Raw genomic sequence first — 144,179 nt, 5'->3', positions numbered from 1 at the left:
CACTGTCTTTCTCCAGTTGATCAGTGTGCCAGATGCACAACAGAAGGTCTCCAGAGCCTGCTCACACCTGTGAAGGTTGGCCTCCTGGCCATCTAAGTACAAGGCTGAGTCATCGGCAAACTCAGTGTCCAGAAGCTCATCTCCCCAAATAGGGAGTGCTAAGCCCCATAGACCAACCTACTGCGACACCAAAAACCTCCTCTCGCCTTCGCATAGAACAGAAAGAGGAAGGGGGCAAGAGGACAGCCCTATCTGACCGAACATGTGAGCATGAAGCGATCACCTCTATCTCCTACCAAAAGTACCTTACTTTGAGCCTTTGTGTACAAAGCTGACACCCCTCTGATCCAAGCATCTGAGAAGCCCATCCTACGTAGAGTGCCCTCTAGAAAGTCCCAGTCAACTCTGTCGTATGCCTTCTCAAAATCAAGAAGAAGAATCACGAGGTCCTCACCACGGAGTTGCGCTAGGGCAGAAGCCTCCCAAAAATTAAAGATGTTGTCAAGGATACTGCGTTCCTTGACAAAACCTATCTGAGTCCCATGTATAAGGCTCTCTAGAAGTGGCTGGATCCTCAAACTCAAAGCCTTGGCAAGAATTTTTTAGGTTGAGTTGAGGATAGTGATGGGGTGCCACTTTCGAATCTCATCCAAGGAGCCACCCTCCTTGGGAATGAGGTAGATCAAGCCCTCACTCATGCTGTCAGGCATCACTCCTGTGTGCAAGATATACTGAAAAGCACTACAAAGATCTAGACCAAGCAAGTCCCAATACTCCAAGAAAAAACTGGGATTCAACCCATCCTCACTTGGACAACTACCACGGGGGAGGGCACTAAGAGCCATGTGCAGCTCCTCAAGCTGAAGTGGCAGTTCAAGCCTCTGACGCATCTCCTCAGTCACAAGGCAAGGCATTTGTGCACACACCTGCTCCCTGCATGCATCCTGACGCTCTGACTGAGGCTCTGCATGGTAAAAGTCAGTATCAACTGCACGCATATCCTAAGGCTTAGAAGCAACTGACCCGTCATGCCTTCTCAATTTATTGACCTTGGCATGCAAATGTTGAGGTCCCACTGCCTTCAAGAAAGCACCAGACACTCTGTCGCCCACCTGTGTCCACTGAGATACCTGTCAATGGAAAGCAAACTCGTGTCGCCGCTCCAATGTGCTAATAAGCTCCTCGCGAGCCTGCTGTAGCTGCTCCTCCAACCAAGGACTGTCTAGATGCTGCTCCTGCATCCTCTACAATGAAGCAATGCCCCGTCTAAGACGTTGCTCCTCCTCTCTTACTGCAGCCCGACGAGCCAAAGACTCCTGGAGAAAGAAACAACTAATCTAAGCTAGTCCTAAGGCCACTCTGTCAACAGGAGAATCCTGCCTATCCAAGCTCTCTGTCCAGAGAGCCTCTATTCGCTCTCTGAGCACAGAGTCCAGCAAGACCCTCTCTGGGATGCGAAGCATCGTGCTCCTTCTCCTCTACCTGTCTACCACTGTGAGGACCACTGGTGCATGGTCCGAGAAGGAAGTCCCTTGGCAGAATGCCAACTGTCCCTCCCAAGTCACTGAAATGGTCACTAGTGTAGAAGCGATCTATCCGCGATAGATTCACTCCTCCCACTCTGCGTTCCGAACAAGAGAAGGCAAGGCTATCCGGGGGCCTCACAAAACTAGAGTGCTACCATACATCCGAGACCCTCAGAGGCATACAAAACCACTCCCAAGCTGCCAACTCAACTCCATGCACAGTAGCATGGCTACCACCAATCCTGTTAGAAGGCTCCTCCAACATGTTGAAGTTCCCCCCTATGCACCAGTGTTCTACCTACGGCAGAGACTCAACTATCTGTGACCAAAACTCTGCTCAAGCACTCGCCACATTCGGCGCATAGATGTTCAGGAAACCCACAAGGCAACCTTGAACCTGCATAGTAATCCACTGAGCCCTGCCTGGCACAATAATCCCTCTGCCCACATGGCTTGCTGTAAAAAATCCACAATAGTCATACATACCCCACCCTGGATGCCTCCAGGCCCAAAAGCAGCTGACCAAAAAGTATCATATCGTCCATGCAAGAGTTGACCATAACATCTACTGCGGCTCTCACACAGATGGTGCTCCTAAAGCATAAGGAGATCAATCTATTTTCCCACAAGGCAATGCCGAAGCTCTTGATGCAGTCGGCCCTGCTGACGCTAAAACTAGGGCCCACCAATTCCCTGCACATTCCATGAGACGATCCTCATGGGGAGCGAGAGAGAACAGATGTTGCCGCAGTAGCTAAACGTGCTATCTTCGAGGCTGGCTTGGATGGGGAGTAATCCGCATCCAAGCGTCCTCTAGATAGGCGTGACTGCAACGAGTGCCTGGCCCAAGCCCAAGTAGATCAAACCGTTCGTAAAGCAACCTCCCCTATCCAGGAGTCCTCATGAATGTGTACATAGCATGGCAAGCACTGAGTATCAATAAATAAGTAGACCACAATGTGTCTACATCCTATTGTATCTGGAGGGGTCACCGCAAACCTGGCCAGTGGCCACAAAGTCTGAAGCATGTCTATAACTCCTAGTTCTCCCATGTGGTGAGAGAACTCTAGGACCTATGTGTGTAACCACCCCAACACTGAGTCGAGAGTCCACTCAGTCTAGTCCCTGCCGCAAAGGGGAAACAAGAAGCCAACCGCTGAGTCCAAGGCCTCTATCCCCCTAGCTGCAAGGAACAGAACATGGACCCTAGAGTAGGCTGCCTCATGGTCTGCTAATGGGTCTCCGAGAAAACGAGTGAATTCGAAGAAGTCCCATTGGCGCCGCAAGTCGATGCTTGTCAGACCACGAGGGATAGCTGCAAAAGGAGACATCTGTAGTTGTAAAGGGGATCGCAAGAAAGGTTTTCCCTCTCTCGCCAAGCGACTCGTGGCAAAGGTGCTGCCAAGAGATCTCCTAGCAATTGGAGATGGCCTTGCCCCCTGGGTCGACTATGGAACTGGAGTGGGAGGGGGGGGAGTAGGAGTAGGGGTAAGAGGGGGGAGGAGGGGCAGGGGGGAGCGGCAGAGGAAGAGGGGCGGGGGGAGGAGGCGGCGGGAGCAGGAGCCGGGGGGGGGGGGATGATGAGGAGGGGGGGAACTCTAGGGGGGAGGGGTTCTCGAGGGTGAAGCTGAGGTGGGGGCTGGAGTAGGGACCTCATCTTTCTCAAGAGGATCGAAACGGTTCCCCGTGGGAACCCACTGCTATTGGGCAGGCGCCTGAGGGCCACTCTAAGTGCCAGGCTGTCTCTGTGGCCCCTGCAATCATCGACCACAGACCTGCTACCATCCCTCCTCCACTAGAGCGCAAGGCTTGGAGGGAGGCTCTACATGTGTGCACTGTGTCTCAGCAAGTGGCTGTTGGCCAGCCCTTGCAGGCTGGGGCTGAGTCTGTGGTGTAGTTTGAGGCCTCCTCCGTGGACAGGTCTTCGTAAGATGGCCCATCTGTTGACAAATGAAGCACTTGTTTGGGAGACCCAAATACTCCACACTCTGTCTGAACCAACCCCCACTCACCCGAGATAGAAGAATGACCTTCGGGAGCGTGTGTGTGTCCCTAACCAGAATGCGAACTGAGGGAATGATGGCCGCCTTGGCAGCTACTGAGGCTGCCGTGCGAGGTGTCTCTAGGACAATCCCAATCGTTGAGCCTATCTTGGACAAAAGTGGTAAGTACTCCCTCCGCAAACCAAGAAAACAGATGGAGATGGGGATGTCTACCTCCTCTACCAAAACATCCGAAGCAGGTTCAAAACCATGTCTCCATTGTCGAAAGTGGGCTCGATCTTCTCGGATGGTCAACGGACTCATGGCAATGACCTTGGACGCCATCTTAGAGGTCTCAAAATCGATCTAATAGTAGCCTCGTCCTAGTATCTGTAGGTCCAAGATCTTGCTCACCTCTGCAAGTAGGCGAGCCTGGAGAAGGTCACACAACTCTCCTCTACTAGGTCGGGTACCGAGAGTCTTGCAGATGACAGAACTCGCATGCAAGCGCTCTACCTCTATGGCTAGGCTCGCTTGCTCTATTGATGAAAGAGCAAGTAGAATGGTGGGCTCAGTGGGGTCGGGCGAGGGGGCTTCGGTAGAGTCCCTCTGTGGCAAAGCTGGAGCCTCCATTTGTGTCTATTGTTGAGTCAAAGAAGGCGCGAAGGACACAAAGCTCCCAGCAGGCCGTGGGGAAAGCCTCCTGCGAGCAAAAAAAGGGGGATGCGGGGGGGTAGGCAATGCAAACGGGAGAAAAGGGGGCAGGCAAGCGGTGTTTGGGGGGGGGGGGGGGGGGGGGGGGGGGGGGGGGGGGGCGTTGAAGGCGGCTAAGCTATGGGCGGGCAGGGGCGGGGCAGCGCCGATGGGCAGGGGGGGGAAGCAGGGGGCAGCGAGCGGCGTCAGGCGGGGGTATGCAGCGGCGGGGGGCAGCGGGGGTAGGCAACGGCGGGTAGGCAGCGGCGGCAATGGGGTAGCGGGGGTAGCAGCGAACAGGGGTAGCAGCTGGCAGGGGCAGCGGGCGGGGTTGCGGGCAGGAGCAACAGGGGAGGACGGGGCTGCGCACACAGGGGACGGGCAGCGTGGGCGCGGGCTAGGGTGGACAGCACAGGGAGCAGGAGGGGGGGGATATGCGAAGGTGGGGGGGGGAAGGCGCAGGCAGCAGCGAGCTCTACTAGAGAGTGTATTAATTTAAGGTTGAGAACTTGATTTATACATGAAGATACTACACCTAGTCGCAAACATGTTTTAACTTATGGTAAGCAAACTCCAAGTAGAGCAATAAATGCTTTACTGCTTGGTGCTAACTTATGCACTTTGCATATCCTTCAACACAAGATTACACTTTGTAATCTGCCTATCCCCTTGGATAACTGACAGTACTGAGGTGTGTTTTCCCTCACTTTGTAATCTGCCTATCCCCTTGGACAACTGACAGTATTGAGGTGTGTTTTCCCTCACCGGTTTACAGACAATCTTCCCAGATGACTGGTAAATGGGAATCACAATATTGTGTAACATTGTTGAGGAATCAACAATGTCCGGAATAACCATCATGGTTAACTTGAAAAATTTACAAACACCCAAACTGAGCCATGACCTCTATTGGTGATTAGTAGACCCAAAAGTAATCTCATAGAGATACTGCACATAGAGTGCAAAATACTTCATTAGCAACAACTTAAGGAATACGCATGCGTTCCAAATCAGCCTTTGCTAAACACTAGGACCCATAACACCTATGTGCATGCATTTAGCAAAAAACAGATCCGAACTTGTATATCCATGGTGATCCTTACCAATACTTATGGAAAATGTGATGCGCCTATCACACATTAAAGAGGAATGTAAATAGTTCTGAAAAGAAACTAAATACTTTCAGTTCCAATCTTTTGCAAGCCTTGCTGAAACGTCTGAACCATAATAGCAGGTGAAACATTGATCACTTCTAGGTACAAATAATGAAACTTTTTCATTAACAACTTCGAGCCTTGCTATATGTATAAACAACCATCTGTAATGTTGTTTAGGAGTACTTGTACCTGAACAAGTCATTCTAAGTATCCGACAATTTTTGGCCACCAAAATTGCTCTTGATACGTTGTGTTGAAAATGGTCTAGAAAACTAATTTGACCAGCACCTAGGGACTTTGTCGTGACACATATTTTAAATAATGGGCACCAGTGTCAGTCCAGAGACTCATATTCTCCACATGTGGATTATGTCTCATGTAAGGATGTTTAAAAAAATAACATCCTGCAAGTACAAGATGTACTTGTGTGTGGAGGTGACTCTAAATACTCCGCGACAAGAGTGAGAGGGACCCTCATTCATTGCTCCACACTGGCTAAACCAAACTCCTTGAGTCCCTAGACCATGTTGTATCCCATGTGACAACATGTGCCAAATCGAATCCTACAAGTGGATTCATAACAGCATAATGTACATTGGACACTACAGCCCAAAATACTTGTTTTGACATGCCCTTGGCATGGCCCTGGGGATTGAACTGAATGTTTAGTTACCCGTATTCAAATGTACAGGAGTACGTCTCCCACCTGTGAAAGAAAGCAAGCAACATTGCACTGGAAACACTGGGTGTTGCCTTTGCTATCCAAACCCGTTGGGTAGAATCTACGTAGTCAACCCCTTGGTAAGACCCTTTGTAGAAACTGCTCAACTAGCAGGTAACGGTAACCAACATAGTTAACCATGTACAAAATGATGATAATCAACTTAAAAAGTTGAATTTTTCCGCTACCGCGTGGAGATTGCGGAATTCTTTCCTTGAAAGTATAACGGGAATAGATCAAATTGTGATCCTCAATGCCTATGGGGGATTGAGTAAGCACCCGCGGGGTTTTATCCCAAAACAATTCATCCATAAACACTCATAGTGCTATAGAGAGAGAGCAGGAGATCCGCACGAGTGGAAAGCCTAGCTCTTATGGACAGCCATGTTGTCACAACGGTTTGGTGCATCTAACATTCGTGGTAGAGAACAGCTGAGTTGAGTTTATGGTTATCAAAATCTCAACTTGAGTGTCGCACTGAAAACATTTCGTGCAATAATGCCACCCTAAACATCCGTAATAACAAGACTCTTGCTTGTCCATTAACATCGTTGTGTACTCTACTGGGTAGATCTGTTCGATCTTAAGAACAATCACCCAAGGAATGCCAACAGTTGGGTCGTACCCGAGATCTGATAATGACTCTTAGCCAGTGTGTGTGGCTCATAGCCATTATGGCAAGTAGTGTTCAATTGACGAAATGATGAAGACTAATGTAGAGGGCATCTTGCCCAATTTCTAGCTGAGAGTTAGAGCACCTTGGCTCATGCTGACTCCTAAATAAAACATGTATCAAAAACTGCGTAGAAAGTTTTCATTATTCATGTAGAGAACTAAGAGAGAGAGAGAAAATGTTGGATGAGGAACATTCCTTAAGTGACGACTTTGTATATGTTGTGCCCAATCTGTGTGCTCTAACGCATCTTATGCTTGACTTGCAGCTTATCCTATGAGCATGCAACAATCTGCCTATATAACACTCTCATCGAGAGAGGGAACAGAACACACAAGCCACAGCTTGACCCACTTACCATGTATGGGGTCGTGACTTTACAAAAATGACTTAATATGGCACTTTGCCTGTGAATGAAGTCCTAGATTTAGGTTCCATTTAGTGGTATTGTGCATTGACAGCAACCAAAAATTTAAACAATCCAGACATTAGTTTATTCGTGACAGAGTTTCTAGTATGATAGCGGAAGCGTAATCTCTGAAGCGGTGAAATTCATGCCACCTGGTCAGTATGCCTTGCATACAGTTTTTTAAGCCCTTGGCGAGAGTGATGGCCTCAAACGTGAGAGCCAAAACATAAGTGTCATGCACAGTTTAGACGGGTAAGGATTCTGTGAGCTGATATTCCCATTTTGCTAGTTCCCCAAACTTGTGTGCCACTGCCCGTGATGCAAAGTCATTGGGAAGTACCTTGGCACAAGGGAGAAGCCTTGCTTCATATAAAACTGCCAAAGCCCTTTGCTTTGCACAATGACAGAATTTGCCAAGTGTAAACAGGGAAAAACAAGAAAAACTTAAACTTGGCTAACCTTGTCGTTGTTGTTGCAACAAGTTGTCATGGAATTTGGAAGGAAAAACTCATTCCAAAACGGCTCATAGCCATCTCTACACAGATGCCCTCGTATACGTAATGAAATAACCTGCAATAGGAAATAACCTGCAAACACATTGCGTATTCCTTCCCAATTTTGTATGCTCATAGTAGATGCCAAACGTGGCCAGCCTCAATGCAAGATGTATAAATTGAAGCTTTGTTTCATAGAACTATGTCTGGCCTTATTGCCAACAAATGCTATTGACGACAGATGTCATAGCAAAAAGACTCGACCTTGTCAATCATGCACAAAAAATCGACCTTGTCTACTTGTAGATCTGCTGGAAGAACATAATTATATGTGCAAAGTATGTGCATCTCGTACATACTTGAGTCGATGAATGATATCCACAATCCATCGTAGACGCCCATTGCATACCATAGTTATCACGCCATGTGCAATAAACAAATACCAACTGCGTACCTAATGAAGTACACCTACCGATGAAATGGCCGATGTAAGAATCGAATGAGTTGGAATCAAGGTTCACAGATGCTCGACTTCGTCCGTGTAATCCCATTGAACTACTGATGAGTTGTGCTTCAAGTCAAGGCGATAGAGACTCAAGCCATGCGTGAGTCTAATCGCTATGTCAAAAATGTATGCTAGGAGCATCATACTAAACGCATACATTCAACCAATACTTATCATTTGCATCATTTGTTTAATGCATGCCATGCTGCATTAAAATTTTGACGATTTTTGCCTGTACTGGTATGCCACAGGTCTTGCCTGAACACCATGATATTTATCTGTAACAACTAGCTCCCCTTCTATCATAAGGTAGAGTCTCGAATCTTGCGTTTAGCAAAAAGAATAAATGAAGATAAAACATTAATCTTCAGGTCATGGTGCTTACCGGCCATCGAAGACGTCTATATCAAAAAACTCCGTCAGACATGAAGCGATGGGTGTGAAAATCATAGCTTCACCTTGTTGGCGATCGCGGGTAACCAGAAGCCTTGCGTCCCTTGATACCATTGGTAGGTTGAAGCCAATAGATCAGCCTTTCGCATGTCGATGGGTCGCAATGGCCCCTTCCATGCCTCAAAACAAATGTGCCATAACTTGTCACATGCTATACCAAGATCCTTGACGAAAAGCGTTCGACCTGCCCTTGATAGGCCTAGCATGCCCTTCTGTCGTTGTGAAATGTCAATCCTTGTTTGTGTGAACCACACTATTCCAAGGATTTAGCTTCTCTTGTATCTGCGATGCAAAACCTAAAAATCCAGTTTGCCGAGGCTACTAAACCCCGAGGGCTTCGCATCGATGCATGTCTGCAATTTGCCAAAATACAGGTCTCTGTCGTGGGCTAAGGCTCTTATGGCTAGGGTGCCCAATTTGGGGCGCCCGATTGTAGACCCCCAAATAAAAAAGAGAATTAAACCAAAAAAAAACAGCAATGGCTTCCTTAGGAGCGTGCGTGAAGCAGGCGGGATGCACGGAAGTCCATGTATGGCACTCCAACGGGCATGGTGCAGGAACAAATGTTGTTCTTAACTGCAACGCAATCAACCCAAGCCAAATTTCGCTCCATTTGGTGCTGCTCGCCGATCTACCCGCCTTTGTGTAGGGGATACTTCACATGGCTCTTCACCTCCTTTGAGCCACCATACATCTAAGGGTTGGCTCCTCCGGCTCTGCCCACCTTCGGACAAAACGACTAGTCCCATGTCCGCATCTCCTCAGTTCAAGCTCGTCCTCCTTAGGGCGCTTGCCCATGGCCTCGCAGCTCCTCCCTTGCAAAAGGGCTTGCCCACGAGACGAGAGAGAGAGAGAGAGAGAGAGAGAGAGAGAGAGAGAGAGAGAGAGAGAGAGGAAGACCATGCATGCAACCGTTCTCCCCCCTCCTCCATGGCTCCTTCTCCCTGAGCTCTAATACCAGTGAAAGGGCAAGGGAACTGGAACATGCTCATCACCACCCAACCATGCCCTATATAGGCGATTGGCCTTCTAAATATAGGGACCCCCTTGACTGCATGTCCATCGTGGCCCTTAGCCGTGCCTGATCCTACCCTTGGCATGACACTATAAGCTCTGGTTCTTTTGGTTCAAGGTGGGGTTCTGCCACCACATCGGATTTTTCTTTAGTGTCTCTCACCACAAGCTCTTCAGGTTTTGTGATACTTTCAAGCTTGGTTTTTTGTTTTTCTAGCATTTCTTGCATGATTCTTACCAAATTCTGATAAGCTTCTAGTTTAGCTGCTTCCATGTCTGGGAAAGGATAGTTTTTCCATTTGTTTTCCATGTTTTGGTCTGCTTTAGTCCTGCTTGGTAGGCTTCCAAGGCGGCATTAATAGGCTCAAAAATTTTATCAACCAAAATGGATCCTCCAAATTTCACAGTTGTTTCCTTGAATTCACTGCCAGTTTCTTTCAACTTTTCAACCCGTTGTTTTTGTTTTCTCATCTCATATCTATTGCTTCTGCTCCTTTTGATTCTTTGAGAGGAAACTTTTGTATTTTCCAAATCATTAGAGGAGTTGTGTTTCTTTTTCTTGGCCTGAGCTCTAGTGATTACCTTGATTGGGGCAATCAGTTCACTCTCTGATGAGCTACTAGGTATCACTTGGACTACGTTTACTATGGTTTTACCCTTGTTCAAAGGATTTTTAGGACAATCTTCCGGAAAGTGTCCTCCCTTTTTGCGACATTGTATGCAATAGGCTTCAATTGGTTTGAGGTTTCTGTCAGGCTCTGGACATTCATTTTTCCAATGATCATCAGCACCACATTTATGACAGTTTCCTGTGCTTGGCTTCCTCATGGATCTTACCATGGGAGGTCTGACACCTTGTTTAGCTACATAATACATTGGTGCGAGCTCTGGTGGAGCATAAGTCACGGTTTCTTCCATTGGTGGTGGATGTGAATCATACCAATCTCCTTCTACCATTACTGTAGATGGACTAGGCTTAGCATAGGGTGTAACAGGCACTAATGCTTGTTCATCTATGACTCCTTAAGAGTGCATGTATTTTACAGGCACTGCATTATGTCCTGGATATGGAGGTTGTTGTCCCAACACAGGTTGAGGTCTTTCCATACCCATTAGTGGTCTTTGAGCTTGGGCCATATTATGTTGATATCTGTACATGGATTGTCCTTGTGGCCTCATGGGCACGTACTGAACATTCCCATCATACTTTGTTCTGAAGTAGCACTCGTGGGTCTCATGGTTGGTCCATTTACCCTTGATTGCACACCATTTTTGTGGCCTAATTGGTTGTTTTTTTGGAGGTATCCCTTGTCCTAGTCCCCTCATAGAATGCTTTTTGCATGTTGTTCATCATGTCGTTCATCCTTTGAAGCATGTCTTCTATGGCTGAGAGTGGTGCTGCAGCAGCCGTTCCCACTTGTGCTGGTTTAGTGGATGTTGTTTTCTCGCTTTGGTTATCCTTAGGGACATGTTCCTCGTATCACACTTGTCTCCTAAGCAAATAGCATCTGACACACACTCTTCTAGGGTTGTATGTTTTTTACTATAGAGTATAACATAAAGTTCTTTGTTTAGCAGTCTCTCTAGAAACAAGGATACAAGTCGTTCTTCTGCAGGTATCTCTAGCCCTGGGCATCTGGCAATGTATTGTTTCATTTGAGTTGCACAATCCCTAACAGACTCACCATCTTTCTGTTTAAAGCTGTAGATTTGGCTGACGTATTATGTTTGATCCCCGTTTTGGAACAAGCACCTACAAATCCTTGAGCTAATGTGTTCAAGTCCAGGATTGACATTGGTGGAATGTTTTGGAACCATGTCTATGCTTTTCCTTCTAATGTCATTCAAAACCCCTCGAATTGAGTATGGAAATCGAATATTCGTTCTGCTCTTAGCACTTGCTTAAAGCTTGCTAAGTGGTCATATGGATCCCCTGATCCACTGTATTTTCTAACCCATTTTTGAAAATCAGCTGGTCTAACACGTCTGTTTGGTTCAACTCCAGGTCTTCTGGAAGTTGGTTCTGTTCCGAGTCCTTCAAACTAGTCTGTTGGAAATAGTGACTCATGTAGCCCTGGACTGGCCTTAGTGTCGCTCGCTTTTCTGCGGATGAGGTGGTTTCTGATTTCTTCACATTATTGTCAGATGATCTCTCACGGTGTTCATCTCTTGGAATTGTTTCTGGTCCTTGTCCCAATATTCAATCCCTTATGGAATACCCTTGGTATTTGGTTTGTTCTACCTCCTCCGGAGTCATCATAACAAAGTTGTTATTATAACAATCCCTAAACAGGTAAGTTGGTAGGTCTGCTGATCCCATCTTTGATCTTGAAGATATAGATAATCTTCATGGCCGTTAGTTGTCCTGGTTTGGCATGCGAAGTCCACAAAAGATCTTTTATGTTTCTATCTTCCCAACAATAGACCCCGATCCTAGGATTATCGTACTGAGCCGTTTCAAAGGCTTCAAATCTACTTGATCGTATCCCGTAAATTCTAAAGTTGGTAGTCCTTCTTTTGCTGACATATCTGGGATTATGGTGTTTACTTCTAAATCCCATTTGTCTACCACATCCGGGTTTTCGACTTGTACATACTGAGTTCCATTTTTGTCCATGTATATTTTTCCTTGTTTGTTTGCCCTAATCTCTTCTTCTAACTCAATACCATGGTCATCAATGCGAATAGCATACTCCTTGTTAGGGTCCAAGTAAACCTGGGCTCCATGGCGGTAACTCTTGTAAAAAGATAGTATATGCTTATAGCGCATTGTTGTTCCGGTTTTCGAGTGAGTCGAGTAAGAAGACATTTTGGATGTTGAATCCGAGAAAGTGTCTGAGACTTCTTCAAGAATTGTGTACAAGGCATTCCCTTGATTCACGCATGGATACTCTACTGGAGGTTTCTCCGAGTATGCCCTGATTTCCTAGTACACGACCAGATCTAAGGTTCATATAGACTTATGAAGCCCTGGATAGAGTACTCACCTTTGGATTGACTTGTCGTCAATTTCCACTTGATTCGATTGCAACTTTCTATCAAGCCATTGATTCCTCGTTTGCAACCTGATTCCTATACAAATTTGATCAAGTTAGCTATTCTTCTATAAAGACAATAGAGTTTTTGCTAACTCTCATGATTGGTCTCTGTGTATCACTTCAAATCGAGCTATGGGAGTCAAAATTTGACTTTCAAATTCGACTTAGCAAAAAATCAAAGGTTTGATCTGCAACCTGGAAACTGAGTATACATGTACCAATTTTGATCCGATTGAATGCAAAATTGCCATGTGGCTTTATATTAACACTGTATAAGTTCAAAAGTCAAAATTGATGTCTCTGCATAGCAGAAGTAAATAATCGTGATTATTTACTTTTTTCAGTTTTTTTGTAATTTTTGAATTGGTTTGGCAAGTATACAACTTGTTAAAGTCTCTGGACAAGTTTCAACAAGTTTGGACAAAATCTGATCAAGTTCAAGTGTTTTGTGTCCGCAGACTCTGATTTCAAGAATCTGGCTTAAGTCTCACTTTTGTGATCCAAATTTCAGCAAAATTGATTTGTAAGGTCTACTTGATATGCTTGACCTTGTGGTACACTCAAACTTGCAAATTTCTCAAGTTTTGAAGCAGATGTAAATAATCACGATTATTTACTCCATCTATATTTTTGCAACTTTTTGCTCCAACTTTGACACGGATCTATTAAGCACCTTCAGTTAAGGTCACTACCCAAGTTTCATCAAGTTTGGAGAATTTTTGGTCAAATGGTCATCAATTATCTGTCCGCAGACTAACTTTGCAAATTTGGTCACAATTTTCAATCCAATGATCCAAATCTTACCAAATTTGGTTTATGGGCTTATTACAACATGTTAAAACTAGTGGTATGCTAACTTGGTCCAAAAAGTTCAAAAATAGGACAGATGTAAATAATCGCGATTATTTACAAATGATAACTTTTTGCAAATTTTTGGTCAACTGAGCATGTACACATGTTTATCACATCAACATAAGCTTATGAATCAATTTTCAACAAGTTTGGACAAGTTTTTCCCAAAGTTACACTCAAGATTCAAAAAGTCAGTACAAACTTTAGTTTTTACCCAGTTTTTTGTCAGTTTTGGTGATCCAAATCTCTTGGGCCTTTACAAAAGTTTTTTGTACACATGCAATGAGTCAATGGTATGAACCTTGGTTAATTTAGAGCAGAAAGTTAATAATCGTTATTATTAACTTCAGGCTTGAAATGAACACTTTTTTGCAATTTTTTCAAAGACAATCTTTATATGAGCTATTTTAAGGCTATGAATCAAGTCAAAACTTAATTTGGCCTAAAATGTAAAGAAAAAGTAAATAATCTGAGTTTTGGCCAACTCTTGCAATTTTTACCTCGAAGTGTCTTTGAGCTTACCAACTGGTTCAGACAACTTTTAAGCTTACTCTCCAGTCGGATTGAGTGGTTTCAAATCTTTTCGAGCTATTTCTAGCCGTAGACCTAAAATTCTGCAACTTCTAATAACATTTCACACTTGATTCTTTCAGAGAGAGCAATGTTTTGAAATCCACCTTGAATCCTACTTACCCTACCCAAGATTCTCATGCAATGGGGTTGTGGAAAGTGTCCACAAACACTCGTTTTCTTGTCCTTTATGTTTTTATGAGCACTGATATTAAGACTTGTCTCGTCTACTAGTCATTCTCAAAATCCTAATCTATATCTACAATCTTATGATCCTAAAGGCACTCAACAAGTACGATTACTTCCAAGCTACCTCTACACAGCAAAAGACGACAATCTTAAGCTATGCGATTTCTAAAAAGAAAGTTTTGAACTCTACGCAAACCTAAAGAAATTTAAAGGATAACTTCACAAGACACTCGTGTTTTTCCCTAGTTTAGGTCTCTTCGATCCCCGGCAGTGGCGCCAAATGTGGGACGCATGTTTAACCTCACCATCCTATCTTATTGCAGTATTAGCGAGAACCACGATTAGTTTGTCAATCCATGGGGCAAAGCTAACTCGACTAGTACATAGAGGCTACAAGAGGTTGTTAATCTCTCGGAAAACAACTAACAACTCCTATCTAACTCAAGCTACACTCAAGTGGCTGAAATCACCAAAATCCAAACGCTCATCGGCAAACAAATCACATCCGTTATAGCGTCAAATGACATCCAAACGTAATGAAACTTCTAGGACAACTTTATAAGACCTAAGAAAACATGCTTATGGTCTCAAATCCCACTTTAGGTCAAGTTCCAAAATTGTGATTATTAACAGTAGTGGATTTTGGACCTAATCGTTTTTTACCTAGAATGCATCTAAATGTTTAGCAACGATGCCCCAATATCTCGCCTATGCTTAGTTTTCGATTTAAAAGTGTAAATTCCTAGTTATGATGAAATCAAGCCACGGGTTGGCAATGCCAAAAGCTACAAAATACTATGAACTGCTTACGTCAATGCGTAGAGCTCTTACCTGCAATTGCAATGCAACAAATGCGACTGCAATGTCACAATCGGGGAGGGAGTAGGAAGCGCGAGAAGGAGAGGAGTGAGCGTCGTTAGCTCACGCTGTGTATTTCTTATCCAAAAACTTATAAAAAGCTTACAAAAGTTGGCTTTTATACCTTCGCCAAGGTTTTTGGGTAGTCAAAACTAATAATCTGGAGTTCTACCAAAGCTGGGAAGTGACTGGTTGATACAATCTAGAAGCTTGTAGCCCCGGCTCATTAATTATAGAGTTTATTCGAGAAAATAGGAGTTACAATATTCTCGATTTATCAAAATAATATATGTTTTACAAAGAAAACTCCAAAAAATGGTATCCGTGTTAGCTTGTTGCTAACAGATCACAAGTACAAACATGCATACCATCTTTATCAAAGTTTTTGCAAAATGAGGTAAACTGACTGCATGTACATTCGAGAACCGATTCATGCCGAAAAAATTAATGTAGACCAAGTTTTTTATGGGTTGTTGATACATCCAACCAATAAGTACATTATCAAGTAGTTTGTGATTGCCAAAAAATAGGTCAAATCACTCACAAAAAAGAGCTTTAGGTTGTATCCAATTGAGAAGTACATTATAGAAGAGATAGTGCATGACATAATAATCAATATCTAATTCTCCTAAATGGTTTTCTCATGTTAAACTGATCATTTAATATGGGGAAGTGCCAGGGGAGAAAAAGCTAGAATATTGGTTAAGTTAGCAGACCGAAGTTAGCAAACCGACCACAGTAGGGATCCAAAGGAGGGAAAATAGGGATCCAAAGAGGGGGCTATCTGCAAAAGAGCTATGTGCACCAATGGGCTTAAAAGACCCTAAGGTTCACCCCATTAAGACTTCCAAAATGCTAAGGTTCCAAAATTGAAAGGTTGTGTCCAAAGGGTCAAACATTAGGGAAATTGGATGCTTTGTGTGTGCCCCAAAAGTGTTCATCCATCCCTACATAGGAGGGGGCGAGCCTTGCAAGTAGGGGATGAGAGAGAAAATCACACACACACACACACACACACACACAAGCTCCCTTTACACAAAGGGAATGAGGGACACATGTCAGCTCCCTAGCCGAGATGCCCACAAGGTGTACTCAAATCCTATTGGATGGCCTTGGAGGTGGACCAATGAGAATTAGGCTAGATTAAATCTAGTTTAATTAATTTAAAAACACTTAATAAAAGAACCAATGGGAATTAAGCTCTCTAGAAGACTATTGGACAGTCTCCCAAGGGGTCTAATGAGCATTCAGCAGCCCAATGGCTTGCCTAATTCCTATTGGCCAGGAGGCAAAGAGGTCCAATGAGAGTTTAGTTGCATTTATTAATTAACTAAATCTCTCACAAAAGGAAAAAGGGGGACACATGTCAGAAGGCTATCACTTATGCTGCTTAATTACCATTGGCTAAGCCTCGGGAGGTGTAATAGGATGCTAGCAATAGCAAATAGCAAGAGGGGTCGACCAAGAGAGAGAGGGAGGTGATTTTTCAAAGTCATTATCACCTACACACTCACACTAGCTCATGTGTGGAGTAACAATACTCTCTCTCCTTCTCAAGCTTTAATGGAAAGCTTATCACCTACTCCAAGCTTGTGAGAAGGAAGGCCTACACCAAAAACTCTTGGCTTTGTGATGCAAATCCAACCAAGATCCAAGCTTCAATGCATGCTCATATCCTCTATCATACTAATTACTAAGCTAATCTATGCTAATACGAGTGCTTATGTGAGGAAATGTACATCTTTCTCGTAAAATACTCCTTCCTCTCAATCTACTCTCATACCCCGCTAGCTCTCACCATCTTTGAAGGTGTGTAAGGTGTGTGAGGTCTTGGGTCTGAGACCGTGAGGGAATTGATGTTGTGTTTGATAAGTGTTTTGCTTAGTGCATGAAGTTTCCATCTTCATTGCACTAGCTAGTATTGAAGGAACACAAAGAATTGTATTGTAAAATGTCTCTTTTGATGGGAGAAACCATAATACAAAGCCTTTTGGAGGGGGGACCGGCTCCATGCAAATCCGGTCCTCAATTGTTGTCAATTGCTTAATTTCTCTCTCTTTTTGAAGTATTGTTCATGCTATCTAACTAGGTGTTATGCTTTTTGTTGCTCTCTCCACCCAAGCACTCTTGTTATTCTCATTAGGAAGCTATTCTAATGAAATGCTCACTATGTTCATGCTATTTTTCGCTAACACAAGTTACTAGACTATTAAATGTTACATTGGTATCAGAGCACAAGGTTTCTCTTTTCTTGCTCAAGAAGGGAGGTCCTCAAGCTATCTATAAATGGTTGGTACTATTAATTGCATGTGAGTAAGTAGAATAGGGATTTTTCAGCCTTGCAATGTGGCTGCCTTTGTGCAGTTAATGGGGCATCACCGTCAAGAGCTATGGTCTTAATAGTGGAGTCCTATGGGGGTTTGCCTACGGCTTAACCACTATTGAGCTATTAGAAGCTTGATAGGAGCCAGTGTTGTTTTGGTGTTGAACAACCCTCTCTTCTATTCCTTGCAATTAATAGTATTCGAGCCACGAGTACAGTAGCTTGAGTGCTTTTTCTAAAGGGGTAAAGAGGAGTAGCAACTAGGGCTTGAAGTGCCAAAGTACACCTAAAAGTTGTTAGAATGGTTGACAATAGTAAAGAGAATGAAATTAATGTTGATAACTTTGATTTTGCTAATGAGCAAGCTACTAATGATGCCGTGATGCTTGTTAACTATCTTGTTTCTAGGCTTCAACAAGCCATGGGCAATCCATCCCTCCAAAGTGAAGTGCAGCGGCAACTTCGTGCTCATGGGATTCTCCAAGCTCTCCACCATGACAAGAGAGCACCTAGGAAGCCTCCTTGCGAGACTTCCAAAAGAGGTCTCTCTCCGATTCGGGAAGAAGAAGAGGATCCCTATGAAGAACTCAGAAATTTTCTCCTTAATGACGCATCTCCTTCTCAAACGAGAACTCAAGAGCCTCCACCAAAGGAACGAGAAAGAAGTGAGTCTCCCGCCACCTCAGTAGAGATGGCTCCATGAAGACGGCAGGCTAAACGCTCTCCATCACCTCCAAAATGGAGAAGACCATCACAAACTTCTCCACATCATACTTCAAAGAGGGATGACAAAACGCAAGAGAAGAAAAAGGCGAGAAAGAGGACACCCTCTTCTTCATCCTCTTCCTGTTATGAAAGTGATGCTGAGGAAAATGAAGATCAAGGCAAGGAAAAGGCAAGAAAGAGGTCACCCTCTTCTCCATCTTCTGAAGAAAGTGATGGTGCAACCTTTGAACCATCAAAAAGAAGAGGCCATAGGAAATCCTATGCCACGTGGAAGAGGTCATCCAAGCTCAAGAAGTTCAAAGAGGGAGGGAAGATCATCTCTTTCCTTACCTACGATGGCACTTTTTTGGTGCTACAAACAAAGTCTTGGCCTTTATCTAACAATTCGATGCGGCATTCGGAGATGAGGGCTTCATGGAGTCCTCTAAGCTACGCCATGTAGCTATGCACTTTCAAAAGTCCGCCAAACAATGGTGGTCTAGCCTACAGACCAACAGCGGTGAAGCTCCACGAACATGGAAAGCTTTAAGAGCTTCCATTATGAAGCATTTTTTGGCCACCGATGCCAAAGAAAAAGTACTCACCAAATGGTGAATCTTGAAGCTCTCTCCCTATGAATCCATCCACAAATATGTAGACAAGTTTTGGGACCTACAACTCAAAGCCATTGTCTTCAAAAAGTTGGACTTTGGAGAGCAAAAGCAGCAATTTTGTGCGGGCTTAACCGAAGAAATGGTGGAGTATGTCAACTCCCAAAGTCCATGCACCATATCGACGGTAATACATCATACTATGGTGGCCTCTCGAATCAATTTCCAAACAGGGGCTAAGAGGAATTCTAAGCTCCCTAAAAACAAGGGTTCCAATGAGCCTAAGGGGAAGGACAATGTCCAAAAGTCTCCTAAGGGAAATTCCAACAAAGCTAAGGAGAAGGGAGTTTACAAAGGCAAAAATAAACTCTCTCCTGAAGAGCTTGAGCGCTATCGCAAGGATAACCGGTGTTTCAAGTGCGGCGAACAAGGGCATGCGTACCTCGCTTGTCCCCAAAAGAACAACTGCCATGATCCTTCTAGAGCTACCTTGGTTGAAATCCAGGAAACTCACCACAAAGTATCTCCTCTATGCCATGCTTGGGGAAAGGTAAGAGAACATGATGCTTTTATTCTCTTTGACCCTGGTTCTACTCACAATTTTATATCTATAGAGTTGGTCACCAAGCTAGGCATACAAGCCTACGAGATGGGAGATTTCCTACCCGACCGCGCAGGCGGTGCTTTCAAGGGGCAAGAAGCTTCAGTCACTCCCTTAATCGGGAAATTGAGGCTCCATTTCCAAAGCTTTTTGGACAAAGAGGACTTCTTTATCTCTCCTCTCAAACATGAGGATGTAATCCTAGGGGCACCATGGTTTGATCGCATGGCTACCAATGTTAAATACCCTGAAAGGAGAATCTCCTTTGAGTTCAGGGAAAAAGATATGTATATAGATGCTAAGGAAATGGGTAACACTATACCCATTGTACATACACAAGCTTTCAATAAGTCAATAAAGAGCTCTATTTCCGTGTACATGATTTTTGTTAAAGATTCTCAAAATAAACCTAATGTTTTAGCAAAAGAAAATATACACAATCAAAAGGAATTAGAGTTATCCAATCTTCTCAAAAGGTTTCAAGATGTCTTTATTGACGACATCCCTTGTGAGCTACCTCCTAAACGAGGCAATGATGACCATGCAATTGAACTTCTTCCAGGAAGTTCACCGCCTAACAAACCTCCTTATAAAGTTTCTCAAGCTCAACAAGAGGAGATTATGCGGCAAGTGCATGAGTTAGTTGAGAAGGGCATGGTTAGGCCTAGCTCATCACCATTTTGCTCTCCTGTGCTAGTAGTGCAAAAGAAAGACGGCACATATCGTATGTGTGTCGACTATAGAGCACTAAATAGGATCACTATCAATAATAGGTTTCCTGTTCCATGGGTAGAAGACCTATTTGTTGATAAGCTACAAGGGTCTACCAACTTCAGTAGGATTGACCTAAAAAGTGGCTACCATCAAATAAGGATAGTTGATCTAGACATTATAAAGACCGCATTTCACACTATGTTTGGTCTTTACCAATGCCTTTTGGCTTGACCAAAACACTAGCCACATTCAACCGCTTGATGGAGAAGCTATTCAAGCCTCACTGAACCTTTACTGGAGTGTTCTTTGATGGTATCAGCATCTACTATAATTCATTAGACCAACACAAGCAACACCTCCAGGTAATAATTCAAGCTCTAAGAGAGAATAAACTTTATGTTAATCGAAAGAAAAGTTAATTTTTCTTACAAGAGATTTAGTATTTAGGTCACATTATCTCTCAAGATGGCATCCAAATGGATCCATCAAAGTTAGAGATAATAAAAGGATGGCCTAAACCAAGGAATCTTCATGAATTAAGAAGCTTTATAGGTATGTGTGCATACTATAGATGCTTCATAGAAAAGTTCTCACTAATAGTAGGACCATTACATGACCTAACAAAGAAAAAAGTTAGGTACACATGGTCTGCCAAGGAGAACAATGCTTTCAAAAAGCTTAAAGAAAAGCTTATCTCTCGACCTGTGCTTACACTACCGGATCTCTCAAAGCCATTTGAGGTCCAATGTGATGCTTGTGGTGATTGCCTTGGACTTCAGTCTGCAGTCTTCGACAGTAGAGGCAGGGAGGTTAGCAAGATAACCCAGGTTTCACTTAAAATAGGTGCTAAAAAAGCTTTGTTGGGTAAGACCCAAAGTTGATGGTCTACCCCAAAGAACTCGATTTCAATCTGCCTAACAGGTAGGAGACGAAAAACTTTAGAGATTTTTGGCACCATTTCCAAGAGGTTAGAGTCATTGAGGGAGCAAAGATTATTCTAAAGTTCTTTGACGGCTTCTAGAGTCACACTATCCCTACAAAAGATACCACTTGTTTGAGGGATAGTAGGGGTAGCCGGGGTACTAATAAAAGATGGATTGAGGCCACATAGTTTCTTCAAAAAGTTAGATAGATCAGCCCCACAAGAAGAGAATAGGGCAAGCTCTTGTTGGTATTGTACAGAGAGTATGGGAAGCTGGGCTATGTACTGGGAAATCAAATTCACTCCTTCCTTGGAGTCCTTGTCCAAGGTAGCCAAAACTTTGACCCAATCATTAAAAGATGTCATGTGTAAGATAGACATCTTTTTGTCTGAGGTAAGAGCCGAGTCATATATTAGTTGAGATGCATCCACGCTATTAATACATCTGAGGACAGGAGACTTGGCCACAAAGAGGAGTTCAGAGGTCAATTCCAATCCTTGTGAGAGAGCAAGGGTCTACAATATATCAAAAAACTTTAGTGAGAATAAATTTTGTAGTAAGTAATACAATCCTTGACCTTCCTAGCAAGGAAAGGCCGGGTTCTAACTGCCACGGCATTTTTTGGTTTATGGTCTTTAAGGTACAACTTAATCTGCTCAAGAATCTATTTATGATTCTCAAGGTTGTGTTTTACACTCATGCAGGCTGTCATTCTAAAAAGTTTGTGGTCCTAAAAGGAAATATATACACATAAATAAGATCGGTTACTGTCTTAACCGGCAAAGTTAAAGACTATAATAGTCGTGAGCAGGAGACTAAAGAAATAGTCTATGAAGCACAACCTAACACCAGTCAACCAATCAAGGGATTATAAACTGTGGATCCATCTTAGAACTAAGTTTCAGAATTAGTTTCTAAAGCCAGCATCCCGATTTTTCCATAAAATGAAAAAACCTTATGTTTAGGATGTGTGTGTAGTTGTTTTATCATAATAAATGAGACAATCATAATAAATAAGACATAATTGAACTTTTTACATTCAAAAGACGGCTGGATTCAAAATAGAGGAAATGATAAGTACAAAAACAACTCAGTCTTAGAATTATCTTTGTACAATGTTTGTAAGAATGAAGCTTCATTCCAGTATACAAATAACACAAGAACTTCCCTTGCAGTAGGTGTATGTGTAATCATGTGTTGGACAACTTGCAAAAGCCAAAAAAACCTTCCAAGATAAGCTAGAGTCCTTACTTGCATCCATCCAAACAAGATAACAAATATGTTAGTCTTGGATGTGTTTTACAGGTATCAATGGACTATATCAATTGTTATCCATGTCCACCTCACAACATTTTTTAAAAACGTTTACAAGCTAAGTCCAAAGTTGTGTTCCAAAAAACGTTTTGATAATCCCAAAGTTAATATTTAGTATAAATATAGTATTATTTTGATTAGAAGGCAATGACCCCATCTAATCCAAGTGTCTTAACCCCGCAATTTTTTGAGTTTATTTTCCGATTAGTGAGGCACCATCATATGAAGCAAAAAGAAGCCTTAAAAATTCCATTATAGAAGTTCAAACTTGTTTTTGTTTACTCCAAATGGATATAGTTTATGTTAATATGGAATCCAGTCTTTTAGCAACACAAATGGTATCCAGTCAATTTTGAATGTCAACACCGAAAAAAGACTAACTGCTAATATGGGTTTTTTTGAAAAATCAAGCAACAACACCCGCCCATGTAAATAACGTTTTGCATCATCTCATCGAAACAACTAGGTAATGAACGAGTAAAGCTTCGGTATGTAGTCGGGGAAAAGCCCCCTACAAACCCTAGCAAAAACATCCATTATCAGTGCATAGCAAGCCAAAAAAAAACCCTTTAAATCCACATAGCCAACCCAAATGGTGGGTCTTACCCGGATTTATGTGATAGTGATCAGCGTACCATGCTTAAGTGATAGTACCAAGTCAATCCCAAAGCTAAAAAACAAGAAGCTACACCCGCCTATGTGAATGCAAATAATGCATTGCACTATCCCATCAAAACAACCAAGTAACAAACAGTTACATCAACGGTGGCCAACTCCCTTATGAACCCTTAACAAAAACTTCCAACATTAGTGCGCAGTAGATCAGAAAAAAAAACCCCCCTTTTTTATGTTCACATATCCAACCCAAACGGTGGGCCTATCCAGACTTTGCATGCCAGTAATCAATAAACCATGTATAAGCAACAGCACCAGGTTAATCCCAAAGCATTTTGATGAATAGTAAGCACCATTAGTATGTCAGACCATTCACGACAGATTACTGTCTTGCCAAGCCAGGCGGTAGCAATCCAAATTTTATTCAATAAAACCAATGAACAGTTAGCGTAAAACAGCCACCAAGAACCAGGTTTTTACAAAGTTTAAGTGGCAATAGCTGGTATGCCATACCCCAAAACCACCTATAATCAAAGAACCTCAGAATAGTTATCCACGCAAAGCTAACAGAAAATCGAAACCCAGTAGTGGGGTCAAAGTCTTGCCAAAACACCATCACCCATATGACATATACTTATCTACCAATGAACTTTAAACAAGTTCTGCTACAGAGTGAAACCCACACAAAGTGCCATACCATCAAACTGATAGAGCAACACCATTATAGCAATATTGTCCTAAAAAATAGGTGTGCAATGAAAAACTCATAATAATAAGCAAAGAATCCAACCAGTGTTGTTTATGTTGTGAGCTCCATACTTCGGTGCAGTAGAGAAATAGAAACACAGTCCTAATTTATGCAATCAAAAAAACATACAAAGCTAAGTGAGGGGCAAAGTTGCGCCCTCACCTCTTAAATAGACGAAGGAGGAAGGCTGCCATCACTGTGTGGTGAGCAGAGCGTCATGAGTGGAGCGATCCCCTCCTAGGGAGCCAAGACTGCGAGGCCGCCTATGATGCGGTATGCCAAAGCAAAAAAACCACCATAGCGCCTTCACGGCCGGGTTTACACAAGCAATATACCACTTTGTTTAGGTTTTAAGTAACACTTATGATTTATACGGGCCATGTCCCAAGGAGGATACCCTAAGTAGTGAAGCTTAGGAAGCGTGCTTTAGTAGAATCCAGGATGTCAATTAAGCTAGAGACTCTTAAAGGAAAGTAATATTGTGTGTGTGTGTGTGTGTGTGTGTGGAGAGAGAGAGAGAGAGAGAGAGAGAGAGATTATGATATCATCTCATCATAGATGAGTGAAAATTAAAAAACCTTAAAATTTCATCTAAAATTAAATACTAAAACAAAGTGGGATCTATTATACATAAAAAGAAGCACATGATTCCTTTCATAATGTGGTCTAGAACCACATCAGTGATGTGTTAAGAAAGATTGGCACTATATTGAGTCTTATCTACAAAATAAGGTCACCTATGATTGTGTATGGAAGGGACGTTGCATTATTTGAAGGTTTGATGAGGTCAATAGAAGTATGATGAGACTAAAAGTTATGGAGTTCTGGATATGCTCAACAAAGGTAAGTCAAGGAAGTAATTGATTGCTTTGTGCCAATGTAGACAAAAAAATTTGGCATGTTTTTCAGCTTTTCCCAAACATATATTTCAAATAAGGTATACTTATTAAAGCACAAATTGTTTTTCATGAGCTTTTTGCTCAAGATGTGATCCATTGGAATGAGCTAATTGTAGGATATTCCCAATTGTGGCAAGCCAAGAACACTGGATTGTGTTCAGTTAATGTTAGAGAGAGAGTCTCAAGAAGGCCTTGCATCTAATGGGATTCCCCTCCACTTGCATCTATGCAAGGTAGCAAAAGGTTTGTTGGCGAGCCCTTCCATGGCATATCCTCCTATGATTTCATTCAAAGAGACCGCATCTAGAAAGACTCCCTCATTCCACATTTTTTTAAAATAGCATAGAGGTTCTTCTTCTACCCTTGCTAAGCATACTTGAATTAATGCAATCCAAACTACATTTCTCACAAGAAATGTGTCGACTGCTTTTAGAATGCACTTATTCCGCAGTAGGTTTCAACAAGAGAGTAGGGTTTGGCAAGGGAGATCCAGGTGATTTTAAATGGATGCAATAGAAGTGAAATTCCCCATATACAATCTGTTTCTCAATGAGGTGCATAGGAGATACCTTTGAAAGCACAAAACATGTTTCTTGTGCACAATGTGGTCTAAATGTGGTGTCTTGGATTGAGTTAATGCATATATGCCCACCAAGGGAAACGTTTCTTGCTCTAGGCTGTTTTCAAAAATATGGAATGAGGCATCTTGCTAGATGTGGTTTCTTGGGATGCAATTATAGCAGGATATGCTAAGCAAGGGCTGTCCGAGGAAGCTTTGGGGTGTTTTTCATGGACACAAGAGGAGGGAGTGTCCCAAATTTTAGTGGAAATGCTAAGCAAGAGCTAGTTGAGGAAGATTTGGGTTGTTTTTTATGGATATAAAGGAGTGCATCTCCCCAATTTTTCTCTTTTGAAATGCACTTATAGGAAGATGTGATCACAATGGTCTATCGTGGAAGATTCTTTATATATTCATTAGATGCAAGAGGTGGACATGGGCTGTGAGTATTTCTTGGAATGCACATATAGGACTAGTATGCCCAGTAAGGGCTAGCCAAGGGAGATTTGGGTTGTTTTCAATGGATGCAAGAAGAGGGCATTTCAACTAAGTTTTATCACGTGTTTTGCATGCTCAATGTATGTAGTCATTTGGGGTTAGTGGATGAGGGCCAAATCAATTTCAATGAGACAAAGGAAAAACAATAATTTGCATAACAAAGAACACTTTCACGGCTGATTGATTTGGATGTGCAAGCCTTTTTAACAACCCTATAACATCGTGCTTGATGGTGTCTTGGTTGACATGCATGCCAAATGTGTTGCATTGTTGAAAGTGATAAAAGTTCTTTGACACACATCTTCTACACAATGGGACATCTTGGTGTCATAAAATCTAATATCTACCTATCCTGAATGATTTTCTCATATTGAACTGATCATTTAATGTGAAAAATGAATGGGAACAAGAGTTAGAATATAGATATGTGCTTTTAGACCTATCTCAGCACAAGATCAAAAGGGGAGAAGTTTACATCTCATTAAGGGTCCAAAAAGGATGGTCTACCAAAGAGCAACGAGAAGATAATGGAGCTTAAAAGACCTTAGGTTTAGCTTCGTTAAAGACCTCCAAAGGTTAGTGTTAGAAGTCCTTAAACCTAGGACCTTTAGGTATTTAGACCTTAGACAAGCTATGCATGTACTTGAGGTGCTTTTCGTGCTTGATCTGACTAAGGTGCTTGTTGTGCTTGAGCTGAATATGCTGCTTGAGGTGCTTGTCGTGATTGATGACTAAGGTGCTTGAGGTTCTTGTTGTGCTTGATGTGGCCAAGGTGCTTGAGGTGCTTGTCATGTTTGATGACTAAGGTGCTTGTGGTGTGCAATTCAAAGATCATCCCTACAAAGGAGGGGGCGAGCCCTAAAGGTAGCGGCATGAGAGAGAACACACACACACACACACACACACACACACACACACACACACACACACACACACACACACACACACTCAAGGCAATCCAAGGCTCAAGAGGCATTAAGGACACATGTCAAGCACCTACCCATGCTGCCCTCATGATGTGCCTAAGGCCTATTCAATGGCCTTCAGAGAGGTTCAATGAGAATTTAGATCCATGTAATTAATTAATTAAGCTCTCTCTCAAAGGGGGAAAGAAGGACAAATGCTATCCCTATTTGTTGAAATGGCCATAGTCTGTGATTGGCCAAGCTTGGCAAGGGCCAATAAGGATCAAGCTATAGTAATGGGAGAGAGGGGTCAACCAAGGCTAGGGAAGACTATCATTTTGGCACATTCAATTGCACACTCTCACAACCTCTCATGTGTTTAGGAAGAACTCCATCTCCCTCTCCAAGCTTGAGAAGTAGAGAACCTACACCAACACCTCTTGGCTATGGAATGCAAATTCAACCAAGAGTAAATGTTCAATGGCATTCTCATCTTCTTTACCATCTATATTACTATTATAAGCTAAGCACCAAGAGTAATCTATGGTGAGGAAAGTACTTCTTTCTTGTATGCTACGTCTTCTTACTCTTCCCTTCCCTCACGCCGTGCTAGCTATGTCCACCTTTGAAGGTGTTTGAGGTCTTGGGATTGAGGCCGGGGACAAGTTAATGCTTTTGCAAGTTAGTTACGGGTATAATATTGGTGCATGAAGCTTACCATCTTAATGGCATCAACAAGGTCTCAAGGAACACAAAGTATGTATTGTACTAAGTCTCTCTTCAAGGGAGAATCTATAATACAAAAGCATTTTGGAGGGGGGACTGGCTCCAAGTAAATCTGATCCTCAACTGTTTTCAATTTCTCTAATTCTCTCTCTCTCTCTTGCAAGTATTATTCATGCCAAGATAACTACGTACAATGTTCATTTTGCTACCTTTAATCAAGTACTCTCCTTATGCTCTTTAAGAATTCTCTTAAGGAAATGCTCACTATTGTTACTTTAATTCCACTACAATCAATGTTATAGCCATATTCCATTACATTGGTATCAGAGCCATTGGTTTCTCTTTTCTTGCTTAAGAAGAGAGGTCCATAAGTTGTCCATTAATGGTTGGACCTGTTCATTGCAAGAGGGTAAGTGGGACAAGGATTTATTATCCCGGATGGAATGAAGTAAGTTTGAGGTACACCATTGGGAACTATAGACTAAATAATGGATTCTTTTGGGGCTTGCCTTTGGCTTAACCATTATTGAGCTACTAGCGAGCTCAACAGTAACCATAATGAATCGAGAACTCTTAGAAACTCTCCACTACTCTTTGCAATCAACTGTCTCTAAACCATGGGATATAAATTTAGCTGATATAAATTTGGCTGCTGCTGATATAAATCTAGTTAGCATAGATGACAATAATAAAGAGAGTGGAATGAATTTTGACGACTTTGATTTTGCACATGAAGGTGTTATTAATAATGCCCCCATACTTGTGAACTATCTTGTTAGTAGGTTGCAACAAGGTATGGGCAACCATGCCTTGCAAGCCAAAGTTAATCAACAAATTTGCACTGATGGGTTTCTCCAAACTCCCCAAGAAGAGAGAGAGAGAGAGAGCTTAGAAATCCTCTTGTAAAGACTTCCAAAAGAAAGATCTCCCTGGTGAGAGAAGAGGAGGAACCCTATGAAAGAGAAAGAAGCGAATCTCTAAATTCCTCGGAAGATGTGTCTCCGTGAAGAAGACAGTCTTGATGATCCCCAACTTCTCTCAAGAGGAAAAGATCATCATATAGTCCTTCTCCTTGTCATTCCAAGAGGTAAGAGAGGAATCAAAAGAAGAAAAAGACGAGAAAGAGGTCACCTTCTTCTCCATCTTCATCATATTCCTCATCTTCCAATGAAAGCAATGGTTTTTCTCCTAGAGAATACAAGAGGAGAGTACACAACAAATCCTATGCTTCTTGGAAAAGATCCTACAAGCTTAAGAAGTCCAAGGAGGGAAAAAAGAGCATCTCTTTTCTCACCTATGATGGAACCTTTGGTGCTACGAACAACGTTTTGGCCTTCATCCAACAATTTAATGCGGCCTTTGGAGATGAAGGCTTCATGGAGTCCTCCAAGCTATGTCATGTGGCTACGCATTTTCAAACAATGGTGGGCTAGTCTATGAGGTAATGGCAAAGCTCCCAAGACATGGAAAACTCTACGAGTTTTCATAACAAAGCAGTTTCTTGCAAGCGATGCCGAAGACAAAGTGCTTACCATATGGAAAATTTTAAACGCTATCTCCCAATGAGTCTATCCAAAGTATGTGGACAAGTTTTGGGATTTACATCTCAAAGCTACAGTCTACCAAAAGATAGACTTCGCTAAACAAAAGAAACAATTTTGTGCAAGACTACCTGAAGATATGGCTGAGTATGTCAACTCTCAAAGGCCTAGGACCATCGCTGAAGTGATTCCCCATAAAATGGTTCCTTCATGAATCAGTTTCCAACAAGGGACTAAAAGGAATTTTAAGCCCATGGAAACTAAAGACCAAAATGAACCTAGAGGGAAGAACAATGCTCAAAATTCTTTCCAAGGCAATTATAGCAACAAAAACAACAATAACAAGACCAAAGATAAAGGAGTTTACAAAGGTAAAAGTAAACTCTCTCATGAAGAGTTAGAGGCTTTTTGCAAATACCATAAATGTTTCAAGTGTGGGGAGCAAGGACATAGCTATCGTTCTTGTCCCAAAAGGAATTCATGCAATGAGACTCCTAGAGCTTCCATGTTCAAAGCTCCAAAAGAGGGTACTCATTGCAAAGGATCATCCCTTTCCTATGCTTGGGGAAAGGTGATGGAGCATGATGCTTTTATCCTTTTTGAAGGGACAACACGCTGGGGCTTTCAAGGGACAACACGCCTTTGTTACTCTCTTGATTGGTAAATTGAGGCTTCATGTCCAAAGCTACATCAACAAATAGAATTTCATCTCCCCTCTTCAACATAAGGATGTTATCATAGGGTACCATGGTTCAACCGCATGGCTACCAATATGAAGCTACCTAAAAGGATAATTTATTTCACCTACAAGGAAAAGAACATGTACATAGATTCTAATGAATCGGGTCGTACTATACCTCTTGTAAATTCACTTGGTTTTGATAAGTCAATGAAAAGCTTAGTTTTTGCGTTTATGATTTTTGTCAAAGACTCCATAAATGACCCTAATGTCTTACCTCATGAAAATGGTAGGAATTAAGAAAATTTATAGTTGTTTAATTTTCTAAATGGATTTCAAGATGTTTAATCAATGACATCCCTAGAGAGTTACCTCCAAAATGAGGGGATGATGACCACAAGATAGAGCTTCTACCTGGGAGCTCACCGCGTAATAAGCCTCCTTATCAAGTTTCCCAAGCTTAACAAGAGGAGATTATGAGGCAAGTACATGGTGGATAAAAGTATGGTGAGGCCTAGTTCCTATCCCTTTTGTTCATCCGTCCTATTAGTGCAAAAGAAAGAGGACACATATCGTATGTGTCTTGACTATCGAGCACTAAACTGGATTACTATCAAGAATATATTTCAGGTATCGTGGGTAGAAGATTTTTTTGATAAGCTACAAGGCTCTCTACCTACTTTAGTAGGATTGACCTTAAAAGTGGCTACCATCAAATAAGGATGGTCAATGAAGATATTTTGAAGACCGCATTTTGTACAACATTTGGTCTTTATGAATACCTTGTCATGCCTTTTGGCCTGATAAATTCTCCGCCCACATTCAACCGCTTAATGAAGAAAAATATTAGGCCCTACCCCAAGTTCACTGGAGTATTCTTTGATGATATCATCATCTACTCCAATTCTCTCGAGGAACATAAGCAACATCTCCATGTAATCTTTCAAGCTTTTTGAGGGAGAATAAAATTTTCTTTAATCAAAAGAAGAGTGAATTTTTCCTTCAAGAGATTCAATACTTAGGTCACATTATCTCTCAAGATGGTATCCATATGGATCGAACAAAGTTAGAGGTAATACAAGGATGGACTAACCCAAGGAATCTACATGAGCTATGAGGATTTATTGGTATGTGTGCATACTATGGACGGTTCATAGAAAACTCTTGCAAATAGCAGGACCATTACATGACTTTGACAAAGAAGAACGTTAAGTACACATGGACTTCAAAAGAGCAAAATGCTTTTGACAAGCTCAAAGAAAATCTTAACTCTCAACCTATGCTTATATTGTCGGATCTCCCAAAACCATTTGAGGTCCAATGTGATGCTTGTGGAGATTTCCTTGGAGCAGTCTTGCTTCAAGAAGGGCATGCCATAGCATAGTCAAAGACTCAACTCCAATGAACGAGTCTTGGGAATATACAAAAAGAAGCTACTATCTGTTCTGCATGCCCTTGACACATCGAAGCATAATCTTTTGGGGACTCCATTCATCCTATGAATGAATCACTAAAGTCTTAAGTACTTCATGATGCAAACCAAGCTTTTTAACAAACAAATGATGTGGGAAAATTCTCTTTCGCAATTTATTTTTCATATTGCTCATATTGCTAGAAAGCAAAATCAAGTGGCCAACGCACTATCACAACAACCAAGAGTAAATTCAAAGTCTATAGCAACTCACAATGATCTATCTTCTATGATAGATTAGTATGCTATTGATCCTGATTTCAAAGATATAATTTCAGCCCTTGCCTTAGGGAAGAAAGAAGAACCATTTACCTTGCAGGATGGTTATCTTATCCATGGCAATAGGCTATGTGTTACTAACTCCCTTCATGAGAAAGTAATTTATGAATCCCATGCTCCTCCCTATGCAGGGAATAGAGAGATTCAACTACTCTTCGAGGGGTAGAGACGTATTTCTATTGGCTTACCATGAAAGTAGACATACAAGAGTATGTTTCAAAATGCGTGGTATGCCAAAAGACAAAGTATGATAGAGGGAAGCAACCTCAATTACTCCAACCATTTCCAATTCCTAATTCATCATAGGAGAGCATATCCATGGATTTTTTCTTTGGATTACCAAATCTATCCATGGGAATACAAGAATATGGACAATAGTCGATAGGTTTAGCAAACAAGTGGTGGAATTATGGTTGCAGGAATACTCACACAGCTTGAGAAGACGAAGGAAGATCAAGGCACACAATAGAGAGTGTATTACTTAGTGTGTAATGGAAAAATGGATAGACCTAGAATGATGGACGTATATACAATGCATGGGGGGAAAAAACCTCCTAAAGAGGGAAAAAATGCCCCGATAGTCCTAAGTGTGTTCACACACATCACTAACACATGTATATGGTAACAAATCCCCCCCTCGAGTGATGCGGTAAACGAGAGCTAGCACATCAGCAAATAGAAGTGCCATGCCTTGAGAACATGATCAGTCCACAAAGGGGAGTAAGCCCAAAGCTTTGCGGAAATCTTTGAACTTCTCATGAGACAATGCCTTTGTGAAAATATCTGCAAGGTTTTCCTGTGTTGGCACATAAGCCAAGCTGATCTCTCCTGTTGAGAGCCTCTCGCTGACATAGTGGTAATGCACCTCAATGTGCTTTGTTCGAGCATGAAAAATTGGGTTCCTGGCAACTGCCAATGCGCTCTGACTGTCAATGTAGATAGTGTTGACAATGTCATGTCCAACACCCAAATCATCCATAAGGCATCTGATCCATACACACTCAATCGTAGCTATGAAGACTGCACTGTACGCAGCCTCACAACTAGAGTGGCCATAGTAGGTTGCTTCTTGCTCAACCATGATATACATGAATTGCCAAGCATAAAACAAAAACCACATGTGGACACTCGCGTGTCAAAACAACCATCCCAATCTAAGTTCGAAAAAGCATGTAAGTCTGGTGGCAATGATCCCCCCTTGGGATAAAACAAGCCAAGATGTAAAGTGCCACTCAAGTAGCAAAAAATGCTCTTGATAGCCTACCAATGCTTAGACCCTAGGCTATGCATAAATTTGCTGACCTGTGAGACTGCAAATTGAATATTCGGCCTCATGTTGCATACATAAATGAGGCAACCAATAGCAGTTGGTAAAGAGTGACATCAATAGGATCACCAGCATCATGTCGACTCAACTTCAAACCAGTTTCCATGAGAGTGGAAATAGGTTTGCAATCCTCAAGTCTAAACTTACATAGCAATGTCTCTATGTAACTTTTTTTGACACAAGGCAATACCACCATCACACTGCTTAAATTGTATGCCTAAGTAATCATGGAACATACCCAAATCTTTCATCTTGAAAGTAGCACTCAAATCAGCCTTAAATTCAGCAATATGTGTCTCATTGGGTTCAGTGATCAGCAAATCATCTACATAAAGAACAACAATGAGAAGTACATCGCCCTCATGCTTGACATACAATGTGCTTTCTAATGGACATTTACAAAAGCCTCGTTTAACCAAATGAGTGTCAACTTTCTCATACCAAGCACGAGGAGATTGCTTGAACCCATACAAAGCCTTCTTACATATGCACACTTTGTCCTCTGGTCCTTTCTTAACAAAACCGCGAGGCTACATTACATAGACTTCCTCAAAAATGCCACCATTCAAGAAAGCAGTAACAATATCTGATTGATGTACATCCCAACCAAAATGAACTGCCAATGCTTATAGAAAATGAACAGTAGTCATATGACAAGTGGGAGCAAAAGTTTCTTCATAATCTATGCTTTTTTGCTTCGCATAGCCTTTTGCAACAAGTCAAGCCTTATGGCGATCAACCTCACCATCCGGCTTGCGTTTCAACTTGTAAACCCACTTTGTATCAATGGCATTTTTTCCAGGAGGCAAATCGCATAAAGTCCATGTGTCATTTTCTATAAGTGCATCATATTTTAATTGCTAGGCAGCCATCCAATTTTTTGGATTATGTGCTTCATCAAAAGACAGAGGCTCCTCAACATCATGTAAGCTAGACACAGCCAAAGCATAACAATTTAATGCATAAGAGGCATGGCGATAACCTGAACGACCACAACTAGACAAAGGTGCATCTAATTTACTGTCATTCAAAGTGTGCACCAGCCATTTTGGCATACCTCTAGCCTGCTCATTTTTGGAGTAATAGACTGCAAAGCTTTTGTAGGACACCTGTTTAGTACATAAGTGGCACACATGATGGCCTAAAGCCAAAAAGAATGTGGCAAAGCTTGACTTTTGACCATACATCGTGCCATTTCTATATGTGACATATTTTTCCTCTTAGCAACACCATTTTGCTGAGGCGTATAAGGCACTGTACATTGGTGTTTTATCCCACAACTAGCCAGAAATGCATTAAATTCATGAGATATATACTCCCCCTATTATCCAAATAGAGGGTGTCCATAGTACATTTTGAGACATTATCAGCCATAGCCAGAAATTGTTTGAAGTACATAAAAACTTTGGACTTTGCTTTAAGCACATCACGTATGCAGAATCTCTTGCTAGGCAGGGAGGCCAAAACAACAACGACGTGTGCAGAGGGGCTTGGTGAAGGAGGGAGCTCATCGACCTTCATCAAATCAAGCATCCCTCGACGCGTTAGAATCGTGATGTAGAGGGCAGCGTTTCACATTTCTACGCTGCAGCAGTCGTTTGAGCCCCTTTGAGAGAGCTACAGGCATCTCCCCTTCCTCTCATCGGTAGCAGCAGTGGAAATACCCATGCATTCCTGGAGTAATCAGCAATGAAAGTCTCAAAGTAAAGGTAATTTCCCAACGATGGAGTTTGCATGGGCACACAAACATCACTATGCACAAGCTGCAACCTGCATGTGGTTCTAACTGAACCATCCTTTGGAAACTTAGAGCACTGTATTTTACCCAAAATACAGCCTTCACAAACATGTTTGATAGGTGCTTCAAGAGGTAGCAAAGAAGCAACCATATCAGATTTCTCCAAACGCAACAAACTGGAAAAATTGAGATGCCCAAAACTTGCATGCCAAAGTTTTGCATCTGAAATAGCCTTAGAATCCACAACTAAATTTGCAAAATTTTTCCCACATCCTTCTTGCAGACTGAGCTTATACAGCCTACAACATAAAATGCCAGATGCAACAATTTCATCACCAAAACTGAGATCATGTACTGTATATTTGTCATCCACAAATTTGACTACAAATCCAAGTCTAACAAGTGCAGATACAAACAAAATATTCTTCTTGATCCCATGTACATACAGTGCATCAACAAGTGTGAAAGAACTGCCATTTGTAGCAATGAGCACAATCTTTCCAACTCCCTGAACCGGATAAGAGACATTGTGGACGCAAGTGATTGAATTCCCATGAGGGACAGACTCAAAAGACGTAAACAAATCACGATGTGATGTAATGTTCTTTATAGCACAACTATCAAAATACCACACATGTGAATCTGCAGCAACTGACATGCATGCATCATGGAAAGCATGATTATAGGTACACTCTGCACTAAAAGTCCATTCTACATCAACATCAGCATCACAGTCTCCTTTCACAGAAGACTCAACAATAGCTGCATTTGTATAGTGGAACCACCCTCTTTCTTCTTTGCCTCTTTGGCCTTCAACTTAGGACACTGCTTGATCAACTTAGGACGCATCTTCTTTTTTCCCTTATAACCAAAATTTCCAGACGAATTTCTTCCAACAGAAGCATTAAGAACAGGTGATTTTCCACTTGTAGAAGAACCATAAGAAGTGGTTGCATTGCTGTTACCACCCTTTCTTTGAGCAGCATTAAAAGCCTGTTCAATTGCATGTTGTCTAGTCCTTTTTTTTTTTGGAAAGTGACTCTTGCAATAGAAATGTGCATAATGCATCAAACTTGAAAACTTCAGAATTCCTTGAGTCATAAGTCTCCAAGTACTAGCAAACATCTGGTAAGAATGTGACAAGGTATCAAGAACAGTCCTGCACAAGGGAACTGTCTAAAATGACTTCGCCTACAAAAATAAATTGCTCATTGATATCCTTGACACCAGCAAGGAAAGTGTCCATATCATCTTCTTCATGCATAATCTTTAATTCCAGCTCTTTACGCAGCAATGCAATTTTAGCCTCATTTGCGACTTGCATAAAGACCAGCCTGAATATCCCAAGCCTGTTTTGCAGATTTTGATGAACGAATGTGAGAAGTAATGGTACACTTCAGAGACAACACAATCAACGCATGAGCCTACGCATCCTTTACATCCCAACGAGCTTTTTCTACCATAGGCAAAACAACTCTAGCAGCAGCAATCCTTGCAGCAAGACTTGCAACATCGTGGGTTCAATTCGCAGGAAACCTCAGAGCGGGTGTGCATCGTAGCCAATCGGTCACACAGAACGGAGTAGGCGGAAAGGTAAAAGTCACAAAAGTGACTGCCCTTTTGCCGAAATGATCAACCACCACTTGGTCTAGAGCGATTGAACTATTTTACAAACACTCCCCAAAGACCTGCAACATCCTCAACATCGCCTACATCTTCAGAACCAGGATGTACATCAATGCCCTGCACAATATTCTAGACGCCCTTTGACACAAGAACATGATGCATCATGTAAGCTCACATAGGATAATTGTCCCCATCCAATCTGTCCTCAGCACAAACATCTTGAACACATCTATGTTGTTGTCAGCCATGGAAAATGCATGCACCTGATGTGAAAACTACCTAAAATGAGGAGAAATTGAGTGAAAGCAGCACGTGCTATATAGCACAACCTGCAGTAGAATGTATTGGACCTGTTATGCAGTAATTGATAGAAATTTAGCACAAAATGACAAAATAGCTTGTGCAGTATTGTCTGTAGTGAAAACAAAGGCTGAAATGAGCCCGAATCAAAAAACTGAGCAGATTGAGCTCTATGAGTTCCCCCAAAAAATTTGTTGACCTATGAACGCTTGCCAAAGCTCACTGAAATCGGAGAAAGTGAGCAGGTGTGTGCTGGAGCTGTTGGCGACTAAGCCCAGGAGGATGCAACCTGCTTTGATACCAATTGTTGGGATTAGGGTTGTAGGAAAACCCACATAGCTTAAAGAAGACGAAGGAAGCTCAAGGCACACAATAGAGAGTGTAATACTTAGTGACCAATGGAAAGATGGATAGCCCTAGAATGATGGGCATATGTACAATGCATGCGGGGAAAAACCTCCTAAAGAGGGAAAAAATGCTTCGATGGTGTGTCCACACACATCAGTACCACATGTCTATGGTAACAACAAGAATATTTGTTACCTGTCAATAAAACTATTAAGGCACATCAAATGGTAACCTTCTTCATATCCCAAATTTTCAAACACCATGGCTTGCCAACGTCCATAGTGTATCACAGAGATCCTAGAATGACCAGTAATTTTTGGAAAGCTCTCTTTGAAAATCTAGGAACAAGGTTAAATTTCTCTGCAGCCTATCACCCACAAACGGATGGCCAAAGTGAGATAGCTAATCTTACGATTCTAGATCTATTCAAGACTTATGTTACGGAAGTAGATCAACTCTCACAATGGGAGAAGTGCCTACCTCTTGTAGAGTATGCGTACAATAACACTTTCCATACTACTACAAGGAAGGCACCTTTCAAGATCATTGAGGGAAGACCTAAAAGTCCCTTGCTACTTAAGGTACATGGGAAGATCTTTGTTGCTGATGAGTATAGATGAGACCTATAAGAATCTTTTGAAAAGATTAAGGAGGCTATATCCATGTCACAACAAAGGAAAAAAATTGATGCTAACAAGCAAAGAAGGGCCTTAACTTTCAAGGAAAATGATTGGGCCCTACTCAAGTTTCCCAAGGCTTGAGCTACGGAAAACCAAAAATATTATGCTAAGCTAGAAAAAAAATGCTATGGTCCTTTTTGAATCCAAAAACAAATCAACAAGATGGCCTATCAACTAACGTGGCCCAATCATTGGATCATACATAATGATTTTTAGGTGAGTCTACTTAAGCCTTACAAAGGAGAGCCACCAAGAGAACCAATAATTGAGGACCTACCCAAGATCGAGAATCAAGAAGAGGTGCTTCATCCGGAATCCATCCTTGGACATGAAGACAAGGCACTAAGACACGGTAAAATTATCCAATGGTATCTTATTCAATTCAAATATTATCCTTTTGAAGATGCTAGATGGATGCAAGGAACACAGCTTAAGGATAGTAAGAACCTTGTCAATGCTTACAATGCTACACTAGAGTAATCAAATGTAAACATTTGTTTTAAATGAACAATATTTTTGTCTTATAAGAATAGTTCTCTTTTTATTGTGCACAAATTTAAGTAGTATGCATGCTTAAAATCATGTTTGTGATGACGACTTCTCCCTAACACCAAGAAGAATTTTTCACTCCACTTTGGGAGTAGGATATGGATGAAAGAATAGACATGCTTGCGGTAGCTAAGTCTCCCAAGCACCAAATGAACTAGTCATCCATTTTGGAATGATGTCGTAGGGTAAAAAGGGATCCTCTACCTGCTAAGAAATTTAGAATGATGACTAAGGCTTTATCTTCTCTACCAGGTTGCGGATGACTATGGTTTCAAGAGAAAGGTAATGTCATAAAATCTAAAATCTACCTATCCCAAATGATTTTCTCATATTGAACTGATCATGTAGTGTGGAAAAATGAATGGGAACAAGAATTAAATTATAGATATGTGCTTTTAGAACTATCTCAGCACGCAACCAAAAGGAGAGAAGTCTACATCTCATTAAGGATCCAAAAAGTAGATGGTCTACCAAAGAGCAATGAGACGATAATGGAGCTTAAAAGACCTTAGGATTAGCTTCATTAAAGACCTCCAAAGTTTAGTGCTAAAAGTCCTTAGACCTAGGACCTTTAGGTACTTTAGACCTTAGGCAAGCTAGGCATGTGCTTGAGGTGCTTGATTTGACTAAGGTGTTTGAGGTGATTTGACTAAGGTGTTTGAGGTGATTTTCATGCTTGAGCTGACTAATGTGTTTGAGGTGCTTGATTACCAAGGTTCTTGAGGTGCTTGTTATGCTTGATGACCAAGGTGCTTGTGGTGTGAAAGTCAAAGATCATCTCTACAAAGGAGGGGGCGAGTCCTAAAGGTAGGGTCATGAGAGAGAACACACACACACACACACACACACACACACACACACACTTAAGGCAAGCCAAGGCTCAAGAGGCATTAAGGACACATGTCAAGAACCTATCCATGTTGCCCTCATGTTGTGCCTAAAGACTATTGGATGGCCTTTAGGGAGGTCCAATGAGAATTTAGATGCATGTAATTAATTAAATAAGCTCTCTCTCTCAAAGAGGGAAAGAAGGACACTTGTCCAAATGCTATCCCTATGGCTTGAAATGACCATAGCCTGTGATCGACTAGGCTTGGCAAGGGCCAATAGGGATCAAGCTAGAGAAATGGGAGAGAGCGGTCAACCAAGGCTAGGGAAGACTATCATTTTGGCACATTCACTTACACACTCTCTCAATTCTCATGTGTTGAGCAAGAACTCCATATCCTTCTCCAAGCTTGAGAGTAGAGAACCTACACCAACACCTCTTGGCTATGGAATGCAAATTCAACCAAGAGTCAAGATTCAATGGCATGCTCATCTTCTTTACCATCTATATTACTATGCTAAGCTAATCATCAAGAGTAATATATGGTGAGGAAATTACTTCTTTCTCGTATGCTACATCTTCTTATCCTTCCCTTCCCTCACTCCCTGCTAGCTCTCTCCACCTTTGAAGGTGTTTAAGGTCTTGGGATTGAGGACGGGGACAAGTTAATGCTTTTGCAAGTTAGTTACGGGCCTATCATGGTGCATGAAGCTTACCATCTTCATGTAACCAAGGTCTCAAGGAACACAAAGTATATATTGTACCAAGTCTTTCTTCAAGGGAGAATTTATAATACAAAAGCCTTTTGGAGGGGGGACCAGCTCCAAGTAAATCTTGTCCTCAATTGTTGTCAATTTCTCTTTCTCTCTCTGTTTTGCAAGTAGCATATGAGAGCCGAAGGCTTAATACGGATGAGCAGGTATTGGGCATTTATGAGAAAGAGCTTTTAGATGTTCTACATGCCCTAGACACGTGGAAGCACTATTTATTGGGGACTCCATTCATTTTACGAATAGACCACCAAAGTCTCAAGTACTTCATGACGCAAGCCAAGCTTTCTAACAAACAAATGAGGTGGGCAAATTTTCTTTTGTAATTTTATTTTCATATTGCTCACATTGCTGGTAAGCACAATCAAGTGGCCGATGCACTTTCACGACAAACAAAAGTCAATGTGGTTTTTATAGCAACTCACAATTATCTATCTTCTATGATAGATAAGTATGCTACTGACCCTCACTTTAAAGATGTAATGTCAGCCCTTGCTTTTCGGAAGAAAGAGGAACCATTCACCTTGAAGGATAATTATCTTCTCCATGGCAATAGGCTATGTGTTACCCATTCCCTTCGTGAGAAAGCCATGTATGAATCTTATGCTCCTCCGTATGCGGGGCATAGAGGCATTCAACCTACTCTTTGAGGAGTAGAGACATACTTCTATTGTCCTACCATGAAAGTGGACACACAAGAGTATGTTTCAAAATGTGTGGTATGCCAAAAAACTAAGTATATAAGAGGGAGAAACCTAGATTACTCCAGCCGTTGCCAATCCCTAATTCACCATGGGAGAGTATATCCATGGATTTTATCTTTGGATTACCCAAGTCTATCCATGGGAATATGGGAATATGGACAATACTTGACAGGTTTAGCAAGCAAGCACACGTTGTTCCTGTCAAAAAGACTATTAAGGCACACCAAATGGCAACCATCTTCATATCTCATATTTTCAAACACCATGGATTACCAACATCCATAGAGATCCTAGAATGACTAGTAATTTTTGGAAAGGTCTCTTTGAAAATCTAGGTACAGGGTTGAATTTCTCTTCGGAACGGATGGCCAAAGTGAGATAGTCAATCTTACGATACTTGATCCACTAAAGACTTATGTTGCAGAAGTAGATCAACGATCACAATGGGAGAAGTACTTACCCCTTGTAGAGTATGTGTATAATAATACTATCCATACTACTACAAGAAAAGCACCTTTTGAGATCATAGAGGGAAGACCTAAAAGTCCCTTGCTACTCAAAGTACATGGGAAGATCTTCACTGCTGCTGCTGATGAGTATAGCCGTGACCTACAAGAATCTTTTCAAAAGGTTAAGGAGTCTATATCCATCTCTCAATAAAGGCAAAAAGCTGCTGCTGACAAGCACAGAAGGGCCTTAACATTCAAAGAAAATGATTGGGTCTTACTTAAGTTTTCCAAGTCTCGATTGAGGCAAACGATGGACAAAAATCCTACAGGCCATCAAAAGTATTATGTTAAATTAACAAAAAGATACTATGGTCCTTTTCAAATCTTGAAGCCAATCACATGGCTTATCAACTCAAGTTGTCCAACCATTGGCTCATACACAATGCTTTTCATGTGAGCCTACTTAAGCCCTTCAAAGGAGAGCCACCAAGAGAACCAATTTTTGAAGAGCCTCCAGAAATCGAAGACCAAGAAGAGGTGCTACAACCCGAAGCTATCCTTCGGCATGAAGACAAGGTACTACGGCATGGTAAGATTATCCGATGATATCTTATTAAGTTCAAAAATTATCCATTTGAAGATGCTAGATGGATGCAAGGAATACAGCTTAAGGATAGTATGAACCTTATCAATGCTTACAATGCTGCACTAGAGTAAGCAAATGTAAATGCTTTCTAAATGAACAATGTTTTCATCTTATAAGACTAATCCTCTTTTGTGCACAAATTTAAATAGTATGCATGTTTAGAATCATGTTTGTGATGACGACGTCACTCAAACACCAAGTAGAATTTGCCACTCTACTTTGGGAGTATGATATGGACTAAAGAGCAGATATACTTGCGGCAGCTACGTCTCCCAAGCACCAAATGGACTACTCATCCATTCTGGAATGATCTCACAGGGTGAAAAGGAATCCTCTACCTACTAAGAAACGTAGACTAAAGACTAAGACTTTATCTCTTCTACCTCATAGTCGAGGACGACTATGATTTCAAGAGAAAGGTAATGTCATAAAATCTAATATCTAACCAACCCAAATGATTTTCTCATATTAAACTGATCATTTAATGTGGGAGAATAAATGAGAACAAGGGTTAGAATATAGACATGTGCTTATGGATCTATCTCAACACGGGGCCAAGGTTAAAGGGGTCCAAATGAGATATGGTCTGTTAAAGAGCAATACTACCTAATGGAGCTTAAAGACCTTAGGGTTATCTTCATTACAGACCTCCAAAAGTTAGTTTTCAAAGTCCTTTGACCTTAGGCAAGCTAGGGCTGACCTTGAGGTGGGAATCCTACCCAAGCATGAGGTGCTTGTTGGCTTGCTAAGTGTTAGGGGGAACCTTGCCCAAAAGCTTGAGGTGTTTCTCACATGCTTAAATGACTAAGGCTCTTGAAGTGTTCAATTCAAAGATAAACTCTCAAGAGGCCTCAACGCTTTCATGCTTGATTGACTAAGTGCTTGAAGTATTCAATTCAAACCAAATGAATTAATAAGCATAAAAGACACATGTTCAAATGATCCTCCACATGTGACCCTCATGATGTGCTTGAATGCTATTGGATAGGTTTTAAAGGGATCCAATGAGAATTTAGATACATAAAAAATAAATAATTAAGTTTTTTCTCCCAAAGAGGGAAAAGAGGACATATGTCCAAATGAAATAATTAACTAATACCAGAGAGAGAGAGAGAGAGAGAGAGAGAGAGAGAGAGAGAGGTGTAGACCAAGCATGAGAGGGAGGTATACTCCCCCCCCCCCCACACACACACATTTTCTCATTGTGTGGAGTGCAAAGTGCAAGAGCTCCATCTCCTTCTCCAAGCTTGTTGAGAAGTGGAGAGCCTACACCAACACTCTTGGCTATGGAATGCAAATCCAACCAAGAGCCATGCTTCAATGCTTAAGCTTTCCATCTTCTTCATCTTCATTACTATGCTATTATGCTATGCTAAGCAAGAAGAGTGATGATAAGTGAGGAACTATTTTTTTCTTCTATGGATGATTCTTCTTCCTATTCCCTACCCTCATTTCCCGCTAGCTCTCTCCACCTTTGAAGGTGTTTGAGGCCTTGGGACTGAGGCTTGGGATAGTTAATGCTTTTTGCAAATTTTATGTTAATCTCATGATGCATGAAGCTTTTCATATTCATAGCATCACCAAGGTCACAAGGAACACAAAGATTGTTTTGTAACAAGTCTCTCTTGATGGGAAAATCTATAATACAAACGCCTTTTGGAGGGGGGAACGGCTCCATGTAAATCCGGTCCTCAACTATTATCATGTTCTCTAATACTCTCTCTCTTACAAAAGTATTGTTCATGCCAAGTTAATTAAGTACTATGTTCATGTTTCTACCATCAATTAAGTTCACCCTCTATGTTCTCAAAGTAATCTCACAAAAATGCTCACTCTAATTCTCTTAATTTCGCTATTCTCACAGGTCATAGGCCATTTCCATTACAGGATTCATGTAAAATTAGACTTTAGCCCTACACTTGCCTTTGAGGAAGACTAACTAAACTTGAAAGCATCCTTATAAACATCAACTCTAGTCAATCAAGGCCGAAGTCTTCTATCTCTTGCCATCTTCATCAAATTGGCAGATACTCTCAAGGAAGGGGTTGATAAGTAAGCTGTTTTTTTGCTTTGTTATTTTGTTGATTTTTTTGTTTTTCATCCCCAAGACCAATCTATACCTCCATGTCTTCTACTACTTCTACCTCTACTCCTATCTCCATATCTATTGTGTCCTAATTGTTTCTCTTGAAGGCATTCAAGCAGCAATGCTCTATCAACAACCTTCTTGTGAAGAAATAATAGTGCACAATGTACCTCTCCTCGCTACAGGTACATCTCTCCCCAAAGTATCCTTATTGACTACGGGCAGCTTGGGAGGAAACCTTCTCCTCTCTTCACTTCTCTCATATCTACATTTTTCACATACTATAGTTATCCTAGATGAATAATCCACATAATGTGAATTTCTATCGCTTTCGCTATGTGCGATCTATTGCAATTAGCTGTAAAATACACTTTCAGCAACGTATAGTGTTTCTCTTTGGCCCAGAAAGGCTCAATGAAATACTTCTTTCACCGGATCCCATCATACTACCCCTTATAGACTATAACTTTTCTTTTGACATAAGTGTAGTTATCTTGCTATGAACCAAAAGGATTTGTACACACAATTAATCCCAATCATTAGACATTTCACATTTTCATTCATTTGGTTTCTATTTCAGGATGCGGATAGGTCAACAATCGTTGTTGCAATGTTTGGTTGCTCTTCAACCTCACCTCTTAGGCTTGCAACGTGGCATCTAAATGCTCGTTCACCTTTTCAACCAAAACTGATCCACCTAATAGAGTCTTCGACTCTTCCGCTCCCTTAGTGTTTTCCTTATTCTCTTTGTAAGACAAGGGGAACTAGAACCTAGGAGTCCACCTCATAACCACCCACTATATAGCATGGCCCTTGGCCCTTTGCCCTAGTTGGACTCCCTTTCCACACTGCCTAGCCCAGCCTTGCCCTTGTCTAGTCTGGCCTTGCCATTGTCTAGTCCGGCCTTGTGGCTGTCTTGACATTAATCCCCCCTTAAAGAAGAGTTTTCGTCCTCGAAAACAAAAGTGGGGAACTTATTCTTAAGAACACTAATGTTTTCCCAAGTGGCATCCTTCATGGATCCAGCTGTTTGGTTGACCGGAACACGGTTCAGCAGGAGGTTCAATGAAACCAAGAGTAACATCTTGATTTTCCACATTGTTGTCCATTTTCAACCAGTTTGTGTTACCGATTCCTATCCTATCATTATGTGTAGACTCCATTTAGAACACATATGAGTATTCAAAATGAGTTATCACACAAAGATGTACCCTAAAGAGTACCTCTTTTCACTTTCCATGAAAGTAACTTGCTAACATACTCATCAGCCAAGTTTAAGTCCTTGACTTGTTTTCCAATTTCAACAGTAAACAACCCCACCATCACTAGTGTTGAAGGTTGAGAACTTGATTTATACATGAAGAGACTACACTTAGTCGCAACCATGCTTTAACTTTATAAGCAAACTCCAAGTAGAGCAATAAATGCTTACTAATTGGATTGTGTGGTGCTAACGTACGCACTTGCATATCCTTTTAGCACAAGATAACACTTTGTAATCTGCATATCCCCTTGGATAAGTGACAGTACTAACGTGCGATCCCCGCACGGTTTACAGCCAGTCGTTCTAGATGGCTAGTAAACGGGGATCACAATATCGTACCACATTGCTGAGGAATCAACAATTGGCTGAATAACCATCGTGGTTAACGTGAAAGATCCACAAGCACCCAAATTGAGCCATGACCTCTATTGGTGATTGGTAGACCGGAAAGTAAACTCATTGAGATAATGCACACCGAGTGCAAAAGGCTTCATAAGCAACAACTTGATGAATATGCATGCCGTTCCAAATCAGCCTTTGCTAAACACTAGGGCCCATAACACCCAGTGTGCATGCATTTAGCAAAAAACAAATCCGAACCTGTATATCCATGATTATCCTTGCCAATACTTATGGCAAATGTGATGTGTGTAGCACACAGTAAAGAGAAATGTAAATAGTTCCAAATAGAAACTAAATACTTTCAATCATAATCATTTTCAAGCCTTGCTGAAATGTTTGAACCATAATAGAAGGTGAAACAATGATCACTTCTAGGTACAAACAAGGAAACTTTTTCATTAGCAACTCATAGCCTTTTCTATGTAAAACAATTGTATGTAATGTTGTTTAGCAGCACTTGTACCTTAACAAGTCATTCTAAGTATCCGACAATTTTTGGCCATTGAAATTGCTCCTGATACGTCGTGCTAAAAATGGTCTAGAAAACAGATTGGAGAAGCACTTAGGGATTTTGACCGACACATAATTGAAATAATGGCTCCAATGTCAGTCCAGAGACTCATATTCTCCACATGTGGAAACATTGGACTGTATGGCCCAAAATACTTGTTTCTCCATGCCCTTGGCATGGCCCTAAAATATTTAAGCGTATTTAAATGCTTGAAAAACCCAAGAAATGCATACTAAAAACTAGAGTAACACCAAATCAATAGATGTGTACCTGGAGATTGAACTGAATGTTCACTTACCCATATTCAAATACAAAGGAGCACGACGTCCACCTATGAAAAACAAGCAACATTGCACTGGAAACCCTGGGTGTTGCCTTTGCAACCCAAACCCCTCAATTAGATTTTACGTAGTCAAACCCTTTGTAGAAACTGCTCAACTAGCAGATTAACGGTAACCAACATAGTCAATTGTGTACAGAATGATTGGAATGAACTTGAGAAGTTGAATTCGTCTGCTACCGCGTGGTATATTGCAAACTGCTTTCCTTGAAAGTATAACGAGAATAGATCAAACTGTGATCCTCCATGACTATGGGGTGACTTAGTAAGCACCTGCGGGGTTGTATCCCAAAACAGTATGTCCATAGACACTCCGTAGTGCTATAGAAGGAGCAGGAAAACAACAAAAGTGAAATGCCTAGCTCTTATGGACAACCATGCTGGCTCAATTGATTGTTGCATCGATACTTCCTTGTAGAGATCAGCTGGTGTGAGTGGAAGATTATCAAAAACTTAACTTGCGTGTCGCACTGAAAACATGTAGTGCAAAAATGACACCCTAGACATCCGTACTAACAAGACTCTTGCTTGTCCAGTAGCATCGATGTGTACTTGCCTGGGTAGAGTTGTTCGATCTTGAAAACAATCACCCAAAGAATGCCAGTAGGTAGGTATTACCCTTGGCCTAACAATGGCTCTAAGCCAATGTGGCTCATAGCCATGATGCAAATTAGTGTTCAATGGACGAATCGATGAATACTAATTTGAGTAGCATTTTAGTCACGTTTTAGCTGAGAGGTAGAGCACCTTGGCTCAGACTCACTCACGAGAAAAACATGTATCAAAATCTTCTTAGACGATTTGCATTAGTCCCTTAAAGAGAGAGAGAAAGAGAGAGAGAACACGAGCATGCTGGGCTGAGGAACTTTCCTTAAGTTTTTAGAGTGTGTACACAAACTGTGTGCTCTTGCGCATCTCATGTCTAAATTGCAGCTTATCGTATAAGCATTCCACAGGTTTCAGGTATGACTCTCTCATCGAAAGAGGTAACAAAAAAACAGAAAAATCATTCCGACCCACCTACCATGCAGGGGTCGTGATTGTATGAGGACGACTTAGCATCAACACTTTGCCCGTAAAGTAAGTCCTAGAGTTAGGTTCCTTTTAGTGTTGTTGTGTGTTGATAGCAACCAACAATTATATTAGACAATCCCTTTTTTAGTATGTCCGTGACAGAGTTGCAAGTGTGATAGCGGAAGCGTAATTCATGAGGCGGTAGAATTGAGTCCACCTAAGTAGTATGCCTTGCATCCAATATCGTAAGCCCTTGCCGAGAGTGATGGCCTCAACCGTAAGAACCAAAACCATGAGTGCCTTACACAGTTTAGACTGATAGGGATTCTGTGTGCTGATATTCTCTATTTTGCCAGTTCCCCGAAGCCTTGTTGCATATGAAATTGCCAAAGCACTTTGCTTTGCACAATGCAAGTAATTGCCAAGTAAAGTTTAGACAGGAAAAAAAAACAAGAAAAACTTAAACTTGGCTAACCTGGTCGTTGTTGGTGCAACCAGTTGTCATGAAAGTTGGGAGGAAAAACTCATTCCAAAACGGCCCATAGCCATATCTGCACAGACGCCCTCATATTTCCTATACACTCGTCTGGTACATAATGAAATAACATGCAATATGAATCAACTTGCAAACACCTTGCCTATTCCTTCCCCATTGTGTATGCTCATAGCATATGCCAAACGTGACCAGCTTCAATGTAAGATGTAGAAATTGAAGCCCTACTTCATAGAACTATGGTTGGTCTCATTGCCAACAAATGCTATTGATGACAGATGTCATAGCAAAGAGAGTCGACCTTGTCGATCATGCACAAAAAATCGACCGTGTCGAATTGTAAATGTAAGTGAAAATTAGTAGAACACGTACAAGTTATGCATCTCAGACCTGCCTGGTTCTATGAATGATAGCCGTGATCATTCATTTCATTGCATACGAGAGTTATCAAGCACATGCTCAATAACTACTCTACTTCATGTTGTCGAGGGCCTTGCCGAAAGACATGATATTGAGAATCGTGCGAGTGCTCAATAGTGAAAAGGATAGCTTAGTTCGCCCGCAATTTAGCAAGTTGTATAGGCATAGAAGTGACCTTGCACTGAATGCAGATAGAGTAAGAGCCATGCGCTTGTAAGTTGTGCTATTGCGAAGAAAGTCAATGGCCAATGCAAGCTATGGAGTTGTGCTCCTCTGTCGCGGAAGACCCAAATCGAGCAACAAATCTGGTTGTTGCATCAAAAGATGCTTGCTGAGGATCATAAACCTGGTTGATTACATTGATGGCAGACATCCTGCCTTGAACTTTGATCCGAGTCTTGCTGAACAACATCGCGAAATAATAATTAATGATTGTCCTTGGCGAGCACCTTGAGTGGACAAAGCACAAGCCTTGCCTGACTTGAGCACATGCCTTGCCTGACACAAGGTTAGTTACCCTAGAGGTTGTGCTTTGGGATTGAAACCACCCAATCGTAGGTTTGATCCTCTATCTGAGCTCGGGGATCAAAGTGTTGGAAATCACATGCTGCCGTATACGTGCTGCTTGCAATACCAATCACAGCTGGACAGACCATTATTACTAGGCAACTATGCCACCCTGCATAAGCTATGAGGGTAATCAACTGAGAAAAAACAAATATAGAAAGGTTACCTTGAACTTTACCAAAGCCTTGAGTTTCAAAAGCTTTTCCGTATTGAAGATCTTGTACCCCACTACCCGCATGTCCTTGGATGCACCATGGATGCGAGTTGCATGTGACTTGGTCAAGTTCGCATGGCTCGATTGGGCCCGGATATTGGGACCGTGGGCCAAAACCCTTAGTAGGGTAGGGCAAAATAGGGGGGGGGGGGGGGGGGGGGGGGGGGGGGGGGGGGGGGGGGGGGGGGGGGGGGGGGGGGGGGGGGGGGGGGTGGGGGGGGGGGGGGGGGGGGGGGTCGGGGGGGGGGGGGGACGAATTTTGTTGCGGTAGCCAGCGCGTAGCCATAGAACCTCTCCATGGGCTCTCTCATGCAGTCGAAGTCGGCCCCTCCTCTCGCTAAGCGGGCTTGCCCGCGTGCCGGTACTCGCCCCTTGTGGCCTTCGCCCTCCCGCCTAGCAAGAGCGTCTGCACACGCTAGGTGCATAGCCACCTTGATCACCACGGCTTGCCCTCCATGCATGTGCATTCTACTACTGAAAACGAGAGAGAGAGAGAGAGAGAGAGAGAGAGAGAGAGAGAGAGAGAGAGAGAGAGGAGAGAGAGAGAGAGAGAGAGAGAGAGAGAGAGAGAGGGAGAGAGAGAGAGACTCTAATGCAAGAGAGAGAGGCCATGCCTCTATCTGAGATCGAGAGAGAAACCGAGAGAGACCTTCTCCCTTCCATGGCTCCTCTCCCCTAAGCTCTAATACCAGTGTAAGATAAGGGGAACTAGAACCTAGGAGTCCACCTCCCAACCACCCACTATATAGCATGGCCCCTGGCCCTTTGCCCTAGTTGGACTCCCTTTCCACACTGCCTAGCCTGGCCTTGCCGTTGTCTTGACACTCTTGCTCATGGCTGAGATGTTCCTTCGTTTGATTTAGTTCCATCTCTAAGACCATCTTTTCCTTCAGCCTCTTCACTTTCACTCTGTTTTGGTTTTCTTTCCATGATTTTTGTTGGGTTCTCATCGACCCACCATCAAACTGGGTTTGTTCTGGAAGTGTCAACTCATCCGCCAGACTGACTTATTTTTGACTATTTCCTAATCTTGAGCTCTAACTACCACTTTGACAGGATCTGTTGGCTCTGACTTGGATCCATTGGAACAAGGTAAAACTCCAATGACATTCGCAGTCTCTTTTTCATTGTTGTCTGAATTTTTAGCACAATGTTGTAGTAGGTGATCCCTTCCACAACCCTCACAGAATCCAAATATTTTTGTTCGTTGTCCTTTATTTGGACAACCTCGTGCCCAATGTTCACTTCCACATTCATAGCATGGACCTTCCAATGGGGTAGATGGTGGTACCTCCATTAGCTATCTTGTCCTAAGAGTATATCCTCTAGGTTTGTAAATTTGATTTGCTATCAACGTGAGCGTATTTTCATCCATTGTGAATTGTCTTCTATCTATTTGATCCACATATGAAGGTTCCATAGCTTCATCTACGCTTGCCCAAAATGGACTATCCTTGGTAGCATATGCTACACCCTTGGGTTCTCTCACATGGGTTTCTATAGGCTCCTCGAAATAAACTGTTGGTGGCATCATTGGTTGACTTATGAGTGGTTATGTCGGTTGTGTGTATTGAACAATAGCTCAATTTTCATGAGGAAAATGAGGCCATTGGCCCAACATAGGTTGCAGTTTATCTCCTCCTTGTGCTGCATTATTGTGTCCAATCTAGTACCTTAGAGGTGGTGGCACTTGTTGCACCGTTGGAGGTCCATACGGTCTTTCCCTTACATAGTTTTGGTTGTAAAAACACTCGTTCGTATCATGATTGGTGCATTTTTGCTCAATGGCATATTCTTGGAGAATTTGCTACTTGTGGATGTTGTGATCTCGGATTTGGGATTCTGTTTGTACATTTGATTCATTCTACGGATCACTTCTTTGACCACTTGATCCATGTTTTGTGTGATTGAAGTAGAGGCACTTTGTTTTGTAGCTGATTCGATGGATGTACAAGAGGCACTACCGGTGTTTGTGTCTACGTCCTCCATATGTCTTCCAATTGTCAACTAGATACACTTCTCTAGTGACTTGTTCGAATGTGGTGCATGCCTTCAAGTGTAAGTCCTTTTTGTAAGCCATTGATTACGGTGGATAATGGTTACTCGCATTCATAATAATAGACAATTAATACTAAGCTAAGTTTGTGGCCATGATGAAGGGGTCAACTAGGAGGGCGCCTGGCTGATCCATCTGCCAACAATGATATATTTGACGAAGTTTATGTAACGCAGCCTCACGGTTTTTTCATGACGATAAAGTGTGCAAATGTAAGTTTTGTAAGGGTAGAAGGAGTCTCCTCATGCTTGGTATGAGAAAGCTGACAACCATTTGGTTAATAGAGTCTTTTGTAACACTCCAACAAAAAGAAATTTGTATGTAAAACGTGAAGGTGATGTATTTATCATCATTGTTCTATATGTGGATGATTTGTTGATTGCTAGCCCAAATGAGACACATAGTGCTAAATTTAAGGTTGATTTGAATGATGCTTTCAAGATGAAAGATTTGGATATGTTGCATCATTACTTGGTCATAATATTTAAGCTGATGGTATCGCCTTGTGTCAAACACGCTACATAGAAACATTACTATGTATGTTTGGACTTGAGGATTGCAAACCTATTGCTAATCCCATGGAAACAAGATTGAAATTGAGTCTTCATGATGCTGGTGATCCTGCCAATTGTTGCATGCCTTATTTATGTATGAAATACGAGGCCCGATATTCAGTTTGCTGTCTCACAAGTCAGCAGATTTATGCATAGGCTAGGGTCTAGGAATTGGCAAGCTGTCAAGAGGCTGTCAAGATAATTTTTTGCTACTTGAGTGGCACTTTATATCTTGGCTTGTTTTATCCCAAGGGGGGATCATTTCCACCAGATTTACATGCCTTTTCGGACTTAGATTGAGCTGGTTGTTATGAGTCATGACACATGAGTGTCCACGAGTGTTTTTTGTTTCATGCTTGACAGTTCATGCATATCATGGTTGAGAAAGAAGCAACCTATTGTGGCCACTTCTAGCTGTGAGGCTAAGTATAGGGTAGTCTTCATAGCTACAATTGAGTGTGTGCAACTCAAACGTCTTATGGCTGGTTTGGGTGTTGGACAAGACACTACAAACATGATCTACACTTATAGGGAAGTGGGAGTCATGTAGTTTTAGAGAGGGTCGCTTTTGTATCTTGAAAGTTTGAATGATCAAGAAGAAGACGTTCTCTCTCTAGATTTATCTCTCTACTCTCTTACTTTTGCAATGCTTGTCTATGTATGTGTGCGTATGTGAGCATGTGGAGGTTGACCCTCCACAACTAATACCTCAAATTTTGGATGGGGAACTTGGATGACTTCAAACTACCACTCAAGTAGAATTAATACACCTGCCAAGTCTGTAGAGGATGCTTTACATGGATAACACCTCTGAAGGCCACTCGCACTCTCGCATTTGATTACCAAATCAACCAAGACTTTGGGCTTCCTTTGGCTCTGTAAGAACCTTTTCCTATGGGATGTTCATCTCAAAATATAGCAACAAAATCCCATCGAAGCTAAAGGAATTTCCCATTTTCCTCGGTGATGTTATCCCTACAAGGGGGTAGTCACATTACAAAAAGTAGACACATATTCTAACTAAAAGAACAATCTCACAATAGCTTCAAGGGACCAAACTCTACAAGAGGTGTTTTCTCATCAATAGTTTGGCTAAAGCTCTATCACTATTCGGGAAAAGAAAGATTATCTCTCTTTTTCTCTTGTTTTTGTTTAAAAGAAACATCTAAGCATAATGTATCCAATAATTTGTATGCACTACTTGTGTCATATGCTATTGTAAGAAGTTAGACACTAACCTTGGACCACCTCCACACGATAAGACTTCTCACATATAGAGACACAGATGTGGCCTACAAGCTTTCGTAGAATGTGAGCAACTTTCATAGAAGGCCTACATTGGCAGTGTGTAAGGCATTGATATGGGTGACATATGGAATTACTCTGGCGATTTGGGGGGTGAGCTTCATGGCTGCATGTAGTGGTCGAAGAGTCTCTCTCTCTCTCTCTCTCTCTCTCTCTCTCTCTCTCTCTCTCTCTCTCTCTCTCTCTCTCTCTCTCTCTCTCTCTCTCTCTCTCTCTCGATGACATGTGCTAGCTAAAGACGATGGCAAGGTAGGGGAGATGCTGTCGTAGAAGGGAATCTTTCAAGTATTTGAATTTCTAAATAAAATAAACAATATGTGAATTTAAAAAAATAAAAAGAAAAAAAAAAGGCGAATCAACCAAAAATAAAGGGAAGTTGGGGGGGGGGGGGGGGCTAGAAGTATGAGACTGCGTAGAAATGCTGAAGAAAAGCCATGCAACATAGGCATGGGTGAACGCTGGCCACCAGAAGCAGGGTGACGAAAGGCGTGCAGGCAAGTGCGTGTATTTTTTAAAAAAATCAAGGTGTGCTCCATCATCCAACCAGGGTATCCGCTCGCATGGCTTAGCCCATCACCGTGAGGGTCGTGACTTTGAGTTAGTGGCGGTTTGATCCAGGTGTCAGTGTTTCAATTGGCAACTTGGAAGCCATGCCAAGCCAAAGACTGCCTAGAATGGAATATTATCAAATTCTAACTAATAAACTCAAAAAGCTGCAGTATGGACTTGTCTGAAAGAGCCGCAGAATTATGCTACATCCTCATGACTTAAACCGCTTCTTGAAGACGAGGCCAAAACACATCAGCATTGTCGAGATTCTCATCTAGTGTTAATGACTTGTGTAACTGAGCAGTTTTGAGGTCATTAGCTATGCAGACTGGCAGACCCTGGGCCTCTTGGTGCTTGCTAGAATTACCGATATCATCTTTTTCACAGTATGATGCAAAATGAACTCGAGGGAAGAGGTCAAGCACACACAAAACCTTGTAAATGAGTCCCATCCTCTCAATCTTATTCTTCTTACTTTTCTTCTCTCTCTCTCTCTCTCTCTCTCTCTCTCTCTCTCTCTCTCTCTCTCTCTCTCTCTCCTTATGCCCAAGCACTAGCGCCCACAAATATCATTCGTTGTGTGTGCGTGGATTGTGAGTGCTAGCACTCATTAAGGTTGAACGATCATCACAAAATTGCCTCTCTAGCACCTCTACGGCTGCTCTTCTCTCTCTCTCTCTCTCTCTCTCTCTCACACACACACACACACACACACACACACACACACCCCAATTGAAAGCGCGCGCGCACGTGTGTGTGTGTGTGTGTGTGTGTGTGTGTGTGTGAGAGAGAGAGAGAGAGAGAGAGAGAGAGAGAGAGAGAGAGAGAGAGAGAGAGAGAGAGAGAGAGTTACGTTCGGAGAAGAAGAGACAAAGCCCCTTGCCAGTGTGGGCTAGTGCACATTGAGATTGAACAAGAGAGGAAGAGAGAGAGAGAGAGAGAGAGAGAGAGAGAGAGAGAGAGAGAGAGAGAGAGAGAGAGAGAGAGAGATAGTCTCAACTTGAAAAAAGTGAAGCACTTAATTTTTTTTTCAACTGACTCAACCCTTCGCCTACTATGCCGCTCTCCTAACCCACATCATGCAAAAAATTAATTGTGAGTAGTGGCATGCCCCCCCCCCCCCCCCCCCCCCCCCCCCCCCCCCCCCCCTTTTGTCCCGATAAGTAGGTGGTGATGATTCCTCGTAAAGCTGAGATTCTGTATGAGGTGCTACATGCCGTCTTCGACATCACCAACATTTCTTGGCCTTAACTCTTCGTGGTCGCCACCACACATCATGTAATGCTGATCCACTTCCTCATGCATACCAACCTCATTGGAGGCACCTCTTGTTTACTCACTAGACAACGCTCTTCTTTTATGCACTCACGCTGTTCATGCAAACCTTGGCGACTTCTCATCCACATGCCTTACACACCTGGTGACAGTGCTTATCATCTCCCTTCACTTTCCTTTAGCTAAAAAAAAACCCTTATTTTTCAAATATGGCAGTTAAGAAAAACATCAATTAAGACATCATTCTGATATCATGCATAACAACCTCTTTATATGAACCAAGGTGATGGTAACCATAGAATTTTGGCATACATATATGACCTAAGCATTGCTTAACACAACGTGTTTGTCCAAAGCTTCCTCTCATTTGCCTTAGAGATATCTTGCAATTAAGGTATTCCAAGTAATGACATCCTGGATATAAGCCCACGAAGAACTTTATGAGAGAGAGAGAGAGAGAGAGAGAGAGAGAGAGAGAGGGTCGGTGGGAGAGAGATACAAAGAGCAAGAGAGGGGGATTGAGAGAGAGAGAGAGAGAGAGAGAGAGAGAGAGAGAGAGAGAGAGAGGGATTGAGGGAAAAAGAGAAATGGAGGAAGAGTGATAGAAAGAAAGAGAAGTAGAGGGAGACGGTTAGAGATATGAGAGAGAGAAGGAGAGAGCTTTAGAGAGAGAAGAGAAATGGAGGGAGAAAGATAGAGAGTGAGAAAAGGAGAGAGAGAAAGTGGAATACCGAGAGAGGAAAAAGAGGGAGGGAGAGAGAGAGAGAGAGAGAGAGAGAGAGAGAGAGAGAGAGAGAGAGAGGATAAAGAGTGGAAAAGAAGATAAAAAGAGAAAGTAGGGGAAGATAAAGATAGATAGAGATATATGGATAGAGAGTAAGGGATTGAAGAGATAAGAAATTGATACCAATAAAGTCCTCAACCACCATGGTTTTCTCCAAGATTTACTTGATGATAGGGTAACATATACAGAGAGCTACATTGCTAGCTTTGGGTGTGTCGATTGTCTATAAAGATAGCTTAGGGTGTCAACTAAAATATATTTGGATAGCCACTAAGCTCTAGAAAGTTCTACTAACAATGGCTTCCTCTTCGTGTCATGCAAGGTGGGTTTGTTCTTGAATACTGTTAATGGTGAACCTTTGTTGCTTGATTGCCCTGCGAGATTTGCTATTGTCAATCTTGTAGATTATGGGGGTTGTAGGAACAACAAGATATTTGCCATCATTTCCACTATGGATGGCGACATTCAGACTCAGGTGAAAGATGCACCACTGTCGTGAGGGCAAGCATGCATGAAAAATTCATGTTGGAGACATCTTCTTCACAAGTGCGAGGCGAGAGGTATGAAGTTCATATTGCAAATATCCCGATGTGTACATGTGGTGACTTTGCAGAACGAGTGGCACAAAGCAAACCCTACTTCATCTTCCTTTGCTACTTTGGTTTGGACCTAAACCACAATACGTTGATCCGTCAGAGCAAGCTAACAAGTGAGGATCTACTTCCTATGTTCAACTGTCATTGTACAACATAAAAAAGCATTGTAATTAAATTAATTCACTCACATCTTCTAGTGCCCATATGTAATTCTATGGTACAAACTGCAACAATTGATTTAATATTGTAATTCTTTTTGTTGGAATTCATGATTTGAAATGGTGGCTTGTGTGTTCTTGTCCTTCTCCTATGTTCGAAGCATAAGTTTTTCAAATGCACATGTTACTTTGAATGTTCTATTGGATTGTGAAATAACAAAAAAAAGCTTCCTCCAAAAAGCTCTCTCCAACAAGGCGCGAAAAGAATTTTCCTGCAAACACTATACAAGTGAAAGGCATAGAAAAAACTCCCTCCATTCCCATCCGCAAATTTACAAGCCTATCCGAATTTTGTTTTCACCCCAAATTTACAAAGTTTTATGAATTTACAAATATGCATAGGACGGGGCCGAATTCCTTCAACCGTGGATTCGAGAGTGGACAGTGGAGGTTAGTCACTATAATAATCAATAATCCAACAGTTCGCAATGCATGTGCTCCATGGGTAGTTTAGCAGCAGCTGCTGGCAGCAGTCGAGTGTTTCTTATACAACGTCGCGGCCATTCGTTTGTTGGGGCTGTGCACCGCGCATCGTTGTCTTGTCGCGCACGATTCTCTTCGAGGAAACTCTCTGCTGCTAGAGCTCCGGTTGCCAGCAATCAAGAAGGTGCCCCCCTCCCTTCTCTAAAACAGGAAACACACACACACACACACACACTTTTTGGTAAAGAATGTACAAGACACCACCAACCAAAATGGTTGAAACCATGCCAAAAGCTAGACACAGTCATAGAAATCCTCAAACTGATGTCTCTCGTGCTGCAAATGATGGGCAAGACAATACTCGTACTTTGATATTGGTGGATTCAGTTAACCCAAAATCCAAAAGAATCTTTCAAAACGGCAGTGAGAGAAACGATGTTGTAGCCTTTGTGTAACCTCACGGAAAAATCTTGAGCATGAGAACAATGCCTCAACATATGAGGTTTTCTCTTAGCACAGTGGCGGCACAAACAATTAAGATGAAGTAATGCACCGGCGTGCTAGGAGGACCCCAATAAGAAGTGTACTTGTGAGATAGTGCCAAAAGACAACATTGTAACACAAGTTACATGGTCTTAGAACATTCTAAGCATAAATGGACTTAGAACATTCTAGAACATTGTAACATAAGTTACATGCTCTTAGAACACACACACACACACACACACACACACACACACACACACAATTTTTGGTAAAGAATGTACAAGACACCACCAACCAAAATGGTTGAAGCCATGCCAAAAGCTAGACACACTTATAAAAAACCTCAAACTGATGTCTCTCTTGCTGCAAATGATGGGCAAGACAGTACTTGTACTTTGATATTGGTGGATTCAGTTGACGCAAATCCAAAAGATCTCTCAAAACGGCAGTGAGAGAAACGATGTTTTAGCCTTTGTGTAACCTAATGGAAAAATCTTGAGCATGAGAACAAGGCCTCAACGTATAAGGTTTGTCTTAGCACAGTGGCAGCACAAACAATAAAGATGAAGAAATGTGCCGGTGTGCTAGGAGGACCCCAGTAGGAAGCGTACTTGTGAGATAGTGCCAAAAGACAACATTGTAACACAAGTTACATGCTCTTAGAACATTCTAAGCATAAATGGACTTAAAACATTCCATGTACAAGTAGTTGATATTGTGCTAATTCTTTCTATCTTTTGTGGTGCATATGCCCTATCAACTACCTCATTTTTGTGCTAATTGTTTCGATTTAATGCTTCTTTTAGTGCTAGGCTTCATTATGGCTGAGTATGTCCTTGATCATTGGAGTCATGGCAGAAACTCAGTAGGTTGAACTTTTTGTTGATGTATAATCAGGTGTGTGTGCGTGTGGAGTGTGTTGTGTTTGGGAGCATATGTTAGTACCTAGTTCTACACCCACTATTGGGCGTTGACGACATTAGTGGGGATGTCGTGGTATCTAGTCAATACTATGCGTGATGGAGCTGATGGTTATATTGCCTTGTAGGTGACTACCACGGGTCTATACTTTCCTTTAAGGGTGAATTTGGGCTCATCCTGGATTCATCTAGGTATAAAACATTCCATGTATACCAAATCCAAGTTGATTGCTCATTCATAACATAGCACAATGAAAGAAGCCTATCGTGTTATCCCTAGTGAATGAGATGAATGCCCATGCAAATGTGGTCTCCCTCCAATAAAACCATAACAAAATGTGTCACAAACCGCGTGGCATAGCCTTTTTGGGGCGGGAGAAACACACACACAGGCTGGCTGTGGCTGCAAACTGCAGTGTTAATATGGCAGGAATTTCTGGATTTTACGTTGAATGCTGACATGGCATGTTGCACGGAATTCCGCGTTTTACGACACAAATCACGGCAGCTTTACGGACAGCTTTACTGTACGCTAAAGCTGGGAAAAATCGTACGCAATGATTTTGGGATAGCTTTTAAGATTTGCTTTATTTTTGGAGAAGCTTTTAAAGTTGCTTTACTTCAAGAACTTTAAAAAGAAGCTTTTGATTTTTAAGCTTTTGGGGCTCTGCTTTTAGCAACCCTTCTAACTTTTATTAAGAACCCAAGGGGGCTCCCTCTGCAGAGCATATGGACGTAGAGTCTGAGAGAGAGCACCCGTGGTAGTTGTACTTTGCTCGAAGATTAATATAAAAAGAAATACCGAAAGGGGCGCCAGTCTTTGGGGCCAATATCTCTAGGCACGGAACTCCGTCGGGCCGTGTCGAATCAATTGTGAACTGTGAACTGTTTTGAAGTGAATCTTTGCTGTGTCGTGGTAGAATCTTGACTTGGAGAGTCCAAGTCTATTACAATGGTATTAGAGCGCAGAAAGATTCTTCTTCTACGGTGGATCCGATCCTTTTTACAGCGCACACAGCTTTTGGGAAAGAATCTTCGTGTCCCGACCCCGGTGCGTGTCCCAACCCCGGTGCCTGGGGCTGATCCATGTCCTCTCAATGTAAATATGCGAAATCTCCTGCGTGATGATCCTATTCCTCTCCTGATGAGTGAGAGTATAAGTAGGTGCATGGATGTCATACTGGAGGGGTGGTAGTCGATCTATATCAAGCCCATGTCTAGTGAACCACTCGCTGGTCTGTGCATACCAAGAAGAGGCATCTCCCGCCAGTGCCATAGACTGTGATGCCTGTAGAGCTCGATAGGCAATGTGGTCCCTATCCATACTCCGTAGTCTATGTAATAAGCAAACTGTCTGAAACAGTGCCTCTACTAGCATAGGTGGGACTGCTAGCTCTGCTCTGACTATATCATGTGGAACGGACGGCTTGCTGCGGATCATCCTGGAGATCATCAGTACCTGTGGGCGCTCTATCAAAGGCCAGATCGAGTCTGCCAAGCCAGGTCCCCATATGGCTGCCCCATACATAAGAGCCGGTGTAACCAAAGTGTCAAAAAACCACCCCTTCGTACGGGGCTCCTGAAAGTGTGCCTGGTGGCAGTCTCTCCATCCGTGCGAGTGCGGAGTACCCCCTGGTCAGTCTGTCTCTGGCTGCCTGTGTCATGGAAAAGGCCCCTGATGCTGCGGTAAAAGTCACCCCCAAGTAGACATATGAGCCTACAACCTCGATACTGCCCCCTGCTGTTGTGAAAGAGCTCTCTCGTCTGATCCGTGCTGATGTATGAAAGATGAGAACCTTGGTTTTCCCAAGGTTCACTGAGAGCCCTCGCTGCGCACAAAAGTCATCGAGCCCAAGTAGATGCTGACGCAGCCCCTCTGCTGACTTTGATATGAGTACAATATCATCGGCATATAATAGTATATGGACTGTGGTGCCACCCATCTCCACCCCATCACCTCCTCTATGCTGAATAAAATCCACTATCTCATCAATGTAGAGCCCAAAGAGTGTAGGGGAGAGTGGACATCCTTGTTTCACACCAATGGTGCTAAACAAGGTCTCTGTAGTGCCTCCTGGACATCGTACTCGCCCACATACCTGCTCATAAAGTGTATATATGCCCCATATCATGTCCTCCTCAAGCCCAAGTGAGAGTAGTCGCCTGAAGAGTCGCTCACGTGGCATCGTATCAAATGCTTTGGGAAAGTCCACAAAGCAACAGTAAAGCCTCCTCTTCCTCACTCGTGCCTGGTCGATCAAGCAGCATAGCGTGAAGATATTATCGATGGTAGAGTATGTGCGGCAGAACCCAGCATGTCCTGCAACTCGGATGCCTGCTGCCTCTGCTCTGGTGCTAAGCTCCTCCTCTAAAACCGCGCCATAGAGCTTGGCCAACATGTGGCCAATCATAATAGTCCTGTATGTGTTGGGATCCATGGTGTCTCCAGACTTGTGGATAGGTACAATGATGTGCTGTGTCCACGAGTCTGGAAATCCCTCCACTAGTGCGCGGTTAAAGAGATGAGCTATGAAAGGTGCCAAGGTCTCTCTCCCATAAATCAGATGCTCGGCCTGTAGCTCGGTCTGGTCTCGAGCTCTACCATGCTGTAAATGCCGGATGGCTTGAGCTACCATTTCTGATGTGAAGAAGGACGAAGTGGTGGGGCATGGTCCCTGTGGGGCAAGGGTATTGGTGACTGTCCTGGTATCTAGTAAAGGCCCTCTGCATAGCGGTACCATGTGTCCGGGTCCTCGATCGATGTCAGTGGCCTGCGCTCGCGGATGCGGCGCCATGCCTCTGCTCTATCTCGGCTCATGAGCAAGTGATATAAGTCCCATTACTGCTGCTCCTCCCATTCCCGCTTTTTACGGCGGGTGAGAGACTGCATTTGGCGCTGAGCCTGGTGGTGTGTGAGTACCCCGCGGGCCTCATCCTCTCTGAGCTGACGTCGTAATGCTCTGCAATCATCGTCATACCAGCTGTTCCGTGGCATGGAACCTGTGCGGGGTGCATGTGTGCGTGTGTGGTGAGGGAAGCTCTGAATGGCAGATGTGTGAATCATGGAGGTAAGATCTGATGTGAGTGATTCTAGGGGGGCATGTGGGTCGAGAGATAGGAGATGTGTGCGGAGATGGTGTGCATAGACATGAGAGAGCTCGTGTGTAAAATGAATAGTGGTATGTGGTTGTGTGAGTGGGGTGGGTGTGTGTGACAAATGGGAGGTGAGTGTGAAAGTGAGGAAAGTGTGGTCTGCGCCGATAGGACGTCTCCCGACACTGAAAGATCGGAGAAGCTTGCCCCCCAAAAGACTCCCAAGAATGTAGTCGACAATACTCTCTCCCCCCCGTGAGGGAAGCAAGTGAGCCCGCTCGAATCTGGCCACCTCTGCATCCCGTTATAAATAACGAGATGATGTCGGCTACCAAGCTCCAATAGGTGACTGCCGTACCCGGTGGTGTCCTGCCCTGAGTCTGCTGACAGTCTGCTAATCCCCATCTCCTCTTGGTCTAAACTGCTCATAATCTCTGGGTGGTCCATATCATAGAGCTCGCACTGCTTGGTTTGGGTGCGCCCGTTGAAGTCTCCCATAAGGAAGACCTCTCCGAGTGCTGAGTAGCGGAGTATGTCATCTGAGAGTGGTGTATAAGGGGAATCCCCCTCCCGTGTGTGCCCATCAGTGCTCGCATATGAGGAGCCTCGTGGTGGAAAGTAGCAAATGGCGATATAGACCCAATGCTCGCGGTCTATCTCCAGGCGTACCCATAGAAAACGCGCCTCCTCATCTCGGCTCACAATCTATATATGACTACTGATGGAACAACGAAATAATATGGCCACCCCACCGGATCCTCGTGAAGTGCCGCGGCGGGTAGTAGCTCGAAAGACTGACTCCCATCTGAAGCCTGCAATGGCTGGTAGCCCCCTTTCAGGGCTCTCATGGGTCTCAGTGATGCAAATGAAGTCGTGGTCCTCTATAAGCTCCTCTAGTCTGTCGGGGCGAGTCCACAATGACCCATTGCAGTTCCACACTGCTCCTCTGAGAATTATCTCCGGTCGCAGCGGCGTCCCATAGGCCGCGTGCCCCTATTTCATGGGGCGCCCATCCACTAAAATACGACCATCTCTGTAGAAGGCCTTTCGGCCCTCTCTCCTCGCCTGTAATATCTGAGGAATGTAGGCACGGCGGTGCTCGACTGCATCCTCGTCGATGTAGATGGGGCTGCCTGGAAGCGTGCGGATCAGGACTCGCTTTCGAAAGAAAGCGACTCTCTCCTGCGGGGACCGCATCTGCAGCACCAAAGCCCGTGCTCTCGAGGAGTCCTGTCCCGCTCTCCATGCACGGGTGAAGGGCATGTGCCATGGTCTCTCCAAAGACGAGCCGTTTGCACAGCTCCTCGACATCTCTCTGGTGAAGGTCCTTCTGCTAGGCCGGTCACACGTATGTTGAGGCGTCGAGCCTGCCTCAACCTCTCCTCGTCCAAGGTGTCCTGGACTCTGATGTGCTCCTCACGTATGGCATCCTCCTTGACCTCCTGCTTGATGGTCTTGCGGACGACCTCCACCCATTTCCCTTGGGTAGCCTCCATCTCGGTGTGCAGCTCCTTCAAGTCTTCTTTAATAGTCTCCATGTGTGAGATCTCTCCATCTTTCCCGGGCCACAATGATCGAGGCTCGTATAAGCTCTATCTCCTTCTTGGTCTCCCCAAGCTCAATCCTAAGAGCTTCATTCTCCTTTCGCAAATCGGTGATATATTGGTGCATCACTCCGGTGGCTTGCAGGATCTCCGCTTGGAGCATCCCTTCCATTTCCCGGCGGATTGAGGCAAGTAGCTCCTCTGAGACACTGTTACGGCGGGCGGTACCGGGCGAGGGGGGTTGTCATGAGCCCCCTGCCAACTTTTGTTGCGGATGGAAGGGGGGTCGCCATGGTCGATGGGGGAGAAAGAGAGAGCTATGTGGCCATACAGTGGTGGGGGGCTGAGCAGAGGCAGGGGGGCTGGAATAACAGGGAACTGGCTGGTTTGCTACACTGTGGGCTGTTTTACCACTATTCAGCGATTTGCAGCCATGTGTAATGCAGGAGCTGAATGGGGGTATAGCAGCGCAGGGCCATGGGCTGTAGATGGCGATGGGCAGAGCTGTGGCGGGGGCTGAGAGGGAGCTCGTGGCAGCAGGCTGGTGGGCGCGCTGAGAGAGAGAGAGAGAGAGAGAGAGAGAGAGAGAGAGAGAGAGAGAGAGAGAGAGAGAGAGAGAGAGAGAGAGCACGGCGGAGTTCCGCACCAAGACGCATTGGCCCCAAAGGTTGACCCCCCTCTCGGTATTTCTTTATTTTTACTCTTTGCAAAGTACAACTCCTGAGGGTCCTCTTCTTCGAGACTCTGCATCCATATGCCACCCGAGAATGAGGCCCCAAGGGTCCTCATAAACTTACATGGGATGCCCCAAAAGCAAAGCCCAAAAGAATAAGTTCTAAAAGCACTTGTACCCAATAGCATTTGCTCTTCAAAAGCTCACTCCAAAACTGCCAAAATCTGCCAGCGCTTTTTGCGGAAACGGAATTTGCAGCAAGCGTTCAAGCTTTCGACGTTTTGGGTTTGGGCCCCTTGGCCAATGCTCATAAGTTCTTTTGGGTTCAGTTCTTGTGCTCGGCTCATTCTTTCCGGTGGGCACGCCACGTCATCACTTTGTGATATACCCCCCTCTTGGAAGAATTGTAATCGCCCTCGATTACGCTTGCAAAACAGCCAAAGGACATAAACTTTCTTGAGTAGACACTGACTCTATGGACCCATGCACCAAACTTCCACAAATCCACCACTTTCACACAAATATCAGTGAGTGATCAAGCACATTTCCGTTGAGGGTCTCAAATACAAATCATGATCATTGCAACCTATTTAGTAAGCACATCTAGACTGCATTGATCTTTTCACGATTGATCTACTAAATCTTGTTACTATTAGACTCATATCCTTTCTTTTCACATTTCAATCAAGCAAACCATGCCCATGACCATCTCCACAAGACAATACATCCACATAGCATGCATGCAATCCACAAAATAACACACTTGATTCACAACGAACACTTTGTTTCAATCATTCAATCTAGCCATCTCATCCCGTCTAGAACTCTTGATGCACCTAGATCACTGTGCAACCATCTCATCCTTCCGGAGCTCTTGATAGTAGATACACACAACAATATGTCATCCAGATAGAAATCTTGATGCACTTGAATCTCTTTTAGTTCTCATTCACTTAGCCATCACATCCATATCTCGTTGATATCTAGCAGATGTCTAGATGCACTAAGTTCAAATCATTCGTCAGACAAAATGCTGCATACATTTCATCTTTTTCTACATGTGTGGAACAATACACACATGAAAGAGCACATGGCTTCAGTTCAATAAAGGAAATTTCCAATTCAATGTACATATGTTCATAAAGTCATTCCGCAAAATATTGTCAGCTTGTCAGCATCCCTAAAATCTCAAAGAGAAATTAGTGACTGTATTCAATCTAGGCAATCTGTGACAAAGGAGTGGAGTGGCTTCCCTCTTGTGTCACAAGACGGGCACCACGTGCCAATAGAAAAGAACAGACTGAAACAGACTTTTAGCACTTCAATAACAACTGAACTGAGAGAGAGAGAGAGAGAGACGACACGCGACACGGAGTGGCGGAATTCCACCCCAGAGAGTATTGGCCCCAAACCTTGGCGGCCCCTTTCGGTATTTCTTTATATTGCATAAACATAGTACAAGCGGGTACTCCAGACTCTGCACCTGCCTAACCTCATATTTAAAGGCCGTAGGCCCCAAAAGCAGTTTACAGTAAAAAGCCTTTAAACTCAAAAGCTTCTAGTCCTAAAAGCAATGCCAAAAAACTGCCAACGTAATTTACGGAAATCCGTACAGTGTCACAAATGCGGGCACCACGTGCCAATAGAAAAGAACAGATTGAACAGACTTTTAGCACTTCAATAACAACTGAACTGAAAGAGAGAGACGACACGCGACACGGAGTGGCGGAATTCCACCCCAGAGAGTATTGGCCCCAAACCTTGGCGCCCCTTTCGGTATTTCTTTATATTGCATCATCAAAGTACAAGCCAGTACTCCAAACTCTGCACCTTCTCCAGGAAGCATGCCAGAGAATGAGCCCTAGCCTCATATTTAAAGGCCCTTGGCCTGAAAAGCAGTTTACATGAAAAGCTTTCAAACTCAAAAGCTTCTGGTCCAAAAAGCAATGCCAAAAGCTGCCAGCGCAATTTACGGAAATCCGTACAGCCTGCCACGTCATCATGTCAGCGCAATTTTCGGAATTTGTCTACTGCCTTAGGGTTAGGGTTAGGGTTTCTGGCAGAAATTAGGGTTTGCAGGTTTTAGGGTTAGGGTTTCCAGAATTAGGGTTTCAGCAGTTAGGGTTTTTGGCAGAAATTAGGGTTTGCAGGTTTTAGGGTTAGGGTTTCCAGAATTAGGGTTACCACGTCCTCACTCTGTGACACTTCTTCTACTGCTTCTTAGGGTTTAGGCCCCTCGGCCGGCATGTGTAAGTTGGCTCCATTCTTTAGGCTTTGACACGTCAGCAGTTTGTTACATACAGCCTGCCACGTCATTAACCATCGCAAAACACGGAAATCTGTACAGCTTGCCACGTCATCTGCAGCTAAGCAATTTCTTGTGTGTGTGTGTGTGTGTGTGTGTGTGGGTCCTGCTTTATTTCCTTTATGTCACTTGGGGCCCCATTGGACGGGGCCCCCATAAGTTGGTAGGCGCTTCTTCTTTTGTTACTTGTTCTTCTTAGGGTTTAGGCCCCTCGGCCGACATCTGCAAGTTGGCTCCCTTCATTAGGGCTTTGACACGTCATCAGTTTGTGACATCTTGGACAGTCCACACCGCACCAGATTCAACCTGCTGCTTCAATGGTAACTTTTGGCGTAGGCACTGCTAATAATCCAAAATCTTCAAGGTACATCTCAAATTGAAGAGAATTCGTGATGTTCTCCTCCTCCATCCACTTTGCATTCGAGAGCCAAAAAGTGCCCTTGACCAAATTATCAGGTGGACCTAGCTTACCCTTCTGTTCTTTTCTTGCGCGCTATGACTTGTTGGTAGCCCACTGGTCTTCGATGTCCACTGGCACTTCAATCTAAATCATCCGCATCCTCTAATGAACCATCAATAGATTCCCTTGCTTTGTCGGAATCCTCGAATGTACTATCAGCTGATTCCCTTACTTCTTTGGAATTCTCTGATGAACTTTCATACGGTTCCCTTGGTTCTCTCTCTTTCGTGGACTCTACCCTTGTTGAGATGGACACTGGCTTGTCCATAGGATATGTCAATGAGCCGGCATGCATACCCAACCTTGCTTGGCATGTGCCGTACGTGTGTGAATGGAGATTTTTGTTGCAGACAATACCGTCAAATCTCTTTCGGTAAACCACAACCAAACCGCTCAATCTGGTCCTTCAAATTGACCCTCCAAAATGAGGACATTGGCAAATAGGCATCCCAAAACGTTTGGGAGTAGTCATCCGAAGTGTTTTTCTTAGTCATTCTTAGATGACGATGCCAAGCCGTGATGACATCTTCTTCATTTTCTTCCATTATCCAGGCAAAAGTGACAAATCTCGTGAATTTTACCCACTTCTTAGGTGCTTCCCTATGCAACAACAAAGTAGACCACCATGTCTGTGCGTTTCTTTTCAAGTAAGATTCTGCCCTTCGCACCTTGGAGCGTTCCAAGAGACAACCTCCCAAGATGGCGACATCCAACTACTGTATGAATTCAAGAGCTCGATGGTTGTCCCGATAGCTTGAAAATGTGTCAAACTTGATTGCTTGACTCCCATCCTTGAACTCCTTGGGTCTTCTTGTCCTTTGTTCACTGTCGGAACTGTTGGCAGGGGATGACGTCTCCTCTGTTGGATTGCTAGATGGCTCATTGTGCCTTCTAGACTTTTTAAAAAATATACCTTTTTCAAAAATATGTGTTTCTTGCTTTTCTGGCTTTTTCTCCGCTTCTTCCGCTTTTTTTCATCCTCTCTGGAACTAGAGGACGACGAACTGTCGGAACTCTCTGAAGACAGAAAGATTTGGGTCATCCTCGAAACGAACATGCATCTTCGTCTGCTTACCACCTTAAAAGTCAACTTTTGGTCCAAATAATTGGGGAATCGGCTAATTTCTTCTTCTTTCGAGAGTGCTTTAAGCTTTTCATCAATCGGTTTGTTTTCTTTTTAAAAGCTTTGTCAAACTCTTTCTGTGAGTACAGTTTCTATTTTTGTGCACTTGGCTTTTCTTTCAGCTTCCTTACCGTCTTGAGAGGAGAATCGACGGCCTCTTGCCCTCCCTAGTGAATGTCATCAATTGCGTAATTCTTCAGGTGATTCACATATTTCGGGTCTCTGGAGTACTGTTAGATTCTTCATCTCCAGATGCTTCGCACCTTACCGACAAGCTTCAGTTGCACTGGCCCTTGGTTGTGGGTTGGCCACCCGTACACTTGCTGGATAGGGATCTTCAGGCACATTTAGGGTTTCGCTCAACACTTTGCCTGACCAGACCTATTCTGGTCCTTTTCCATTTTTTCCTCATTTATGGGTTTTTTGTGCATGGTCATTGGGGCTTCTGGTCTGTCCTACCTACTCCCTATTCTCCTGTATATAGGAGGGGGGGATGCACTCTCCCATTCATCTTGCCATCTTGTACACAACAGTTTTTTCCATCTGGAGTTATTGGGGCTTGCCAGCCTTTTCCATCTGTCTGTTGTGTGTCCATCGCCATTGTCTCTCTCTCTCTCTCTCTCTCTCTCTCTCTCTCTCTCTCTCTCTCTCTCCACCTTCCGCCGCTCACTCTGACATGGTATGAGAGCTCTAGGCTTGGATCTGCCATCGCCTACACTTGGGAGGACCCTGCGGAGGATTTCATCGCGATGAATCATCTCAGATCCACTTGCGTTTTTTTGGGACCAACGTTTTTTGCTTCAGCCCTAATGTTTTTGTGGACAACCTCTGCTCTCACCCTCTCTCCCTTTGCCTCGTCGCCACCATCTGCCTTGCATTTTTCCCATCCTTGGCCTAGCGTTTTTTGTAGGAGGGACTCCCTTGCATCATCGTTTTTCAGCCAGCCTGTGGATCTAGCGTTTTTGCAAGACGGCAGCCCGCTGATCTGTGTTTTTCAGCCCTAATCCCTAGCGTTTTTGGGCAGGACAGCAGCCAGCATTCCTAGCGCTTTTTGTGGCAGTCAGTGTCACGTGCGCACTTCACTTGCGCTACGTGGACACGCTTTTGCCATAGTCTAGCATGAGTCTTAGCTCTAGCATGAGTCTTAGCTGAGGACTGAGCCTGGCACCTTTGTGAGCCTCTAGCAAGATGTGCATGTCCGGGCCAGTCACACTCGCATACCCTCTCTTGCACAAGAACAATCATTTCATCATGCAGACATTTTACCGCCTAAATTACCTCTTATTAAGTCATTTGATTAAAAGTGACTTATGGAATTCTTTTTATAAGTTTGTTGGAAAAGTAGGTAGGGCAAATTGCTAAAGATCTATAAAAGAAACCCATTGGGCACTCAGTAGAAGCAGAAGAAGCAGGGACACAAGGAGGCAGGCACCCAGCATTTGGGGAACACCTTAGCAGGAGCCCTAGCGTTTTCTCAAGAAGAAGAAGACCCAAATCAGCCTGGAGTTATCAGAATTCAGCAGATCAGCCAGCGCTTTCAAAACTCAGCCAAATCAGCCAGCGTTTTTGCATTTCAGCATTAGTGCGACTCGGCGGTTGCAGATCCAAGCCGCATTGTCGCCACAGTAGCAGATCGCCACGAGAGCATCTAGTGTTTTCAGTTTTCAGCCTTGATACCGTCGTCGTCATCGTCATCAAAGTCCCTATCTTGACGACGGCACCTTCGTCATTGTCATCGCAGATCCCAATCTTGACGACGACACCTTCGTCATCGTCATCGCAATCCCGGACTTGACGAGGACAACGTCGTCGTCATCGTCACAGTCACCATCATCGTCATCGTCGACATCATCGTCATCGACATAGACCAGCAGTACCCGTCCTCGACATAAACTCCGCATCGACATCACTGTCCTCAACACAGAACCGTCGTCGACTTTACTATCTTCGACATAGAACCCGTCGTCGACATCTTTGTCTTCAACATAGACCGCTTCAGTACCTCAGTAGCATCAATACCCTTTAGCATCAGTACCCATTAGCCCATGTCTTTGAAGGAAGATCAACATCGGATACACGAGAACATAGATCTTGAGTACCAAGATCTCCTAGCCTTGTATGCGGATATGGAAGGAGTTGGAGCCTAGATCCCTAACCTCTTCTGCATTCGCATTCGCATGTAGCGTGCATCCATTTCCCTCGCCATTGAACCTTTGGAAAGGACTCCGGAACCAAACCTTAGTCCATCAGCACCGGTAATGTATTCACCACAGTTAGTGTTCGGGCAACAACTCTTGCTATAGTAGGCAGAGTCAACACTATCTGGTATAGAGCCCAGACTGATATTCGGCAATTGTAGTAAGGCTGGACAGTGACCCTTACATGGTGTTTGCATCGCCAGCAGTACCCACAGCACCCGCAGCACCATCAGTCCCTGGTTTCGGAGGAATCTGCATTGGTTTGTGCATCCACAACATCAGAAGTACTCGTGAGTCAGCATCTGAAGTACAGATAGAAGTTCGGTAGCTGTGCCTTGCTTTTAACAGGGGGGATGTCACGTGCGCACTTCACTTGCGCCGTGGACTCGCTTCTGCCATAGTCTAGCATGAGTCTTAGCTTAGGACTGAGCCTGGCACCTTTGTGAGCCTCTAGCAAGATGTGCATGTCCAGGCCAGTCACACTTGCATACCCTCTCTTGCACATGAACAATCATTTCATCATGCATGCATTTTACCGCGTGAATCACCTCTTATAAGTCATTTTATCAAAAGTGACTTTTGGAATTCTTTTTGTAAGTTTGTTGGAAAAGTAGGTAGGGCAAATTGCTAAAGATCTATAAAAGAAACCCATTGGGCACTCAGTAGAACTAGAAGAAGCAGGGACACAAGGAGGCAGACACCTAGCAGTCAGGCAACACCTCAGCAGGAGCCCTACCGTTTTCTCAAGAAGAAGAAGACCCAGATCAGCCTGGTGTTGTCAGAATTCAGCAGATCAGATAGCGTTTTCAGAACTCAGCCACATCAGCTAGCGTTTTTGCATTTCAGCATTAGTGCGACTCGGCGGTTGCAGATCCAAGCCGCAATGTCGCCACGGTAGCAGATTCCCATAATAGCATCTATGTTTTCAGTTTTCAGCCTTGACACCGTCGTCGTCGACACCATCGTCGTCATCAAAGTCCCTATCTTGACGACGACACCTTCATCATCGTCATTGCAGATCCCTATCTTGACGATGGCACCTTCGTCATCGTCATCGCAGTCCCGGACTTGACGATGACACCATTGTCGTCATCGTCATTGTCACCATCATCGTCGTCGTCAACATCATCGCCATCGACATAGACCAGCAGTACCCGTCTTTGACATAGACCCTGTTGTCAACATCGCCGTCCTCGACACAGAATCGTCATCGACTTTATTGTCTTCGACACAGAACCCGTCGTTGACATCTTTGTCTTCGCCATAGACCACTTCAGTACCTCAGTAGCATCAGTACCCATTAACATCAGCATCATTGTAGTGGCATTTGTGCAAGAATAAAGAAAGTACTTGCTCTGGCAATAGAGCAAGGGGTCCCTTGAGGTTGGGACCCGACATCCCTGTGTCGTCTCTTTTCTCTCTCTCGTCTCTCACTTTCTTTCAGTTCAGTTCAGCTCTTTTAAGTGAAGTAAAGTGTCCCTCGTGTTTGTGTTCGGAGTACTGGATCCGAGCAAATCCTTATTCTCTTCCGCTGCACCTCACAGTCAGGACACCATTGGACCAGTGTTTTTAACCTTCACTTCAGCCTTCTCTACTTGCCGACCTTGGACAGTCGGAGCTCCGCTCCTTGCCCCTTGGTCTTCCCGCTTGGAAGCTGAACAGTTGTGACTATTGCCGACGATTTCCCGATCACTTACTTGCAGATTTTCAGCCTGTTTTGGTGCAGTTACAGCCCTCACCTTACCTTCTCAGCATCTGTTGTTCATCACCTGGCGTTTTTGCTCAAAACCTTGCGTTCTCGCGGTGTTTAGAGCTCCCTTTTTCTGCGATTTCAGGTTTGGACAGCACCTCGACTTTGCTTCATCGGCATCCTTTCGGGTTTCCCTTGCCTCTCCTGTCACTTACCCTCTCCTTCGCGGTCTTCTGGCGTTCTATCTGGCATGGTTTTATAATCCTATGCTCACGTTTGCTTTTGATTTTACACACGAGACTTCTCTGCTGATTTTTTGTCTGTACCTATGGTGACACTCCCAGCCATGCCCATCTTTCCTCCCGGTGAAAAGCTTGACGGCTCCAACTTTGTCGTCTGGAAGATGAAGATCATGGTGATGCTTATTCAGTTTGACCTTTGGACTGGCTTACCGATCTTGCAAATGCCATGTGTCCCGGCCTTGCTCCTGCGTCTGGTGCTCCTACATCGACATCATCAGCTACCACTTCTTCTGTAGTTACACGTGCTGGCTCCTCATCTACTTCTTCTCATGGTACTTCTTCTGGCGGATCAGGTACTGTGGTTACACAGGCTATGGTGGATCAGTGGAATCTGAAGCATAGCAGAGTTTACTCTTTCTTACTCATCAATTGTGCGGACATGTGTTGACGTCTTTACGCTCTCACACCACTGCACATGAGGTATGGGGTTTCCTTTGCAACATGTACGAGGCGAAGACACCCGGAAGGATTCTCCCTGTGGAAAAGACTTTGATGGACTTACAGGTCTCGTCATTTCTGACTATCCAGGACTTCATATCCCGCATGCTTCCGCTCCGTGATGAGCTAGCAACTTGTGGTCACCAGATCTCTTCCGGGGGCATGGTAACTCGGTTGCTGCTCAAGCTTTCGGACACTTATGATTTCTTGTTCCGGTCACTTACTACCTCCACGCTCCCTACCCCTATCACTTAGGAGGAGCTCTTACCCGCTATGCAGTAGATAGCTTCTTGCATTCAGGACAGAGCCACCTCAAACGCCTCTGCGGGTTCTATTGCATTGGTTTCTACATCCAGTAGGGGTGGTAGTGCTCCCGGACAGTCTAGATCTGGTTGTACACCTTCTCGCCCTGATGTTACTTGTACCTATTGTGGAAAGAAAGGTCATTATGTAGCAAAATGCTATAAACGACGGCGGGATCGCAAGAAGGATTCAGATCCTGAGGATGGGACGGCTTCTCGATAGAGGTCTGCCATTGCCATCTCTAGCCCCTCATAGGCCGATGGCTTCACCCTCTAGTTTCATCCACCTCCTTCTTCCTTTTTATGATCGAGATCACTTTTTGGCTTGGAGTTTTCTGGTTTACCACCTTGGCCTTCTATCCTTTTGTGTCAGGGTGCTCTGCTTCAAGTGTGTGGGGGGGGGGGGGGGGGGGGTTCTCTCTCTTTCGTCTCTCTTTTGCCGACCACCAATGAGCTCCCTGCTCGTCTTCCATCTTTCCCTCATATATACTCTTCAACAACTTTTTCTATTGTTAGCCTGTCCATCATCTTCCTTGTGCGACTTGATCAGCCTGACCTACCTTCGGTCATCATCACATTGGTGCTGGACGGTTCGTCATTTTTTGTTTGGCTGGCGCTTCTTCTTTTCACACTCCAGATTTGCCAGGCGTGTTGCATCTTCTTCCTTAGCGACTGCGCATCTGTCGTTGAGAGGGGGTGTTAGATTTTTCATCTCGAGATGCTTCGCACCCTGCCTACAGGCTTCACACACATCACGTGCATTGGCCCTTGGTTGTGGGTTGGCCACTTGTACACCTGCTCGATAGGGATCTTCAGGCACGTTTAGGGTTTTGCTCAGCACTTTGCCCGACCGGACCTATTCTGGTCCTTTTCCATTTTTATCTCATTTATGGGTTTTTTGTGCATGGTCGTTGGGGCTTCTAGTCTGCCCTACCTACTCTCTATTCCCCTATATATAGGAGGGGGGGGGATGCACTTTCCCAATAATCTTGCCATCTTGTACACAACAATTTTTGCCATCTGGAGTTATTGTGGCTTGCCAGCCTTTTTCCATCTGTCTCTTGTGTGTCCATCGCCATTGTCTCTCTCTCTCTCTCTCTTTACCTTCCGCTGCTCACTCTAACAAGTACTCGATCAATCTTTTCACACAGGTGTCAACTTGCAGTTGACATTTGTACTCCGCTCTGGCGAGTTTCTATCACGTGCACATCTATGTCAAAGTCGACGATGCGGAAGCGTAGAGACCAAAGGAAGGAGAGAGAGAGAGAGAGAGAGAGAGAGAGAGAGAGAGAGAGAGAGAGAGAGAGAGAGAGAGAGAGTCTCCTAAACCAATCAACCTTGGCAATGAATAACTGAATGTGTATACAATGGAGGCAAGGAGTTGCTTATATAGCAAGCTCAGTAAATTGCCCTACCCAAGACTTTGACAAATAAGTACCTAAAAGCCAAACTAAATAATGGGATCACATTTGGCAGTTCACTTGAGATGCCAAAACTCTAACACCCTCTTTGCAGCTCATAGTGGACATCAATAGTGCGACCAAGTCGATGAAGAAGCCACCATGGACACTCGAGCACTTGCCAGGATACTGGATACGCCTCGGTTTTGCTACCCTCAACTTTGTATCTGAAAATAATGCCATCTTGAGCATCGGTTGCCTTTGTAGAAACTTTTGAACTGTAGACCATACTACGTCCAATAATCCCCATTCGTGAATTGTGAACACATCACGTCCAAAATATAAAACTCCAAGATAATAAACTATTGGAACACATCCTGTCCATAATCTGACCAACAACAATGAATTGGCGCGCCCATCCATAGTGTTTTAGACGTTTGATTGGTTCCCTGCCAGATGCATGTGCATTGAACTCCGACCTACGGGTCCAAACACTAATAACTTGAACTCCAACACAAGGGTCCGAAATAATTATAGGGAGCATTGCTTGCCCCTGTCTGCCACTCACAAGCCTCTCTCTGGCTGAAGCTAGTGGTGACACCTGTCATTTGACTAGAAATCTGACGTCGAGGCCACTGTGGCCACCGCCACGAGTGCCATGCCCATCTCCTCTGTCAAATCTTTATTACCGTAATCTCTGTCCAGCTTGCCTTTATCCTTGTCTATCTCTGAGTTCATGCTTTTGCCTTTGGCTTCAAACTCTCGAGCCAAACAATGTCACAAAGTGATGACGTGGCTACCCGAGAGGAAACCCTGACTGCTGCTGAAAACCCTAATTTTGGAAACCCTAACCCTAAAACTTGCAAACCCTAAAATCTGTCAGAACCCTAAAAATAGCAGAAACCCTAACCCTAAAAGGGCAGCAGGCTGAAATCTCGGAAAATGCGCAACATGCTGACGTGGCACCGTACGGCGGTAGCTTTCCAGCTTTTGCGTGGAGATAGCTGTGGACGGCAGCTTTTGACCTTGCTTTTCTCTATGCAATTATCAGTAGAGAGAGAGAGAGAGATTAAATTTAAAAACTCAAAGAGAGTTTGTGAGAGAAGAGATCTTTTGCTTTATTTTTAGGCTTTTGATTGAAGCTTTCCGGGGCTCTGCTTTTGGCATCCCTTGTAAATTAAATACGTGAATCGAGCTCCCACTCTGCAGAGCATATGGACGCAGAGTCTGAGAGTGAGACCCGAATCACTCTTGTACTTTGAACTGATTAATACATAAAGAAATACAGAAAGGGGCGCCAGTCTTTGGGGCCAATATCTCTAGGCACGGCGGAACTCCGCCGGGCTAGTGCAAATCTGTTGTGAACTGTGAATTGTTTTGAAGTGGTTATTTGGTGCTGTTGTGATTGATTCTTGACTTGGAGTGTCCAAGTCTGTTACAGTGGTATCAGAGTACGGCCGATTTCTCTTTTACGGGAAATCCGATCCCCAAATTTTTTTCCGCGGCACCTATGGCTTCACGCAAGGATCAGTCGACTCCCTCTGCATTGGAAGATGCAGGCAGGGATCACAACGAAGATTCGGGGAGAGAGCCGCCTCGGCCTACTCAGACGGAGCAACGAGAGATGAAGCGTCGTCAATTGATCGGCGATGCAACAAAGATGATGCTCAGTTTTGCGAAGGACCTAAAATTGGCAAAATATATGAGCGAGACTTCTTTTCAGGAAGTGCACGAGCAGTGGCAGAAAACCACAACACCACCCCGAAACCCGCTCACAAGAAACCTTCTGCTCACAAGAAATATTCAGAGAAGGAATTAGAAGAGGTGGTTGATTCACGGATTGCAGCTTTTTGACGCGCAAAGCAAAGCTAAAAAGCACGGCAAAAAGCAGAAGAAAGGCACTGACTTCCCGGGTTATTTGGGTCGTCAGTCGACATTTGACAAAGCAAAGAAACAGAAGAAGCGTGTTTGATTTGAAGTACCCAGTTCTTCTTCTTCTTCTGACAGTTCTTCTAGCTCTTCAGATTTGAGCGAAGAAAACAGAAAAGGCAAAAAGCGAAGCAAGAAACAACGCTTTGGAAAGGGCAAGAAAAAGGCAAAGAAGTCTAAATCTCGCCCAGTGAGTGACAGTTTTACAGAGGACTTGTCTACAGACAGTTCAGACTCTGATGACGGCAACTTTTATGCAAACAAGAATAATTTTTATGAAGCCAACCAGTATGACTTTCTGGAAGATAAAAGCAAGAAAGTCCAAGAGTTTAAGGAAGGTGGACAGTCGATCAAATTTGACACTTTTTCAGGATACAAAGATGCTTCGAAGGCTTTGTCTTTTATACAGCAGTTTGACATCGCTTTCGCGCTACTCAGAGCTCTCCAAGTGTCACAAAAATATGGAAGCGAAAACTGACTGTTAAATGCAATTTATATACTCAAGAGACTTTGGAGAGAAAGAGAGAAAGCTTGACACATCATTGGGGACCAGAAGATGGGCTGGTCCCCCACCCCATAAAGAGAATATCTTTATTACTAAGGGAGAATTCTTTACAAGCACAGGAACAGGGCGAAAGCCCGTCCTCTATTCTTTCTTGTCCTCCTTCTTCTGACTGAGAGAGTAGAAGAACTGCTCTCCTGACTACTAAGAGGATCTTTCCTCTTCTGTGAGATTTTGGGAAGCTCTCGTAGATGAGAGTCTATCTTCCACAAAACTCATCGGAAGCTCTCAAAAACGAGAATCTATCTTCCGCTAACTATGTCTCTTCGGACATGATCATTCCTGCAGTCAACCCACGAAGGAAACATGCAAAACACACACACACACGCTTGCTGTAATTTTCTGCACATAACCAGAAATTGTTACCTGAGCGCGTTCCAATGCCGAAACGGAGGTCCTTTTCGCGACGGAAATGCTCCAAACTTTGTGTGTGTGTATAGTAGGTAGAGAGGAATAGTTTTCTACTAAAGCTTTGCTGAAATTCACAAGGTGCTGCTCTCAAGCTTCAATGGAGAGCTTTACTGCGTAGAGGACGTTCAACTTAGGGGGGATAGTGCACTGCCAACCTGGCAAGAGGGGGAGGGGCTGCTCTCTTATAGCCTCCTAGAAGAGGGGGCGCTAGCATGAAGAGAGAGAGAGAGAGAGAGAGAGAGAGAGAGAGAGAGAGAGAGAGAGAGAGAGAGAGAGATTGCATGGGAAAGTGTGCCAAGTGGCACACTTACTTTAAAATTTAAAAACCATTCAACTTTTGACTTTAAAAATCCTATGCTAGTTAATGAAATGTGCAATTAAGTGCACAACTGTACACATGGATGCAACCAATTAAATTGTTAGCTGCTCCCCAGCGCAATGCCGTACCGACACTGCTCTGGCATTACATGTTGGCACTTGTCCGGCCATTTGGTCCAGCGCAAATCATTTAAGAATATTTAACTAACTTATCCTAAGGCCGTAAAATAATCAGGCCTTAGGGTTATTATTCTAAGGACCCCATCTCATTCCTGTGCTTGCACTAGCGCGTGTAATTTTCTGAGCCTGAAATCTGAGGCTACTATCTACCCCTTCATTGAAGACCCGATTTCCCAATCGCTAGGGCTTCAGGGTATTTTTTGCTAGGGTCTCCCTGAGGTGCTCTGTCCCAAACTTGTGCGCACCTGAGGCCCCAGAAACTGCTAGATCTATTCTGATGTGCACACAACTAATTAGATAATTCTTTTCTCGTAAATAAAGTAATTATTTACAAAGTCTGACATAGTTACATCCCTCTTGGTTCTAAACAGTTGACCTCAACTGTAGAGCGTCAACATAACTGTGCAAGATGTTTGGGTAGTACTCAAGATCGGACTTAGTCATCCACTTTGCATCTAAAGGAGTGTAATTCTTGAACTTGACTAAATACTTTCGATGTAGACTCCCCGACTTGAGTTGTCTCTCCGAGTGGTGTATTATCTGTTCAGGTTGAAGGATTTCCTCAGTCTCTTCGACTTCTGGAGGATCTTCTTGTACTGGCGCCACTGGAGGAGGTCCAACATATGGTCGGAGGAGACTGACATGAAAAGCATTATGGATGCGCCAGTGAGAAGGCAAATCGAATCTAAAAGTCACGTCATTGACTTTATCTGTAATTTTGAAAGGGTCGTAAAATCTATGGGAAAGTTTGACAACTTTCCCTTTGCCGACCCGCTTTTTCAATCTAGCTTTCTCAAATTGAAGCAGGACATATTGTCCTTTTTCTAGATTGAGATTCCTTTCGTGCTTGTCTGCTTTTCTCTTCTGTTGCTCTTGAGTACGAAGAATCGCTTGCTTTACTTGTTGATGGGCAATATCAATATTGCGCACAAATTCATCTGCGGCGAAGATGTTTTCTTTGGTCACCATAATAGGAAGTAAGAGTGTCTTCCCATAAATAATTTCGAAGGGAGCTTTACGAGTTGAGGAATGTATGGTATTATTATACGCAAACTCAACTATGGGTAAGTACTGTTCCCATTTGGATTGTCGTTCCGAAACATAGCACTTGAGGAGATCTAAAACAGTGGCATTAGCAATTTCGCTTTGACCATCTGTTTGAGGATGATAAGCTGATGAAAAATCAAGCTTAGTTCCCAAGTTTTCGAACAATGCCTGCCAAAATAGACTAGTCATGCGGGGATCTCTATCGCTGACAATAGTCTTTGGCAATCCATGGTGTTTAAAAATGTGAGCTAGAAATATTCTAGCCATGTGATCAGCTTTGATCGTCTTCTTCACTGGAAGAAAATGTGCTTGCTTACTGAATCTGTCTACTATAGTCCAGATTGCATCATTTCCATTCTTGGATCGAGGAAGATCCGTAATAAAATCCATGGCAATACTTTCCCATGGCGTGTTAGGCACAGGGAGCGGCTGAAGCTTGCCATAAACTTTTTGTCTATCATATTTTACTTTTTGGCAGACTAAACACTCACGTACATGTTTTTCAATGTCCGCACGGAGTGTTGGCCAAAAGAAATACCTTTCGAGGGCACTAGTGGTGGAGCAATTCCCCGATGCCCGGCATAAGGAGAATTATGTGCTTCATCCATCACCTTCTGTCGTAAGGGCTGAGCTATGCATATTGCTTGTTGACGATAGAGCCTTGAGTGACCAGCTTGAAGATCTGCCCAAATTGTGGCGAAGTCTGGATCTTGAGGATATATCTCGCTGGGAGATTCTAGTTCCTCATGATAAATTGTTGTTAGTGCATTGATCTTTGGACGCCTGGAGAGAGCATCTGCAATTGCATTCTTCGTTCCAGAAGTATGTAAAATCTGAAAATGGAACATTGAAAGAAAGTTGGCCCATCTCATCTGCTTTTCTGATAACTTTCTCTGTGTGAGAAAGTAGCGAAGACTTTGATGATCTGTCTTGATAATAAAATCAGCTCCTAATAGATAGTGTTTCCAAATGGAAAGAGCATGAATTACTGCCATTAGCTCTTTGTCGTATATGGAGACATGCAACTCTGCATCTTTAAGGCGCTGACTTTCATAGGCTATCGCGTAACCCTCTTGGTTCAAAACTGCTCCTACACAATCTCCAGATGCATCGCAGTATACCTCGAAAGGTTTGCGAAGATCAAGGACGGTGAGAATAGGTCCGTGACTGAGTAGATACTTAAGCTTTTCGAAAGCTTGTTTTTGTCCAGACCCCCAATGGAATGGAATCCGCTTCTTTGTCAGGTCATAGAGGGGACCTGCTATCGCGGCAAAAGCTCGAATGAAACGCCGATAATAAGAACAGAGGCCAAGGAAACTTTGTACATCATGTACTGTAGTTGGCGTAGGCCATTCTACAACTGCTTGAATCTTATCAGGGTCCATTCTCACCTGATTGTGAGATACTATATGGCCCAAATAGTGGATTTCTTTTAGAAAAAACTCACTCTTCTTAGCATTCACAAATAATGTGTTTGCGTAATTCTTCAAACACTAAGGCGAGATGCTTATAGTGTTCGTCTTCCGTCTCTGAGAAGATTAAGATGTCATCAAAGAAAACGCCTGTGAAACTTCTATATGAGTGGAAGATTCTATCCATCATTCTGTTGAATGTGGCTGGTGCATTAGTGAGTCCAAAAGGCATCACTAAGAATTCATACAACCCGAAGGTTGTTCTAAATGAAGTCTTATGCACATCCTGAGGAGCTATGCGGATTTGATGATAACCGCTCTTCAAGTCTATACGACTAAAGACACTTGCTCCTTGTAACTTGTCAAGAATGTCGTCAATCCGAGGGATTGGAAATCGATTCTTGATTGTGATCTTGTTTAGAGATCTATAGTCTATACACATGCGGAATGTGCCATCCTTTTTCTGTACTAGCAAGACAGGTGAACAATATGAAGAAGTACTAGGCCTTATTAAGCCCTTCTCCAGAAGTTCGTTAACCTACTTGAGAATTTCCTCTTGCTGCATTAGACTAACTCGATAAGGGGGCTGATTTGGAGGAGAACTTCTTGGGATCAAATCAATTGTATGATCCTCAGGTCACGAAGGTGGGAGTTCATTTGGAAGTTCATATGCAAAGCAATCTTTATAACTTTCTAATATCTTAAGTCTTTTTTGCTCTAGAGAGGAAGAAAGTTGTGAAACAGACACATCTCTCTCTCTTGCAAAAATCAAGTACGCTGAAACACACTTTTTCATTTCTTTCTTGATGGCAATGTGATTGGCGATAGGAATACGCCAATCACCTGCATCTGCAAGTACAAGATACTCCTTTTCTTTATGAGCAAAGGATAAGGTTTTTTGAACATAGTCCGGAATGGGATGCATCTTGTAGTGCCAAGGCATTCCCAAGATAACATCGCATCCTTCAAGTGAGGCTAGTAAGAAAGACTCTTGATCTTGGTAGTCGTCGACCTTTAGATTCAACTTCCCTATGATTGGAGTAGAGTTTGAGTTCTGCCCTTTGAAAGCGGATTGTGCTTGAATAGAAACTCTAAAACGGTTGGGCTACAAGTTCAGGTCCTCAGCTAGCTTGGTAGAGATGAAGTTGTCTGTACTGCCAGGGTCAAACAAAATGAGAGCCTGTTGGTTGTTGATGCTACCCCATGCTTTAAGAAGAGCTCTTTCTTTTCCATCCTTGGTTGTATTTCCCTGTACATCTGGGACTGCATTGGAAGAGGGTGGTTGTGGAGGTTTGGTAGGACAGTCACCCTTCATATGACCAACTTGTCCACACTTGAAGCATCTTCCTTCACCAATGTAAGTTCGCAACTCAGCAGGAGAGAGATATCTCCCTTTCTTGGGCTGATTTGGCTTTGCTTCTGCTTCGGAGGCGGTTCTTTTCTTCTTTTGAGAAGAAGAAGTAGAGATAGGTTGCTTATTATGGAGAGCCTTCTGCTTGGCATGGTAAGTGCTTTGCTCCATCTTCCTGGGAGTATCCTTGTCATGTATTCCATCAGCTATGCGGGCTGATTCCATAAGTATCTGCAAGTTACCTCGAGGGTAAATCTTCATAGCCTTTTGCAAGGCTTCATGCAATCCTGCTTCAAACTTGCGCATCTTTTCCGAATCGTCAATCTTCTTGAATGGAGTGACTTTCAAGAGAACGTCCCAAAACCTATCCACATAGCGTGGAACAGTTTCGTTCTCCGACTGTGAAAGTTGATCCCATTCTTTCTTTACCTCTTCCTCATAGTCTGGAGGAAGGAACTGTGCGTAGAACTCCTTCTTGAAAGCAGTCCAATCTTGGGGTTTATGATCTTCCAGGATAAGGGTTAACTACCAACTGCTGGCGGTGCCTTTCAGGTACATACTAACATGGCGAAGCTTGGATCTTTCTTTAAAATTCCCTTCAGCAAATGCAACTTCGAATTGGCGGATGAAAGCCAACGCTTTGTCATTATCACGTCCCCCATTGTAGGTGTCGAATTTCACATCTTTGTCTCCCGACTTGAATGTTTTCTGCCTGTGGTGCTTCTTCTTTCTATGCTTAGACTTCTTATGGACAGGAGTCTTTTCCGTTGAATGCACTTCTTGCTGCAAAGGATCGTCAAGAAACATGTCTTCCGGAGCAACGATGTCATCCAAATCCTTCATGAAAGAGAACTGAGGGGAATCAGGGGGAACCTGCTCTTGCACCTTTGGGTTAAACCGCACATGACGTTCTGGAGGTTTCCTGTGCCTCTCGTGCATGCGAGAGGTTCCAATCAAAGGATCTTTCCTTGGTTCTGGCGCCTTTGGGTTCTGCGGGATTTCTCCCGACCCCATCGGCATTTTCTCCTTCCCTTTCTCAAGAGTATGGAGAATCTTTTGGACTTTTGGATGGGAGAGAGCTTTTTGCAACTCTTCCACCTGTTGTTGAAGGAGAGAGAACTCTATCTCGCGTCCTCCCATTTCTGCAGTCTGCCAAGAGTCCTCAATCCCTTAAGGAAGAGAGAGATGACCTTGCTCTGATACCACTGTCACAAAAATACGGAAGCGAAAACTGACTGTTAAATGCAATTTATATACTCAAGAGACTTCGGAGAGAAAGAGAGAAAGCTTGACACATCATTGGGGACCAGAAGATGGGTTGGTCCCCCCCCCCATAAAGAGAATATCTTTATTACTAAGGGAGAATTCTTTACAAGCACAGGAACGGGGCGAAAGCCCGTCCTCTATTCTTTCTTGTCCTCCTCCTTCTTCTGACTGAGAGAGTAGAAGAACTGCTCTCCTGACTACCAAGAGGATCTTTCCTCTTCTGTGAGATTTTGGGAAGCTCTCGTAGATGAGAGTCTATCTTCCACAAAACTCATCGGAAGCTCTAAAAAACGAGAGCCTATCTTCCGCTAACTATGTCTCTTCGGACATGATCATTCCTGCAGTCAACCCACGAAGGAAACATGCAAAACACACGCACACACGCTTGCTGTAATTTTCTGCAAATAACCAGAAATTGTTACCTGAGCGCGTTCCAATGCCGAAACGGAGGTCCTTTTCGCGACGGAAATGCTCCAAACTTTGTGTGTGTGTATAGTAGGTAGAGAGGAATAGTTTCCTACTAAAGCTTTGCTGAAATTCACCCTAATACAAGTGATTAGGGGCTGAAAACAGAGAATTTGCAGCAGCTAGTAGAGAGAGAAAAAGAGTTTTCTACTACTTTACGCGATGAAACTTCTCCCACAGTTGCCTATGACCATGAGAGGCCTTGTTCTAGGTGATGGGTGCACAAAGGCTCCACATACACCACAAGGTGCTGCTCTCAAGCTTCAATGGAGAGCTTTACTGCGTAGAGGATGTTCAACTTAGGGGGGATAGTGCACTGCCAACCTGGCAAGAGGGGGAGGGGCTGCTCTCTTATAGCCTCCTAGAAGAGGGAGCGCTAGCATGAAGAGAGGGAGTGAGAGAGAGAGAGAGAGATTGCATGGGAAAGTGTGCCAAGTGGCACACTTACTTTAAAATTTAAAAACCATTCAACTTTTGACTTTAAAAATCCTATGCTAGTTAATGAAATGTGCAATTAAGTGCACAACTGCACACATGGATGCAACCAATTAAATTGTTAGCTGCTCCCCAGTGCAATGCCGTACCGACACTGCTCTGGCATTACATGTTCGCACTTGTCCGGCCATTTGGTCCAGCGTAAATCATTTAAGAATATTTAACTAACTTATCCTAAGGCCGTAAAATAATCAAGCCTTAGGGTTATTATTCTAAGGACCCATCTCATTCCTGTGCTTGCACTAGCGCTCGTAATTTTCTGAGCCTGAAATCTGAGGCTACTATCTACCCCTTCATTGAAGACCCAATTTCCCAATCGCTAGGGCTTCAGGGTATTTTCTGCTAGGGTCTCCCTGAGGTGCTCTGGCCCAAACTTGGGCGCACCTGAGGCCCCAGAAACTGCTAGATCTATTCTGATGTGCACACAACTAATTAGATAATTCTTTTCTCGTAAATAAAGTAATTATTTACAAAGTCTGACATAGTTACACCAAAATTCGGAGAGCTGCCTCTTATTTTACGGGGAATGCTCGAACTTAGTGGTCCACACTTCTTTTAAACAAGACTGGGCCAGTTAAATGGCTGAAATTTAAGAAGCTTTTTATTTCTTCTTGGCTGACTCAAGAGTATGAACGTGATATACGAGCTGCTTGGAACCATCTGCGGATGACCAAGAGAGATACAGTGGATGCTTATTGTGAGAGATTCTGGAGCTCTTTTCTACCCGCCTCTTCATTCAAAAAGATCTCGTTCAGAGAACAGATTGAGCGGTTTACCTTGGGTCCACCTACAGAGATCCGAGATCACTGCTTGGAACAGAAGTCATCTTCTATTCAGGAGTCGATGAGTCATGCGAAACGGGGCTTTGCCATTCACTCTGGCAGTCTGACCTACCCCACCGATGAGGTCATGACACAACGAGCCGAACAGACTTCAGCGAATGAAAGTAGAAAGAGAGAGCAACCCAGCAAAGAAGGATGCACAACCCAAGCTTACTCCCGAGGAGAGAGCTCGCTTCATCAGGGAGGGGAAGTGCTTTGGATGCGGGGAACATGGACATATCTCCGCAAAGTGCCCTAACAAGGCACCGAATGAACAAGATGAAAGGCCAGAAAGTTCTAAAGTAGCTGAGAGACGTGGCAGAAAAGGCAGATAAAAAGCAGAACTGGTACCACATGGCGTGGGACTTGAACCGAATCAAATGAATGAAAGTACAAACTTTGTCGCTTTTTGGGGCAAAGTAAAGGATCAGGAAGCTCTTTTGAAGGAGCCAAGGCCAACTTCTTTTCACTTGGAATTGGCGGCTCGATTTGAAATTACGCCTGACAAGCTGAGGCCACAGGCGGAGGTAGTTCGACTGGCACCTGGACGAGATGTTGCCATTACACCGAGCATTGGCAAACTTCGTTTGCAAATGGCAGGGGTGTTCAGGACATGCGAGTGACGTTCTACTCAGAATCCCTTGGTACCACAAGAACTACGCCGTGGTTGACTACCGGGCCGAGAAAACGACTTTGACAAATGAAGGGCTCACAGATTGTACTTGATGAATTTCAGTTTCTTTACTCATTCTTTTGGGAGAGAACTGAACGATGGATAAAGGTCGAATATGTTTTGACTTGAACAAAAGAACGCCAAGATTTTTCTCCACACTCATGCCGATTACTTTTTAGAGGACCTGAAGATCTGAAGATCATACCATTGATCTGATACCTGGAAGCACACCACCGAACCGGCCACCTTACTGTGTGAGCCAAGCACAGAATGAAGAGATTATGAACCAAGTGAAAGACCTCTTGGAAAAGGGTCTTCTCCATCCTAGTACTTCACCGTATTGCTCTCCAGTGTTGTTGGTTTTGAAGAAAGGCGGATCTTGGAGAATGTGCATCGATTATAGAGCTCTCAACAAAATCACCATCAAGAATAGATTTTCGATTCCTAGGATCGATGATATTCTCGACAGATTACAGGGATCCTCGTGCTTTAGGAGGATTGATATGAAGAGTGGATATCATTAGATCAGAATCGCGCCGGGAGACGTCTACAAGACAGCTTTTCGGACGACTTTTGGGTTATTTGAGTTTTTGTTGATGCCTTTTGGCTTAACCAATGCTCTTGCGAGATTTAACCGGATGATGGACAGGATTTTTCGAGAGTACAGGCTATTTGTTGGCAGATATCATTGTTTTCTCCAAGAATGAGGCAGAACATAGAGATCATCTGCTTCAGGTCTTTCATGCATTACGAATGAGATCACAAGTTAGTGATTAATGCAAAGAAAAGTGAATTTTTCCTACCGGAGATACACTTTGGGACACATTGTGTCAGCAGCAGCAGGAGTGCAAATGGATCCGGCCAAGATAGAGACTATGCGTGATTGGCCCGATTTGAATAATGTCCATGAAGTTAGAAGCTTCTTGGGACTGTGTTCGTACTACAGGCGGTTCATTCGAAAGTTTGCAGAGGTTGCTTCCCCTTTGCATATCTTGACACAGAAAGGAGTCCCTTTCTCGTGGGGATCCACAGAGGTGACTGCCTTTCAGACATTGAAAGAGAAATTGACTACGGGACCAGTTTTGACTTTGCCGGACTTGCAGAAGTCATTTGAAGTATATTTGATGCTTGTGGTCGTAGTCTGGGTGTGGTCTTAATGCAAGAAGGCCATGTCATTGCTTACGAGAGCCGATTGTTCTCAAGGCCGAAAATGACAGTACAGATTTATGAGAAAGAGCTTTTGGCGGTTATCCATGCTCTTACTCAATGGCGGCATTACCTACTCGGAGCGGATTTTACTGTCTTTACAGACCATCAGAGTTTGCGCTACTTCTTGTCACAGAAGCAGCTTTCGGAAAAGTAGATGCGGTGGGCGAACATCTTGTCACAATTTCACTTCCAAATTGTCCATATGCAGAGACAGAAGAATGTGATGGCAGATGCTTTGTCTCGGAAGCCGTTGGTTCTGGCTATTTCCGCGATACATCATAGGAGCTTCAAGGATATGGTCGACTAGTATGCCACAGCTACAGATTTTGCAGACGTTTTCACACGGATACGGGATGGGGAGACAGTAGCGGGATATTTCATTCGGAATGGCTACTTGATGAGAAAAACCATGTTGTGCGTTACATAGCCGTTGAGGGAAAAGGTTATGACTGAATGCCACTGTCGACCTTTTACGGGTCACCGCGGCATTCCTACCACCATGAAAGGGGTAGAGAGATACTTTTTTTGGCCGAGACTCGAGAAGGATGTGGAAGAGTTTGTGCGCAGTTGCTTGGTATGCCAGAAGGTCAAGTTTGACAGGCATAAAGCACAAGGATTGTTACAGCCTTTACCCATACCCACCCGCCCCTGGGAAAGTATTGAAATGGATTTCATTTTTGATCTCCCGAGAACATAGAGTGGTCACGATGGTATCTGGACTGTTATTGACAGATAGCAAACAGGCTCATTTCATTCCAGTGAAGAAAACAGTCAAGCCGGATCACTTAGCGAGACTATTTGTGGCCTAGATTTTTAGATTACATGGCATGCCTAAGACGATTGTCTCTGACAGAGACCACAGATTTACGAGTTTGTTTTGGAAGGCAATTTGGGAGAACATTGGCACGCGGTTGCAGTTCTGGTCATTGTTCCACCCGCAGACTGACGATCAATCTGAGATTGCCAACTCAGTGGTTCTAGATTTATTCAAGTCTTATATCTCGGATTAGAAGACTCAATGGGAAAAGTATTTACCTTTGGTGGAATTTGCCTACAATAACACGATACACTCTTTGACGGAGAAGGCACCATTTGAGATTGTTAAAGGTGCTGTGAAGGTTCTGCCCTTCCTAAGCACGAAAGATAAGATTTTTGAAGCGGATGAATATATGCAAGACTTAGATACGGCTTTTGCCAAGGTTCGCGAGACTTTGCAGAAATCTCAAGAACGACAGAAAAAGGCAGCGGATCGCCATCGTCGCGACTTGAAATTGAAGGAGGATGATTGGGTGCTCTTACGTTTTGAGAAGGCACGCCTGAGAAAGAAAAAGGGAAAGGAGAGGCTTTTTCCAAAGCTTAGTATGCGATACTACGGACCTTTCCAGATCACTGAAAAGATAAATGATGTCTCCTTCCGACTGAAACTGCCTGATACTTGGAGGATTCACAATGCATTTCATGTGAGTCTCTTGAAACCTTTTTAAGGTGATGTGCTTGATGATGGGGAGCTTGATGAGCAACCCGAAGTGGAAGAAAACGAGAAGATCCTTGTTCCTGAACAGATTTTGGCACATAAGGATACGAAGAAAGGTAAAGTCCGAAGGCGGTTCTTGGTTAAGTTCAAGAACTATCCTGCATTGGATGCGAAGTGGATGGAGGAGGAGGACCTAGCAGATGCTCCTCAGATTGTGAAACTTTACCTCGATGCTTTTGCTTTAGCATAGTCTACTCCAAATGGAACCCAGAATTCAGCTTGGCCGGAGATCTGGTACAGTGGGATGCACAAGAGGGGAGTCACTCCGCTCCTTTGTCAACAGATGCCTTGATTTTGATACTAAAGTTACTGATGTCTCTTTGAGCTTCAGGGATACTGAGAGCTGACAGTATTTTGTTGGATGACTTTATGAAATGGAATTCCTGATTATGATACTGATTTGTTCTCGACTTCTTTTAAGTGCAGGAACTGATGGACGAAATGACTACAGCATTTTGGTCTGATTGATCTCGAATAGACATGGTAGCAATAGGGATTAGTCAATCGGACATCGATGAGGTCCCGATTGGATCTATATGCGATTGCTAGCTACATTGTTGATAAATCATGGTCTAAGATCCGAATGAATGTTGAATGTCATGTGATGTCCTGTGATGTCGTGTGATGTGACTGTCGATTGGTACATGTGCTAGATGTGTGTTCCTAGTACGTAGGTACTAACAATCAGTGTTTGCTAAGACGGTTTATGGCCTCTGTCTGTTTTGCATGCGTAATCGAGGACGATTACAATTCTTTCAAGAGGGGGGTATGTCATAAAGTGATGACGTGGCTACCCGAGAGGAAACCTTGACTGCTGTTGAAAACCCTAATTCTGGAAACCCTAACCCTAACCCTAACCCTAGCCCTAACCCTAAAAGGGTAGCAGACTGAAATCCCGAAAAATGCGCAACATGCTGACGTGGCACCGTACGGCGGCAGCTTTCTAGCTTTTGCGTGGAGATAGGTGTGGGCGGCAGCTTTTGACCTTGCTTTTCTCTACGCAATTATCAGTAGAGAGAGAGAGAGAGAGAGAGAGAGAGAGAGAGAGAGAGAGATTATTTTAAAAAACTCAAAGAGAGTTTGTGAGAGAAGAGATCTTTTGCTTTATTTTTAGGCTTTTGATTTGAAGCTTTTCGGGGCTCTGCTTTTGGCATCCCTTGTAAATTAAATACGTGAATCGGGCTCCCACTCTGCAGAGCATCTGGACGCAGAGTCTGAGAGTGAGACCCGGATCACTCTTGTACTTTGAACTGATTAATACATAAAGAAATACCGAAAGGGGTGCCAGTCTTTGGGGCCAATATCTCTAGGCACGGAACTCCGCCGGGCCAGTGCAAATCTGTTGTGAACTGTGAACTGTTTTGAAGTGGTTATTTGGTGGTGTTGTGATTGATTCTTGACTTGGAGTGTCCAAGTCTGTTACAAACAAAGCATCGAGTCACATTCATGACAACTGTGATCGTACCTCGTGGGTACCAAGGTAGCTAACTGAGTATTGGTATTGCCATGTCCAACTGACCTTTGCCGCCGTCCTCTAGCGAAATCCTCCATTTGCTTTTGATTCAGAAACTCGAGCCAAACAATTTGTCGGGCTTCTTGAGAACTGTACCGATGCATAGGCCGCTAAATGGATGGTTGACAATCCGTTATCCATAGCTTTTGGTTGGTTTTGGTCGATGTCGTCGTAGGTGCTCAAGCAAGGGGAGGCCATTTTGAAGTTGCAAAACTTGGTAATCTCGTGCCTTCTCGCACTCCAATAGGCTGCAAAATTCCTCCAAGCTGCACAAAATCCCCAAGCCATTCCTCTGGTACTCTCAAGCCACTCCATACCCTCTCTCGAGCTCCAATCTCCTCGCCACTACCAAGCCGTTCCACACTCTGTCACACTTCTCTCTTTGCAACTCTAATTTCCTGCCTCTTTGTCTCCCAAGCTGCACCACGTGTCTCCTGTGCCCCACACTGCTTGTGGGACCCTCTTTCAAGCCACTATCTTTTTAAAAAATAAAATAAAATCCAGATAGCCTTTGTAAGCTCGTGTTTTTGATAAAAAATGTAGCAAGAGAGAAGCTCGTTGCTGCAGAGCAGTGTTTCAAAATCGCAAGGGGCAAGAGGCCACTGGCGTCTATCACGGATGGAGGCCAGGCAGCGTCGCCAAGGGCGGGCAGACAGTAGTGTTTTAGAATGCGCAATAGAGAAGAACTTGGGGGGATGCGTTGTAGAGCACAAGCCCTTGCGTTTCAAAACGCAGGGCAACAGGAAAATGCAATTGTCGTCACTGCTGGCGATGGGGGATGTTCGCTGCCTCTGCTGCCACTGTTTTAAAAACGTTGCGACAGCAAGCAATGCCGCAAAATGCCCAAAATTGATCAAACGCCAACTATCGACCTGGTTCCCACCAGCGTTTTAGAACGCTGCTAGGGGAGGGAGGGGAGAGATCCAATGTCGGTAAAGGAGCTAAACGCCCAACATTTAAAAAAAAACGCTATGCGCTGCAAGGGATACCGACGACCAGCAAGGGGGGAAACTCCTCAGGGCTTCTCTTCTCTGGGCTGCTCCTCTACGCCAAGGGCTTCTTCGATCACCGAGCAAGGGGGGGAACTCCTCAGGGCGTCTCTTCTCTTGGCTGCTCCTCTACGCCAAGGGCTTCTTCGATCACCGAGCTACACCTGTCACGTGACACATCCAATCCTATGTGTCCGTGGACAAGCTACAGCATGATCAGGGTTCAGTCAGTCCAGTCAGTCTAGATTAGAAGTGATCTGGCACTTTTGTGAGTCTATTTATAGACCGTGCATGCCCAGTCACTTAGCATAGATGCATATCCTCTGGTTGCACACAACATGATCATCAGTATTCCCATCAGAATCCATTAGAATCAGTTAGGGGATTTTTCCAGTGATTTTAGCCTATTTTCCCTATTTTTGACATTTTTCACTTATTAATTTAAGTGACTTCCCAACAAAAGTAGGTAGGGCAATTTTGCTAAGTTAATATTTAAGCAACCCTAGACTAGCACTCTTGGGCAGATGAGCAAGGAGCACAACAGGCCACAGGCAACAGGTACTCCCTCTCTCTCAGCAAGAAACCCTCAGCACCCCTTGGTGTTTTTGGTCATACCTCATCGCCCACATTCAGGCTTGGCGTTTTGTCACCACTGTCACAAAGTGATGACGTGGCGGACAACAGAAACCCTAATTTTTGAAAATCGCAGAGGCTGATTTTTTTTTTTGAAAAATGATGAGCGACGCAAATTTTACTTTTTTTTATAAAAAAAGAGAACAGACTCTTTAAGAGAGAGAGAGAACTGATGCTTTTTATTTTAAAAGCTTTTGGGGCTCTGCTTTTGGGCATCCCTTGTATCTTTAAATAAGTGGTGAGGGCTTCACTTCTCAAAGCATCTGGACGCAGAGTCTAAGAGTGAAACCCTAGCCACTCTCTTGTACTTTGAACTTATTAATATAAAAAGAAATATCGAAAGGGGCTCCAGTCTTTGGGGCCAATATCTCTAGGCACGGAACTCCGCCGAGCCAGTGCAAATCTATTGTGATCGGTGAATTGTTTTGAAGTGGTTATTTGGTACTGTTGCGATTGATTTTTGACTTGGAGTGTCCAAGTCTGTTACAGTGGTATCAGAGCATGGCCGATTTCTCTTCTACGGGAAATTCGATCCCCGAATTTTTTTCCGCGGCACCTATGGCTTCAGGCAATGATCAGTCGACTCCCTCTGCATCTGGAGATGCGGGCAGGGATCACAACGAAGATTCTGGCACGGAGTATGGCCCGCCTAGGCCTACTCCAGCGGAGCAGCAAGAGATGGAGCGTCGAAAATTGATTGATGATGCAACAAAGATGATGCTCAATTTTGCCAAGGACCCGAAGATGGAAAAATATATGAACCAGACCTCTTTGGAAGAGGTACAGATGGAGTGGCAAAGAACCACAACACCACTCCTGAAACCCGCTCTCAAGAAACCTTCTGCCTCCAAGAAATATACGGAGAAGGAACTGGAGAACGTGGTTGATGCACGGATTGCTTAGCTTTTCGACGTGCAAAAGAAAGACAAAAAGCACGGCAAAAAGCAGAAGAAAGGCACTGACTTTCCGGGATATTTGGGTCGTCGGTTGACATTCGACAAGGCAAAGAAATTGAAGAAGCGCGTCAAGTTTGAAGACCTACCCAGTTCTTCTTCTTCTTCTTCTGACAGTTCTTCTAGCTCTTCAGACTCGAGCGAAGAAGACAAGAAAAGCAAAAAGCGAAGCAAGAAACAACGCTTCGGAAAGGGCAAGAAAAAGGCAAGGAAGTCTAAGTCTCGCCCAGTGAGTGACACTTCTACAGAGGACTTGTCTACGGAGAGTTCAGACTCTGACAACTGAAACTTTTATGCGAACAAGAAGAATTTTTACAAAGCTAACCAGTATGACTTTCTCGAAGATAAAAGCAAGAAAGTCCGAGAGTTTAAGGAAGGTGGCCACTCGATCAAGTTTGATACTTTTTCAGGATACTCAGATGCTTCGAAGGCTTTGTCTTTTATACAACAGTTTGACATCGCTTTTGCGGGAGGATGCTATTCAGAGCACTCCAAGATTCGGAGAGCTTACTCTTACTTTAAGAGGAATGCTCGTACTTGGTGGTCCACTCTTCTTTTAAACAAGACTGCGCCAGTTAAATGGCTGAAATTTAAGAAGCTTTTTATTTCTTCTTGGTTAACTCAAGAATATGAATGAGATATACGAGCTGCTTGGAACCATCTTCGGATGACCAAGGAAGACACAATCAATGCTTATTGTGAAAGATTCTGGAGCTCTTTTCTACCCGCCTCTTCATTCAAGAAAATCTCGTTTAGAGAACAGATTGAGCGGTTTACCTTGGGTCTACCTACAGAGATCCGAGATCACTGCTTGGAACAGAAGTCAGCTTCTATTCAGGAGTTCATGAGTCATGCGAAGCGGGGCTTTGCCATTCACTCTGGCAGTTTGACCTACCCCACAGATGAGGCCATGACACAACGAGCCGAACAGACTTCAGGGAATGAAAGTAGAAAGAAAAAGAGAAACCAAGAGAAAAAGGATGCACGACCCAAGCTTACTCCTGAGGAGAGAGCTCGCTTCATCAGAGAGGGGAAGTGCTTTGGATGCGGGGAACATGGACATATCTCCACGAAGTGCCCTAAAAAGGCACAGAAAGAATAGAATGATAAAGACGACGAGAGGTCTGAGAGTTCGAGAGCAGCTGAGGAAGGTGGCAGAAAAGGCAGATAGAAAAACAGAACTGGTACCACATGGCGTGGGACCTGCACCGAATCTAATGAATGAAAGTACAAACTTTGCCGCTTTTGGGGCAAAGTGAAGGATCAGGAAGCTCTTTTGAAGGAGCCAAGGCCAACTTCTTTTCACTTGGAATTGGCGGCTTGATTTGGAATTATGCCCGACAGACTGACACCACAGGCGGAGGTAGTTCGACTGGCACCCGGATGGGATGTTGCCATTACACCGAGCATTGGCAAACTTTGTTTGCAATGACAGGGGTGTTCAGGGCACGCGAGTGACGTTCTACTCAGGATCCCTTGGTACCACAAGAACTACGCCGTGGTTGACTACCGGGCCGAGAAAGCGACTTTGATAAATGAAGGGCTTAGAGATTGTACTTGATGAATTCAGTTTCTTACTCATTCTTTTGGGAGAGAACTGAACGATGGATAAAGGTTGAATATGTTTTGACCTGATCAAAAGAAAGCCAAGATTTTTCTCCACACTCATGTCGATTGCTTTTCAGAGGGCCTGAAGATCATACCATTGATCTGATACCTGGAAGCACGTCACCGAATTGGCCACCTTACCGTGTGAGCTGAGTACAGAATGAAAAGATTATGAACCCAGTGAAAGACCTCTTGGAAAAGGGTCTTGTCCAGCCTATTACTTCACCGTATTGCTCTTCAGTGTTGTTGGTTTTGAAGAAAGACGGATCTTGGAGAATGTGCATCGATTATAGCACTTTCAACGAAATCACCATCAAGAACAGATTTCCGATTCCTAGGATCGATGATATACTCGACAGGTTACAGGGATCCTCGTGCTTTAGCAGGATTGACTTGAAGAGTGGATATCATCAAATCAGGATAGCGCCGGAGATATCTACAAGACAGCTTTTCGGACGACTTTTGGGTTATTTGAGTTTTTGGTGATGCCTTTTGGCTTAACCAATGCTCCTGCGATATTTAACCGGATGATGGATTGGATTTTTCGAGAGTACAGGGTCAGCAGCAGGAGTGCAAATGGACCCGGCCAAGATAGAGACTATCCGTGATTGGCCCGATTTGAGGAATGTACATGAAGTTAGAAGCTTCTTGGGACTGTGTTCGTACTACAGGCGGTTCATACGAAAGTTTGCAGAGGTTGCTTCCCCTTTGCATACCTTGACACAGAAAGGAGTACCTTTTTCGTGGGGACCCATAGAGGTGACTGCCTTTTGGACATTGAAAGAGAACTTGACTACGGGACCTATTTTGACTTTGCAGGACTTGCAGAAGTCATTTGAAGTATATTGTGATGCTTGTGGTCGTAGTCTGGGTGCGGTCTTGATGCAAGAAGCCCATGTCATAGCTTACGAGAGCCGTTTGTTCTCTAGGCCGGAGATGACAGCACAGATCTATGAGAAAGAGCTTTTGGCGGTTATCCATGCTCTTACTCAGTGGCGGCATTACCTACTCGGGGCCGATTTTACTGTCTTTACAGACCATCAGAGTTTGCGCTACTTCTTGTCACAGAAGCAGCTTTTGGAAAAGCAGATGCGATGGGCGAACATCTTGTCACAGTTCCACTTCCAGATTGTCCATGTGCAGGGACAAAAGAATGTGGTGGCAGATGCTTTGTCTCGGAAACCGTTGGTTCTGACTATTTCCGCGATACATCATAGGAGCCTCGAGGATATGGTCGATCGGTATGCCACAGATACAGATTTTGCAGATATTTTTCACACGGATACGAGATGGGGAGACAGTAGCTCGATACTCCCTTCGGGAAGGCTACTTGATGAGAAAGACTATGTTGTGCGTTACACAACCGTTGAGGGAAAAGGTTATGACCTAATGCCACTGTCCACCTTTTACGAGTCACCGCGGCATTGCTATCACCATGAAGGGGGTAGAGAGATACTTTTTTTTGGCCGAGACTCAAAAACGATGTGGAAGAGTTTGTGCGTAGTTGTTTAGTATGCCAGAAGGTCAATTTTGACAGGCATAAGGCACAGGGATTGTTAAAGCCTTTACCCATACCCACCCGCCCCTGGAAAAGTATTGAAATGGATTTCATTTTTGATCTCCCGAGAACACAGAATGATCACGATGATTTTCTGATTACATGGCACGTCTGAGACGATTGTCTCCGACAGAGACCCCAGATTTATGAGTTTGTTTTGGAAGGCAATTTGGGAGAACATTGGCACGCGGTTGCAGTTCTCGTCATCGTTCCACTTGCAGACTCACGGGCAATTTGAGATTGCCAATTCAGTGATTTTAGATTTATTGAAGTCTTGTATCTCGGATCAGAAGACTGAATGGGAAAAGAACTTACCTTTGGTGGAATTTGCATACAGTAACACGATACACTCTTCGACGGGGAAGACGCCATGTGAGATTGTTGAAAGTGCTGCGAAGGTTCCATCCTTCCTGAGCACGAAAGATTAGATATTTGAAGCGGATGAATATTCGCGAGATTTGGATACGGCTTCTGCCAAGGTTCGGAGACTTTGCAGGAGTCTCAAGAACGACAGAAAAAAGCAGCGGATTGCCATCATCGCGACTTGAAATTGAAGGAGGATGATTGGGTGCTCTTACTTTTGTGAAGGCACGCCTAAGAAAGAAAAAGGGAAAGGAGAGGCTTTTTCCAAAGCTTGGTATGCGATATTACGGACCTTTCCAGATTACTGAAAAGATAAATGATATCTCCTTCCGATTGAAACTGCTAGATACTTGGAGGATTCACAATGCATTGCATGTGAGTCTCTTGAAACTTGTTTAAGGGTGTGTGCCTGATGAGCAACCCGAAGTGGAAGAAAACGAGGAGATCCTTGTTCTTGAACAGATTTTGGCACATAAGGATACGAAGAAAGGTAAAGTCCGAAGGCGGTTCTTGGTTAAGTTCAAGAACTATCCTGCATTGGATGCGAAGTGGATGGAGGAGGAGGACCTAGCAGATGCTCCTCAGATTGTGAAACTTTACCTCGATGTTTTGGTTTAGCATAGTCTACTCCAAACGGAACCCAGAATTCAGCTTGGCCGGAGATCTGGTGCAGTGGGATGCACAAGAGGGGAGTCACTCCGCTCCCTTGTCAACAGATGCCTCGATTTTGATACTAAAGTCACTGATGTCTCTTTGAGCTTTAGGGATACTGAGAGCTGACAGTATTTTGCTGGATGACTTTATGAAATGGAATTCCTGATTATGATACTGATTTGTTCTCGACTTCTTTTAAGTGCAGGAACTGATGGACGAAATGACTACAGCATTTTGGTCTGATTGATTTCGAATAGACATGGTAGCAATAGGGATTAGTCAATCGGACATCGATGAGGTCCCGATTGGATCTATATGCGATTGCTAGCTACATTGTTGATAAATCATGGTCTAAGATCCGAATGAATGTTGAATGTCATGTGATGTCTGGTGATGTTGTGTGATGTGACTGTCGATTTTGTACATGTGCTAGATGTGTGTTCCTAGTACGTAGGTACTAACAGTCAGTGTCTGCTAAGACGGTTTATGGCTTTTGTCGGTTTTGCAGGCGTAATCGCGGTCGATTACAATGCTTTCAAGAGGGGGGTATGTCACAAAGTGATGACGAGGCGGACAACAGAAACCCTAATTTCTGCTAGAAACCCTAATTTTCAAAAATCGCGGAGGCTGATTTTTTTTTTTTGAAAAATGATGAGCGACGCGAATTTTGATTTTTTTCATAAAAAAAGAGAAAAGACTCTCTAAGAGAGAGAGTGAACTGATGCTTTTTATTTTAAAAGCTTTTGGGGCTCTGCTTTTGGGCATCCCTTGTATCTTTAAATAAGTGGTGAGGGCTTCACTGCTCGGAGCATCTGAACGCAGAGTCTGAGAGTGAAACCCTAGCCACTCTCTTGTACTTTGAACTGATTAATATAAAAAGAAATACCGAAAGGGGCGTGAGTCTTTGGGGCCAATATCTATTAGGCACGGAACTCCGCCGGGCCAGTGCAAATCTATGTGATCTGTGATTTGTTTTGAAGTGGTTATTTGGTGCTGTCGCGATTGATTTTTGACTTGGAGTGTCCAAGTCTGTTACAACCACCCACAGCCCCCTAGCCTTGGCGCTTTCAGCTTGTCTTGATCGCCAATAGTAGCCTTGAACCTAGCGTTCCGGATCAGACAAAACGCAGCAGTACCATGAGCGTTTTTCCGCCCAAAATGCAGCAGACAAAAATCAGCGTTTTTTCAGCAGTTAGACAGCGTTTTTGCAGCACTTCGAACAACCCATTTTCAGCATCAAGTACGGCTGTCAATTCAGCCCCAAGTACCTGCAGAAACACCCCATTTTCAGCCTCCCAAAAATGCAGCAAATCAGCGTTTTTTAGCAGTCCGAATCAGCCCCGAAATTCAGCAATTAGAAGGTCGCAGATTTCAGCCCTTATGTCGTCATCGTCCTCGCCGTCGTCGCCACCGACAGTCCCTAGACTTGCATCAGTCCATGCATATCATTTGTACCATATTGTGCAATCGATAAGTAGACCACCCTCTCCGACGAGAGTGGGGCCTTCGGAGGAGGGTTTTACAATGTCTCTGGTGTCGTATCTATCTTCTCTCTCTATCTCTCAGTCTCATACACTTGCACGCACAGTGTCCATTCACTTTGTTTGTGATCATAGCATTCTCTCATTAAGAACGGAAGGCTCTACCTTTCATAAGAACGAAAAGGAACCTTGAACACAGTTCGGAGCACTCATCTTGAGCAAAGCGCAAACATTCATTCCGCTGCACCTAACAACACCAAGCTTTAATACCATGTCAAAGTCGACGATGCAGAAGTGTAGAAACCAAGGGAAGTGAGCACGTGCACAGAGAGAGAGAGAGAGAGAGAGAGAGAGAGAGAGAGAGAGAGAGAGAGAGAGAGAGAGTCTCCTGAACCAATCAACCTTGGCAATGAATAACTGAATGTGTATACAATGGAGGCAAGGGGTTGCTTATATAGCAAGCTCATTAAATTTCCCTACCCAAGACTTTGACAAATAAGTAAAATAAATACCTAAAAGCCAAACTAAATAATGACATTGGGCAGTTCACTTGAGATGCCAAAACTCTAACAAACTAACCCTATGTGCATGTGGACAAGCTACCTCAGGTCTAGGATTCAGGTTAGCGTAGGAAGTGTTTTGGCACCTTTGTGAGCGTGTGTGCAAGCCGTGCATGTCCAGATCAACACTTTCATTCACAGTAGCATTCACTTTGTTTGTAATTATTGCTTTCTCTCTCTAAAAGGAACGGAAGGCACTCCCTCCCGTAAGTAAAAGGAACCCTTGAGCACAATTCCGAGCACTCATCTTGAGCAATATCAACATTCACTTCCACTTCACCTTACATTGATATCAAAGCTTTTGGCAGTGTTCAGTATCACTCAAGGAAAGAATCACATAAATTTTTTTGCTTGTTGCGGTCGTACGTAACCCAAGTTCACTTGGGCATGTCAATTCCTAATCGTGTTCTTGAAGAGTGGCAGGTAACCCAAGAAAGAAGGGCTTGTCCAGCCTCCCCTTGTTCCTCGTTTAGCTCATTTAGAGCGGACCGTACACTTAGCAGCCGGCCAATCGACGTGAGGTGGGAAAAAGCAACCTTGGTGTGAGCGCAAGGCGGCCAAGGTTGCCCACAGGGAAGAGTCGAGCTCCGGTAAGAGAAAAGCCTTCTCAAACACCGATTGCAAGCTTGGAACTCAAGAACCTCAAGAACCCAAGTTCCGGAAGAACTTAACAGTAGTTTGGTACCAAAACAAAACACTTTAAGTGTCCTTTTTTAACAAATTTAAATTAAATGCTACTTGCATTAGACGGTTTATTTCAAAAAACCCTCTTGATATGCTTAAATATGTTAGCTAGAGGGTCTTTTAAAAATATAACCTTGCATTTTATAATCTATCGTGATCAAGAACTATACTCATCAAGTTGACCCTCGTAAGACTGTGATTGACGCTTTGAAGAAATTGCCTCTATAAGCTCAAGAAAAAATGAAGGGACCTTGTAGAAAATTTTAGGTGACTCTTCCACAATTTTGCTATAGATAAATTGAAAGTTTCATGTGCAAAAAAAATGACTTTGGAGTATATAAAATAATGGAAGATCCATGTGTTTGATATGGTCATTTCAAGCATATCATTGTATACAAAGAAAAATATGTTTCTGATGTATTTGTGAGTTTTAGAAAGTGATACATTGCTTTCCCTTTCCATTGAGCACTCAAGGTGGCAAGTAGAAGGGCTTTGGTATGCAACAATTATTGGATCATTTTAAATATTCAAAACTGCATAAGAGAAAACTTTCATATTTTCATTCTTGAGACGTAAGCATTCAAAACCTCAAATAATATCAAACTTTCCATGTAGATCTACTAAATGTGTCAGAGTACGTGGTACATACACAATTGGGGTGCCTAAAACCTTAGTCTCAATGTTATTATGGAGAACTCAAGATTTTCAAGAGTTTTTGCACGATAAAGAATTCAAGATAGAGTTCAAGCAATGAGATTTAATTGAGTTAGGGAGCCCAAAAAATATGTAGTTTCTTGGTTTGAACATATAAATCATTTGTAGTTTTCAAATTGCACTAGAATAGTACCAATTTCATGAGGGGACCTTTGGAAGACCAAAATTATGCTCTTATTCAACACATGCTCAAGTATGAAATTATTGTTTTAGCTTGCATGTGACTTGAAAACTTATCTTTAAAGTGCATTCCATTGTTTTGTAACACTAAGTGCTAACACTTTGCTTTTATAAACATAAAAAAGGCCATCTCTACAAAAAGATATAATAATTTTATGATTTTTTTGGCAAAATAGCTTGAAATTTCACTAGAATTTATGTCTTAGAACTTACCAGAATTCTCTCTATACAAATTTTATTTTGATATGGAGAAAAATCCAATGTTTTCTTTCCCTCATAACCAATCTATGGTAGAAGCATGATGTAAAAAACTTCTTTCTAGCTTGATAAATAAATTGTCAAAACTTGGTAGAAAAACAGGACACTTAAGTGTCCAATTACAGAACTAGTGTTAAGTACCCAAGGTCTCAGTGTATGGTCATCACCCGAAGCGGAATGGATACTTTGAGTGAAGGTGATGAGTGTGGAGTTGGAGAAGAAGTTTCTACACCAGGAGGATTGTTCCCCGATTATCCCCCGTCCCCATCTACGCCATGGATTGCACCAAATCCTATAGAGGCTTTGGTCAAGTCGATGATGGTGATGATGCTACAACAAGAGGTGCAACGTGACGCATTAGAAGAAAGAAGGGAAGCCATGGAGCGTGAGCGTGAGCAAGCGCGCTTGGCGGCCGAAGAACGAAAGGCAACTATGAGGCTTGAGCGCGAGTAAGCGCGCGAAGTTCAACACATAGCGGCCAAAGAAAAGCGAGCAGCTATGAAATTAGAGCGTGAGACGCAGAGAGACCACAACGCATGTAAGAGTTGGTCCTACAAGTACTCACATCAAAATCCGAGCCAATCAAGGATGTTGGCACTTCATCAGGTAGCATAGGTAGAGATGCAGATTCCAACAACCAAGTCACTGAGAAGCTGACGTTCAGTAAGTATGATGGTAAGATGGATGCTGATGTTATTCATCCTTGGTTGCATCAATTTCATGCTTACTTTGCGATGACTAAGAAAACAGGGAATAACAAAGTTTTGACGGTAGCCATGTATCTTGTTGGTAATGCCAATAATTGGTATCATGCATGGCAAGAGGCATAGTTGGCTGTGCACCTAGAGGAAGCCGAGGAAGACGTGCCCCTTTCTTTCAATTGGGCCGACTTTCAAGACAACCTCAAGGCGCGGTTTATGCCACCTCGATACTTAGCACGGTTGAAAGAAGATTGGCGCAATCTCAAGCGAAATGGTATGCCAGTTATGTCTTTCTCTAACCGTGTTTTGCAGCTCGGCACCCAATTATGCAAATCGGATGATGAGCGCAAAGAGGCATTCCTTTTCGGGTTATACGAGTATATCAAGTTTGATGTCGAAGTACTCGACCCCATAGATCTCAACAAGGCGGGTAGCGATTGCTCTCGCACAGGAGATGAAGCACAACAAAGGAAAGCCTAAGCAGAACAAGTCTTCTCATAGTACCTCTCAGACTCCTCAGAAGTCATAGAACGGTAAGAATTGTAACTCTTCTAGCCCATCTTCCTCTAATCCTTTCGAAAAGAACTCTCAAACTGAATCTAAGGGTAAAGCTAAAACACTGCTAAACCTAAACTAACCCCATATGAAAAAGCTGCACAAGGAATTATAGGAGGATACATCACGCCAGAAGAGCAAATCATTTATGCAGAGGAAGGTCGATATTATCAATGTCACGTCAAGGGTCATATAAAAAAGGCATGTCCTAAGACAGCACCACCTACACTTTCAACAAGGCAAGACCAGTGTTGGCAACTTCCATAAGCTGAGTGAGGGTAGCCACTCTGTTCTTTGTACAGTAATCTCGAAGCCCTTTAGGCAACTCACAACAATACTTCTCAATCTGCTCTGTCAGTGGCACAAACCTGTAGGAGGTTACTGAGAGCAACGCTTTACAAAACCTCCGATTGTACTCCTGTAGGCTCTTGCAAGTAGCCGCAATGAGTTGGTGCCAATCCCTCATGACATCGGCTTCAAATTCATTTGACAGCCACGCAAATGCAAACATTTGTTTGAAGTATACCCTTGTGGCGGGTGCCTGTCCTTGCATTAATAATGTCGTCCACCATGTAAGCGCATTGTCTTTCAAGAAAGTGGTAGCTTTCCTGACCTTAGAGGCCTCCTGCATAAGCTGTATCAAATTGTTGGAGGAAAGTAAGAGCCTTTGCCTTATCCTCAAAGCCGTTGAAAGTGCTAAACTTTACATGTTAGGTGCAACGGAATGAATGTTTGAACTTTGCTCAAGATGAGTGCTCCGAATTGTGCTCAAGGTTCCTTTTTGTTCTTATGGCAGGGGGAGCCTTCCGTTCTTAATGAGAGAGTGCTATGATCACAAACAAAGTGAATGGATACTGTGCGTGCAAGTGTATGAGACTGAGAGATAGAGAGAGAAGAGAAATACGAGATCAGAGACGTAAAACCCTCCTCCGAAGGCCCCACTCGTCGGCGAGAGTGGTCTACTTATGATTGCACAAACTGGCACAAACTGAATGCATGCGACTGATGCAAGTCTAGGCTATGTGGGTGTCGACGACGGTGATGGCGAGACCGACCTAAGGGCTGAAATCTGCAACCTTTTATCTGCTGTCCAAAAACGCTATGGGCTGAAATCTGCTGTTGCCCGAAACGCTATGGAAAACGCTGATTTTGCTGGTCTTTATGGCTGAAAATCTGCATTTATTGTGGGGCTGAAAACTGATGTTCTTTGGGCTGAAACTGCAAGTCTTTTAGGGCTGAATCTGTTGTTGCTTCATTGCTGAAAAATGCCAGCCAGAAGGGAGGGCGATATGGGCTGAAAAACGCTAGGCATGGGGATCTGCTGGCGATGGCAACTGTTGCCAAAATGCTAGGCTGTGGGAACTCCTGGCGATGAGGACCTTGTTGCTAAAAACGCTAGGGACTGCAAATCTACTGGCGATGATGCTTGATGGAAAACGCTAGGGGAGAGAGGGTCTTTGCTTGGAGGAAAGTCCACCAAGGGTCTTGCTGAGAAGTTGCCTGTTGAGCTTGGGCTCCTGCTGCCTCTTCTGCCAATTAGTGCTAGTTTAGGTTTGCTTATATACAAACTTAATCAATTTGCCCTACCTACTTTCCAACAAAAGTCACTTAAAAATAATAAGTGAAAAATGTCAAAAATAGGGAAAATAGGCTAAATGCACTGGAAAATTCCCCTGAAGGATTCTGATGGATTCTGATGGGAATGCTTATGATCATGCTGTGTGCAACCAGAGGATATGCATCTACACTAAGTGACTGGACATGCACGTTCTGCGAACAGACTCACAAAAGTGCCAGATCACTTCTAAATCTAGACTGACTGGACTGACTGAACCCTGATCATGCTGTAGCTTGTCCACGGACACATAGGGTTGGATGTGTCACGTGACATTACAGCTGCACCACCTTCTTTGTAAGCTTTTGGTTTTTCGAGTGCCCCTAAATTGTCATAGGGAATTGTCTGCAACATGGGCAGTGTAGTAGGGATCATCGGCATGCCTTGGCCGTTGACATTTTGCGTCGTAAGTGCCATATCTGGCTGTTGTCCAGAAAAACCAGCCATGCCAAAATTGCCCTGTGGCACCCCAAATTGACCCTGATTGCTCTGAAAGCCTTGCTGCTGTTGCTAAACTGGCTTTATCTGACATAAAAATAATTCTAAATGAATTATTGGATTTATAAGTGAGAGGGTTTTCTTGCTTGGAACACCAGGAAAAATAATTCTGAATGAATTATTGGAATTTTAAGTGAGGGTTTTTCTCAATGGAGACATCCGAGTACAGAGTATTCCTAGTGCGTCATTGAAAGTAATGACGGGAGCACTGAGAACGGAAATAGCTGTAAGGCCACCAGGAACGGGTACTTCTGATGCGTCACATCGTATGGGTGACAGGGAGCATCGGAAAGAAGTATCCGGCCATCCGGGAACGGACATCTCTGATGTGTCATAGGATGGGTGACATAGAGCATCGTGAAGGAGATTGTATCGTAAGTTCGGTAGGAAAGGACTAGGTGATGGGTATTCCTGATGCGTCACAAGGTGGGTGACGGGTGCATCGGAAAGGGGATATCCACAGTCGAGAGGAAATCCGAACTGGAAAAGAGGAATACGCGTAAAGACGCAAGCACAAGAATAAAGATGGGTTCTGAGAAGCTTTTCTTAAAAAGCAGAATATTTTAATGAGTTTTCCGGGAAGAGCAAACGCTTTCTCGCGAGGAATCTATGTCTGCATTGCATTTGGTGCATGTGGTTGCATCCATGGACGCTTGGGAAGTGTTGTGAAAAGCATTGTTTTAAATTTATAAGGTTTTATTGAGTTTTTGGGCAGGTTCAGACCAATTTTAAAATATGCCGGCCGCCCACTTAATAAGTGGACAGCCACTTAGAAAATAAAGCAACAAAACCAGCCAGTGAATTCTCTCTCCCTATTTCAAGTAGAACAACAAAAATAAAATAAAAAAATAAACGGCCGCTAGCTCTACGCGAGCAGCTATTCGTGCCGTGGCCAAGGAGCTATAAAAGCACCACATGCCCTCACTGAAGGAAGAGTTACCAACGTCAGCAAGAGAAGACTCTGCCGCCATATAATGCAAGAGATCGCGAGACTACGAAGCACGGAAGTCGCTTTTCCCGCGCAAGAGCGACATGTATCTATTATGGATTCGCCATACGAATTGTTGTCGCGTGTTTGCGTGTGTCTTTGCAGGTACTCATTGCGAAGGAGAAGCGAGAAGGCTTCGGCCTATGCTTGGGAATTCCGAAAACGGATTTCGGAAATTGTCTGTGGAGTCTCAACTCCGAGTACAGACGGAAAAAGGATTGAGAGCTCGTCTCTCGGATTTCCCTTACGAGAAGGAATGACCATCGAGTCAGAGAATTAGAACGGAGGGGTTTTCTCCGGTTCTTGTGCTTGTAAAAAGATTCTCCATAATAATGGATTCTCTTTAAGGGAGGGGGGGGGGGGACCAGCCCATCTTCTGGTCCCTAGTACTGAGTCGATCTTCTCACTCTCTCTCTCTCTCTCTCTCTATCTATTTCTCTCTATATCCTCTGGCTTCAGCAAGTGATAAATCCTATTTATCTGAGTGTATTTTATATTGTTATGCGCTCCCGTTTGTGACAGTGGTATCAGAGCATGGTCTCCTCTCTTTCTCTGTAAAGGAGGACGACTCTGGGAAGGTACGGGAAGAAGCCATGACAAGCCAAGAGAGAAGTAAGCAGGCGGAAACCTAAGTCCTGCAGGAAAAGCTCGCAGAGTTGGAAATTTTTTTTTCTCTCTGCAAAGAAGTCGACACAAGACTTGGGATTCTCTGAGAAGGCGACAAGAGCATGATGCTTGAGAACCTAGAGAATCCAAGGAGCGGAATGCTCGAGATCCTTCAGAATCTAGAAAATATCCATGAACATCAATCCAAAACCATAGCCAAGAAATCCCGTCATTCCGGGAAAGATATGAAGGTCTTTAGACCTCGGAATACTCCGGTCAAGTTTGATACTTTTGACGGAATGGAAGATGCCCCGAAAGCTACCGATTTCATTCGACAAGTTTGAAGTTGCCTTTGCAAACGGCAATTTTTGAAAAAAAAAAAAAGCATCGAAGGTGAGGCATGTGACCAAACACCTCAAGGGGATTGCAAGTACTTGGTGGTATACCAAAGCTCTGCAAGGAACTTACAACAAGACTTGGATTCAATTCAAGGCTGAATTTTTCCGACAAATTTTTTTCCTCTACGCTTTGAGGAAGGCATTCAAGAAGATTGGGATCGGTTTGCCCAATAGGAACACGAGCGAGTCAAAGCAAGTAGTGGTTCACTCTTGCCAAGATAGCTCCACTCTCGACCCTCTCTGAGGGAGGAAAGATGAAGAAATTCAACAAAGGATTTTTGCCTGAATTTTGTAGACGCATCGGCAAAATACTTTGCAGCAGATGGTAGAGTCAGCAATAAAAGCTGAAAGTGTACACCTTAGTGTACATAGAATCCAATCCCCGCAGTGGGACGAGAACCATTGAACACAGAAACAACGAATTTTTATTACCTCTCTTCGAAGGATACATTGCTACCCGGAGAAAGTTTGGAGTAGGGGAATTCAATCTAACTCCTGAGTTTTTGACCCTCAAACTTTAAGAGAGGGCAGGTCTTTGATCAAAGTTAAATCTTTGAGGAACTCATAAAATGCGTATTGCTTTTATGCACAAGATATGCATGTGTCTAACCAGGACAATCACTCTCGAGTATTTATGAGAGTAGGATCAATTTGAAACATTGTCTTTTGAGATGAATTGGTTTGCTCAACCATCCGGAAGGTCAACTATTGATCTCATATCTGGTAGTTCACAAACAAATTACCTGCTATTGCGGGTAGGACGACAGAAAGGAACCATTCCGAGCTTTCAACCAAGAAAAGCTATCACTAAGCTTATGAACCAACACCCCCTACCCGGTTAGGGAAGATATGGTAGTGCTTTTTGCACAAGTGAATGAACACTCTCTTTACGAGGGAAGGAAAAAGCGACGACTACGGCCTGTGCTCGAGGAATCCAAGGATTGAAATCCTAGATTATTTGATGAGGGGGTTTTGCTCTAAGATCGAGTTAAGGGATCGTCAAGTTGAGCGTCTTCGCTCTAAGGATCTCACAAAGGGAAGGTAACTTCCCAAGTTCACCGAAACTCTAACACATCTTAAGAATTATGTACACTTTTGAGTACATGGATAACACACTAAGATGCAGACCTATGCCAAGGAACTGGATGAGAGTTTGTTATACTCTCTTGAGTGCCTTTTTGCGCGCAAGAATATTCCGACACGAGAATCTCTATTTGAGATGTGTTCGGTAGAAGGAATTTGAGTTTCTCTACGGAGAAGAGGTTTTCTTATGGTCGTTGATCATTGAGTACGCTATGTGCTTTTACCATTACAGTAGCAACTTTTGGTTGCGGTATATGTTTCTCCATGAGCGGGTCAAGTAGCATTTACACTATGCTGGAATAAATTCGAACTATTATGTTCGTAAGAATATAGTTCGTCAACCGTTTCAAAATGGTAAGAATTACATATGGGAGAACATCCCTGAGAATCAAAGAGGGTTCGCTCTATTGTGAACCGGGTTTGAACGTACGTTCAGAAAATGCTATGGCTAGAATCCTATCTGTCTGAGATTTTGCAAGTCGTCATTGATGCTCGCAAGGTGAATCATTTTTGATGATTTTGTAAGGAAAAGACGCTAATGGGCGTCGAAAAAACAATGCTGGTGGTAATAACTCGCAGGAGGAAAATAAATAAATTTGGAAGGAAGTGCCGCCGTGCACAGGGAATCTTCGGATTGAAACCGTCCGCCTACGTTGAGCGACAGCCCGGAACAAGAACCTTCTTTAGCGAACTCTGTTTGTGAAAGAAAGACGTTGAGCTTAATGCTCTATGGCTTGGGCATTCCCTATGTGGGAGGACACAAGAGGTTTAATATCCTCAGGACTAATAGCGCAGGATTATGCGCAAGGATAGATACCTAGATTGATTTCTAGGAAGATTATTCTTCTCAAATTTGAGAAGACAGAATCAAGTTAACAGAGTCTCGGATAAGGAAACTTTGGATCAGAACAATTGGCCTACCCAAAGCTAAGGCACGGAATAAGAACGAACTTTGGTAAGATGGCACACTTTGTTTGCCACAAGAAGATTCACATGAGCTTAATGCTCTTGACATGCCCTATGCGGGAGGACAGAAGAGGTTTAATATCCTCAGGACTAAGAGCGCAGGATTATGCGCAAGGACAAATACCTAGATTGATTTCTAGGAGGATTATTCTTCTCGGGATTGAGAAGGTGGAATTGAGTTAACAGATTCTCGAAAAGACGTGAATGATGAGTTCTTACGTGGCGTGTATTTTTTGATTGGTGAAGGATATCCTCGAGGTACTAGAGGAAAGACATGAACTGGTAAGGTAAGTATTGAATTATTGAATTTTTGTTTAATTTAATTTCTAAGTTCTCTTTTGAGAAAGGACTAGCTTAACTCACCATTGAGCAAGATTTAAAATTTTCCGGTTTCTCCCCGGCAGTTCAGTTGAACCTCTACAGTTGAGGACAATTGTTTATAAGTGAGAGGGATGTTGCTAAATTGGCTTTATCTGACATAAAAATAATTCTAAATGAATTATTAGATTTATAAGTGAGAGGGTTTTCTCGCTTGGAACATCAGGAAAAATAATTCTAAATGAGTTATTGGAATTTTAAGTGAGGGTTTTTCTCACTGGAGACATCCGAGTACAGAGTATTCCTAGTGCGTCATTGAAAGTAATGATGGGAGCAGTGAGAACGGAAATATCTGTAAGGCCACCAGGAACGGGTACTTTTGATGCGTCACATCGGATGGGTGACAGGGAGCATCGGAAAGAAGTATCCGACCATCCGGGAACAGACATCTCTGATGCGTCATAGGATGGGTGACATAGAGCATCGTGAAGGAGATTGTACCGTAAGTTCGGTAGGAAAGGACTAGGTGATGGGTATTCCTGATGCGTCACAAGGTGGGTGACGGGTGCATCGGAAAGGATCTCGAGATGAAATCTGAACTGGAAAAGAGGAATACGCGTAAAGACGCAAGCACAAGAATAAAGATGGGTTCTGAGAAGCTTTTCTTAAAAAGCGGAATATTTTAACGAGTTTTCCGGGAAGAGCAAACGCTTTCCCGCGAGGAATCTATGTCTGCATTGCATTTGTGCATGTGGTTGCATCCAGGGACGCCGGGAAGTGTTGTGAAAAGCATTGTTTTAAATTTATAAGGTTTTATTGAGTTTTTGGGCAGGTTCAGACCAATTTTAAAATATGCCGGCCGTCCACTTAATAAGTGGACAGCCACTTAGAAAATAAAGCAACAAAACCAGCTAGCGAATTCTCTCTCCCTATTTCAGGTAGAACAACAAAAAAAGAAAAGAAAAGAAAAGAAAAAAAGGCCGCGATCTCTACGCGAGTAGCTATTCGTGCCGTGGCAAAGGAGCTATAAAAGCACCACATGCCCTCACTGAAGGAAGAGTTATCAACGTCAGCAAGAGAAGTCTCTGCCGCCAGATAATGCAAGAAATCGCGAGACTACGAAGCACGGAAGTCGCTTTTCCCGCGCAAGAGCGACAGGTATCTATTATGGATTCGCCATACGAATTGTTGTCACGTGTTTGCGTGTGTGTTTGCAGGTACTTTATCGCGAAAGGAGAAGCGAGAAGGCTTCGGCCTACGCTTGGGAATTCCGGAAACGGATTTCGAAAATTGTCTGCGGAGTCTTAACTTCGAGTACAGACGGAAAAAGGATTGAGAGCTCGTCTCTCGGATTTCCCTTACGGGAAGGAAGGACCATCGAGTCCGAGAATTAAAACGGAGGGGTTTTCTCCGGTTCTTGTGCTTGTAAAAAGATTCTCCCTAATAAAGGATTCTCTCTAAGGGGGGGGGGACCAGCCCATCTTCTGGTCCCCAGTAGTGTGTCGATCTTCTCACTCTCTATCTCTTTCTCTATCTATTTCTCTCTATATCCTCTGGCTTCAGCAATAAGTGATAAATTCTATTTATCTGAGTATATTTTATATTGTTATGCGGCCCGTTTGTGACAGCTGCATACCGATATTACCATACAGGGGGTTTGGCATTATGCCTTGCATACCCCCAAACACTGTTCCTGGCTTGTTTTTTTTTCTTTTTTCTTGTCAGTCGCAAAGTAGCTATTAAATTGATGCAACCAAGAATGAATCATAGAAGCATCCATCTTACCATCATACTTACTGAAAGTCAACTTCTCAATGATTGGATTGTTGGAGTCATCGCCTCTATCTGTGCTACCCGATGACTCGTCGTCCTCCTTGATTGGCTCCGTCTTTGCGGAAAGTACCTGTAGGAGCAACTCCTAGAGGCGCTCGTCTCGCTTTTCTTCGGCCACTATGCGTTGAGCCTCGTGTGCTTGCTCATGCTCGAGCTCCATAGTTGCCCTTCTTTCTTCGGCTGCTGCGGCCCCCTCTGTGAGGCAAGGTCCCGGGGGGGTGGGGGGTGGGGGGGGTGGCGGCAACTGCAAAAAAATCTTTTTTTTAAAAATTCCAAAGCCCCATAGCTGCCCTTCTTTCTTCACGGTCTCCATCCATGGTGGCGCGTTGCGTCTCTTGTTGTAGCATCATCTCCATCATCGACTTGACCAAAGTCTCCATAGGACTTGGTCCAATCCGTGGCGTAGATGGGGATGGGGAAGAATCGGGGAACAATCCTCTTGGTGTAGAGACTTCTGTTCCTCCAATTCCACTCTCATCACCTTCACGCAAAGTATCCATTCCGCTTCTAGTGATGACCATGCACTGAGTTCTTGGGTATGGGGTACTTGGGTACTTGGGTGTTTGGGTTCTTGGGGTACTTGGGTTCTTGGGGTTTTTGAGTACTTGGGTTCTTGGCTTGCAATCTGCGTTTAAGAAGGCTTTTCTCTTACCCAAGCTCGACTCCTTCCCCTTGGCGGCCTTCCGCTCACACCAAGGTTGCTTTTTCCCACCTCACGTTGATTGGCCTGCCGCTAAGTGCAAGGTCCTCTCTCAATGAGTGGAAAAGAGGAACGAGGGGAGGTTGGACAAGCCCTTCTTTTCTGGGTTACCTGCCACTCTTCAAAAACACAGATTAGGGATTGACACGCCCAAGTGGTCTTGGGTTACGTGCGATCACAAGAAGCAAAAATAAAAATTCTATGGTTCTTTGTACTTCTTTCCTTGATTGATGATACCAAACACTGCCAAAGAGCTCTAATACCAATGTAATGTGCAACAGAAGTGAATGATGGTGCAAGCTCAATATGAGTGATCAGTGGGTGCTCAAGGTTCCTTTACTGAAGAGAAGGGAGAGCCTTCCTTGACTTGATGAGAGATTGTGCAATGACCAAAACAAGAGAGTGGAAACTGTGAGAGAAAGTGCTGCGAGTGGTAGAGAGAGAAAGAAGATACGACACCAGATGTCGGGTCCCTAATCCCCCTCCAAGGGCCCCACTCTCTGATAGAGAGGTATTTGCTTTAGATTGCACAAGTCTGGTACAAGGGTTCTAAATGCTACAATGCTTGACGACGATGACGACGATGTCGACGACAATGACCACGTTGGCGACAACGATGTCGAAGCTAATGGGCTGAAACCTGAAAATGCTTTTGATACTTGTGGCTGAAATCTGTAATCGCTGGGAATGCTGATGGAAATCTTCTAATGTGGCGAGGCTACGGGCTGATCGGCCACCGTCGGTGACGATGGCTGAAAACTGAAAAATGCTAGATGAACTGCTGGCTGGAAACGTTCTGTCGTCTTGGTCGCAACGGAACGGGCGACCATGTCAAGGGAAGTGCTGGTCTGTTGTGGTACTGCGGCGGGAAGTTGGGAAAAGCAAAACGCTGTTGCTGGTTGAAAACGCTGATGCCAAAATGCTAGGTGCTCATGGGAAAAATGCTGATGGTGCTGATGATCCCAGGTACTTGGTACTGCTTGGTTCTTGAGAGGCTCCTTCATTGCTCCTCTGGCTCCTACTGGTGCACCGAGGGTTGGTTAAATAGGTGCACAAAGCTGGGTCGGACAAGCTTCCCAACAAACCCCACGATTTGGAATTTGAAGAGGCACTTTAATAATAAAATGCCTGCAAGGAGTCCATGCGGTGAAAATGCTTATGCTTGGTGCTAGGTACTGCTGCTACATGCTATGGGTTGTGCAATCAGAGGGTATGCAACTACTCTTAAGTGCTTGGACATGCACGTCTTGCATACATGCTCACAAAGGTGCCAGAACACTTCCTAGGCTACCTAAACCCTAGAAGTAAACACAGCTTGCCCACATGCACATAGGGTTAAATGTGCACGTGACAGACGTCTACAATTAGCTTTATCTGACACGAAAAATAATTCTAAATGAATTATTGGAATTTTAAGTGAGAGGGTTTTTCTCATTGGAGACATCCGAGTACAGATATTTCTAGTGTGTCATTCAGAGTAATGATGGGAGCACTGTGAACGGGAATATTTGTAAGGACACGAGGAACGAGTACTTTTGATGCGTCACATCGGATGGATGACAGGGAGCATCGGAAAGAAGTATTCGACCATCCGGGAATGGACATCTCTGATGCGTCATAGGATGGGTGAAAGAGCATCATGAAGGAGGTTGTACCGTAAGTTCCGTAGGAAAGGACTAGGTGATGGGTATTCTTGATACGCTACTGTTAGATTCTTCATCTCCAGATGCTTCGCACCCTACCTAGGCTTCACACACATCACGTGCACTGGCCCTTGGTTGTGGGTTGGCCACCCGTACACCTGCTGGACAGGGATCTTCAGGCACATTTAGGGTTTTGCTCAGCATTTTGTCCGATCGGACCTATTCTAATCCTTTTCCATTTTTTCCTTATTTATGGTTTTTTGTGCATTGTCGTTAAGGCCTTTGGTCTGCCCTACCTACTTCCTATTCTCCTATATATATAGGAGGGGCGGGATGCACTCTCCCATTCATCTTGTACACAATAGTTTTTGCCATCTGGAGTTATTGGAGCTTGCCAGCCTTTTCCATTTGTCTCTTGTGTCTCTCTCTCTCTCTCTCTCTCTCTCTCTCTCTCTCTCTCTCTCTCTCTTCCGCTGCTCACTCTGACATGGTATCAGAGCTCTATGCTTGGATCTGTCTGTAAGATGCAGCGGAAGTGAATGTTGAACTTTGCTCAAGATGAGTGCTCCGAACTGTGCTCAAGGTTCCTTTTACTTACGGAAGGGAGAACCTTCCGTTCCTTTAGTGAGAGAGTGCAAATGATCACAAACAAAGTGGATAAACACTGTGAATGAAGGTGGTGAGACTGAGAGATAGAGAGAGAAGAATACGACAACAGAACGTTGTCAAACCCTCCTCCGAAGGCCCCACTCCATGGCGAGAGCGGTCTACTATTGATTGCACAAATCTCTACAATGCTTGGACTTGCCGACGATGAGGACGACGACGAGACGGGCTGAAATCTGAAAACGCCAACGGCTGAAATCTGCAAATCTTTATCTGCTGAATTTTGACTCTATGTCGATGACGATGTCGATGGCGACGATGTGACGACGACGCGCTGAAAACGCAGGTGCTGAAAGCTGCGTTTTCCGGGCTGAATCTGCAAACTACGCTGGATTTGACCGTGCGGCGAGGATCTGCTGCGGGAAGGTGAGATCTGCTAGGTTTGGGACTTCTTCTGCTGTGTCTAACTGCTGAAAACTGAAAACGTTGGTGCTTCTAAGTGTTCCGTCGCGAAGGATCTGCAAAACGCTAGGCCTCTTGCTGATAAAAAATGCTAGGGCTGATCTGTGTTGTTGAGGAAATCTGCTAACGCTAGGGTTGATCTGCAATGCAAAATGCCAAGGGCTGATCTTGATGCAAAAACGCTAGTGTCTTCTGAAGGTTGAAAACGGTAAGGTTGTCGCGAGGGAAAGTCTTGTTGAGAAGGTGCCTGTTGAACGTCGTGTTCCTGCTGCCTCTTCTGCCAGAAAGTGCTAGCGCTAGGTTTCTTATATACATCCTTATTGAATTTGCCCTACCTAATTCCCAACAAAAGTCACCTAAAATTAATAAGTGAAAAATGTCAAAAATAGGGAAAATAGGTCTATGCACTATAAAAATGCTTCTGATGGGTTCTGATGGAAATCTGATGATCATGCTGTGTGCAACCAAGGATATGCATCTACTCTAAGTGTCTGGACATGCACGGTCTGCGAACAGACTCACAAAAGTGCCAGAACACTTTCTAAGCTAGGCTAACTGAACTGAACTGAACCGAACCCACATCATAAAGTAGCTTGTCCACGTACACGTAGGGTTATATGTGCACGTGATATCTCCTCCTTTTCAAAGTGACGTACTGGTATCGAACTGTATGGCGGCGAGGGAGATCACCAATAGCATCCGGAATCTTGGAAAGGACTCTTCGCCGGCCCACTCTGATGCGTGGATCATGCGATACTTGAACTTCATAAAGGTCTACAACGCTTGCTTCTTTCGGCCGCGCCGAAAGTGACACAGTCTTTTGTGGCTCCTTCAATGCTTCCACTTCGTCTATAGTCATGCGTCTACCTTCTTCAAGAATCTCCGAGGCTGAAAATTCCTGAAACCACTTCCAATACAAAAACATGAACATACCCATTCCATGTAAATTGACTGGAAAAATTCTAGTCTTTCGAAAAGACTGTGCATGCAATGCAGATGAACAAAGTGACGGAGTGCCAAACCGTTTATCAAACACATGCAAACAATGGGGTTGAATCTTGACTTTCTGATCTAAATCAATCAACTGTGGAAAAACACAATGGAAATGCCGATGCTTGATGCTTAATCTTTCTTGTGCTCTTTCGGATACTGTGTCATGCCAAGGAAGAGACATGGAATGTGAATTCTTTGAATGCAAACATCTCATCTTTTCATGAATCATCCGCATACATCCGTGCTCATTCATGAGTGAATCGTGTTCAACGTGCAATATGGCATGCCTGTGAAAAGGGATCACATAAGGACGGTGACTAAAATACAGGAAAGCATCACGAATGAAACACTCAAACAATGCGTGTTGACTAATCATTTGAACACATAATACTTCCTGTGGGGGTTCTTTGGAACTCGACTCGAGAGCCAAGATCGGTTCTTCGTGATTGATCGAATCTTCCTGTGGGGGTTCTGTGGACCTCGACTCGAGAGCCAAGATCGGTTCTTCGTGATTGATCGAATCTGCAATGAGGTTAGCTTTACTAGAAAAAGCATCAGCTAAACCATCATTCTTGTGAACAATCACAGTTTCTTTCTATAAATCATCATGCTCGTGAATAATCACATCTTGATCATGCAAATCATCATGCTTATCATTATCATTAAAATCATCATGCTTATCATAATCATGCAAATCATGTGTATCATGCTTGGGAGAAGAAGGGACGGAGAGAGTCTCCTTTTCTCGAATCTCTTGCATCTGTGCCTGCACTTGAGAAAAGAGTTCTCTTTCATGTGTCGGTCGTTCGTTGCTTTTTTAGCTTTGTTCTCGCGATCAAATTTTGCTTCTCTTTCTTTGTTGCGCTCACGATCTATGGCTGCCATTCTTTCTGTGTATTTACGCTCTATGGCTGCCGTTCTTTCTTTGTGTTCTGCCTTTCTTTCTACTTCTCTTGTTTGCGTTCTAACTTCTTGTCCATCATCATCTTGTGGGAAAGAGGAGTTAGTGTAATCCTTGGCGTAGATGGGGAAAGGGGAGGGTCAGAAAAACCGCCCGGTGGGGAAAATTCTTCTTCACCACCCTCATGCTCATCATCTCCATGCGAAGTATCCATTCCGCTTCGGGTGATGACCATCCACACTGAAGTCTTGGGTTCTTAAGTTCACGAGGAACTTGGGTTCTTGTGGGTCTTGGGTTCTTGAGTTCTTGAGGTTCTTCTTTAGCTTGCAATCTGTGTTAGAGAAGGATCTTCTCTTTATCCGAGCACTGCTCTTTTTCGCAGGTGCACCCCTTGGCGGCCTTGCGCTCACGCCAAGGTTGCTTTTCCCACCTCACGTCGATTGGCCGGCCGCTAAGTGCACCGTCCGCTCTCAATGAGTGAAAAGAGAAACAAGGTGAGGCTGGACAAGCCCTTCTTTCTTGGGTTTCCTGTCACTCTTCAAAAACACGATTAGGAATTGACACGCCCAAGAGGACTTGGGTTACGTGCGACCGCAACAAGCAAAAAAAAACTGTGTGGTTCTTTCCTTGAGTGATACAGAACACTGTCAAAGCTTTGATACCAATGTAAGATGCAACGGAAGTGAATGTTGAACTTTGCTCAAGATGAGTGCTCCGAACTGTGCTCAAGGTTCCTTTTACTTACGGAAGGGAGAGCCTTCCGTTCCTTTAGTGAGGTGCAAATGATCACAAACGAAGTGGATAAACAGTGTGAATATAGGTGCTGAGACTGGGAGATAGAGAGAGAAGAATACGACACCAGAATGTTGTCAAACCCTCCTCCGAAGGCCCCACTCTCTATGGCGAGAGCGGTCTACTATTGATTGCACAAATCTCTACAATGCTTGGACTTGCCGACGATGAGGACGACGACGAGACAGGCTGAAATCTGAAAACGCTAAGGGCTGAAATCTGCAAATCTTTATCTGCTGAATTTTGACTCTATGTCAATGACGATGTTGATGGCGACGATGCGACGACGACGCGCTGAAAACATAGATGCTGAAATCTGCGTTTTCCGGGCTGAATCTGCAAACTACGTTGGATCTGACCGTGCGGCGAGGATCTGCTGCGGGAAGGTGAGATTTGCGAGGTTTGGGACTTCTTCTGCCATGTCTAACTGCTGAAAACTGAAAACGCTGGTGCTTCTAAGTGTTCCGTTGCGAAGGATCTGCGAAACGCTAGGCCTCTTGCTGATCAAAAACGCTAGGGCTGATCTGTGTTGCTGAGGAAATCTGCTAACGCTAGGGATGATCTGCTGTGTCTTGCGGTTTCCGGGGCTGATCTGCAATGCAAAATGCCAAGGGCTGATCTTGATGCAAAAACGCTAGTGTCTTCTGAAGGTTGAAAACGCTAAGGTTATCGCAAGGGGAAGTCTTGCTGAGAAGGTGGCTGTTGAACGTCGTGTTCCTGTTGCCTCTTCTGCCAGAAAGTGCTAGCACTAGGTTTCTTATCTACATCCTTGCTGAATTTGCCCTACCTAACTTAAAAATAATAAGTGAAAAATGTTAAAAATAGGGAAAATAGGTCTATGCACTGTAAAAATGCTCCTAATGGATTCTGATGGAAATCTGATGATCATGCTGTGTGCAACCAGAGGATATGCATCTACTCTAAGTGTCCGCACATGCACGGTCTGCGAACAAACTCACAAAAGTGCCAGAACACTTCCTAAGCTAGGCTAATTGAACTGAACTGAACCCATATCATGAAGTAGCTTGTCCACGTACACATAGGGTTAGATGTGCACGTGACACTGCCATCGCCTACACTTGGGAGGACTCTGCGGAGGATTTCATCGCGAAGAAGTGCTTCTTCCCCATCAACATTTTTTTTTCTGACCAACGTTTTTGTTGGCAGCCAGTAAGTGGTCGGGAAATCACCGGCAATAGTCACAATTGTTCAGCTTCCAAGCGGGAAGACCAAGGGGCAAGGAGCGGGGCTCCGGCTGTCCAAGATCGGCAAGAAGAAAATGCTGAATTGAAGGTTAAAAAACGCTGGTCCAACGGTGTCCTGACTGCCACAAAAAACGCTAGGAATGCTTGCTGTTGTCCTGCCAAAAACGCTAGGGATTAGGGCTGAAAGACGCAGATCAGTGGGCTGCCATCTTGCAAAAACGCTAGATCCACAAGCTGGCTGAAAATCGCAAGGCAAAGGAGAAGGCAGATGGTGGCGATGAGGCAGAGGGAGGGAGGGTGCTAGCAAAGGGTGCAGAAGATGATGCTCGCCACCAAAAACGCTAGTGCTGATTTTCAGCCTGTTTTGGTGCAGTTACAGCCCTAACCTTACCTTCTTGGCATCCGTTGTTCATCAATGGTGTTTTTCCTCAAACCCCTACATTCTCGCGGTGTTTAGAGCTCCCTTTTGCTGCCATTTCAGGTTTGGATAGCACCTCGACTTTGCTTCATCGGCATCCCTTGCCTCTCCCGTCACTTACCCTCTCCTTCACAGTCTTTTGGTGTTCTATCCGGCGTGGTTTTCCGATCCTATCCTCACCTTTGCTTTTGATTTTACACACGAGACTTCTCTGCTGATTTTTTGTCTATACCTATGGTGACACTCCCAGCCATGCCCATCTTTCCTCCCGGCGAAAAGCTTGACGGCTCCAACTTTGTCGTCTGGAAGATGAAGATCATGGTGATGCTTATTCAGTTTGACCTTTGGACTGGCTTACCGATCTTGCAAATGCCATGTGTCCCGGCCTTGCTCCTGCGTCTGGTGCTCCTACATCGACATCATCAGCTACCACTTCTTCTGTAGTTACACGTGCTGGCTCCTCATCTACTTCTTCTCATGGTACTTCTTCTGGCGGATCAGGTACTGTGGTTACACAGGCTATGGTGGATCAGTGGAATCTGAAGCATAGCAGAGTTTACTCTTTCTTACTCATCAACTGTGCGGACATGTGTTGACGTCTTTACGCTCTCACACCACTGTACATGAGGTATGGGGTTTCCTTTGCAACATGTACGAGGCGAAGACACCCGGAAGGATTCTCCCTCTGGAAAAGAATTTGATGGACTTACAGGTCTCGTCATTTCTGACTATCCAGGACTTCATATCCCGCATGCTTCTGCTCTGTGATGAGCTAGCAGCTTGTGGTCACCAGATCTCTTCCGGGGGCATGGCAACTCGGTTGCTGCTCAAGCTTCCAGTCACTTACTACCTCCACGCTCCCTACCCCTATCACTTGGGAGGAGCTCTTACCCGCTGTGCATTAGATAGCTTCCCGCATTCAGGACAGAGCCACCTCAGACGCCTCTGTGGGTTCTATTCCATTGGTTTCTACATCCAATAGGGGTGGTAGTGCTCCCGGACAGTCTGGACCTGGTTGTACACCTTCTCGCCCTGACATTACTTGTACCTATTGTGGAAAGAAAGGTCATTATGTAGCAAAATGCTATAAACGATGGCGGGACCGGAAGAAGGATTCAGATCCTGAGGATGGGACGGCTTCTCGATAGAGGTCTGCCACTGCCATCTCTAGCCGCTCATAGGCCGATGGCTTCACCCTCTAGTTTCATCCACCTCCTTCTTCCTTTTTATGATCGAGATCACTTTTTGGCTTGGAGTTTTCTGGTTTACCACCTTGGCCTTCTATCCTTTTGTGTCAGAGTGCTCTGATTCAAGTCGGGGGGGGGGGGGGGGGGGGGGGGAGGGGGGGTTCTCTCTCTTTCGTCTCTCTTTTGCCAACCTCCACCAATGAGCTCCCTGCTCGTCTTCCATCTTTCCCTCATATATACTCTTCAGCAACTTGTTCTATTGTTAGCCTCTCCATCAGCCTCCTTGTGCGACTTGATCAGCTTGACCTACCTTCGGTCATCATCACATTGGTGCTGGACGGTTCGTCATTTTTTGTTTGGCTGGCGCTTCTTCTTTTTACTCTCCAGATTTGCCAGGCGTGTTGCATCTTCTTCCTCAGCGACTCCGCATCTATCATTGGGGGGTGTGTTGGATTCTTCATCTCTAGATGCTTCGCACCCTGCCTACAGGCTTCACACACATCACATGCACTGGCCCTTGGTTGTGGGTTGGCCACCTGTACACCTGTTGGACATGGATCTTCAGGCACATTAAGGGTTTTGCTCAGCACTTTGCCCGACCGGACCTATTCTGGTCCTTTTCCATTTTTATCTCATTTATGGGTTTTTTGTGCATGGTCGTTGGGGCTTCTGGTCTGCCCTACCTACTCCCTATTCTCCTATATATAGGAGGGGGGGGGATGCACTCTCCCATTCATTTTGTAGTGCCAGCCTTTTCCATCTGTCTCTTGTGTGTCCATCGCCATTGTCTCTCTCTCTCTCTCTCTCTCTCTCTCTCTCCACCTTCCGCTGCTCACTTTGACAGTCACATGGTGGGTGACGGTGGCATTGGAAAGGGAATCTTCCAGTCGTGAGGAATTCGGAACTGTGTTGGAATTGTCCACAAGGATGAGCAAGCACTCGAATGAAGATGGTTTCAGAGGAAACTTTGAGGAAAAACAATTGCTTTTTGAGAAAGCGGGTTGCTTATTTGCTCTCCCGTGAGGAAGCCTATGTCCACATTGCATCTGTGCATGTGGTTGCATCCAAGGACGCCTAGGAAGTGTTGTGCAAGCATTGTTTTCAGCTTATAAGGTTTTTTGGAGTTTTTAACAAGTTCAGACCATTTTTAAAAAGAGGCCATCCATCCATTCGTACGTGGAATTAGGGAGTAGATCCACGGATCTGAGAGTGTTAGACTCTTAAGTTGTGACTCAGGAGTTGAAGATTTCTTAGGAAGGACTTCGCGTCTAGGAAAGCAGAGTTCATATGTAGGAAGAGTTGGCAAGAATTGCAGGGATGCTATACCCTGAGTCTGGAAGGTGAGATCTAGAGGCGAGAACCTTGGTTCTCGAGGATTTGGAATAAGAAACAGAAGTTCCTTGGAATAGGGTTTTGCCCTAGGAATAGGAAGCTGAGGCTTCCAAGGACCATAAGTCTTATTCTAGAACGAACGTGGTAATATGTTTGGTTCAAGTGCTTGTATAGACTTCTCCTCAGTAATAAAGATACCATTACGGGGGGGGGAGGAGGGACCAGCCCATCTTTTGGTCCCCAGTACTGTGTCGATCTTCACACACACACTCTCTCTCTCTCTCTCTCTCTCTCTGTCTCTCTTATTTCTCTCTATATCATTTGGCTTCAGTATTAAATGATAAATTCCATTTATTCGAGTAAATTTTATATTGTTATGCGCTCCTATTTGTGACAAGCTGCCATGTCATCATGTCATCGTGAATTGCGGAGATCCGTACAGATGCCACGCATCATGTCAACGCAAATTCCGAGAATTCCGTATAGGTTGCTACGTCATCAGTTCTCCGCTCTTTTTTCTTTATTTTAATGCCTTTAGGTCACTTGGGCCCCATCGGATGGGGTCCCATAAGTTGGTGTCTTCTGCTTCTTCTTCTTCAGTTGCTGCTGCTTCTTAGGGTTTAGGCCCCTCGAGCAGGATGTGTAGTTTGGCTCCGTCCTTCAGTGGCTTGACACGTAAGCAGTTTGTGAAATTGTCTAATGATTGACATGATGAATTTAATGCATCTACACATCTGCTAGAGATCGGTGAGATCTGGATGTGATGACTAAATGAGTCATGAATGTGACTAGTGCATAAAGAGATCTATATGGATGAGATGATTGGATACCAATCTTAGTGCATCAAGAGTTCCAAACGGATGAGATGGCTAGACAGTGATCTAGGTGCATCATTAGTTTTAGACTAGATTGACTTCTTGCACCGGAGTGTTTGGTGTGAAGTAAGTGATTGATTTGTGGAACGCATGCTCTGTGAGTGTATGGTCTTACAAGGATGGTCATTAGCATGTCTGCATGAAATGTGAAAGGATGTGAATATGATTGTGACAAGATTTAGTAGATCAAGACATCTGTGAACAGATCAATGCGGTATGGATGCGACTGCTAAATAAGGTTACAATGATCATGATCCGTATCTGACATCTCAACGGAAAGCTGATGTGATTGTTCAGTGATTGGAGTCTTTGTGCAAGTGCTAGATGTGTGAAGTCTCATGCACGGGAGCATAGAGTTAGTGTTTACTGAGCTAGTTTTTGTCCTTTGTCTATTTTGCAAGCGTAATCGAGGGCGATTACTCTTCTTTCAAGAGGGGGGTATGTCACGAGTTGCTGACGTGGCATGCCTAAAAGCCCTAGGCCCTGGTAAGTGGACACAAGTTGCAGAACGTAAAAACTAAAAAACCCTGCAAAAATAATGACGTGGCAAAAAAAAAAAGTGATTTGCGTTGGCTGAGGCTGACGTGGTAGAACTGTACGACATGCAGAAGAATTACTTTTGTGTGAAGGTTTTTAGCGCCCAGCTTTTGGAGCAAGAGCTCCTGCTTTTGGTGCTAAGTGCTTTTGAAGGCGCCATGCTTTTGGGCCTTTTGTAACCTTCAAAAGAGTGCCCCTGGGTCTCTTTCGTTGCAGACTAGCATGGGAGCAGAGCTGCAGAGAGGACCCTCGGGAGTTGTACTTTCGCGAACAAGCAATTAAGAAAGAAATACCAAAAGGGGCATCGGTCTTTGGGGCCAGTGCATTTGGAAGTGGAACTCCGCAGGTTCGTGTTGACTCTCCTCTTCTCTCTCTATTCAAGTTCAGTTGTTACAGTTTCTGTTCATGTGTTGCTATTGATTTCTCGCTTGGGTGTCCAAGCTTGTTACACCGATTGTACTCATATAGAGTCTAGTTTGGCTATGTGTGTTGAGCATCTTCACACGCATAGCACAATGTGCAAAACTTGGAGTAACCTGCAAATCAAGGTTGCAGTAGTCTGGTGTGTGCCAACATGTCTAGCATCAAGTGCTTCATATTACTTTCTGCCCACGACTTCCAGCCATCAAACTTGACATTTGAACTTCTTTATATTCTGCTGAATATGCTCTATTGTTGTGTCCCTAGTTTCTTTTCCCACTTCTTTCAAGCGTGTGTGCTCTTTTTGCAATCATTTTGTGATTTCCAAGAAGTATCTCGACGCAGAGCGGCACGTTGTGCTGGGCTCAACACAACTCCACTCGGCACTCAAGCTCGGGCATCACACCAAAGCAACTTGTCTGTGCGAGTGTTTAAATATATTGGCCCACACACTTCATCTTGGAATAAATACACATGGAATACTAGTCCACTATCATTCTCTTAAAGGCCAGCTCTTGAGACCCAGGGTCAATGCATTCTCTGCTTCACCAATTTTAGTAACAAATGTTTTCACAAATATTCCTTTGATCTCTAGTTTTGGGTTGTCAGATAAAAGGCATTCCTTGATTTAACAATTTAGTAACAAATGTTTGCTAAATATTCCTTTGATCGTTTTATTATTTATTATCTTCTTGTTAATATTCTTTTCTTTTCTCTCTGAAATTGATTCTCTTTTTTTTTTTCCTTTCATAGTTGACGAGTTAAATACAACAAAAGAGTGTTACAGGAAAATGCCACATTCTTTTCTTTTCTCTATGAATTGATTCTCTATTTTTTTCCTGTCATAGTTGATAAATTTAACAATAGAGTGTCACGGGAAAATCCCACATGCTCTAAACGAAAGCATGTCCAAGCGAACCATGAAATGAGAAAGACCAACATGATAGATGCCATTTTCCGTTCAATTCCTCTTTGGCTGTCTCTCCAAAAAGTTTTTAAGGCTATAAGCTCATTGTGGTCTTTTCCCTTCTGCAATTGTTGCCATGTATATATGAGCTCACATGATTCACTTGAGCAGTTGTTGATGCTGCGTGGGAGATTTTAGACGAGTTCGACAAGAATGATGTAAAAGGTTTGCAACAGCCTTCTTTAGAGAGTCCAGATGGAGTGTTTGCTTTGGGAGCCTCTCTAATGGCTGTTGTAGAGGCTTCAAAAATACAAGACGGATGCTTGCCTTTATTGGGCATATGTGCCAATAGTTGCAAAGATGCTCTTACTGCAATGCAGCAGTGGGCGACTGCCCTTGGCTGTGATTTTTGCACTCCTCAGGTATACCAGTTTTCCTTTTGTGGGCTTTTGATTTCATTTATTAAAAATGCATATTTATAGAGGCATTCATGTGCAGAGAAGCAGCATTCAGCATGTGTGTAATTGTTTTATGTTATCATTGGCATACGAAAGATATGCTATAGTTTGATAATTTAGAACATGTCACTAACTAGTGCTCTTGAGAATGAGTATGATTTGAGACAATTTTGTTATGAGACCACACTGTTTGTTTTTTAGTGAAATCTTGCATGTTGGAAACAAACTTTACACAAATTTGAGGCATAGAGATTCTGAACATGTGATTGGACTTGGCTGTCTTGTCTTTTCATATTCTACACTTGATACATTTGCTCTCAACGTATCCATCAAATGTTTCCAGGATTCTTTTCTAGCATGGGCTTTAAGGATGCATAACATGCAAGTTGATTCCCATTTGCATACTTAAAAGGTAAATGGTCTTTTTTATTTTTTCTTTCTGGTGCCAAAAAATAAGTAACCATAAGATATGGCTGACCTTCAGCTCCCCACAAAGAAGTTCTATCTATGGTGATAGCTCCCGAGTCCTATCTTACTTGGCATGACATGATTCTTAGGAATGGCTCCTATGGATGAACACAAAGGTAGGACATATTTATGAGGCATTATTGGACGACCAAAAACAAGGCTTTGTTGGCATTATTGCATCCAGCCTACAAAGGCCCCTGCTGCTCTGTACAGATCGAGATGATTACCTGAGCAGAGATTTCCCCATTGACCAACAGCACCACCTTTTCAGACTAGATCATTAAGCCATGCCAACCAGAGAGGAGATGCCTCTTCAACACTTAGCCTTGAGAGTCCTAACTTAATATTGTTCTTTGTGTGCACTCGGAGAAAATGGAATGCCTTTTCCCTCCCCATGACAGGAAGCGTTCCAATTCCTTGAGCACTCATTAATAGAGAGGGCAGGATATTGTTATGCTAACTTTTGCATGTTGTAGGCTATCCACTTGCCATGCAAAGAGTACCTATGTGTCCATCTGCCATGCATGGAGGGTTGGTGTGTCCACCTGCCATTCAAAGAGTGCTTGTGTCCACCTGCCATGCACGTATGCCATGTAAGCTTGCCAAGTCAGCAAGCTCCTCTCCACATCGGCAAGCACCTTGCCAAGCCAGCAAGCTCCTGCCAAATCAGCAAGCACCTCTCCTCCTTGCCCAACAGCCAAAGGTGCTTGCCACATCCTCAAGCAGCTCAAGCTTCTCAAGAAAGTTTTCCTAGTAGGCAATTTGTGAAAAGTGGTGTAGAGCAAAGCTAGTCGAGGGAGGGAAATCTGTGCTAAGGGTTCAGAGAATTGAGAGAGTGATCAATCCAAAACCTTTTGAGTGTAGATACTTTCTTTATCCACAGTTTAGACTCCATAGACAGTCTCTAATAGGGGATAATTAGTTGCTTGGGGTTTGCACTTGAGGTGTGGTATGCAAGACAACCAGGGCAAACCACCACCACCACCCCCCCCCCCCCCCCCCCCCCCCCCCCCCCCGCGGGGTCACTTCCCTTGCAGAAGATAAGAACAAAGATATATATTAAAGATTTGGGTGGGGAGCAGAAGTTGATTGCGCTTCGCATGAATGTCTTTTTTCTTATATAATAATCGTAGACAAACTAGTGATGAGAATGTGTGAATGGGCAGGTCTCATAAGATGTATTTTGAGACGGAAAATCCTGCTGCTTGTGGCCAAAATACAACTGCAGAGAGCCAATCATGCGGGAGTGAGCCTTGTTGCCATGGTTTTGACCTTGATGTATTTGTGGATTTGTGTATGAGACGATGCATCTCTGATAAGTTTATGTGCTTTCGGGTGACCCACAGTTTGTTTGCTTCTCTTCATCGTGTTTGGAGAGTTGTTATGGTCATCCATGTATGGTTTGGCTTGGTGTATGACATCTATGGATGGGAGACCGAGTCGCTAATTTGCACATAGCCTAGTTGGCTTTATATATAGGTTTTTGTATGCTAGTTGTCTTGGTGAGTTTAACTTGAGATTTTGCTCAAATTACATGGTTAACTTTGCTCGATTTTTCCCAGATTCTCACAATAATTTATTATCTGTAGATTTACTCTGTGTTGGTATAGTGATCGAGCGTTACTCCCACTTTGACAGTGAGAGTTTTTACTTTCACTTTGAAAAGTTTTGTCAGCTTCGATTACGGTTTTGTGTTCTTGTATCCACTCTCGCAGGATTGAGATCTATTGTATTCTCGTAGTGGCTATAGCTTACAAGTAGTCACATGTTACAGGTTCTATAGGCTTATAGGAATAGGATTACTGCAATTGTCGGATTTCACAGGTAGTTTTGTGGAATGCGTAGTTTTAGATCGTGTTTGCTATCTACTTATGCATGTGGTCATGTGCTTTATGCTCGATTGAGAGCAGTTTATCCCAGTCTTGAGTCATTGACACTCGTTGTGCTTGCGTTATCTTTTGGCGCTTGATTACGTGCAGTTTTCTACTGGTTTTGGTAGAGATTGGACAATGTTGTCTATTATCTTTTGGTAGAGCCATTTGTTGAGCTAAAAATTGCATATGCAAATATCAGATCGATACGTTGATCACATTTATGATTGTGTAGTAGTGGAACCGATCTCCCACTTTGGCATCTTTGATACAATTTATGGTTGAGATTTTGCTCAGTTTACAGGGGAGACACTGTCAGATTTCTCCAGAATTTCTTGCCAAAGTTTTGGCTTTATCACCTACACTTTCGATGCATATGTGTATTTGTGTTTCTTGACATCTATATAGCAGATATGTGTGACAATTCAAAGTCTATAGAAATGACTCGTGAGAGATGGAGGTCTCGTTCATGCCGATTTATGCGGTATTGGTATTGTGGTCACAGAGGGCACATTAGACTTTGTTGCTTCAGACATATGAGGGATCAATGGAGATGCATGCCTGATGCAAATACAGTTTTGACACATCCTAAAGAGGTGGCTAAGTATGCAAGTGACGGTGATGTCACGTTTGCCTCTAGTCTTCCTCTTGCTTATATGTCTCGCAGAGGTGACATTTCTTCTCGATGGTTGCTAGATGAGGATGCAGTCTTCCACATCACACCATGTCGGGACTCGTTTAGTACTTTCTCTAGTGGGAGTTTTGGTTGAGTGCACTTAGCCGATGGTTTGGCGTTTGACATTGCAAGAGCATGAAATGTATGTATGTCATTGCACAACGGTGTTATATACACTTCGACATGTGCGTTATATTCCTTAGTTGAGACAAAGTTTGATCTCGGTGAGACGGTTAGCAGACTATGGATGTCAAATACTGCTTAGAGAGCAGTCTTTCGAGATGCCTTGTGGATCACTAGTGATTGCGAGGGGAGCGCGGAGTGGCTTGGTCTATTCATTGCATGTATCTAAGTTATGACACGGTTTTGTCTCGATTTGGTTGCACACATGTCAGCAAGAGACGAGACGAGTCTCTTTCGCGGATCTCCAAGTTGTTGTGCACGACGTGCCTGTAGATACAGAGTTGGAGCGGTCATGCTCTGGTGAGACACAACAAGTTTACTCTTTTAGGAGAGAGATGCCTCCTACGGACATAGATGACATATAGTTTTTATATATGCTCATGCTAGAGGCTGATATGATGATGTACGATATGTGATGAGTGGTTCCGATGATGTCATAGCATTGAGGTGCTTGCCGTGCATAGATTGGTAGAGGTTGCACTGAGCGTTGATACAAATGCCTCATGTACGACCTTCTAGTGTCGAGGAGCTACAGTGGGAGCGATTGCAGTTTGGGTTGTTAGTCGAGCGATGAATGACACTAGCACGATGCATCATGGAGCTGTGTAGGTCATTATGGAATACTTGTAGGATAGGCATGCGCACTCTAGCGGAGATACGTGCTTCCATTCTACTAGGTTCTATAGTGGATCCACTTATCGGCACACTCGCCTTTAAGTGGGAGGTTGTTGGGGTAAAGGTGGTGTCCGACCGCCCACTTACCACTTACTTATTCTTTATAGTAGAGAGAATAAGGGGCTCTCACCATTCTGTGAGGTCTCCACCCACCCACACAACCTCCATCTTCTCCTTCATCTCTCTTGCACGCACGCATCCACACGCACTCTTTCACCCACCTTTGGTGCTTGTGGAGAGACATAGTATTGATGACTTTGCCGTCCTCTGATGCAATTCTTAGTTTCTGGGTGGAAACAGTGAGTTGCTTGGCAAGAAGTTTCTTTGATTGAATTCTGACTTTGGTTATGAAGAATCAACAAAATGATTGACTTAAGCTCTGGAGTGGAAAATTAATTGCTCTTGAAGAATGAATGTTTAGATGGGTAATTCCCTCTTTTTCTGCATAAATTAGTGATTTGGGTTTCTAAATGTTGCAATCCATGCCTACGTAGCTTGTCCCGAGACTATCAAAGATGGCATGCAAATGAAATTATAATGCATAGTGATAGTGGGTCGGCAAATATGAGCCCTTTTGGTGAGGATACTTAATGTTGTAATTGTGCTTCAACTTTTATAAAAAGAAAGAATGAATATTGTGTGTTATTAGTTTTTGAAATGAATGCCATTATGTTTACATGGTATAAGGAGGAAATGTGCATATTGGTAAGCATAGATTGTTTGATCTTCTTCCAAGTCCTTGTGTGCTTTTGCAAGCTGAAAACCCTTCAAAAAATGGCTGAGGTTTGAATATTTAACTTCTGATTGGGCAGAGGGATTAATCATGCAAATTGATGACGGAAATTAGCTGCATACGGTGGGTGAGGAGCTCTCAAGTCAAGTGATTTATATGTTGAACGAAGCAAATGTACAGAGAGGCTTGGGGGAAATAGCATTTTGCAATTTCAAACCAAACAAAAATTCGTAGTGAAGTATGGGAAGACCTTAGGCAAGAGCTGGTCTTAGGAGGTCTTTGGAATCAAGAGATACACAAGGGAAAAGGGGAGTAGGGACAATGCCGAAAACCGTTTTGAATGTTTTTATTTTTGCAATTGAGGACCATTAGCTACCAATCAGGTCTCAACATTTTGGATATGAGAAGTTAATCGTTTTGTTATCCAAAGGTCTTCAGGTTAGTAAGTAAAGAGGTTGTTTTTGGAAGCTAAGCTGTTTGCATGTCAAAGTGGAATAGAATGTAGGAAGCAGGTATGCCTCTTGCTTTGGTACGCTTTGGTACATAAGTCTGGTCTACATTCTCAGATTCTCTTTTATGCTACCTCTCTTTTTGTTGTATGCTTAATCAGGAAAAGAACAAATTGAAAAACAATACATGTTTCATTTACTTGTCCACAAGTCCCTCCATCTGTACCGTTTATGTTATGTATTTATAAGATCTTACTCTTTAAACCTGAGTCACTATGTCATGTAATTCTAGGTTATGGACTCCAAGCACGATTTGGAATCAATACCTGGCCCCGTTTACATAAAATACAATGCTCATGCGAAGGTTTGTTCTTATCTTCTAATAATACTCAATGTAACGTTCACTGGACAATATTCTTGTACAAAACTTCCATGTTCAATGTATGAAGATTCCTGAGCATCTGCAAGAAGCTTAACTTGAAGGCATTAAATGTAATGCACTAGTTAAACGTTGTGTTGCTTTTGGATTTGAGAAGATGTCAAGATTGTACAAGTAAGAAAATGGTGTGCTGAATGTAATTTCATCCCCCCCTACCGTGTCACAAAGTGATGACTTTTCATGACCTGATCGACCGGATGAGAGGAGGAAGAGCGAACCCGCTCAAGAAAGGTAGGATGAAACGTGGTGGGATGTGTCATGAATCGCGGAGGAAATCACGGAGCCGTACAGATGTGTTGATGTGGCACTATACGAACCCGATGACATGGCAGGTTCGAGCTTTTTGGAGCTAGTTTTATGAAAAACAGTTGATTTTGTTGCTTTTGCACTTGGAAAATTAACCACGGTTTTAAAAGTCTCTTTTGGGTGCTTTTGGACCCATGCCTATAAAATAGAGGCCCAGGGTTGCCATTAGACACGGCCAAGTGTGCGACTCCGTGGATGAGTCATAGGGAGAGTCTGAGTTGTGGCAGTTGTATCTTTGACTTCAGTCTTATGAAATAAAGAAATACTGCAAGGGGTGCCTTGTTGAAGGGGCAATGCTTCCGGGAGTGGAACTCCACCACTTAGTGTCTCTTGTCGACTGCTTTCAGTTCTCTTTCAAGTTCAAGTGTTTGCTATTTGACTACAATTCAGTATTGTTGCAGTGCTTCTACTGCCTTGTGAGGTGACTTGCTGGTTATAGTGGTATCAAAGGTCAAATTATTGTTCATCTCAAAATTATCGAGTCCAGAACTGTTGCTAAATTGGCTTTATCTTACAGAAAAATAATTCTAAATGAATTATTGGATTTATAAGTGAGAGGGTTTTCTCGCTTGGAACACCAAGGAAAAATAATTCTAAATGAATTATTGGAATTTTAAGTGAGAGGGCTTTTCTCACTGGAGACATCCGAGTACAGAGTATTCCTAGTGTGTCATTCAAAGTAATGACGGGAGCACTGAGAATGGGAATATCTGTAAGGCCACCAGGAATGGGTACTTTTGATGCGTCACATCGGATGGGTGACGGGGAGCATCGGGAAGAAGTATTTGACCATCCGGGAACGAACATCTCTGATGCGTCATAGGATGGGTGGCATAGAGCTGTACCGTAAGTTCGGTAGGAAAGGACTAGGTGATGGGTATTCCTGATATGTCACAAGGTGGGTGACGGGTGCATCGGAAAGGGAATATCCATAGTCGGGAGAAAATTCTGAACTGTGTTAGAATTGTGCACAAGGAAAAAGCAAGCACTTGAATGAAGATGGGTTCAGAGGAAACTTTGAGGAAAAAGAGATGCTTTCTGAGAAAGCGGGATTGCTTTTCAGGAAAGCAGATGCTTTCTCGCGAGGAAGTCTATGTCTGCATTGCAACTGTGCATGTGATTGCATCCAGGGACGCCTGGGAAGTGCTGTGAAAGCATTGTTTTTAACTTATAAGGTTTTATTGAGTTTTTGGGCAGGTTCAGACTATTTTTAAAATACGCCGGCCGCCCACTTAATAAGTGGGCAGCCATCTGATAAATAAGGCAACAGATCAGCCAGCGTTTTCTCTCTCTTTTTTTGGCAGAACAGCGAAAAAAAAATGAAAAAAAATAAAAATAAAAACGACCGCGATCTCTACGCGAGCAGCTATTCATGCCCGTGGCTAGGAGCTATAAAAGCATCACATGCCCTCACTCAGAGGGGAGGACCAATCTTTGCAAGGAGGAGATGATGCTGCAAATTTCAGCCGTAAAGAAGATGTTGCAGGTGATGCCCATGGCTGCCCCAAGTGTACCAGATGTCGCCAAGACCCAGTGCGCGAGTTCCCTCCCGAAGAAGTGCCTACGGAGCGTGTTTCCATCGCGACAAGCTCCTGTTTTTCTCTGTTTTCAGCCCCTAAACGTCGTAGACGGGGCTGATTTATGAAAAGGAACCGGAGAACACACCTCTTTTGTGTGTAGGATTGGAAGAGAGGATTTTCTATGGAGAGATCTCTTCCGGGGAATTGCTTTTCGAGAACGGAGTTGCGTTTCGAGCGTCGAGACTTTGAAGGTAACGATTTTCATGTTATGAACTTTGAGTATTTGTTTGCAGGTGTACTTCCTCTTCGTGAGGGAGTAGGAGCAGAGGAAGGCATGAGCCTCTGCAAGAGAAAGCGCTCTTAGGAACTAGAGCCAGATCAGCCCAAGGGTTTCGTACCCAAGTTTGGGAAGTAGATCCACGGATCGGAGAGAGGTAGTCTCTTGAGTTGTGATCCGGAAGTTGAGATTCCCAAGTAAGGACTTCGCGTCCGGGAAAGCAGAGTTGTTCTGCGGGAAGAGGACTCTGGAAACAGAGTTGGGAAAGAGAGTTGCAGGGATGTCATGCCCTGAGTCTGGAAGGTGGATCCAGAGGCGAGAACCTTGGTTCTTAAGGATTTGGAATAAATAACGAGAAGTTCCTTGGAATAGGGTTTTGCCCTAGGAATCGGAAGCTGATGCTTCCGGGAACCATCAAGTCTTATTCTACAACGAACGTGGTAATACGTTCGGTTCAAGTGCTTGTATAGACTTCTCCTCAGTAATAAAGATACTATTACGGGGGGGGGACCAGCCCATCTTCTGGTCCCCAGTACTATGTCGATCTTCTCACTTTATCTTCTCTCTCTCTATCTATTTCTCTCTGTATCCTTTGGCTTCAGTAATAAGTGATAAATTCTATTTATCCGAATGTATTGTATATTGTTATGCGCTCCCGTTTATGACAAGAACTGCAGCAATCGATTGTGGAAGCAACATCTTCTCATCTTCGGGAAGGAGGAGACACCTTGGTGGTGCACGGTGAGAGGCGTCCCTGCAGGATACAAGCTATGACACAATCGGACCTCACCCTCTCCATCTTTAGTTGTCAATGTTGTCATCTTCATAATAGACATAGGCATGGCTTACAGATAGGGAGTGTGGTTGAAGGTTGACGAGATGACATGGTCTGCAGCAAGCCCAAGGCACGCTCTATGAGTGAAGGGTGGATGCCATGCATATCGATAGACGAGTAGAGCAGCCAGGAACGGGCTGAGGTGGCAGATTGTGGTTCTGGAAGGGTTCTCTGAGCAAAAGCTTAAATAGCTCTCATGATTGCAAAGGTCATAAGAAGAAGAATAAAGAAGGAAACAGGGAGATTGGGGAGACGAGAGACTTTGATGAAGTTGACCCAGTTGAAGAAGTGGAAGGGACGGCTGGGGGAAAGCAATTCCAGATTGAGCAAGGTCTACTTGTAGAGTCAGAGCAGGGAGAGAAGCAATGGTTGATATGCTTCTTGGGATTCTTCAGAGTCTCTGACCAAGAGAGAAGGCAAGAAAGCAGAAGATATTAAGGCAAAGAAAGCCAAGGCACGGGGAGAGTCTTGGAAGATATGCTTTAAGGGAATCCAAGAATCTATTTGTAAGTTCTTTTTGATTGAATTCGTAGACATGGAAAAGATTGAAATTACTTCCTTGCAAGGTACACGTAGAAAAGTTGGCAAGAACTTTTCAAAAAGGTACAGCTCGAAAATTGGACGCAGAACATATGTTGATGTGAGCAGCAGATGTAAGTGAAAGATGGGTCAAGTAGTGAGCTAATGATGTTTACTCTTTCAAGTTTGCATGTTTGTTTGAGAGGAATGACTGCAACATTCCGTCTCTAGAGAAGCTAGTGCATCAAGAGTTCCATTTGGATGAGATGGCTAGATGGTGATCCTAGTGCATCAATGCTTTCTAGATGGTAATTCTAGTGCAGCAAGAGTTCTAGTTTGGATGAGATGACTAGATGATAACCTGCAAAATCTGCAAAAATCACCCTTTGAATCAGCCAAAAACTGACTTGGGTACCCTTGAGTTGCCTCATCAGGCACTGTCCTATGGTGCCCCACTCTTAGATTCATCCTTCATTCCCTCTCCTAAGAAGGATCTATTCAGTTTTATCCCTCTCCTAACTATTCATGGAGGAGATACTCGGCAAAGAGTTTTCTTTATTCTGCTTTGAAGACATTGTTTCGTATGTGGTAGAGCAGGACACTTGGCACGGTTGAATGATCTTGTAGGTCAGTGCTTCAAGAGCAGAGACAACATATGTCCAGAAAGACTGAAGGCTTCCAATGAGCCTTCAGTATCTGGAGGCGAAGAGTCTATCTAGGAGACGAGAGGCAAATAAAAGAAGATGTATATGATTGAGGTAGACAGAGGTGCCTTGCACCATGCAGGTACATAGGCGCAGGCAGTCCACATATGGAATTTTATTGTCCTCTTCAGCACCAGTACCACCTATATCTCCTAGAGAGCTTGATGGAGTGCCCTCTTATTGGAGACCTCTTGATAGTTTTGATAGGGATGAGATTTCTCTTGCTGTGCTGATGACACAGTATGAGAAGAATTTTCCACCTCTTGTATCTGATAGGGCTGTATATGTTAGGAGATATTATTGGTTGTAAACCAAAAATTAGTGTTGGTTTTGATACAATGTATCTGGACACATTTGGGAATACTCTGTTTAATCGGCTTGTCTGGTTATTTTATCTTGGGGTGTGCGCTGTCAAGATGTTTAATCAACACACAGAGAGAGAGAGAGAGAGAGAGAGAGAGAGAGAGAGAGAGAGAGAGAGATATTAAACTTCTCACACACGAAACAAGGCCTCCACTTGTTTGTAGCAGCTTTATGGTTTTGTTGATGCCATGATTTCTTCTAATGTTAGGCATGTGCTTTGTTCAGACATCTTATTTGCAAGCATACACTGGAAGGTTTCGTGGAGTGATAGTGCAGGTGCCTTGATAGTTTTACTTGAGAATAATTATGTGGGTGAGGGGGCTGCAGAACAGCTGACATCCTTTCTCTTTCCTTTTAGGTTGGTCAGAAGCAAGTGGGCCATCTGCCTCTTTCCCTTTTCAGCTAGGTGGGAAATGACTTTGACGTCCAATTGCGCACTTGTTTAGTTCTCACTCAAAGGCTAACAGTACTTTCAGCTACATCAATTTTGGATCATACTAGCATATGCTCAAGGAGAAAATCATCTGTTTTAGTCATATTAACTCTAAATCTATCAGGCTTGTTTGAAACAAAATTGAGCTATTGGGCTTGGGGTATGATTTCAAACATACTTTTCCCCCGTGCGATGTGATAATCATGTATAGATCTCCAATGCATTAAAAATTGATTAATTCTCTCTCTCTCTCTCTCTCATTAGAATAACTATACCTGTAATTTTCATCTCTCTTTTTGACTGCTATTTCACACCAACTTGATTACCCTTGCAGAGAAATCAAGGTTTGAGGCCAGAATTATTGTTAGATGAGTCTGTTGATGTAGGAGGTATATTTGCTCATATGCTTTGCTTTGGGCTTTTGACTATTTGTGATAAGGATGGAATTCTTACGTTGTTGTGTAGGTGCCCTTGTAACAGACATCAAGTGTTCTAGCTAGATTAAGTTTTTTTGCACTACAAGAGTTGGAGCTCTTGATAATGCGGCCCGTCTCCCTCCTCTTTTTGTAGCAAGTACTTTTACTAAAAGAAGCATATGGAAATGATGAACATGGTTTCGTATACTAAAAGACCTTTTAGGGTGCTATGCTCGATTATATCAAGCAAGGGGAAGGGGTTCTTTTTGTGGGTTTTTGCATATATTAATGATATATATCACATATCTCCTGTAAAGTGCTTGAACAATTCAGTTATTTGTTGTGATAATCAGCAGTTAGTGCTTGCCTATTTATGGAAAGTTGTCAAAGCAACCACATTTTACTCGGGCCAAGAATTGAAAAGATGTGTGTGCTTTGTACTAAGTAAGTAAAGGTTCTGAATGTTTTTATAAAGGTAGGCCCAAAATTTGAAGATGTTTACATTGGTGAGAAGTATAGAACATGTTGTGGTTCTGACAAAATACGGATTGATTAGTTTTAATGGTAAGGTTATGGCTATTTGTGTCAGACTATAGGAAGAGTCTTTCAATGCAAATCATTCAGATTCTTTGAAGAGATTATTACAGGCAATCATTTAATTTTCCTACCCTTTTCAAATAAAACCAAGAGGCTAAAATATATGCACTCTTCATGTTAATCACTATTTAAAAATGCAAGTTCAATGTCCACCTTACACGTGTTATGAGGTGTCAAAGCACAAATACTATGCGCGGTAGTCATATGACACAATTCGGAGGCTCATAAAAAATTAATGTCCTTTCTACACCATAACCTTAAAGCACTCAATACTTCCATTAGGCCTAACTTTCATTTTAAAACCCCACTTTGTGCTAACTTTCTATCAATAAGAAAATCACATAACCAGCAGGAGCTGTTCTTCATGGTAGTATCATGTTTCCTGCCTCTTTACATAAAACATGTTCCTCATCACATGCTAGAAACAACCAAAGCATAACAATCAGATGCATAAGAGGCATGTAAAGAGCCAAAAGAGTGCAATTAGTAAATGGTGCATCCCTAGTTTACTATCATGTTAATTTTGGATGAGCCATTTTTGCATACTTTTGCACATTTTTAATCCTCTCCTCATCACGTACTTCACGTACATTTTCATCCATAGTAGAGCGACTAGGCTCATATTTATCGTGCTTATTTTGGTCAATACTTAGCGTGCTCATTTTAGCGCGATAGAAGAAGAAACAACTACACAAGGGAAGTATATTGGAAAAGCAGTTGTGCAATGCTTCCTATGTCAATGCTTGCAATTGAAACAGCTCTGCAAACTCACAATCATGTCTTCCCCTCGGGGAAGACCCACACACATTGTCGTCTCGCTCATGCAAAGCTCCTTATTTACTTCAAATAGCTAAATCCTTCAAGATTGGCTTTGCTAGGCATAAACCACTCTTGATTCTCATCCACTTTATAAAGTTTGTTGCTCCTAGTCTTCCCATGTTGCACATATCCTATTCTTAGTGCATTCCAAAACGTCATAAGAAGAAATAGATGTTTGAGGTCACTTAGGATTGGTCCGACAATGTTTAATTCTATCATAGAACTCTTGCGTTCAAGACTCATGCAATAGATGTTTGAGGGCACTTTGAATGGTTCCTACGACATTAAAGTTTTCAAATTTCTTTTCTCTCTCTCTCTCTCTCTCTCTCTCTCTCTCTCTCACACACACACACACACACACACACACACACACACACACACACACACACACACACACGCACGCACGCACGCACGCACGCACACACACACACACACACACGAGGTCTTGCATTCAAGACTAATCAGTCAAGGTCGAGGGGATTGAGCATCTTGGCCCTCCATCTATTGTCCCTTCTGATCAATGCACAAAATTCATAAAGGTGTCATGCACGAAAGCCTCCCACATCAACATTAGATGCGATCTTGTGCGACACTGTTTTATAGCTCTGACATAACAATACTTGATCTGCATGGCGGTTGGATGCTCCACCTGGCCTACTTGCTCAGCTTTTTCCACGTGTCCTATCTGCTGGCCCCCCTTCCCTTGACTCTTGATGGACGAGATTAGTAACCTGGTGATCATTCCATGCAATGCCTGCTCCCCCATGGCTCGCGGCCTCTGTAGGTTGCCACACGGTCACAAGCATTACAGGAAATGGTCACCAGGTGACCATTCCCTACCCCATCAGATCTACTTGTGATAGTTCTTATGAACTTTAGATCTCTCTCTCTCTCTCTCTCTCTCTCTCTCTCTCACACACACACACACACACACACACACACACACACACACACACACACACACACACACACACACACACATTCCTTTCATAAGATTACTTGTGGCATCTACCATTTAGGGGGACTTTTTGATTGAGCTCCGGAGTGAGCTTTTTTGGGATATTCCCTAGATGCGGCCTTTATAAAAAACACTCACTCATGAAGAAATTGGAGCAATCGGAGTGAGCTTTTGGGGGAGAGAAGGAGAGAGAGCTTTTCTTTCTCTCTTGTCTCTCTCCCTCTCCCCCTTCTCTCTCTCTCTCTCTCTCTCTCTCTCTCTCTCTCTCTCAACCAACAACATAAAAAACCATAATCATGACATACTTGGTATCATTGCAATAGAACGTAAACAACCAAGGTGAAGACTTGCGGGCACTTGCAATGGAGAATAGCATGCTAAGAATTTTTGTGGTTGAGAATGAGAATCTCAAGAGGACACTTGAGATGCAAACAACATGTTTGATGCAACTTGAAGAGGAAGTCAAGGAATGTAAAACCTCTCTTGTGGACTTGAATGCTTTGAAGGAGCACATGATCAAAGTGGAGCATGATCATACATTAAAAGAGGATAAATTTGACACCATGATTTGAGCTGTATGCAACATGAAAAATGTATGCACAAACAAATCTTGGGTTGATGTATGTGGTAACAATGTGGTTCCTAATTCCTTATTCATGCAAGCTATGGCTCAAACAAAGTACGTTGAGAATGTGGATTTAGATGAGTTGAAGGAACAGAAGCAACGTTCCATGAACATTGTTATTCATGGAATGCCCAAAGAGAAGTTAGAAAAACCTCCTTCTCTTGCCATCGTTACTGAAGATTTTTCAAAACCCACTTTGACACGTCTAGAGTTATGGTTTACGGAGCACATCGAGTGGGTAAGCAAGAAGCTCCTCGCTCAAGATGATAATAGTTGTATTTATTTGAGGACTATTAAGAAACAAAATATGCGTCGCAAGGCCTATGAAGAGAGGAACAAGAAAAACAAGGAGATCTCTCATGAAGAAAATGTGCCCAAGGAGGCACGTTCCTCGAGCAAATAGGAATGCATGAACTATGAGACTGAGTTACAATTGAAAGTATGCTTTTGAAATTGCACTGGATATCGATGAAATATGAGGGTTTGCATAGATGAACTAACAAGCAAAGCCAACATTGTACTTCTTGTTGAAACTTGGGAGCATGATACAAAAAGGATTAACGGGTTGGAAGATTACACTATAGTAGCATGTATGGTTAAGAAAGGATTGGAAGATTTTGTATCAATTGTGAAAAAAGATAAGCACAAATGTTATGCATGGCTAAAAATTATGACACCAAAAAGAGCACCCATTTTTGTAGTCGGTTACTGCATTCCTCATCATGATTTTCCCTTTTATGCTTGTATGAATAAAGATCAACCATGTTTTGATTTAGAGGAGGACATTGATTATTTCAAAGGCAAAGGTGATGTTATTTCCTTTGGGGATATGAATGCTTGCACAAAAACATTGCAACATGATACTCAACAATTTGATATGCCATACATTTCAAGGGAGTTGGAGAGAGTTCACTGTATGATCGTACTTCAATGGATGAGAAAGAGATGGATCACTATGAAAAGTGACTTTTACACATGTGCAACGGGTACGATCTTTTCCAATGGTGTATCTTTGTGGGATTTACATATAGAAAACACAATGGGAATAGTTTGATTGACTATATGCTACTCTTTGAAGCCATGATGTACCACATAAAGAGTTTTACGCTTGGCCAACTGACCCCAGAATCAAACCATCGAACTTTATGTATTGACCTTGCATGTGGACAAACAATTAAGCATGATAATCTCAGCCAAAGGTAAGAAAACTTATCAATTTGTATGGATTTCAAACGGGCACCAATGTATGTTGAAATGGTTGGGAAAAATTTATGGATGCCAAAGCTTCAATAGGACGCACCATTGGAAACTAAATGGGAAGCTTTCAAGAAAGTTATTTATTCTTGTGCCGAAGAATGCTTTTCCATAAAACACATCCATTGTATCAACAAAGATAGATTACGCAAAAGGTGGTTTGATAAAGAATGTTAAGATGTTCGAAAGTCTTTGATAAATCTAGATGCAACTATGGACAAAGATAACTATCAAAGTCATTTGCATACATACAAGGTACCAATTCAAAACAAGAGAAGAATATGGGAAGTTAAACATCAAATTTTTCAAGTCCAAGAAAAGGTACGCACATGTGAAAGATTTTGGAGAAAATTGAGGGGTAGGAGGGTTGAGAGTTTTGGTTACTTGAGTCTTGTAGATATGTATACACATTGTAGGAAACTATATAAACAAAAAAATACTGAAAAGATTCCCTTTTATGGTTCACTCCCATGTATGCACTTCCTTTACCATTGAGGATGTATACGACGGGCTTGAAAAGTTGGCCACTCACAAAGCAAGAGATCTTCAAGGTATCAAAGTGAAAATATGGACAAGAGATTTTACACATGATTGGATGTGTGTATGTTCGAACTTGCACTTCAACATGGTATGCCTTGTGATTGGAACACTAATTGGGTCAAGCCTTTGCATAAAGGAGGGGATGTAAAGAATGTAAATAACTACCGGACTATAATGATTGGGTCTCTTATGGAAAAGTTGTTTGGGTGCATAATGGAGAAAAAATTGAGTGATTGGGTTGAAGAGAATGGAAAGTGTACAAAAGGACAAGAGGATTTTTGTTGATGCCATAACACCATTGATCATCTTGTCACTCTTCATGTTCTCATGGAGGAAAGTCGGTTGAAAGGCAAGCGATTGTATTATTGCTTTGTATTATTTTTTTAATATAATTCCACGTAACAATGTACGAAGAAGGATGGAAAAACTTCAAGTGCTAAGTAATTTTATGCTTGCGGTTTTTTGAATCTATGAGAAGGCGATGTGTCAATTGCACATGAGAAGAGAAATTTCAAAAAACTTTGCAAGAAATATTGGGGCTAAACAAGGATCTTCATTGTTACTAACTCTGTTTGGTCTATGCATCGATCAATTGGAATAAATGGTACTTGATTTTATGCAAGAAGAAGGCATTAAAGAGGTCACTACTTGCAATGCGGTAATCACACTTTTGTTGTATGCGGATAATGTAGTGCTTCTAACACGCACTTTAGAGGATGCACAAAAGCTTTCCTACTTCTTGAGTCATGATCTCTTCCAATTGAGATTATGGGCATGGAAAAGGTTGTGGAGTCCATGTGTCAAAACCCTCACATCGACTTCCTATAATTACATGGGAAGAGTCAAATCGATTGTGCACATTATGCTTATTGCAAGTTCGAGAGTGTGAGTACCACACACTATAGAATGCTAAAATTTTGGTAACAAATTAACTTACTTCCCTCACGTTTTTAGTCATGACTTAGACCTACAAACTTTCCTCTCCTAGGCACAGAGTGGGATCTCCATTGCGATTCTCATCACCACAATTTTGGAGCATCGAGAATCACTCATCAAATATGAGAGTTACATGTGATGTAGTATGCGTGTGGTTGATAGAGAGAGAGAGAGAGAGAGAGAGAGAGAGAGAGAGAGAGAGAGAGAGAGAGATTTTATTATCATCCTCAGAGGTTAAATATGACCTATGGGACCAGAGTTAAATGTGATGTCATATGTGTTTGGTTGATAGTGATTCTTGATGTTCAAAAATTGTGGTGATGAGAGTCGCAATGGAGAGCCCACACTACAGTTGTAAGAGGAAAGTGTGTAGGTCTAAGTCATGGCTAAAAATATGAGGGAAGCAAGTTCAAATGTGACCAAAAGTTGAGCACTCTAGTAATGTGTGGTACTCAAACTCTCAAGCTTGCAGTGAGCATAATGTGCACAATCGATTTGACTCTTCTCCATTGTCCCAACACCCTGTCTTGCATCGAAGGGAGTGGGAGCTAAGCCGAATGGTTGCGATAGTACGTATCACTGACAAGGGGATAGACTCAAGCTTGTAAGGGTGAGTACGGTTTCCTTTTTCTACAAAGAACATGGTTTTGTAGTTGGGGGCAATGTGGATGGTGTGATGTATGAAGCATGACCCACCGTATTTCTCCCAAGCTGTAATACATTGGTGTTGTAGAAAAGATTCATTCACTTGGGAGTCAATTGAGGCATCATGTAGCAAGTGTCATGCATCCCATCTCCCAAACCACTTCTTTATGTCTTGCATCCATCCCGTGCTCAAGATCTTGCTTTTACGCGTATTTTGAATTTTTTGCTTTCTTCCCATGCAATTGTAGGAAGTGAACTGAGGGGTTTTGACACATCCTTATCATGTACTCCATAACCATTTCCATGCATATAGCCTCAATTGGAAGTGATCCCGACCCAAGAAGTAGGAGCATATGTGGTGTTTGTGTCTTAACTTAGAGAAAGTTTGTACGAAAATTCTTTTGGACATTCTCAAGCTCTTTCCAAGTAGAATTTGAGATGCTTCCGTCCCACACTTCTCCATAAAGAAGAACCGGTGTCACCAATTTGTCAAAAATATATTTCTTGAGAACCCAACACTTGATGTTGCCCACATTGCACATGTTCTCAAATGCATAGTATGCCCTCTTTCCCACTTCTACACAACGCATCACACATTTATGCCACTTGATTGGTCGGAACCTCAAGGCTAAGGTACTTAAAGCTCCTAACAACTTCAAGTGTCTCATTGTTGTACACAATGCATGGGGGGAGAGAGAGAGAGAGAGAGAGAGAGAGAGAGAGAGAGAGAGAGAGAGAGAGAGAGAGAGAGAGAGAGATGAAGAGATAGATAGATTTATTATCATTGTTGGAGGTCAAATATGACCTATGGATCCAAAGTTACATGTGATGTAGTATGTGTGCAATTGATGAGTGATTCTCAATGCAATGGCGATGATGAGAGTCGCAATGGAGAGCCCACACTATGGCTAGGAGAGGTAAGCATGTAAGTCTAATTCATGGCTAAAAATGTGAGGAAAGCAAGTTCGGATGTGAGCAAAAGCTAAGCACTCTAGTAGTGTGTGGTACTTAGACTCTCAAACTTGTAGTGAGCATAATGTGCAGAATTGATTTGACTCTTTTCCATTGCCCCAACACCCTGTCTCACATCAAAGGGAGTGGGAGCTAAGTTGAATGGGTACGATAGTGCATATCGCTCACAAGGGGATATGCTCAAGCCTGTAAGGGTGAGTATGATTTCCTCTTTGAGCGAAGAGGGTGTATGCATGATAAGGTGTACCCACTTTCAGTAGTTGCCCCCGCCAAGATAGCCAAAAAACAACCTCTTTTTTGCCACTCCTACTACGTACATTTGACTTGCTTGCACTTACTTTGAAGAGGTAATATTTGGTAGCCACATTTGGTTGCAAACACAATGGAAAGCTTTTATCTTCATTTTTTCACATCTAAATGGAAATTTATTGTGTACGGACTAATCTAGTTCAGCTTCACACCTTGTCACAACATTGTGACCTTGATGAAGAAATACTTATAACTTTTAAAGGGATTTTATTCTTTACTTACCCTTTTTCACATCAAATTTTCACTTGGCAAGTAATTTAATTTGATTTACTGGTAATTTTTGGATCTCTACATAATTAATATTCATTTTTCTTTGTTAGAATTTCTATTTACAAAAACCTAGTTTTTTACACCAGATATTTAATGATGTAGAACTTATTTTGCAATATCCAACGGTCATTTGATAGATTATGACCCAAGGAATGTGACCATGCAAAAAAAAAAAAAACTTCAACGGTTCATTTTTTAAAGATTCACCTTAGAAAATAACAAAGATGGCCTAGAGGACCTTGATATAGTTTTCTTTTGAAATCTAATAAATAATGTACATTGCCACTCATTTAATAATTTTCATATATGTCATAACTCTCAGTGTAAGGTCCTCATAGAATTTTTTTTTGAGTCAATTTGAGTAAGGAAAAGACACTTTTCCACTGTTTTATTTTTTTTCGGTTGCACCATCTACTTGAAGTGTGCCTCCTTAGGTTTGGTAAAATACCAAACCTAGAAATTTTAGCAATTGTCAATCGACCATGGCTTGGTCCTACTCTCCCACTCCTAGTTGGCTAGTCCACCTCATACAAGGAGGCCGCCACAGCACCAAAGGTCCATGTCATCACTCCATCTCACCTTCCACATCACCACAGTCAACACTTTGACCGTAACACTTGGCTTGCCATGTCACTCTAATTGCCAACTCATCCACCACCCTCCACTTCCACCTTGCATGCCACTTCACCTTAAGTGCCATGTCATCCACCACCTCACATGCCACGTTTAAGTATTGCTTGCATGACTTGTCACATCACTCGCCACCAAGAATGCCACATCGCTACCTCGCCAACTCATCACCTCCCTTTTTGCCACCTATCCATTATATGTCACCATTTTGACATGTCATCATTTGACATGGCAGATGAGGGGATCCCATCCGCCACCTCATCTTTCCACCTATGCATTCCATGTCATCAATCATCCACACCACCTTGCAAGATGACCATCTCATTCATGCATGGCCACCTCAATAGCCATGTCAGTTTTATATTACTTTTTAAAATAATGTAAATAAATTAAAAATCAAGATACCTCAACTTAATTATTTACGTGGTAATTTAAGCAAAAGAAATAATATTTCAATATAGATTTTTATTTTTTAAGTGTAAAATAATAATAAAATTCTATTTATTTGAAATATCATTGGATCAGTAAAAAATGGTTTTTTTGAAAAATAGCTTTTGGTTTACTTATGCACACGGGTTTTGGACCTTCCGTATCGATACAAGCCGCACATAGCTCGTGGTGGAAAAAATGCATGCCGCGTTCCTTGATCATACCGCTGCCTGGGCGAGAGCTCACCGTAGTCCGTGTCCCGGCCTTGGTCATGGTCTGCTATCACTCATCGCCTATTGAGCCCCGTCGGCCACCCTGAGCATCCCAAGCTCCGCGAGACTGTAAAACGGCTCTAAAGTAGCCAAGCCCGCTGTGGAAGGTAGCCTTGGGACTCGCGTGACGGGGGGGATTGCATCCCAATGTCACAAGAGGGGTGCGGGGAACTCGTTGCCTCACCTCACCCGTTCATCGCTTTGCGGTCCACCGCCCCATTCCCATCTCAACCAAGCACCAATACCCTTCTAGTTGTACACAATCCGGCGCGGGCAGACAAACCTCCCAAGAACCATGGCAATCCCATGGTCCAAGGCGCATGAACCCCACGGTCATGCATGACTGCGACGGTCCCAAGTGTTGGGTATGCAAGCCCTGGTGATCAGTTGTTATCTGCATGTGGGAACACCGCTTATATCATGCAAATAAGAGTCAGTCCAAGTTTAGTGTGCATGGCAAGTTTGCGGTTTCATATATATGTAATAGACTTTAATACAAATGCATAGAGTTATTTTTCCTCTGTGTATCGTGTCAACCTGCTCTCTCTCTCTCTCTCTCTCTCTCTCTCTCTCTCTCTCTCTCGTTTCTTCTGCTGCACGCCATGCCTGCAAGACTGCATCCACCATAGCTCTTCTACCTCAACATATGGTATTAGAGCCCATGCTCTCGGTCTTGGCTCGGTACACCAACGCAGGAGCGGCCGCTTAGAGAGGAGAGAGGCAGTTGAATGACCTGCAACAAACCAAGCAACCCTACCATCAACATGGTCGCCCTGCCTTTCTGATGACAATATCACTCAGTCGCTCTTGCTAACTCGACCTCTATAGGCTCTGTGGAAGAATAAAACGCCATCAACGCAGTCGGAGAGAGCTCGCCATATATTGGTCCATCACACAAAGATGAAGAGGGCATGAACTATGCATCTCTCCACTCCTTGTTTTATGAGCAGTACTCTTGCGTCTCTATGTAGTACAAATGATGATGTGTCCTGATCTAAAATTGAGAATCTTATAGGTCACTCTGAAGTGAGAGGTATAGCATCATGCCTAATTCACTCCACGAGTCAACCACTAAATTCTAACTCAACCCTCTGGTGAACGACTGAGGATGTAAGCCTATCCTAAAACCCTTCCCTAAAGTGAGTCATGTGGCTCCACAACACGGGAGAAGATACTAAATTCTACTCACTTTTGGAGTGAGCCGTATGGCTACACACCACGAAGTGGCCTATAGCCTACAAGCCAACTTTGTGGTGAGAGAGAAGCTTGTACACCACACTAGTGTGGCACAACACAAAAAAACCAAGTTAGTATGCATAATCAAGTGAAAAGTTATATATGAATAGTGATGTGCCTATCGATGGTTGCAATGTAGCTAAGTGACCTCTCCTACCGCTAGTCTCTCAAGATCTCAGAATGTAAGAGACAATCGCCGATTTTGATCGAAATCAACGACTGTTCATTTTATGAGTATTTTCTTTGATTAAAGAATCTTTTGATCCAAAGATTCTTCGATCGAAAGATATTTCAATCGAAAAAGAAAAATTCAGGTATTCAAACATTATTCGGGATTACGGTGTATAATAGCGTTTTATGCTTATAATTTCTTTAAAAAATGTGCGAATAAATGCAACCCAGGTGAAGGAAATCTATTCTCATGGCCATCTCAACAAGTTCCATGTCCTTAGTGGCTACTAGTTCAAGCACACGGCGCAACGTAGTCATATTGACCACTGGAGAAAAAATCTCATAAAAAACCACACCTTTCTTTTGCTCAAAATTTATAGCAACCCTTAGCAACCAAACTAGCCTTGTACTTAGTCTCGAGATTCATGGTGGAATTAAGGTTGTAAGAAACCATACACAGCTTGGAGAAGATGAAGGAAGCTCAAGGCATACAACAGAGAGTGTACTACTTAGTGTGCAATGAAAAGATAGATAGACCTAGAGTGATGGGCGTATGTACAATGCAAGGGGGAATAAACTTCCTAGTGAGGGAAAAAATGTCCCGACAGTCCTAAG

The 144,179-nt window shown here is 43.4% G+C and overlaps 1 protein-coding gene across 3 annotated transcripts; it reads left to right on the top strand.

Moving 5' to 3' along the window:
- Positions 1-56,253: 56,253 nt before the first annotated feature.
- On the top strand, positions 56,254-133,000 carry LOC147436250 (uncharacterized). Of its 3 annotated transcripts, XM_086489175.1 has the most exons (7): positions 56,254-56,466; positions 121,748-121,998; positions 127,382-127,453; positions 132,278-132,328; positions 132,411-132,425; positions 132,820-132,874; positions 132,951-133,000. In XM_086489175.1, exons 1-7 carry the CDS (start codon positions 56,292-56,294, stop codon positions 132,983-132,985), a joined length of 654 nt encoding a protein of 217 aa, XP_086345301.1. In that variant the 5' UTR covers positions 56,254-56,291; the 3' UTR covers positions 132,986-133,000. The 3 variants fall into 3 exon arrangements, with proteins under 3 accessions (XP_086345301.1, XP_086345300.1, XP_086345299.1); XM_086489174.1 differs by lacking the exons at positions 127,382-127,453; positions 132,820-132,874; positions 132,951-133,000 and having other exon boundaries at positions 56,256-56,466; positions 132,411-132,732; XM_086489173.1 differs by lacking the exons at positions 132,278-132,328; positions 132,820-132,874; positions 132,951-133,000 and having other exon boundaries at positions 56,257-56,466; positions 132,411-132,732.
- The last annotated feature ends 11,179 nt before the right edge of the window (positions 133,001-144,179 follow it).

The sequence above is a fragment of the Adiantum capillus-veneris genome, chromosome 18, assembly GCF_014529385.1.
Source record: "Adiantum capillus-veneris isolate H3 chromosome 18, ASM1452938v2, whole genome shotgun sequence".
NCBI classification, from domain to species: domain Eukaryota; kingdom Viridiplantae; phylum Streptophyta; class Polypodiopsida; order Polypodiales; family Pteridaceae; genus Adiantum; species Adiantum capillus-veneris.
The sequence above is the reverse complement of the archived record's forward strand: the minus strand, read 5'-3'. Positions and strand labels throughout refer to the sequence as shown.

Coding starts and splice junctions, on each gene's coding strand:
- LOC147436250 (XM_086489175.1), top strand. CDS start 56,292: ATGTGCTCCATGGGTAGTTTAGCAGCAGCTGCTGGCAGCAGTCGAGTG. Junction 121,999..127,381: donor GTGATTTTTGCACTCCTCAG/GTATACCAGTTT, acceptor ATGTAATTCTAG/GTTATGGACTCCAAGCACGA. Junction 132,875..132,950: donor TGAGTCTGTTGATGTAGGAG/GTATATTTGCTC, acceptor GTTGTTGTGTAG/GTGCCCTTGTAACAGACATC.